The 139,762-nt window shown below is 49.9% G+C and overlaps 5 protein-coding genes across 29 annotated transcripts in view; 3 read left to right on the plus strand and 2 right to left on the minus strand.

Annotated features, from left to right (window-relative positions):
• Positions 1-9,873: 9,873 nt before the first annotated feature.
• On the minus strand, positions 9,874-18,492 carry C7H3orf18 (chromosome 7 C3orf18 homolog). 2 transcript variants are annotated; one of them, XM_041760456.1, is made up of 5 exons: positions 18,231-18,492; positions 16,226-16,614; positions 13,321-13,346; positions 12,633-12,780; positions 9,874-11,411 (listed from the first exon to the last, which is right to left on the minus strand). In XM_041760456.1, the coding sequence occupies exons 2-5, from the start codon at positions 16,457-16,459 to the stop codon at positions 11,331-11,333; spliced, it is 489 nt and encodes a 162-aa protein (XP_041616390.1). In that variant the 5' UTR covers positions 16,460-16,614; positions 18,231-18,492; the 3' UTR covers positions 9,874-11,330. The 2 variants fall into 2 exon arrangements, with proteins under 2 accessions (XP_041616390.1, XP_041616389.1); XM_041760455.1 differs by having other exon boundaries at positions 18,124-18,492.
• Positions 18,493-19,750: 1,258 nt separating this feature from the next.
• HEMK1 (HemK methyltransferase family member 1) lies at positions 19,751-30,303 on the plus strand. 15 transcript variants are annotated; one of them, XM_041763236.1, is made up of 12 exons: positions 19,751-20,006; positions 20,083-21,104; positions 21,229-21,580; positions 21,876-21,967; positions 22,276-22,369; positions 26,466-26,600; positions 26,869-26,933; positions 27,207-27,256; positions 28,209-28,317; positions 29,183-29,278; positions 29,431-29,544; positions 29,892-30,303. In XM_041763236.1, the coding sequence occupies exons 3-12, from the start codon at positions 21,353-21,355 to the stop codon at positions 29,983-29,985; spliced, it is 1,077 nt and encodes a 358-aa protein (XP_041619170.1). In that variant the 5' UTR covers positions 19,751-20,006; positions 20,083-21,104; positions 21,229-21,352; the 3' UTR covers positions 29,986-30,303. The 15 variants fall into 15 exon arrangements, with proteins under 15 accessions (XP_041619170.1, XP_041619169.1, XP_041619172.1 ...); XM_041763235.1 differs by having other exon boundaries at positions 20,142-21,104; XM_041763240.1 differs by lacking the exon at positions 19,751-20,006 and having other exon boundaries at positions 20,013-20,279; positions 20,956-21,104.
• A 21,171-nt stretch (positions 30,304-51,474) lies between these two features.
• Positions 51,475-57,734, minus strand: CISH (cytokine inducible SH2 containing protein). The gene is made up of 3 exons (XM_041764513.1): positions 57,403-57,734; positions 54,034-54,254; positions 51,475-53,781 (listed from the first exon to the last, which is right to left on the minus strand). Exons 1-3 carry the CDS (start codon positions 57,420-57,422, stop codon positions 53,249-53,251), a joined length of 774 nt encoding a protein of 257 aa, XP_041620447.1. The 5' UTR covers positions 57,423-57,734; the 3' UTR covers positions 51,475-53,248.
• A 4,043-nt stretch (positions 57,735-61,777) lies between these two features.
• Positions 61,778-89,513, plus strand: MAPKAPK3 (MAPK activated protein kinase 3). 2 transcript variants are annotated; one of them, XM_041763473.1, is made up of 11 exons: positions 61,778-61,955; positions 62,210-62,477; positions 80,355-80,494; positions 81,687-81,751; positions 82,202-82,281; positions 84,691-84,814; positions 85,967-86,042; positions 86,392-86,516; positions 86,968-87,053; positions 87,326-87,406; positions 88,097-89,513. In XM_041763473.1, exons 2-11 carry the CDS (start codon positions 62,262-62,264, stop codon positions 88,250-88,252), a joined length of 1,149 nt encoding a protein of 382 aa, XP_041619407.1. In that variant the 5' UTR covers positions 61,778-61,955; positions 62,210-62,261; the 3' UTR covers positions 88,253-89,513. The 2 variants fall into 2 exon arrangements, with proteins under 2 accessions (XP_041619407.1, XP_041619408.1); XM_041763474.1 differs by lacking the exon at positions 61,778-61,955 and adding an exon at positions 80,078-80,214 and having other exon boundaries at positions 62,323-62,477.
• A 24,157-nt stretch (positions 89,514-113,670) lies between these two features.
• Positions 113,671-139,762, plus strand: part of DOCK3 (dedicator of cytokinesis 3) — a 525,841-nt gene continuing 499,749 nt past the window's right edge. For all 9 annotated transcript variants that reach the window (XM_041761983.1, XM_041761990.1, XM_041761984.1 and 6 more), the window contains exon 1: positions 113,671-114,069. In XM_041761983.1, coding sequence (XP_041617917.1) covers positions 114,033-114,069 — 37 coding nt within the window. In that variant the 5' untranslated portion in view covers positions 113,671-114,032. The remainder of the gene's footprint in view (positions 114,070-139,762) is intronic.

Genomic DNA, 139,762 nt, shown 5'->3' on the forward strand with positions numbered 1-139,762 from the left:
AAAAGACCAGCAATCCCATTGAAAAATGGGTAAAGGAGATGAACATAGAGTTCACACAAAAGGGAATCCAAAAGACTCAACCACTGAAACCAGGCTCAACCTCATTCCTCTGAGAGAAATGCAAATTAAATAGGCAAAGCTGTGAAAGGTCACTGAGCATTTCGAGCATTTCGCATTCAGCATTGCACATTCCACATTTCGCATTTCATTTCTGGAGAACATGGGGGAGGCATGCTCTCCCCCATGAGAGCAACTCGTAGCTGCTTCCTAGAGTGGAAATTGTAGAACCTCCATGAAAGCAACTTGGCAATATCTATCAAAATTAAAAATGCACAGGTCCTTTGACCTAGCACTGCCCACTTCTAGGAATTTATCCTACAGATACATTCATATGCATGTGAAATTATACCCCAGGACGTTCACTGTGTGGTGTTTCTAAGAGTAATCGGTTGGAAACACCCCGCCCAGGAGCCTGGCTGAATGACTATGGAGCATCCTCCTTGTACAGACTACACAACTATTAGAACAGATGAGGGTGGGGCGGCGCTCCATGTAGGGAGGTAAGAACAAGGTGCAGTGTATGCACAGGATGTTAATCTTAAGGTTTTTATAAAGAAGGGTAAGTGTTCTGGAACACTGAGGTGCCCTCCAGACCTCTCAGCCCCTGTCTTCCTTACCCTGTCCCAGGAAATTGAGCCTTGGGTGTCCTCTATCTGACTCCGCCCTCTCTCTGGTGCTTATTTCTTTGGTCCCTCCCAGTCCAATCTCCTTTTGATTTTTCTAAATGGAAATCGGGTCACATTCCTCCCTGTTCACACTCCGTGGCTTCCCATCCCTCTCTGAGTAGAAGTCAATCCCCACCTCTGATCATGAGGCCCCACCATGGCTTTTGAGGGTCTGTTCCGGCCGTCTCCCTGTCTTCTGTACCTCCAAATCTCTCCCAGGCTCCTGGTCTTACCATAGCTCCCTCTGCCTGCGATGTGCTCCTACCTGAGGGGACAGCCTCCCAGGCCAAACTTGTCCTCTCCTGGCTGCTGTGCTCCTGCCCTCATAGTGTCAGCCCTCACTGTAGTGCCTGCTGCTAGGCTGGGCTCTGCCAGGAGGCTGAAAGCAGGGGTGCTCTTTCCTGAGCCCCACCAGTGCTCCTGGAATGCAGAGTTTGGCCAAATGGACAGTAATTCTGCAAGGTTCTTGGCCTCTGAAAAACCTTCCGAGTCGGAGTTCTGTTGTGGGGCCCAGCTCTGGTTCTCCCAGACTTTGGAAAGAAGGTGCACTACTTGACTCACCTACGGGAGGCTGGATCAAAAGAGTCCAGGGAGGACCCAGGGGACTGGAGACCAAGACTCAGGGGAGAGCCCTAGTAGGACAGGCTGTCTGTCAAGACAGGGTAGGAAGAGGGCTGTGTGCAACCAGAAGTCACGTTTTTAAAAATAACTCTGCTGTCAGCAGTGGTGAAACAATATAATAAATATGAGAAATAAATCTCGTTAACATGTAATGAGTTGCCTTATTAATGTGTTAAACTTGTAAGAAATGCTTAAGTGTTTAATTGGCACCTAATGAGGGTGCCAATTAGGAATCATTATACATTTCTTTAAAAAATCCTAATTGGCAGGAGGCCATTTCAATCAATGCCACAGGGCTGGCTCCATAGGGACCCTGTCCTGGTGGTGCATCTGGTAGCGCTACCTGCAGGGCCACACATCTGGTGACTAGCCCCACTGGAGCCCATGGCAAGGTCAGGGCCACCTTGGTTGGACTTGGCCCAAACCCCACCAAGCACAGAACTCAGTTTCTCCTGGGCCACCAAATACTACTGCTGATTAAAGCCCACCTGAAACAGTGTCTCTGTCAGGAGGCCATCTTATTCTTCCAGCCAGATGGGGGAGTTGGTCTTTCTGGGAGCTCATGACCGGGAGAACCAGGACTATGGCTCTCCACCAGTGCTCAGCTCACAGAATCTCTGTATCACTTGCTCAGCTCCCCTAGAAGCCAAAAGCGGGGGGGGGGGGGGGGGGGGGGGTTGCCACTGGGGTAGTGTGCTCCCGTGACAGGAAAGAATCAGGCTGAGAAGCAGTGCTAAAGAGCATCCTAGGGCACCCCCAGGGCCTCCCCAGAGGCAGAGAATTTCTCTCTCTCAGCTAATTCTCATCATGGCCACCTTTACAAGCAGCCCCTGTGTGCCTGGCAGGCAATGGACACAGAGTGGATGCCAACCCTCCTGTCTTCAGGGCTCGGCCCCCCTTCCCAGGAAAGTAAAGCCCAGCAGATCTATATTCTAGGCCAGGCCAGCAGAAGAGAAGCATCTTGAGCAGCCAGAGCATGATTAATTACCAAATTAATTACCAAATTAATCACTCGGGTAATTGCCAGAGAGCTGGGAGGAGGGCAGGGAGGGTGGATACGGCCCACTAGGGGCAAGAGCCAGCCAGGGGCAGCGCAGGGCATGACCCCAGCCCAGGCATGGGGCTAGAGGGCAGGGGGCTGGCAATGATCTGAGCACATGGCTTGGGCAGAGAAGGCAGCAGGTTGATGGCCTTGGGAACTAGACTAGAGAGCTCCAGAGTTCAGTGGAAGCCTTGCTGGCCCGTGAGTGGATGGAAGGGCCATGGGGGTGATGTGGCAATAGAGATGGCTGGGAGCCCAGTTGGGGTGGCTGGGAGGCCCAGGGAAGATGACCAGGTGCTCTGTGTGGGTATAGTCGTAAGACTTGGTTGGGGGCAACTGGGTGGCTCAGTGGATGAGAGTCTGCCTTTGGCTCAGGTCATGATCCTGGGGTTCCAGGATCAAGTCCTGCATCGGGCTCCCCACAGGGAGCCTGCTTCTCCCTCTGTCTATGTCACTGCCTCTGTCTCTGTGTCTCTCATGAATAAATAAATAAAATCTTAAAAAAAAAAAACTTGGTAGGGGGAGGGAGGTACTTGGTCTTGAGGGCTGCACAATGGGAGAAGGCCCCAGTTTCTGGCCTGGGGACTGGGAAAGCAATTGGCATTCCCCAGTTAGACAGAGGAAGTGATGGGACAAGGGGCCAGCCCCTCCCCTGCAGCTTGTGGACCCCAGGCCTCCTGGCTCTGAGCACATCTGTGGCTCTTGCATTAGGAGTGACTGGGGAGTGGCCAAGCAGCCTCTGCCATCCTCTGGTTTTCAGAAACTGTCAGGAACCGGAGGGAATCCTATCTGTCCCAGAGGAAAAATACTCAAGGAGGTGGCTCCGAGCCAAGTCAGAGGGCTATCTGGCTCTGCCCTGTCCTTCTTGCCTTCCCTAGCTGCTACCACTTGTCCCTCCCAGGCCACATCCCAGAGTCTGAGCTGCGTTCCCAGAAGGCCCCAAGTCAGGTCAGGTTTGGACAAGGAGGGCTGAGTGGGGCCATATGCACCGTGGGCAGAGGCAGCTATAGAACTTGGGGGACTCAGGGTTTAGAGGGCAAGACCTCAGGAGGTGTGACTTGGACCAAGTGGACCTGCAGCCCCTGTGGACGCCAGGGCTGCTGGAAGCCTGAGCCTATATGTGCCTCCTCCCTCTCTTGCGAAGGTCCTCTACTCTCCAGGCCACCATTTAGATCTTCAGTGTGCTGTTTATTTACCTAGTGTTTCCTATGTGTCAGGCACTGTTCAGGGCCCTCCACAAATATGAATTCTTCATTTTATGAAGAAGGGAGGACCAGCCCCACTTTACAGATGAGGAAACTGAGGCAAGAGCTTCAGAGACTTGTCTGGAGCTGCATAGTGGTTGAGCTGGGATCCAGACCAGCTCGTTCATGCAGTAGGGGGCATTCAGGTGAGTCCAGTTGTCCCGGAGTCCCTGGGCAGGGGTCTCTGGGACCCCTGGCACCAGTGCCCATGGTGGAAGGCAGAGCTGACTTGCCATGAGCCATACCTCCTCTTGGCAGCTGGAAGAGGATCCAGGGCCAGTTGTACCACCACTTCGTCCTTGGAGTCATTCTGCCTGCTGCACTTGACCGCCGGTAATCACATTGCAGGAGCCGCTTGTTTCCTGCTATCTCTGCCTTGTTGGAGATGATGTATGGGAAGGAGATGGTGCAGCTCCTGCCCTCCCCAGACACACAGCTTGGCTGCTGCCGGCAGCAAACGCCCCATCTCGCATGTTCACTCATGAGGATACCACAGCTGAATGGAAAGGGCCTCTCGGTGTGTACCCAGGAACCGGCCTCAGCCCAGGACCAGACCAGAAACTGCCTCGAGGAATGTAGGAATAAACCAGATTCGTTCAGAGGATGGCCACAGAGCTGCGTTCAAACCCTGTGCGACCTAAGACAAGTCACTCAACCTTGCTGAAACTCGGGTTCAGGTGGAATAGCTGACCAATCTCATGAGAGTTCAGGGGGGAGAAAAGCCTCCATGGTTGGGGGAAGGGAGAGACAGTTATCATCTTTCTGCCTGATGCCCTGGTGGGCACAGTAAGGAGCTGGGATTTGAGGTGCAGAACTGGCATTTACAGTGGAGGTCAGGAGAGGCACAGGTGGTAGTGAGAAAGTTCCAGGAGGGGGTGATTTGCTGATCTGTATGCTTGGGTCATGGCCACCAAAGGTCAAGTTCCCCAGCTTCACCCCTGCCCGAGCTCCAGCCACCTGACCCTGCCAGTGGGCCAGCGCGCCAGGACAGAGAATCTGGCTCTCTATCCTCCTATGGAACACTTCTGGTGGAAGTGAGGGAGCCCAAACCCCCTGCCACCCTCAGTGCTGGGCACAGATCCCTGCTGTCCCCAAATATCCACAGGACTGCTGCATTGAATGGTGAGGCCTTTGGCGTTCAGTTCTTATCCCCTCCTGGGCAAAGCTGACCAGATCCTGGGGTGGGGCCCATAGTCCAGACCCCTAAGCCCAAGATGGGTAGGGCCTCTAGGGCCTGTGCTCTGGGAAGAACCATCTTTCATAATAAAAGTACAAATAACTACATACATTTATTGAAGACTCTCCATGTGCTTTTTATATATTAACTCATTTAATTTCTCATGAGGCAAGAACCACCTATCAATCCTCCATTCATTAAATAACCCTGAGCACCTACCATGCACAGGGCTCCTTTCTGGAGGCTCAGGCCACAGTCAAGAACAGTTTCCTTGACTGTCCCTAGTCCAGACCTGTTCCTGGCAGGAAGCAAGCAGTTTCAGTGCACCAGCCATTCAGAGTCCTGAAAAAAAGTCTCAAGGCCAAATTTCACTCAGAGCACATCACCCTCTACCTCCCAGCGCCCACCTCCCCCTGCCAACACCCCCCACCCCCAAATCTGGGCCTGTACTGCCACCTGGTGGTCATATTGGGAAAGGGCTCCGAATTGAGTGCCCTTGTCTCCAGCAGGAAAATCAGGCCTGGGAAGGTCACGGCTTGGAGGTGGGGCCAGGCCCCCTGAGGCCTTCTGGAGAGAGTGGAGATGGGTATGGTCTGTGTGGGGGAGCCATTAATCAGCAACACCACTGTCCTGGTTTTTGCAGAGCAGGTTCTGATGGATCCACTCTCCTACTAGCACCAGTGTCCCAGCCGGCACAGCGCGAGCCCTCCATGAGTGTGGGGTCACCTGGGGAGATCCCCATCCCTCACGCCCTGGATGTGAGGAAGCCCATGGTTCCTTACACCTTGCCTAGCCTGAAACATCCCCCACCACCTGTGTCCAAACCCGGTGCAAGATCCAGGTCGGTGAAAGCCTTGCCTTGGCTCCAGCCAGAAGTGATGGCCTCTTTCGAATTCTCCTGTCACCTGACTGCATCTTTGTCACTTCCTGAGTAGGGTTTATTGTTGCTCTCCCTGTCACTGCTCTGGCTTGCATACCAGGTGGGAGTTTCCCATGGCCAGCCCCTCCTGGATGCCTCTCAGCTCCAGAGCCCAGCAGAGGCCCTAGTATGGGAGTTGGGAGGCTTTTGAATGGAATGAATGAGGGGCAAGAGGAGGTGGCTTCTCTGTCTTCAGAGAACCTCCTTTCCTTCTTCGGGAGTGTTGGGTGTAAGTTCTGGGGCTGGCCATCTAGGGTCAAATTCGGGCCCTGCCTCATGCTGAGCAAACTCAGTTTCCCTATCTGTGATATGAGGGCACAAATGATGCCCCTGCTCTGGGGCTGCTAGGGGGTTATATGGGTTCTGATTCTGCCCATGAGTGTCCCAGGAGGTTCACACACATAGACTCTGGGTCTGATCTGCCCACAGGGACTTATAGCAGGAGTCTTGGCCTCCTCCCTCGCCCAAGGCTTCACCTTATTGACCTGTTATTGAATTGCTGCTAAGCCCCTTAAATCTCCCATAATCTGGTGTTCTCAGCCTCCTCCCGGTGAAGAGCATGTCTGTGAGCTCCAGCAGGGCAGGGGCCCTCACTTTCCCTGCCCAGATTCCTGGGGCCTCCAGCCTGCTGGCATGGGAGGGGGGGGTGGGTAGGGATGAGCATCTGCCTGCTGGACCCTGACCAGGCAGTGGCACCAGGACTAGGACGAGCCGAGTGAGGCATCTGGGGCACAAATTTAAGGAGGTGCTCACATTCAGGCTGGTCCATGTGCCTTTTCAGCCCCTGAGTGAGTGGCTCTTACATTTGGAATCCGGGGCCCCCATTCACCTCACCATCATCCTGGCCCTGCCAGGTGAACCCCTGACGTGGGGCTTGCAGCGTGAGGGCTGCTCTCCACACCAAGTGGGGGAGAGGCTGAGTGCAGGGTTGAGATTCAAGGATGGGGCCTGAGGAGAAGTGGGGTAGGGGTGCTGGTGGTGGTGGCTGGGATCCAGACTGCTACAAAGTCTCAGAAGGGATCCAGTCCTAGCCTTTGCCTAAGCAAGCTGGGCTGAATCTATGACCGTCTCCTCTGAGATGCCTGTGTGTAAGAGGTCTGGGACATGCCCAGCCTCCCGCCAGGCTACGGACCAGGAGGGCAGGGGCTCTGGGCACCTTGGGCCACCCTAGTGGCTGTAGGCAGTGTTGTTAGTACTGAAAGGCTCCACGTTGAGACCTGCCTGGGCTACATGAGTTGCTGTGCCCAGGCTGTACCAAGCCCCGATGTGCCCTTCACCGGCTGTACCCAGAGCCCTGGGCTGCTTTCCCCTCGCTGCTCAGTTGCAAAGTCCTCACTCATGAAGCGGGAGTGAGACAGGCCACCTTCCCAAGCCATTGTGGGCATCAGACATGATGCATGTTGGTCCCTAGCGAGATACTTGGGGACTTCCTCCCTCCCCGGCCCACACAGGAATCCCAGGCGGCCTATACATTCACGGATTCATCCAGGCACCCAGAGAGTTACCTTTCAAGCTGAACCCTGAGAAAGAAAGGGACCCTCCAAAGCTGAGGGGAAATCCTGCCCCAGATGGGTGGTCTCCAAGCCAGATGGCATTCCTCCGACCGGGGACTGGAAAAAGGAACCCCCCTTCCCAGATGGATCTCAGTCCCACCAACCCCTCGGCTCCTCACACAGACACCCTCCTGGGCTGAGCAATTCTCTAGACCTCAGGGATTCTTAAGACCTTCATGTTCCTCCCCAGGCATGCTTACTGACCTTCCTCAGCAGGCTCCCGCAGGCATGTGCAGATGATCCTCCCTGGGGAGAACAGACACCTGCCCTGAGCTTCCACTTGCAGAATCCAAGCAACCAGGATGACGAATGGGGGTGAGGATCACTGCCGAGGGGCTTTGAGGTGGGAGTTAGAGAAGTGCTGAGGGCAGACCCAAGTGCAGGTGGGATGGCATCCCAGCCTCATCCCTCTCAGCCTCACCTGAGGGTCTTTACACCCTCCCCTTTCCCTCCTCCTTTCGCTGCACCTTCTGCTCACATCCTTCTTGTTCATTTCTCAGCATGGCTGGCCTTTCAAGAGTGGCCTCTGTACAGCCATAGATACCCCTGTCTGCAGTTGGCCCCTGTCCTCAGCCCACAGACGTCAGGCAGGATGGGGATGCCAGACCAGCAGCTCCTGGGGGTCCCTCGGGTATCCTCAGTCAACACCCTCCATACTGAGGACTGGTGAGGGGTGCTACTGGACAGGATAGGGTGGGATGATCTGCCCTTGACCTCTGGCTGCCCCCCCCAGGTACTCCTGTCTTCTTTTACATATAGATGTAAACATGTAGACAAATAGTTGTGTACATATACACATCACACATGCACACATTCATCCTTTCTTCCTATTTGACATCTGCTTCCTCCCATCTCAAATGGAGATGCAGGCACCAACCAATGGAGCTGGTTCACTGACAGGACCACAGCACTGGGCTCAGCAACATTTCTGGAAGGAATCCATAGTAGTTGGTCAGATGGCTCTACTGGAGTTTTGGGGCTCGCGTCCACAAGAACTTTCCTTTACATTCTGTAGGTGTCCCGGCATCTGCCTGCAGCGAGGCAACAGGATTATTGTATTCACTGTACTGTGTTGACACTTCACTCCGTTAAACAAGATGGCTTCCTCGGAAGGCGCCCACTCGCGTCCGCCCTGATGGCACCCACTGCAAGCTGCTCTAGCTTCTGCCCTGAAGCCCTGATTGCTACTCATGAATAGGGGTTTCGCCGGTCAATGTATGTGTGTCCTGCAGGGGCGTTTCCCAAGGGGTTCCTTTAGCAGACAATTTCGGGAGCAATGAAGGCAGGCAGCTGATTGTCCTACTCTGCCTGGCGAGGGCGGTGAGGGGAGATCTAGTCAGCCTGCCAGGCCCATGGTCACCAAGACATGCCAACTGGATCCTTTCACCCCAATATTTATTGACCCCATGCCCTGTGGAAGACCTGGGAACTTGTGGGGAGTTCGGTTCTCCTCCAGGACTCGGAGAGAGAGCCAGCAAACAGAAGGTGGGGAGAAGAAAGAGGAGGTGTTTGAGGGGACGGGGATGAGGCAGTGGCCCCATCACCCATGAAAAGCTGCCCTGTCCACCACTTAGTTAGGCCCATCTGTGGGAAAGGGGGCTGAGGCAGGCCAGGGGTCCACCTGGAGTCCCCACCTCGGCCCTAGATCCTACGTGCTAGCCTTACTCTGTAGGCCCGTTTTTTTCAGGGTCCCTCAGACATTGGGTCTTTTATAGCTCCCACATTCTTGGATTGAGGGGTTACCCAGCAGGATGGGGGCACAGAGCCCACCCCCACTTCTCTCACCCTATGGCCCTTAGGAATCCTTCTGTTAACTGCTGGGGGAAGGAGACCCCCTCTGCAAGACCACAGTCATCATCGTCAAGGCCAGCTGTCTGACTCCAATGTGGATGGCCCATGGGGTCCTGGGGCCTCCCCGTTACCCAAGACCCTGTCCCTCAACCCTTCCACCCAGCCCTCCACCACAGAACTGGGGTGTTCACCCCATCTTTGTTTCCTATTCTGGCCCAAAGGTTCAGCTCTTTAGGGGAGGATCTGGGTGTCACATAGAGTCTTGGTTTGTGGGATTTCAATGCTGTAAATTGGGCCATCCTGAGAGAACCAGGACAGTTGGTCACCCTAGTGTCATTCTCCCCAAACCCTTCTGAACCCTGTAGGTGGTTTCCATGCAGATAACCTTAATGATTCCCAGCCCTACCCATTCCCTGAACCCTTGTGCTCTGGAAAGACCACATTCTTTTGTTTCCTTTTGTTTCAGACCCAGCTCCTATGGATCCTGAGACATCACACCTACCCCTGCACCTTGGAGCCCAAGCCCCCTCCTTCCTCAGGCCCCACAAGGTTCTGCCCACTTGGCCTTGCCACCCAAGGGGATGGCAGGCATTGTGACTCCTTTCCACAGCTGAGGCACAAGGTCCCAGAGCAGCCTGAACTCAGGGCCAGAGGCATTTCATCAGACAGATCAAGGAAAACCAGCTGGGCTGCCAGCTCATAGCTGGGATCCAAGTGACTATTCCCAGGCCCCCCACGGCCCCTAACTCATCCTGTCCCTCCTGGGGTTTCACACCCCAAGTGTCACAGGCTCACACTCTCTTTGTGTAAACATCTTAATTACATCTTTAATGCTCTCACATGGAGGTGCTGAGTTCCATTATAGCGTCTGTGCATATCCTAAATTACCCACAGCCCTCCAGTTGGTTCAAGTGCTAATGTATTTATAACCTCCAGAGGAGGGAATACATCCCAAATCTTCCACACACTGGTCTCCCTGGCCCTCCCCTCCTGACGCGTGCTATATGCCCGACAGAAGAGCTGTGCTGCCGCCCCCGCGTCCCCTTCCAAGCAGCGGAGGGCAGCAATGGTGGAGAGGCTGGGCACAGAGCATGCTTCTGGGCATCCTCGCCCAGAGTAGAAAGTCACTCAGCTCGTGGGGTCTGGCTTGGTCCCATGCCTTGCCCAGATGCCCCAGACTGGTAGAAGAATTCCTGAGGGATGTGGGGTGGGTGGATGACAGGTGGGTGGGCTGTGCTATCCAAAAATAGGTCTGTTTCTCATAGGGCTACCCCCACCCCGTTTCAGGCTTTCAGAATGTCCCCAGATACCCCACAGCCGGGACCACTGCCCTCTAACCGGTAGTCTCTCCCACAACCCTAGATTCCCAGTATACACCAGGATGGGGAACTGTTTTCAGAAGCAGGTTACCTGGCTTGTAGAGCCCAGTGAAGTGATGTGGTGGGCAGCACGGCCTTCATCTTGGCTTCCCTCTCCTTTCAGTCCCTGACCACTGAGGCAGAGTAAGCGGCCTATCCTGGTGCTCCCCCACACATCATGGGGTAGGGTGGACTTGGAGGGTGGAGCCCATGTAGAGCATGTCCCTCCTACCCTGTGCTGGGACAGGCACATGCCTGCACACAAGCACATGCCTGGGGCCCTCTACACCTATTCCCCTGCCTTCTTTCCCCTTACGAAGCCAATGGCTGGCTGCCAGGGGGGAGGCGGCGAGCACTGGAAGGCCTTGGGGACCCTCCAAGATACAATTGGGCCTTGGGTAGGAGCAGCCCTCTTCCTGGCATCCTTGCCCACCAGGCAGTTCTAGTTCCATCCCTGGGCTTCTGCCGGGGTGCTACCAAACCCTGTCCCCAAGACCCGGTTGATTGCCCCTCCCTGCTCCAGAGGAGGCCCCAGATTCCAAAGACAGGTCTCTCCCTGACAAAGGAGAACCCCTCCCCACTCACCTACCATTTCCCCTCCCATCCCATCTCTCCCTCCACTTCCTCCACATTAGAGGAGCAGACCCCAATGTGAGGGGTCTGGGCAGGACACAAGGAAGCCAGTAGTGGCTCTTCCTAATCAGGAGACCTTAGTAGCCAGATGTGCAGCCTGGCCAGGCCCTCTCTTAGAGCCTAGAGAGTCAGCAGGTGGGTCCTTGGAACAGCTGGGCCTCAGCAGTGTGGGTCCTGAGAGTGGGTCTGAACAATCACGGAGTGGGCAGCTCAAGGGGCACCATGACAGATGTCTTCACCAGAGGTCCAGGTCTGTCCTCGGGCCAATCATGCACGGATGGCGTTGGCTACGTCAGTGAACACCAGCCGGCTGGGCCTCTGCAGTGGGCCCTGAGAGGGGAGACTGGTCTGTGGAGAGATGTCAAGGGCATTAGGGACCTTGGCCAAAGCCATGTACTCTCTGGCCCAGTCACTTCCATCCTTGCTTCCTGGTTTGCCTGTTTGTGCTTGGCACCAGCTATGCCTTCTGCTTGGAATGCCCTCCTTGCAAGTCAGCCTGGAAATACCATCTGGCTCTGAGGACTCCTCCCCCCACAGCCATCACCAGCTTGCCTGCGAGCCCTTCCCGGTGGGCCTAGAGGCTGTATTAATTACGTATGCACTACTCTCTCCCAGCAGAAGGGGGCTCGCCTCCGCATCCCCTAGCTATGGCACAAGGACTGGACAGAGGAAGGCACACAGGAAACAATGGTCAAATTGTCAGTAGTCCCACGGGTGGGGTGGACCAAGGTTTTCAGCCTGATTTCCTGAATATCCCAAGTGGGGAATATGTCCTGATCAGTTGCCACAGTACAGGTGGCAAAACCAGGGGTTCTCCGGACTCCCAATCTGGACTCTTCCTGAGTCCAGTCTCCTAATTCTACCTCTGGCAAGGCCAGATGCCCCCAGAAACCTGTGAGGTCAAGGCAAGGAGAAATGCAAAGGGGTTTCATGGGTCAGGGAAAGACCAGGCCTCCTCATGGTGCTCTGGCCCTTGGGGGCTTGGGGGACTGGTGGGTGGGTGGGCTGGCCACGTGACCACATGGGTATCCAACCCTTTGGACTTAGGAGGCAAGTTTGGCTGGGGTCACCACCTGCCCAAGGTCTGTCAGTTACTAGCACCCACTAGTCTACTCAGAGGGGCCATTGCTCCAGAATCTGACCCCATCCATTCAGGAAACATGGGCCCTCAGGGCGCCAAAGGCTCTTAGCTCTCCACAATCTCTCCCATCAGTTCTCTCCTGCTTTCCTTGCCAAGACATGGGGACACAGGGCAAGAATTAGGATTTTCAGTCACAGATGAGAAAGCAGAGGCTCAGAGAGACCAAGGGAGCTGCCAAGATCACTAGGCTAGCCAGGGAAGAGCCGGGCTGGATCCCAGGGCTCCCTGGCCTTGTGCAGTCAGTTTGTAGGTGGCCTTGGAGAAATTCTACCAGTTGCTAAACAAACCTGACAAACCTTATATAACTAATAGGCACCACCTGACCACATGGCAGGTGCTGGAAAGCTGCAGGAGAAAGGAGGGAGGGTGGCAGTGGAAGGGTCATGAGCAGGCTGCAGGCTGGGTGGGGGAGCCCGGTCGGTGCCCACCTTGCCCTGCATGGCCTGCACAGAGGCAGCAGCCTGCATGGAAGCAGCATCCCGCCCGTGCTCCAGCAGCTCCTGTTCCAGTTCATCTTGTTCCTCCGTAGGGTCGAAGTTGTACATGGGCATGAGCTGGTGGCGGAGCTTCTCCAGCCTGGGGGTGGGGGCAGAGGCTGCTGGGGGCATGGCAGGCCCTTCCTCCTCTTACCAGGCCTGCCCAATGTCCCCCTGAGCCATAGCACACAACTATGTTTTGGCAGAGAGGATGGGAGGGAAGCTCAGATTTCCCTTGGGATTAAAGGAAAGATGTTCTTGTATTTGCAGTACCCCCCCCCCCTCAGATGGATAGCTACCCCCTCTTGAGACCAGATGGGACCAAAGCCCAGAGAGGCATCATCTGTGGGGTCTACAGGGACCGCCTAGGCCAGGGCCTTGTGTGATCTGCAGCCTGCGGGGTCCAGGCAGGGGAAGGGAGTCAGTGACCTGTAGCTCGGGGCAGTGGGGCAAGGGTGGCTCAGCACTCCCTGAGGGAAAGTAGTCATCCCAGCCATCAGCGGGCAGAAGAGGACCTGGCTCCCTAACAAGGGAGCAGGGCCCCGATGCTGGTGGGCTTCTCTTTTCCCACCCCCGTCCCCTGGAGTCCAGCTCCACATTGCCAACAGGATGGAGTTTTGGGTGGCAACTGGGGAGTTACCTCTTCTTCTTTCTGATGTACAAAACCTGCAAAAGAAGGAACAGCGTCAAATGGCTAAGACGTCCCTGATTAACCAGCAGATCCTTGGGAGAAGGGACAGCCTGAGGCTGATGAATAGGAGAGCAGTGGGTCCCCACGTCCTCAGGGATTCCCTCCCATGGACACACATGTCCTGCATTCGTGCCTCTTTTTGATGTTTATCAGATGCTGACAGTGTCTGGGCTTCCAAGGGGGAGCAGGCCTGTGCTAGGGGAGCCCAGCCTGGGAAGAACACACAGTCAGGCCTGGCCGGGAAGCAGGAGGGCCCTCTCTCTGCCAATACACACCCCAGCTCCAGCCACTCAGCACCTGCCTGGGACTTTTCCCAGCTGAAAAGGGAGGGGAAGATTTTAGTACATCCCCTCCTCTCAACTCCCTTAAGGGCCAGAGCCAATATGGGAAAAAAGAACAGGGGACCGGTAGTGGCCAGACTCTGCGGGGCAGTGCTTGAGGCAAGACTCAGGGCTGGGCTTCCGGGGTTTCCATGGGAGGCTGATGTCCAGCAGCCCAGACTAAATGCCAGAACCCAGATGCTGGAGGAAGGTAAGAAGGCCCCTGGACCCTAACCCCCATTGTAGACCTAAGCTAGGCAGCCTGAAAAAACATACAAGACCCAAGAGCTCCAGGCTGGAGCAGGACATCCCTGTATATAACACATTGAGAGAGGGGAGAAAGGGCTGACCACTGGGGCAGGGACTCCAGGGACCTCCCCCACCATCAGGCTGTTCCCTAAACTGGTAGTTTCTGACCACCAGGAGCACAACCACTTCTGCCTGGGGGAAAGCCATGTCCCTAGACTCTGTCTCAAACCCTCTATGGCTCTCATACCCTTTGTGCCTCATTCACAGCTTTAATCTGGTTTGGTTTCTAGCCTGGCCCAGAGTTCCTCCTGTTGCTTGTTTCCTAGGAAACCCCAAAGTCCCGAAAAGAAACTGAAGTGTCCCTTGCTCCCCATTCCCTCCAGGGGATGCTCTCCTGTGGGTAGGACACTGTAGGAGCTCCAGGTCTCAGGCCTAGCTCCTGCCTGCTCTGAACCAGTGGCACTAGCCCAGCACCCAGACTCCCTGTTCTCCCTCCACTCTGGCCCAGCCCCAAATTCTCCTCCCTGCCCCAAGGCCCTGTTCTCCAGAGGGATCTTCACAAGAGGCCAGAGATTTATCCAATCTCCAGCCTTGCCCCTGCTGCTCCCTCTGCCCCAACTGCTGACATACTCCCACATACCTTTCTTTCCAAATTTTCCCCACCCCTCACCATCCAGCTACGGTCCTATCTCCTCTGAGAAGCTCACCCATATTGCTCTGTGTGCGTGAGGCACACAGCCTGGCACTCATTTGCTCCTCCTTGTCTCCAGCATGGCCCTACTTGGGGACTGGCATGAGGCGAGAGGCAGAAGCACTCGGGAGCATCTTTGGACCTGTCCGCTAAAGCCCAGGAGCTGTTTCCTGCCCTCCACTGCTTTGGTCCCATAATCTTCCCACATCTGGTTTGGGCAAGAAGGCCCTCTACTCTGGCGCTCTGAAAATTCCTCCAGAACAAAGCATAAGGGAGTCCTCCCAAGTTCCCGGACACAATCTTTTGCCTACAGTTACAAGGGCAGATTCCAGACCCCACTTCCCCCCCCCCCCCCCCCACGAAGTAAGGTTGTTTCGGTTTGCTTAACGGCCACACGGGGGCTGTGGGGAAACACTGGCGCTCTGCCTCACTCTCGCCCCAGGAGGCCACTCGCTCTGCGTGTGGCATCCTGGCCCTGCTCACTGGCCAGCAGTTGTCCCCTGGCAGCAATCCGGAGCTGACAGGGCCCATATGGCAACCCTGGTTTAACAGCAGCTCCAGCCAGGTTACGGATGGACCATCCGCAGCCCTATTTGCCAGAGCAACATGGTCCTGAGCCTGAGGCCAGCCATCAGAGTCCTGGAGGAGCAGTGGACAGGATGCAACCATTGTCAGCCCACTGGGGGACCTCAGGCGCACATCCTCCCCTTCCTGGTCTCAGCCAGCACAATCCCCAGCAGGCCCTCAGCGACATTCTGAGCATCCATGTGGCAGATTAGGGGGAGCGCCCATATCTGCAGGGACAGGCACCAGATCTGGAAAGATTATATCCATCATCAAGTCCTCACCCCAGCTCCCCTCCATCCTGAGGTCTGCCCAGTTCTGCTCCTTCCTGTGGTCCTGGGGCCAGGCCTCCACTTTGGGGTTGGTTCAGCTCTAACATTGCTTCTTTAGTTTGTCCCTTACGGCCCAGCCTGGAAAGCCCTCCTGCTCAATTCCCCAACCCAGTCCCTCTGGGCTTCCCTTGGCAGCCTTGGTTTTATCTGTCTCCTATTCCCCAGAAGAACCACTGGGCAGGACTTGGTCTCCCTAGTCCCTAGGGAGCTGAAGGCTCAGTCGAGGGCAGGGGCCTAGGAAATCCCTGCCAAGTGAATGAACGCCGCCAGCAGCCTGCCATGCCCAGGCACACTCCAGGGCCCATGATCTATTCCCATCGCCTTCCGGCCTCTACTCCTATCACACCCCTTCCCCCCCTTGCCTCACTGTCCTGCTTGCTGCTCACAGAACCTCCTGCCTGCCTCCAAACTTTTGCCCATCAGGACCCTCACCCGGAACACCCTCCTCCTCAACTCCTACATGGCCCTCATGGCCCAGCTCAAATTGCCATGTATCCTCAGAACCCTCTCTCGTTCTTCCAATTGGAGGTAGCCCCTCTGGTCTCTGGATCCCCAGTGGACAAATCCCTGGAGAAGGGGAAGCCTGTGCTATCATTCACAGACGACTGTCTTTTGATTAGAGTATCTAAAATCAAAACACCAGCCATGCTCCTCCAACTGGCAGCCACCTGGGTCAGCCCCAGCCTCCCAGCTCTTACCATGGCCACAGCCAGTCCAATGACGGTGATGATCCCAAAGGACAGAAGCATTGTGCCCACGCCAGCTGTGCCACCAGCCACATCAGGGATTCTGGTGTCATTAAAGCTGGTAGCTTCTGTGCTGAGGGCGGTGGTCTCGGGGGCTGGCCCCTCTGTGGCAGGCTCCAGGTCAGGCTCAGAGGTGGGTGGGCGGCTGCTGAACCAGCCCCGGGCAGGGGGGATCCTGGAGTTCATGCTGATACTGACAGAGCCCTGGCTGAGCGACTGCCTGTGGTCAGTCAACCTGCCAACTCGCTTCTGACATCAGCGGTGTCCCAGCCCGTGGCCCCTTCCTATACTTGCAGGTTGCCACCTCCTGGGAGAAAAGGAGCTCCCTGGCCCCCTGGGTGCTGGAAAAGAATGAAAAACATGAGGCTTAGGACAGGACTCAGTGGTGACATCAAGTACCCCCAAGTTCTGGAGGTACTGGGGTAATAAAAGTTTGAGGGCAAAGGCAGGTTCAGGGGACATCAGGACATATGCTTTATTTAAGTATAGCTCCCTTGTGGATTTAGGAAGGTGAAAATGAAGCCCTGCCCCTTCTTTGAGGGTATGATAACCATAGTGATCATACTTAGAAGATATGAAAAGTAGTCGGGAGACTTGAAAGAAAGTCTCTCCCTTGCAAAATACCCACTTCTCCACCCCTCTACTCCCCACATTTCCCACCTCCTCACTCCCTGCCCGCCCATATCCCTTACCTCCTTCTTGGAGGAAAAAAAAATACTGCAGCTTTTTCCTTTCCAGGAGGGAAACATTTGCCCAAGAGTCAGATGACCCTAGGCTTGTCACTCCACCTCTTGGGTCTCAGATCTCCTGGGTCTTACGTAGACATTAACAACAAACAAACAAACAATACCCCACCTCCCTCACAGCCTCACAGGTCATAAGGTCATTGAAATGTCAGAATGAACTGGTCCCTAGCAAAGACTTAGCTCAGCATAACCCCTGCCCACAGTAAGTACCCAGTATATAGACATCCCCGCCCCCCCCCCCCAACTGCTTCTTGGAGCTTGGGAAGAGGAGCCACAGGAGCTCCCCACCTAGCCCACTGTGTAATCCAAGCTGTGTTTGTGGAACAGGGGTGAGGGGGGTGGATGGTAAGCATGGAGAGACCAGAAGGCAGGAAGGTGAGACAGCTAAAGTCAGGTCCTCTGGCAGGGCTTTCCTGCAGGCTCTTAGGGTCACTGGACCTCCATGGGGAGCTAGGGGCTGCCAGGGACAAGGGAGACAAGGGGAGCAGGGAGCATATATTCAAATGCAGGGATGGGGCTCCCACTCTGAGGTGCTTCTCCTCCCTCTCCCTTCTCCATTGGGAACAGACGGTGAGCGATGGGCCCAGACCAGGGTGTGGCTTACATCTTCCCAGGCCAGAAGGCCTCCCGGTAAGGCAAGGTGGGACAGGATCCCAGCCAAGGTGCAGAAGGGCGGGGCCTAGGGAGAGGGGGTATACACTGCTCCTGGCTGTACACATGCATCCCTGCACTAGCTCATGGGTGTTTGTGGGGTGCCTCCCTGTGCAGGTGCATGGGTGTGTGTGAGGCACGTACACACTAATGATTGCTCCTCAGGAAGGGGCAAGGTGGGCAGGGAGATGTGGGGGTTCATCCTTCTCTGCCCTCTCTCTCTGGCTAGGCTGAACGCGACAGCAGTCCCAGGTTCTTTCTTGGCTCTGCCTCTGACCCCAAACCGTGACCTTGGGCCTAACCCTTAACTCTTGCTCTGGGCTGTTTATTCCTGGGTCCACAGCAGAGAAAAGGCCCTGCTCTTCACTGTCTGGGACTGCCTGGGGGTCCAAAGGGCAAGAGAAGGAAACGGGTGAAATGGGTTGGCACCGCGACCTTCGAGAACCCGCATACCGTTGTCCGCCAGGTTCCTCAGTCCTCCCTGCTCCAATCCCCATCCCCGCCTCTGCGACTCGGTGATTCCTCCATTCCTGCACAGAAGCTGCGGCTTCAGCACTTACTTAATCCTCTCTGGGGCGCCGAGCTCAGCCGGAAAGGCTAGGGGGTGCCGGCGATCGGCGGGAGGCCGGGGCTCCCGGTGAGCTCCGCGCCGCGGGTTGGGCCCGCTGCAGCGCACGGCCGGCAGCCGCGAGCGCCGGCTCAGCCAGCGGGGCGCGGGCAGGCAGCGCCTGGACCCACCGCGGGGGCGGGGCCGAGGCCGGGAGCCCCGCGGGTCCCCCGCGCTCCGGCGCCTCGCCTCCCCGCCGGCTCCGCGCCCCCGGCTCCCGATTGGCTGCCAGGCCCACAGCCTGCCGGGCACTGGCCCTCTCGCCCGTCGCTGGAGCTGGCTCCGCCCCCAGTAGGAGCCGGACACCAGGTCTCGGGTCTTGGAGACCACCCGTGGGCTAGGCCGAGGTCGGGTGGGGGTCCGTGGGGGTGGCCAAGCCCTTCCTGCCCCAGAACTCGCGCGGAGCTCCACCTCCGCCGATGGCTTCGTGCTCCCAGGACGCGGGCGGATGCTGGAGGCTCGGGGAGAGCACTGTCCTGGGAGTCCTCGGATCTGTATTGACCTCTGGCTCCCCCCTCTGGTGCTTTGTTACCTTGACCGAGAAGCTTCCCCTCCCCTCCCGGGGGCTCGGCTTCCTGCTTAGAAGGGCTCTACTGAGAGGGCTCTTGGTAAACGACACCCACTTCGGGCTAAAAATAGGGCAGCTTAGTCCAGAAAAGTTGGGAGCCTTTGGTATTATTATTATTATTATTATTATTATTATTATTATTATTATTATTGGTCGGCCGGACACAAGCCAGACTACATAAACCCCTAACAACAGCCCCCACCTATGGCGCGATATCTCAGGGGAGGGACCCTCAGATACCTTCTAATCCTCGGGTTTTCAAAGGAGTTTATGGGGATCACCGGAGAAGCTTCTGTTACCAAGGAGATCCCGGAGCCCCCCTCCCCCCGTCCCCTCCGGTCTGGGACCCAGTCCAGGAAACTGCATGTTTAACATCGGTTAACAGTGATCTCCTTAGCAATAGATTCTGGTGGGGTAGGGCGTCGGCAGGCCACACTCGGTGGGACACTGTCGTGAAGTCTGTAAAAGGAACAACTGAGGCCCACAGAGTGAGCTGCCAACGGCCGGGATTCGAACTCAGGTCTCCGGCGTTCGGTTTTGAACCTTCCTGCCCCAAACCCTGGAACCCGGGAGCAAGAGGCTCAAGAGCGGTCCTGGGGTCTAGTGGCCACCCGGCCCCCAGCGCGGCTCCGGCAGCTTCCTCGGCCGAGTCGTGGACACGGGGTCCCGCCCCCAACCCTGGAATCCGTCCACGTGCTGCCGGGCCCGCCGGAGGCTACGCTAGACCACGCCCCTGGACCGACCCGGCGCCCCGGTTCTCGAACCCGAGCTGGCTGGTGACACGCCCCCGCTCGGACGGACGGCACGCCGCCGCGGCCGGGTGCGCAAACGCCAGCTCCGAGCAGTCCCCTCGGGCTGCGACCGCGTCCCTTCCGTGACCTTCAGGAAGAATCGCCGGTCGCGGCCCGCAGGGAGCCAGCTCCCGCACATCCACGCGCTCCCCCGGCCCGCGGGGCTGCGGGCGTGACTCGCGCGGCTGCTGCAGCGTCCCCAGGGCTCCCCCGGCGGAACCCAGGAGCGCTAGGAACCCTGGAGCTGAGCCGCCGGGTCCGCCCGACCCTTTTCTCCGACGCTCGGCGCAGCGCGGGTCCGGCATATCCGGGAGCTGAGCCCCGGCCTCTGCGCAGCCTGGCGGGCCGGCGGGGGGAAGCCTCCAGGCAGGTACGCGCTAGGAATGGGAACCGGGCCGGGTCCCCGGACTGCCACACCCTTGAGTCCCTCCCCCCGCGTTATACAGATGCTGAAACGTGCTTGGGGAGAGGCGACGTCGCCTGGGTCATTAATAATGCCTTGCAGAGCTGAGAGGGAAGCAGCTGCGTCCCTGACCTCGGACCTCGGGCGCCTCCTGGGGCAACGCTTAGTGGGCGGAGCCGCCTCTGAAGTCCGGGGGACCTGGGTTTGTGTCCTGCGTGGGACACGTCTAGCGAGGTGATGGTAGGCCAGTGGCTTTCCCTCTTGTAGCCTCCTTTCTGTTTCAGGTTCTCTTTGGAGATGTGACACCCAGCAGGGGCTCAATACATGCTAGTTTGGACCTTGGTCTGTGCCAAGGGAAAGGGAAACACTAATTTGATTTTTTTTATTTTTTTTTATAAATTTATTTTTTATTGGTGTGCAATTTGCCAACATATAGAATAACACCCAGTGCTCATCCCGTCAAGTGCCCACATCAGTGCCCGGCACCCAGTCACCCCTACCCCCCACCCACCTCCCCTTCCACCACCCCTAGTTCGTTTCCCAGGGGAACCACTAATTTTAACCCTTCTGTTAGACTTTGTGACAAGTTAGCAAAAGTGATCAGTTTTTTTTTTTTTTTTAAGGTGGCAGTTTATGCTGATGTTTAGGATTATGGGTGAGATGGGGTTGCGGGGGGGTTAGCATACAGGTCAGTCACAGTACAAGAAAATGTCAAAAGCAAAGCTCCTAAGCAAAGGCAGTCTTCTCTTTCTTGTAAGTAGTTAAGGGCACGCAACAGAGTGCCTTCTGTGTGTTGAACTGGTTCCTGGCCCTTGACGTTCATTGTATAATATACTGCTTGCTGTGGAGTTGGTGTTATTGTCCCCCCATTTCATAGAGGAGGACACTGGAACTTAGAAGTAATGACTTTCCCAAGGTCACACACATTAGGTAGAACAGATCTGTTCAACCCTCAAGCCTGGGCCACGATGCATTGCCAGGGACTGAGCTCCGGATTCAGCCCACTTCAGCTAAAAACATGAAGAAGACATAACTGGTCACAGAGGAGAAGAATGAAATAGACGGGTGAGGGTCTAAAATGGAATTGAGGTTAGCAAAGCAAGGGCATGCTCTGTCTCAGGCAGCAGGTCAGAGGGGAGTGGGTCACACAAGGCTCAGCTGCTCTCCTGGTTCTCCTTCCTTCTCCCAGAGCAGCAGTCACATCTGGAGCAGAACCACCTTGAGGAACCAGTGTCCATGACCATCTTTGGCGACTGACATCACAAGGAAGACTTACGGACTTGGGAGTGCTCAGGAGAATCATTCCCCAAGATATGGAGCTTGGGGGCCGAATGCTCTGGGCCCTCCTGTCTGGCCCTGGGAGGAGGGGAGGGACCAGGGGCTGGGCCTTCAGCTCATGGCAACCCCATCTGCCTCTGGCTGGGTTGTTGAATGCCAAAGAACTGGTCAGCCACTGGACTGCAGTCTTTGAGAAGAGGGGGATCCCTGAGGCCCAGGCATCCAGTGAGTACATCGTGGCTCATGTCCTTGGAGCCAAAACAGTTAAGTGCAGTATTGTCAAGAGGGCAGAAGAGGAGGGAGGGAGAGACCTAGGGAAGAACATCCAGGCATTTCTGCCCCATTGAGAATGCTGAGTTGAGAGTGATGGGTTTTTCTGGAGGAATGTTTTTAGTAGATACTTATTTATTCATCCAATGAACTATTACAGTGTGTGTCAGGCAGTAGGGGTCTAGGGATGACAAAGGTGGTCAGTGTTGGGCCCACAGGCATTGTTCACATAAACCTGGGTCAGGCCCTCGACTGGGGAGTCAGCCACTCACATTCTCTGTGGGGCAGTTTCAGAGCCTGAGGCCAGAACTTTGGACACAGCCCCTGACCCCTTGGCAGTTGCAGTGCATCCAGGAGCTGAGTAGCCGCCGATTGCAAAGGTGAGCACCGATGGGCCAGACCTGAGGACTCTGTCAGGAACAGGTGTCTGGTTTCCACCAGGCCAACTCATGCACGGTCAGGAGGAAGAAAGTATCCAAGGAATAGGGAGGTGTTGGTATAAGGTATGGATGAGAGGGGGATCAAGCAAGTAGAAGGGAAGGAAGGAATGCCTTGCCTCAGAGTCCTGGGGTACAGGAGGCATGACCCTGACATTTTTGGTATCCCACAAGGGGTATCTCTCAACCCAGTCGTGGTCCTGTTGGTCCAGGCTCTGGCACTGATGATCACCCAGCTGCCCCCTCTGCAGGATGCCTGTGCAGTACATCCTGGGTGAATGGGACTTTCAAGGGCTCAGTCTGAAGATGGCCCCCCCAGTGTTCATTCCTCGCCCGGAAACTGAGGTAGGTGTGCTACCAGGGCAGGGCAGCATGGATAAGAACAGTGGGGTTTTGAGCACCTTTCTTGCCCCATATTTCCTCCAGGGGGCGCTAGGACCCCATGATTTTTGTCCTCAGAGGCCTTCTCTTGCTACTGGTGTCTCCTGGTTGGCTGAGTAGGAGGGGCCAAGAGTACAGAGGTCTCCTGCTGGCTTCCCTGACTGTCCTCATGTCCCAGGCCTGGCCTACCCAATCCATGGTGGGGGGAAAAAATGCCCTCTTCCTTCTCAGGAATCATGGGTGAAGTGGATAGGGTTCCAACAGGACACCCAGAGGCCTGGTACAGCTGTGTGACCTAAAGGCCTCTAGCCTAGGGAGGGAATCTGTGACTTGGTCCTCTTAGATCTACTATCTGGTCAGGTAATCACCTGTGTGCCTCGTGTTACTATTAATAGGTATTGTATGGCCCCAGTGTGCTATTCCTTGGTGATACACCCTTATTCTGGGAGAGATGCTCTCTGTGGCCCTTCTTGGGTTTCCCCCTAACCTTGTAGGGAGCCAGGGAGAGCAGAGCAGATGGATAGGGCTGATGGGCAAGAGGGCACCAGGTTCCGAGCAGGGGTGTCTCTTGAAACGTACCCAGGCATACAACCATTCCTGGGAAAGATCGGGCTTCATTCACCTGCCCAAAAAGGGACCCAGAGCCCCTCCTCACTTTCCTAGCCTCTCCCCCCGAGCCAAGAAACTCTCTCACCCCATTCGCTTCCATATCATGTGGTTGAGAAGCCAGGTCCTCACTTTACGGCCCAGTGTTGGGAGGGACAGTAGGGAATATGAGAACTTCCTGAAGTCACAGGGCTGCCAAGGGGAGGAGCATAGGGGCAGCATTTAGACTTCCTGACTCAGTCGGGGCCCCATCCTTCCCATGGGGCTACTCTATCTGAGATTGGATGAGTTGGGATGGGGTGCAGAGATCCAGAGCAGGATGTGACCTGCCACCTGTAGCCTCTTGGGAGGGTACCCTGTGTCTTTCCCAGGCATGTGAACTTTGGCTGGGAGGTCACTCAGAGTCTTCTGAGGCTACTAAGGGTCAGGGCAGGGGAGGGAAACTACAGTGATGACTTTTGAGTCCTCCTCAGGGCTGATCTGGCACCAGCCATGTGCTCCAGGGTTCTGAATATCGGATGTGGACTTCCAGCTCTCATCGGCCCCCGTGCCCCCATTCCTCTGTGGGTCTGAGCCAAGAGAGCAGCTCTGCTGCAAGGGGGAGGGGAAAGGGAAGACAGAGAGGGAGGCTGTGGTTGGGAGGCCAGGTCCTCACCTCACTGTACAGACGTTTCTGAGAACTTGCCAGGTTTGCCCCATTGTGAAGCCACATTGGGGGTGCTTTACCAAGAACTTGAAAGGACGTGGCCTGTGGCAGGGAGTAGGGAGAATGAGTTGCAGGGGAGAGATCATGGTGCCTATGTTCTTTCCATCCACTGAAAGGCAGTTTTTGATGACGGGGGCAGAAGTCAGAAATGTGAAGGTGTAGGTGGCATGTGGCTCAACGAGTTGGGCTTTCCCTGGGGGTGGTAGGGTGGCTTAGTCTTCGGCCTGCCAGTGTGTGCAGTGGGAAACCCAAGGCTGGGAGTGTGAGCCATCCCTATCCAACCTGGAGAGGTGAGGCTCTGTGGGGTGTAGGAGGCTCAAAGCCTTGTCTGTGATTGGCTTGTGGGAGACAGTGCCACCCTCCTGGGGCTGCCCACCAAGAGGATCCTAATGGAGGGTACTCAGAGCACTCAGTTCCTGCTGAGGCCTTGGCCGACCTCTTGAGGGGTCCTGGGGTCCTGTTGAGATAGTGACTCCAACAGAGCCAAAAAGCTGCCTATTTCCCACATTTCCCCATCCCCCATCCCAGGTCCTGCTGAGGCCTTGGCTGATCTCTTGAGGGGGTCTGGGGTCTTGTTGAGACAGTGGCTCCAGTAGAGCCAAAAAGTTGCCTGTTCCCCCACATTCTCCCATCCCCCATCCCATCATGGTTTTGGATTCTTATTTACCTGGAGGAGGTGCCCTGGGTCTGTGACCATTTGGCTTTCAGCCTCCCCTAAAGAGCCACCAATTTCATGCTGATGGAGGCTGGAGGCTCTTCACTTGGTGAGGAGGAAAGTTTCTGGACTTTTTGCGGGTGGTCTCCACCCCTAGCGCCCAGGTGGTCCCATAGCTAAGATAATGCTCGAGTGGTCTGGAGTATAACAGAGGGATTAGAGGGCACTGGGGGCAGTGGGGGCCCAGTCTTACAGCTTCACATGCTGTCTGGGGTGGCTGTTCATATATGTGTTATGCGTCTCTGAGGTCAGGGGTGTCTCTGAGGAGGCTGGTCAAGAGGTCATTCTCCAACCAGAGTAGGTCTGTCAGTGGCCAGGAAACCAAAAGAAGTTCACACCACTGACAAGTCTCAGCTATTCTATCAGCCGCTCAGTACGTGGCCTCAGCGGTGACACCACAGTCTCCACTGTAGCCCTAGATTGCTTGCGCTATGTCAGTCCCAACACTGTGGGGCCAGATTGCTGCAAGCACCCTTACAGTCTCCAGGAGTGCCTGCTACAGCGCTGGCGGGAGCAAGTGAGGGGAATAGAAAGGGTTGGACCCACTGACCAAGTTCTACTTGTCTTGGACTTGCTACCTAGGGACAGGTGAGCTCTCTGCTCCTGGTATTGGGGGGCCTGTAAGAGTGAAATGCCTTTTGGGACTCAGCACTTGAGGAGCTTATATGGAAAATGGATCTGAGCGACCTGGAGCCACTGAGCCTGACTGTTGACATTGGAGGTTTGGGGGGACCTGGTGAGGGAGTCTGAAACTTTGAGGGTAACTTCCCACAATCACTGAGAAAGAGCTTTCCAAAGCCCTTGTAAAGTAGTCAAGAGGCCTCCCTGAGGGTCAGGCCTTGCCTGTGGGACACGCTGTGATGGGTTAGATCCCTGGTCTTCCCATCATGGAGCCTTCAGTCTGGTGGGAGAGGCAAACCGCATCCTAGACTTGAGACTCATGGTGAGGAAAACCATGAGAGAGACCCTGCCAGGGGGTGAGGAAGCCTTTCTGGAGGAGATGGACTTCTTTATACATGATGGAAGCACCCACTTGCTGACCCTTCTGCCCATTTCCTGAGCCAGCCCTGCCTGGAATCCCAGGAGTCCCAAGTAAGACAATCACTCCTCAGGGCTGCCTTTGAGAAGGAGGGACACTGCCCTTTTCCAGCCCCATGCCAGCTACTTGGGGCCTCACTCCACTACTCATTAGAAACGATTGGCTTCTGGGCAGCAGCAGCCCCCTCTAGCCCTCACCTCTTCCCTCTATTGGCTTACATGCACAGTCCCCCGTAGGTGGCAGATGGTGGACAAGACCATTGTTTCCAAAGTGACAGTGTCTAGAAGTGTCCCCCAGCCTCCAAGACAGGTATGGTGCAGTCAGGCACCTCCCATCACTCCATGCCCACTTATCCCATGCCCTGTGTGGATGGGGCTCAGGCAGGACTCTGTTGTCTCTACTATGCCCCATCCCCATGAAGGGAATTCCCTGTCCTTTTGGCCCGGGAACCTCCCTGGGAGCGTCCTAAGTTCAGCTCTAGGAAGAAGCTGGGGAAACTTTGGCTCCTGATAATTGGCCACTATGAGCTGTAAGCTGGGCTCCAGGAGGGGCCTTGACCCCTGGGCCTTGGCTTCCTCATGAGCTGGTTGTGAGGATCCAACAGATTAAAGGAAGGAAAGCTCTGGAAGCAGGGCCAGTCACAGAAGAAGTGGCCAGGTGTGGTTCTTAGCATTGCCATGAGCACGAGACAGAAAACTGTCTATAAAGGACCTAGCTGGGGTTATTGGACACTTAACACGTACTGGGAATAGGATCTGTGTTTCATGAATGTGGTTCTGTTTAGTCCCTCAGACACTCCGATGAAGTTGGTTATCCTCAATGGCTCAGTTTTACAGATGGGGAATCTGAGGTGTAGAGAGGGAGATGAAGCTGTCTGGCTTTAGTCACCCCCTCTGCATTCACACAAGAGCTAACCATGCTTGGGCCTCTCTGCAAAGACCCCCAAGGAGGCCAGGTTGACGCTAACTCTGATTCAGATCCCTCTGCCTCACAGGAGTTGGTTGAGTGGGTGCTAGAGGAGGTAGCCCAGAGTCCCTGTGCAATGGGAACCCAAGATGGCCCCCTCATCCTGGAGGTGGGCTGTGGATCGGGAGCGATCTCCCTCAGTCTACTGAGTCAGCTTCCCCAGGTGAGCCCCCTCTGCATCCCTGTGCCCCACCCTGAGTAGACTGGGACTGCCACTCACTGGTCCTCTCCCCACCCATCTCTGCTAGAAGCACTTGAAGGGAGGTGGCCACACATGAGAGGACAGGGCTGCCTCCAGCCCATCATGGTTACAGCCTCTAACTCCCATCTTCTTCTGTCTGGCCAGACCCTGGCTACAAAGAGGGGACAGCTGTTGAGTATTTCTCCAGGCACCCTGCCTCCTATGTACCCTTTGATTATTTTTGGTGCAGAGCCGAGTCATTGCTGTGGATAAAGGAGAAGCTGCCATCTGTCTTACCGAGGAGAATGCTCAGAGGTAGGTGGGCAGCGGGGACAGAAGGTCAGAATTGGGGAAATCCAACTTTGGGCCCTGATCTCAGTCCGTATTCAGATGTTAAACTTATTGACGTTTGCTTTCCACTCCTAAGAAAAGGGAGACGGGGAAGGATGGCCTAGCCTGGACCCCACAGGATTATGAGGGATGGTGGGCACCAGAGATCTGCCAGTCCAAGAAGAGTTTATTCTCACAGTCCTGGTAGCCATGAGTAGGAGTCTCCCCCGTGCTTACCCTCACTTCCCATTTCCCCAGGCTTCGGTTGCTGGACAGAATTCGGATTGTCCCCCTCGATGTGACCTTAGGTACTTTCTCTACTGACCTTCCCTGGGGTGGGGATCCTGGGTATGGGTACTGCTTTGTGGGTGGGGATTCTGCAGAGATGAAAGGAGAGCTTCCCCAACGTTCATTCATACGTGTGCTCGCACATGCACACGCAAACATAGGGGTATCTCAGACCGATCCCTGCTGAGGACACACAAGGCCCTGTTGCATCATAGGCTGATCTGACCCATGCAGGGATTGGCCACAGGACCTTTCTTACTTTATGAACCCCTCATAACTAATGAGTATAACTAGGGCTTGCTTGTTGTTAAGAGATGAACAGAAGCTCAAGAGAAAGCCTTTAGGACCAAAATACTTTAATACTTTAGTACCTGCCTGCCCTGTCCATATCTGGCCCAGACGTTGTACGGCTCAGCCACACCTTTGCAGAGTGTCCTTGCGTTCTGGCTCCAGTTCTGGCTTCATTACGCATCTGTAGGATCTTTGAGCCTTGTGTGCGCCGTCTAGAGTGTGATACACTGGGTATAGCACATGGCTCCTGGACAGACCCAGTAAACAGTTGTCAGGAATTGACTAACTGAGACCAGGCATGCCCTCCATACACTCAGCCCACGTTGGTTATGAGGCAGTGTATGGCAGGGCCAGTGGAGCTGCAGAGGACACAGGCTCTTGCTTTGACCAAGCAATCAGAGAGGGCTTCCTGAAGGTAGCACCTGAACTGATTTTTGCTTATTGGGGAAATTTTTGACGGGAAGAAAAGAGGGCAGGATATTCTAGGGAAGAGCTGTCATCTCAGAGTATACCCACTCCTGACCCATCTGTTGACGGGGACCCTGGGCACTAATCTGCAAGTCTGGGTTATCAGGGCCAGAGACAGGCCTAAGGTATGGCTTGGGGAGAGGGACACCCAAGGGACATGGTGGGAAGTAGAGTTGTCACCCTTTCTCTGCTGTATGTTCCCTTTGACCATAGAAGGGAGCTGGGCGCACCTCCTGCCCTGGGGCCCCGTGGACCTGGTTGTCAGCAACCCTCCCTACGTCTTCCACCAGGACATGGAGCAGCTGGCCCCTGAGATCCGCAGGTGCAGGGTGTAGTGGGAGGGAGGCTGGGCCTGAGAGGGTCTAGTGGGCTGTGTCTACCCTGGGGGACTGTACCACTGGGAGGCACAGGGAGGGAGAAGGGGCTGAAAGGCGCAGCGATGTTCCAAGGGAGGCTCACTCTGGAGCCCACAGATCTGCTTGGTTTGGCTTCTGCTTTCCCGTTTAAGACCACTGGATAATCACTGAACCTCTCTGAGCCTCATTTCTGGCTTTTGAAAGGCGAGTGTTAGAGCTTCGTAGGGCCATGGGGAAGACCTAGCAATGACTGACATAACAGATGTGGTATAGGATACATAGAAGGTGCTCAGATGGGTATGTCATTTTATGGAAGATTGAGGCCCAGAGAAGAAAGATGCCTGGTCTAGGGCCATGTGGGGGCGGAACAGGAAAGCTGGGACTAAGACCCTACTCCAAGCTTTGCTCTGAGCCATCCTGTTCTCAAACAGGGACTGAGAACCAAGGGTAGCTCAGGAGTCCTTGGACAGGGCAGCGGTAATGTAGATCAGGGTGCTGGCTCCCCTTTTCTGGGTTCTCAGGAGTGGTCTGGGCCAGCTCCAGACCTCTCCAGACCAAGCATGGGAACAACCTTGTTGTGGGTAGATCTTCATGCCCTGCTCTCAGTGGGATTCACTGAGAACACCCAGCATTGCCTGGTGGGGTGCTGCCTGTGGGAGGTAGGAGAATCAGAGCTGCCATTTGGGGGCCCCCTCTTCTGGCTCCTCAGATTTTCTGAGGCAGAGAGTGTAAGTTCCATAGGGCCCCTTTGTGGAGGGCCCTGCTTAGCTCTTCCACACTTTTTACATACCCCGTGTTCTAGGCTCTCACCTCCCTCTGTTTCCCCTTCAGCTATGAAGACCCACTAGCCTTGGACGGTGGGGAGGAGGGCATGGACATCATTATCCACATCTTGGCCCTGGCACGTTGGCTCCTGAAGGACTCTGGGTATGGATAGGGCAGGTCTCCTGGATCTGTCCCAGTGTGTACTGGGCCTGTCCTAACAGTCATTCTTATCCCAGTCCTCCCTGCCCAAGCAATGCAGAAGTGCAGGTCCTAGCTCTAGCCTGGTTGAGCTGACCCATTTCTCCCCCATGTAGGAGCATCTTCTTAGAAGTGGACCCAAGACACCCAGAGCTTGTTGGCAACTGGCTTCAGAGCCAGCCTGACTTGTCCCTTGATCTCGTGGCTATGCGCAGAGACTTCTGTGGGAGGTGAGCTCTACCCACCCCACCTCCACCCCCACACTTGTCTTTCTTTTATTTATTTATGTATTTTTTAAAAAAGATTTATTTATTTATTCATTCAGAGAGAATGAAGAGAGAGGCAGAGACACAGGCAGAGGGAGAAGCAGGCTCCCTGCAGGAAGCCCGATATGGGACTCGATCCTGGGTCTCCAGGATCACACCCCGGGCTGCAGGCGGCGCTAAACCGCTGCGCCACCAGGGCTGCCCCACACTTGTCTTTCTACAGCTCTGGCTATAGGGAGAGTGTGCTGTTTCCACTCTGCTCATCCCCTGGGACCTAGGCAGTAATTGGTCTCTTATTCCTATCTCCTTAGGCCCCGGTTCCTGCATATCCAGAAGTCTGGGCCACAGCGTGGCTGCCCTGCAGATGCCTGGCCAGGGCCCCAGCCTGCCAGAGTGCCTGGCTGATAGTTCTTCCTGGAATGCTACTCGGAGGGAGGTGATGGTACCTTCCAGAACCCAGGTGCATTTGACATTTCACATGGTTCTGTGATTCTACATTTCTGTATGTTCTATATATCCTAGGAGACTTGAGGGTAGAAGCAAGGGTGGAGTGGCAAAGAACAAGGGCTTCTATAGTTTGGCTCAGAGCTGAGCAGGCCCAGGATCCCAGTCTGGCTCCATCACATCAGTGTGGCCAAGGGCAGGTTGCTCAATGTCTCTGTGGGTGGAATTGCCTTGGGGAAGTTGGGAGGTTGGCCAATAAAGTGTTGAGAGACCAACAAATAGTGATCTAATGTTTTGTTACTGTGATTTGTGGGTCCCCTGACCCCCTTGTCCCCAGTGCTTGGGGTAAAAGCTTCCTCCTCAATCCATCAGTCTCCCAGCTAGTGGGGGTTTGGGAGCACAGTGTGGAGAATGGCACATGGGTGCTCTTCCTGGCCTTGGATCTCAGGGTGCACGGCTCTGAGCAGCTCACTCCTGGGGTTGACTTAGCCCTCCACTGCCCCAGATGTGCTCCCACACACTTCCCTGACTGCGTCTAGGTTCTGAGCACAGGAATATCATCTGAGCTTCAGTTCAGAGACAGCTGCCTGCTTTGCTGGAGGGGAGTGGGCTGAGGGACTTTTTTGCACTATTCTCTTATCACATATCTGCATTTATTTAATGGGAGGCTTGTGTCAGTGAGGAGTGAGCAGGGTTTATGTTTACTTTTTATTCTCTCTCTCTCTCTCTCTCTCTCTCTTTTTTAAAGATTTTATTTATTTATTCATGAGAGACACACAGAGAGAGGCAGAGACACAGGCAGAGGGAGAAGCAGGCTCCATGCAGATAGCCCGATGTGGGACTCGATCCCGGGACCCCAGGATCACGCCCTGGGCTGAAGGCAGGCACTAAACTGCTGAGCCACCCAGGCGTCCCTTTACTTTTTATTCTCATACTTTTGGTTAAAACATTCCTTCCAGGTTGACTTTGGAGTTTCAGATAACCCATCTGTCCCTGGTTGGGGTTGGGGAGAGTGAGAGGTCCAGAAAAGCAGGCACCCGGTTGTGACCCCAGCTATGGTCTGTGCAGATGTGTGAGGCCTAAAAGCCCAGCCCTTCTGTCCATAGCAGCAGGAGGCCTAAAAGCCCAGCCCTTCTGTCCATAGCGGCAGAAACCTCCAAGTTGGCAGGTGCTGGTATGAACCTGCATCAGGTTGGGTCCTGAGGAATGTGGTAGACCAGACTGGCTCACCCCACTGGCATTTTCAAGGTCCTGACGTCATGGTGCGGTGGCCAGAGGCAGTGTGGTCTAGTGAGCAGCATCCTCTGCTGGAGCCAGGATGCTGGGTTCCAGGGCTGTGTCTTGCACCAGGACCTCAGGCAGTTCCTTTTCCTTCAAGAAGCTGGCTCTTACTGGTTCCAAGCCCAGTGCAAGGTAGCAGCCTCATTTTACTTTCTGTAAGCCAAGTGTATGTAGCTGGCATCTGAATTCTCACTCTCCTGACAGGGACTCCCCAAGAGATATGGCCTGCTTGACATCCCATTGGGAGGTAGCCAAGTGGAGATGGGAAGTGAGATCCCTGCCTTTGGGATCTATATTTCTGGGATCCTACCTGGCCTGAATGACCCCCCCTCCCACCACACACACACTGTGGCTTAGCAGGGACCACACTGCAGCTCCCAGGGCTCCAATATCATGCCCTTTGCCCAGCCCCAGCTTCAGGGACTCCTCAGAGGAGGAGCAGGGACTCCCTGTCACAGCTGTCTGGAAGGAACCTGGGAGGGTGCCGTGTAGAGCACAGCCAGAGTAGGCTTTTGGCTTTCAGATCCCCTTCTGCTCTCGGACCTTTGCCTGTGTAGGTCCTTACTGGTGTTGCCCTTCCCCTCCTGCTGTGCCCTTCGACTCGTGCTGTCTTCAGCAGCATCTCAGGGCCACTGTCCTGACCTAGCCATCAGTTAACCCCTGGTCTCACAGCCTGGGCCACACTTCTGCCAGTGCTGGCTTCCCTGATGGTCTCACCTTCCTGGCCTCAGACCCATCACTGAGGAAAGGTCTTGGCAAGCATGTGGATATGGCAACTTAAAAGGACATAATGAAGAGAGTGACAGTGTAGGGACAGTTGGGGTCACTGAAGCAGGAGCCACTTTTGGGGACAACCCTTCCCAGAAAACCTTGAGGCTTGATTCCTTTGGTAAAGAGGTTCAGGCCAAGTGGACTGACAGGCAGGGCCTCAAGCCTATAGCCACTGGCTTGATTGGGCCTTAATGCTGAGCTCTGATGTCGGAGCCACAACAACCTGTGCAGATCCTGGCATTTGACCTTTGCCGAGATGTGACCCTGGGCAGGTGACTTCACTTCCCTAAGTTTGGCTTCCATACCTAATAAACGGGACCACATGCTTTATCTCATAGGATGGTTCTGAGGAGTCACTGGGATGCACCTTCCATGGGGCACTGTGAGTGTTTTCATTGCTGCTTCAGAGAGCAGATGTGGGGAGATGGAGGGCCTGTGTACCCTCATGGGTCTGTCAGGTGCTTGTCACCAATGCAAAGCAGGCAGAGTCATGGCAGTCTGGAAAAGAGGGAAGGCTGGGATTTTACTCTTGGGCTCTTGACTTCTACCTGCCCTCTAGAGATGGAGCCCCTGAGAGGTTGGTAGCCTGGTTGCCCAGATTTCCCTCAGCCCCTCCTGTCCCTCCTCACAGGGCTTGAATGTCCTGAGGTCCAGGCCACAACGGCCGGTGGCTCTGCCTGGAGAAAGCCAGGCTCACCTGCCCTGTCCTCCTGCTTTCCTGGGGCCAGAGCAAGAGATGAGTTGTCCCCTCTGGCATGTGTCATGAAACTGATAGTACAGTCCATCTTCAGGTCCCTGAGGTCTTGAGGGATGTGCCTGTTGCCTGTCCAGCCTCCTTCAGCCAAGCCCTAAGCATGGGCACCGAGTGAAGGAGTCCTTGACTGATGTACTCGGAAAGCAACTCCATCCCCTCTGCTGACAGTTGAGGAAACCGAGACTTTGCCTCACAGTTGGATGCTTGTCCTAGCTATCCATGGGTTTCTCCATGAGGGCTCATCTAGCTGCTCTACTGAAGTGTGCCCCCCAAACCCTTTTCTGCCCCTCGCCTCTATCTGAACCCTGAGCCATTAACTGCTGCCAATCCCTGCCTCAAACCCATGGCTGTCTCATCATAACTCGAGTGTGTTTGCTGTTGCTTACAGAGTCCAGGTCCGAAGAGGTACGGCAGGATGGCTCCAGGAAAGGCCCTGTGGAACCCTTTTAGGGCCCCATCAGTGCTCTGAGTAAGCACTCCTGTCCATCAAAACAATGGGTTCTACTGCTCAACAGTTTTGAGAACTGCTTTAACCTTTTCAGACCAGCATGTCCTTCCCTGTCCACAGCCCTGGACTGCAGCCTCCTTGCAGAACTTTCCATTCCCTAAACGCAACTCCTTCCCTTCTTCTAGGTGTGCCTCCCATCAGGAGTGACTTGCCCACCACTGCCAGTCCTAACGATCCCTTCCTTCAAGCTCCAACACAAATGCTGCCTCCTCCAGAACACCTGCCTTTCCTGACTTCTCTTTCTCCCCGCCAGTCCCTAGTTGAAACTTCTGCCAATACCAGTGACATTCTGCCCCATTTGGTAGAATTTGGTAACCTTCTGGTCTCCCTCATCTCTCCAGGGCCCTGTGTGGGTCTGGTACACCCCAAGGTCAGTCATATCCACTAATAAACCAACAATATATGTGTTTTTTAGAATGAAGCTGGAACTTCCTGTGTGGCTCACATCTGCTCTGATAGCAGCTTTTGCATATTCTAACCAGTAGGGAGAAGAAGCCATGAGGGCCCAACCTCCCATCCGAGCTAGGCAGCTATTCAAGTTGAGCCATGGCTACTAATGGGCTCAAGTGCACCTGATCTGTGCACAGTGGCTGCGCCAGGAGTACAGGCTGTCCTTGGCGGCAGCAGGGGCAGGTGCCAGGTTTCCTGGAGCTCTGGGCTCCAGCCAGCCCCCAGCCAGAGTCTTGGCCAGAATAGCAGCCTGATCCCCCCATCATGACTCCTCAGTCCTAGATCAGCCCCCTGGATGGGGTGTGGGAGTGGCAAAGCTACCGTGCCCCTCCTGTGGCAGATAGGAAAATGGCTCCAAAGATGCTCGTGTCCTAAATCCCCCAAACCTGTGAATTTGGCAAAAGGAACTTTGTTGGTGTGATCAAGTTAAGGGTCTTGAAATGGAAAGATTATTCTGGATTATTCAGATGGGCTCAGTGTAATCGACACGTGTCCTTAGAAAAGGAGGGCTGGGCTATCAGAAGAGATATGAGGGAAGCAGAGGTCACAGTGAGGCAGCCGAAGCAAAGGGCCGTGAGCCAAGGAATGCAGACAGCCGCTAGACACTGGCAAGGGCAAGGAAATGGATTCTCCCCTAGAGCCTCAAGAAAGAGTAGAATCCTGCCAACACCTAAATTTTCACCTAGTAAAACTAATTTTAGATTTTCGACCTCCAGAACTGTAAGATGATTAAATTTGTGTCGCTTTAAGCTGCTGGATTTGTGGTAATATGTTATAGCACCAATAGGAAACTAAAACAGATTGTGGTACTTGAAGTGCTGCTGTAACAAATACCTAAAAATGGAAGTGGCTTTGGCAATGGGCAGGGGCCGGAGGAATTTTGAGGTGATGATAGGTTGCCTCTGCTCTGAGAGGTGGGGTGGCTGGGGTGGGGAACCCTTCTCCATCTGGAGACCTGAGCTGCCCCGGCCCCCCATCTACAGGTCTCACATGTGGTAGAGCTGGCCCTTACAGCAAAAAGACTAGAAGAGTGCTCAGGGTGGGCCCTGGAGAAGCTAACCTGGCACCTGGGGCAGCTGGGGAATGGGACTATGATCCTGGGAGAGGAAGCAAGGCTGGTTTCCATGGCCCATCTCTGGTGGCATGGGGCCACCCAGGCCTTCAGAGAGGATCTCAGAGACTGGATCTGAGTGTGGTTCTGGCCCCCATGGAGTCATGTGGCTGGCCCAGCACCTCTTGAGTATTGAGGATGAGTAGGGGCCCTGTACTCTCTGGGATGCAGGTATCTGTGAGATACCTGTGAAATCTGTGAAATCGGCACCATAGTCCCTGACTTCAAGCTGATAACCCCGACCCCTCTCTGTAAGCTTTGGATGATTCAGCTTTAGCCACCAGCCAGTGCCCAGCTCCTGCTACAGGCCTGGACTGGCCTATGTGGCTCAGATAGAATTAAATCATTCCTAGGATTTTCAGCCCTGTAGTTCCTAAAGCTAAAGTGGCCAATTAGAGTCCTTGACCCTGTGTCTGTCCAGGCTGGGACCAAGACTCCACTCCAGATGAAGGGAACTCAGAGATATGGAGGCACCATCCCACCTGGCCAAGGCCTGAGGCTTCTGAAGCCACAGTCCCAACTCAGGAGCCACAGGGAGAGCTACTAGGAGGCCAGACATGGGCTGGTGTGCTCATGGCATGTCTGGGACTGTGGATTCTCCTGATACGTTTTGTATGAAGCCGAGAGGGCCTGATTGTATTAGATGGGGTAGATTGTAGCAAGATTCATGTCCACTCCCTGATCTTCCCTTTTTCTAAACAGAAGGAAGGGGGTTACTCAGGGTCGCATAACACTTGCCTCCTGACTCAGCCTCCATTGCTGCCAAGGGCCTGAGGTCATTTACTTGGATGGTGTGGCTCTTTCATATAGCTCTTCATGTGGCTCCTAAGCAAAACTGACTTAACCATTGCTGAGGAGTTGGATGGAGGAGTGGGTGGCCAGGACCACAGTGGGGCCCTTGACTCTGACTGGAACCTGGGGTTCCCGGGGCCACCATAAATTCGGGAGTGGGGTAGTAGGGATAGTCAGCTTGAGAGTGTAGGATGCCATCAGGACATCTCAGAGGCAGTGTCAGACAATGGGCCGGTGTCGGGAGATCCAGAGGCCACCAGTGAGGGCAGAGGTCAAATTGGGAAGGTGAGGTGAAATTGGGAAGACTCTTCCCAGGCCTGAACATGGCCAGCAACTAACAGGGCATCTCCAGGAGCCAGCTGGTGCCAGGTGCTGCCCACACTGGCAGAAATCCCATCCATACATCAGGGATGGCTTTCTTGGCTGCTAGATGGGTGAAGAGACTAGAGCTTAAGTTGCCCAACGTCACACAACCAGGAAGTGGCCATGGTCCTCTGATGTCCCAGCTGGGGGCCAGGGTGGGGGGAGTGAGGAGGGGGAAGAGGGGAAGCAGGCCTGGGAGGCTGACTGTAGCCCAGGGCCTCAGTTCCCAGGAGGGTCCCCACCTACCTGTGGGTAGGGGGCGGGCAGCAGGGCTGACCAGGTCTTCTAGGTAGAGGGGAACGTGCTGAATCATCCAGAAGCATCAAGTGTAGAGCAAGCATCCTTCCCTTCCAGGTATGCAGTTTTCACGCTCAGCATGGGAGGAACCAGGCAAAGGGCCCTGCATGCAGGGCAGAGCATGGCCACTACTGAAAGGAGACATGTCCTCTGGCCATGGGGTGGGACTGAGACCTCAGACTCTGCTTCTCCATTGATAGGCAGGTACAGAAAGTCCCATCTCAGCATGAGGGGGATCAAGCCAGCTGTGGCAGTCAAGGAGTTTTAGGTCCCCAAGCCTGGGGGGTTCTGGAAGGAGGCGCCCAGTGGATGTGCCTGCAACCCTTCTCGAAGGCATTCCACAGGTCTCCCTCTTTGCCTGCTCACAAGTCCACCATCGATTCCTCATTCTGCCCAGCCCCTTAGAGCCATGGGGTTTGTTCTTTCAAACTAAGTTTCAGGTGGAATTCAAATATGTATTTTTACAAAGATAAAAACAATATCTTAAGCATAAATTTATTTTTAAGGTTCACATACTCAACATCTTAGCGTTAAGTCCATCAAAAACAGCAGTGAACACGTTTGTACTGAGGGCTGAGATAGAAGCCACAGTCTTGTGTCAGCCTCGGAGATCAGTTTCTTTCCATGTTTGATTTCAGTGACACAGGACCAGGTGACGCCCGACTCTCACAGATATGTGGTTACAAGTGGTGGTGGTGGTTCTGAAGGCCATCTCACAGTCTCACTCATTCACAGGGACAGCAGGAGAAGCCTTGTTTCAACTGGGCACAAACCCGGTTCCCTGGACACGTGTCATAATTTGATAGTGTGCCTGTTTGAGTCTGTGTGTGGGTTTTTAAATTGGGCTCTTTTTTCCCACGGATTTTATTTATTAGAGAGCACAAGAAAGGGGGGTTAGGCAGAGGGAGGGAGAGAAGCAGGCTCCCCTTTGAGCAGGGAGCCCGATGTGGAGCTCAATCCCAGGACCCTGGGTCATGACCTGAGTCAAAGGCAGACACTTAACTGAACCACCCAGGTACCCCAAATTGGGCTCTTAACAATAACTAAAAATATGAAAAGAACAGAGAGGGAAAGCAAGAGGAAGGAAAGGAGGAAGGGAAGAGAAGGGAATGAGGAAGGAGAAGCCAAGGGTGAGGAAGCTTATGTGGGGCTCCTTTGGGTTCTTGGTGTTGGCAGCCTCCATTTCTGCCTCTCCCAGGAAGCCTGCCCTGACTGCTCTACCCCTTCATATCCTGGGGATTCCCAGAGCCTCTTTTCACCTAGCATCTGTCTCAGTAAATGAATCTGGGTCACAGATTCACTGAAAAGTCTCAGGAATCCACAATCTCCTCTTGGCTCCAGTGTGGACCTTCCAGGTACTCAATCCCTTGTTCTGTGGCAGGGAAGAAGGTGCCAAGCAGGGGCCAGAGACTAGGGGCTTCCCTGGGCCCTCTGGTGGTATCTCCAGGGGTGAGAGGACTGGGGAACCCAGTGCCCCTGAAAGCCTGGGGTTTCTATAGTTCTGGGTACCTTCATTTCTGGGAACTTGCTATGCTTTGGAAAGAAAGAAATGAGAAGCAAAACCCTAGTGCCCAGCAGCTCCCCGCCCCCACCCCCCCTTCCTGCCTTCCTTCCGCTGAGTCACAGCCCAGAGCCTAGTAGCTCAGCCTCCTCTTGGGGCCACTTGGGTGGGGTGGGATTCAGGGTCATGTGAGGATGCAGCATCTGGGACAGTCCTTTTTTCCTGCCAACATCCTCTGTGAGGTTACTGAGGGCTGAGGCTAACCTCCCAAGCTTGGGGGAACTGAGGTATTTAGCTATTGTGTCTCCCCTCCCATTGCCAGGCCCATTGTTCACCCACAAGCACTGAGCACCAACTATAAACCAATCCATGGGGTGGGGTGTTTCAGGTGGGTCCTGGTCATTGATGAACTCATGGACTTGGTACAGGGACTCCCTCTGACAGGCCCCCAATGTATGGCTGGGTCCTTAGGTTTGCTTTGGTCAGCAATGGGGAGCCATGGGAAGCTTTAGGCTCTGGAGGAACAAGGCCACGTCACACACGCCCATTATAGGGACCTGTACACTCCTACACAGGGACCTGTGTGTATATGCATGTGCATAGGTGCATATGTGTGGGACTTGAGCACTTGGGTCTATGTCCATGATCACAGGTATCCATGCAGGGCCTCCCATGGTTGGTGGAGTTCTAGACTCTGGGAGCCAGGTCAAGGCCTTGTGTGTGTGTGTGTGGGGGGGGGGGTTAGGGGGGTCTCACCCTGTCTCGGAGGCCTAACCACTGTCTCTTGAGTCATGGGAACCCATGGGAGCTTGAGTGCTGTGACCCTATTTCTTGGAAAAGAAAGCTGAAGTTCAGAGAGGGCTCATGCCTCAGCCAGGATCACACAGTAAGTTAGGGTAGATCTGACCGGTGAGTGAACCAGACCTGGGTGCCTTGCCTACATTCCTGACCTCTTTGACCTGGAACTTGGGGTTTGAAACTCCCTGATGACCACACTGCATTAAACTCTGGGAGATGAGATTGGTGATTCTCCCAGCAAACTCACCTGAGGACCAACCACGGGGTCTTCCCAAGCTTTATGGACCATTGCCAGGGATTTTCCACACACCACATCTTTGGTTGGTTTGTCCTAGATTCTTGGAATGCTCTCTTTCTTTCTCTCCTCTCTTTCCCCCCTCCCTCCCTATTACTTGAATGAAATCCAGACTTCTATATTCTATTTAAATGCTTCCTCTACCTTCTGTGACCCCATGTAAGTTTTCCCTCTTTCTGGAGTCTGCTAAGCATCTCTCCCTCTTACTTTCACCTACTGTTCACCCACTAATAAATATAAAATTGGTCTCTACAGGCCTCGGCTGGCAGTGGAGGGTCCTTGAGGCAGTGATGGTGGACCCAGGCATCCCAGCCCTTCAGACTTCGCCAGTCACTGGAATGGGCCCGGAGCTAGGACAGGAAACTGCCTCTCCTAGGCATCACCACCTGCCCCCAACTGTGCTGCTTCTCTGAAGGCACAGCAAAGCCCTGTCCTCTGAGGGTGGAGGAGACTGTGCTCTAGGCAAGATGGGCTCCCCATGATTTGCCATTCCAGGTTGTGTTTATCCCTCCTCGCCCTGAACACCCCTCAGCTGTGTGCTAGGCATGTGCCCGTGTCTGGCCAGGTGAAGGATGGGGGCTGGACAAAGTGTACAGAACCCCGGGTTTCATGGGTGCTCCTCTTTCATTAAATGGCCCCGGACTGAGTTCTCTGCTCCTTTGCAGAGCTCTTTAGTTCCACTTGGTCTCAGGAAGGGGGCAGAGGGACTGCCTTTGCCCCATGAGGCTCTAAGCCCCATTGCTACCTGGCCATGCCTTCACTCCTCCCCACCCCAAAGAGCTAAGAACTCTGTCCAGGCCTACAGCTGCTAGCTTTGCTGTGTCTCAGGGAATGGACCCAGCCCACCCAGCCCCTGGAACGGCCAGCTTGTGTCCAGCCTCTAGTGCAGAGGGGCCATGCAGGGGAGCATATCAGGATCTCGCCTGTGCACTTGGCTTGGGGCCCCAGAGAAGGTTCAGTGGGTTATGGGGGGTAGGGGGGTAAAAGTTACAGTCAAGAGGAAAGCGGTTTTCAGTTTCTCACGCCTCATTTCCTCCCCTGGCTCTTTCAGGTCCATGCCCCTCATGAAAATTTAGCTTTGCTACTTATCTGTTATACAGTCATACAGTATTTGTTGTTATTTATTATACAGGGGGATGGCCTAACTGGTTCTTGCTGATGCATGGGAAAGCTATTAATTTATGTGGTTTATCTTATAATTGACCACTTCTTGGTTTCTCTTAGCTCCATTGTTCGTTGCTTCTCTTAGATTTTTTTTAATTTTAATTTTTTTTTGTTTAAAAAAATTTTTTTAATTTAAATTTTAGTTAAACATACAGTGCGATATTGGTTTCTGGAGTAGAATCCAGTGATTCACCATTTACATAAAACCCCCAGTGCTCATCCCAACAAATGCCCTCCTGAATGCCCATCCTCCATCTAGCCCATTCAGCCCCCCACCCCAGCAGCCCTCAGTCTATTCTCTGTCATAAAAAGTCTCTTATGGTTGTTTCCCTCTCTCCCTTTTTTCTTTTCCTTCCTTCCCATATATTCATCTGTTTTCTTTCTTAAATTCTATGTGAGTGAGATCATAGGGTACTTTCTCTACATTGATATTTTACCGCTGAAAATAATGACACATTTGTCTTTTCCTTTCTAATATTTATAGCTCTTATTTATTTTCATTGTCTTTTGGCTTGGCTAAGACCTTCAATATAATATTGTAAAATAGTGATGGCTAGAGCACTTGTACCTTGTTTCCCATATGTGTAGGGAAACTTGTGCCTCCCTATTAAGTGCACTTGCTTTGATTTTGGAGACAGCCTTTCTCTAGTTAAGGATGGCTCCATTCTAGTCCTAGCTGACTCCATTTTGTTTATTTATTTTAGAAGCTTCTTTATTTGCATCATTTGTGTGACAAACCTTCAGTGAGTGCTGATGTCAGGCCTACCCTTGGTACCAGAGTATGAAGGAAAACTTGACACAGATGCTGCCCCTAAGGAGCGCACTGCCCAGTGGAGGCTAGAGGCAAGTGAACAGGTCCTTGTCTTTCAGCCACATGGCATGCAATTGGCAGCTGTCTGCTCAGCACCATGCAGGGCACTGGGGTGGCCATGTTCACATAAAGCCCTGCTGCCTTAAAGCCCCGGGGTGGGGGGGCCTCATATCCTCTCCCACTGAAGTTCCCACACAGCAGTTGCAGTGCTCAGCCTGAGGCCTTCTCTGATACACAGGCCAGCTTGGTAAGTGGGCTCCAAGCCTATGCCCTGGAGCAGGCCCAAGCCAGGGAAGGTGGGAGTTGGCTACACACCCCCACTTCCTCACTCCTTGGGTGGGACAACCATGAGGTATGTTCTGATCTATCTCTCAGCTGAGGAATGAGCCCCAGTTGCCCACAGAGGGAACCCATTCACTACCATACCTAGCTAAGTTTCCTTCCCTGCCTTGCTTCCTCTCTCCTCTATGTCAGTAACTGGGAAGGCTATATGATTTTGCCTGACTCACAGGCTAACAAGTTAGCCCATTATACTCTCAAAGCTGCTGCCAGAAGGCACAAGACTTATGGTTCAGAAGTAAGGATTGGTTTGTTACAGTAACAGCAGGGGACAGAGGATCAACATTTTCTTGCACCACTTCCCTGAACCCCAGTTCCCAAAGGTGACCCAGGAAGCACCAGATGGGGCCTGCACATACAGTGGGTTTGTATTACAGGAGAGGAGCCCTGGGGCTGGGGGCCTGAATGTTTTGTAATAGGCTGCCAGCAAACTTGCCAACCTTGGCCTCAGAGGGAGCTACTGTCTTTGCTGTGCTGGAGAAGAAATAAATCTGCCTTTTTCCCTGGAGAGAGATATTGTCTCTGTTTTCTAAGGCTGCTCAGTTTAATAATCACTCTTGAAAGGATTGTTTGGAACAAGGGAGTCATTGCCTCTATAGGTAAGGATACGGAAATGGGAGAGAACCATGGAGAATTGTCTCCCAAGACCCTAATGGTGAGTCTTTTTTTTTTTTTTTTTCCGATGTAGGTTCCACACCCAGCATGGAGTCCAACGCAGGGTTTGAAATCATGACCCTGAGATCTAGACCTAAGCTAAGATGGAGTCAGATGCTGAACTGACTGAACCACCCAGGCGCACCCCTACTGGTGATTATTGGCATCACCTCCCAAATAAGCTACTTGCATTTGGATCATTGTCTTAGGGCCTACTTCTGGGGAAGTCCTCCCCAACCTCCCAGACAGGGAGATGACACTAAAAGGGCATTAATGGATTTCTGATGTGACTCTCCTTTCCGCAGACTGTCATGCCCTGCAAATAATTCAGGGGAGCACATGAAAGAAGAAGCTTCCTCACCCAGAATCAATACTGTTGTGACCCTGAGGGAGGTGCTCTAAAGGGCTCTTAGGGTTTCCTTTATCATGTTTAAATATTTAACATTTATGGTGGTTGCCTGTGTCATGTAGACATTGGACTTTGTTTTTGTTTTTTTTTTTTCCAAAGCATTCCAATACCATTTATTAGAAATTGTGTCTGGTCTCTCTTTTTTTTTTTTTAATTTTTATTTATGATAGTCACACAGAGAGAGAGAGAGAGAGAGAGAGAGAGGCAGAGACACAGGCAGAGGGAGAAGCAGGCTCCATGCACCGGGAGCCCGATGTGGAATTCGATCCCGGGTCTCCAGGATCGCGCTCTGGGCCAAAGGCAGGCGCTAAACCGCTGCGCCACCCAGGGATCCCTGTGTCTGGTCTCTTACTGCTCTTTTCTCATCTGACTGATGCCTGTCATTTAGAACATATCACAAACAACAAATGATCAATTCACAATAAATGGGCTAAAGAATATGTGGGCATCACGATCATTGGGGATTTGACCTTCAGTGCTGGCACAGGGTGGGACAGACCCAAATACCTACTCGTGATGATACCATTCAGGCCCTGGGGAAATGCAGAGAGATTATGACCTTGCCTCAGAGTTCACAGAGGATTTGAATGTGAATTGGGAAGGTTTATTTCTATAAAAATAATTAACAGTGAATAAAAATTTCAAAAAGTTATAGTTTTACATCTTTTTAATTTAAATGTTATCAATTCATTGTAACATATTTTGCCTTTTAATTGTACTAATTTTGATTATTGTTATAATAGCTTTTTGAGTATATTTTAAATAGTTTTTCATTTTTGTTTATTAAAATTTTCAGGGGGGAGCAGAGGGAGAGAGAGAATCTTAAGTACGCTCCACGCCCAGTGTGGAGCCTGATGCAGGCTGGATCTCACGACCCTGAGATCACGACATGAGTCAAAATCAAGAGTCAGACACTTTACCAACTGAGCCACTCATGCTCCTCAATACTTTTCAGTTTTTAAATATATTTAATTTATATTTTGTTTTTGTGCTCTTTGAACGTAATATTTCACTTTACTCTTTTAAATCATTACTGCCAATAGGATAGTAATTATATGAAAAATCTTGATTATAATTAAGATAACCAATAGGTTTAACTGGAATAAAACAAGAACAGTGAAAGTTACAGAATTAATATATAATACTTTATGAGTTAGGCATGTCTTTATTTTCTAGATGTTACTCATCTAACACCACTGAACACCTGGACGTGAGCAATAATCATGAAACTTAATCATCTTTGATATCTGACTTCCTGATATCTTTATGTGACTTCCAGACATAGAAAAACCACAGATACACAGATTTTGTTTTGTTATGAAATTTTCTTTCTTGAATAGGAGGATAGAACATATTTTACTAGCACTTTATAGCTTGATTTATGATGTTTAAATATGTAGATTCTGTAATATGGCCCTGCATGTGTCCTTTTGCCCAGAGCACTAAAGAGTCAGGGCCGGTGCTCTGGTGGGAAGAGCAGACATGTCCATGGGTACTTCTTGCCCCAACAATGGCCAGAGAAAGTGCTGCTGGGGTTCACATCTACGTGGGTTCACATGTTAACGGGGAGTGGGGGGTGTGGTAAGACTAAGGAGGAAACCCCAAGGAGAAAGGAAATCACTTAATCTACACATTTGCTCCTTACTGTGATAAAGGTAAGTGATAACATCATCCCCATGTTTTTTGTTTTTTTTTTTTCCATCATCCCCATGTTACAGAGGGTGGCTCAGAGAGGATTCGTGAATGGCTCAAGTCACGCAGGTTGCCTAGCTCTGAAACCACCTACAGCAGGGCAGCAGTATCCCCCTGCAAACCTAGTAGATGCCACCCAGCAGCTCTGTTACTCAGGTTCTTTCCAGCCAGCTTGACCTGGGTGCAGGTGCAGGGCCTCTAGGTGGTGGAGAATGCAGCATTTCCCCCACTGCCAGCTGCCTCAGGTAGCCTCAGAGCACCAGCATGCCCAGACACAAGCACATTGATGACCTGTGTCCCTAGGCTGTCCCACCATTCTCCTGTAGGGGTCAAAGGACCTCGCTGTCACAGGTCTGACTCACAGCCCCACCCGGGGAACTGAACCTCAGGACTTCTCAATGCCAGGACTGGCCCTGGAGGATGTGTTGGGGGTGGGTGGTAGCAGGCTTGGGGCTGTGCTCAGTGAGAGGCAAAGAGTGACCTCAGGGCATGAGGGGAGGGATAAGTCCCTGCCTCTTGTCCAGCCTAGGCTAGAGAGGGTTCTCCAATCTTCTGAAGGCAAACCTTTCCTGAGAGGTTAGAAGGCTGCCCTGAGGCCACCCAGCCAGAGAGGGAGGCCCTTACTTGCTCTCTGTGCTGATCCTGACCTGTCCTCAATCCCCTCAGCCAGCCTTTCAGGCTCCTACTCTGATGGTGACCACCCTGGGACCTGGTAAGGGGAATACTGAGCCATACTCACAAAACGTAGCTGAACCCCAGCCCTGTCCCAGACCTGGGTCATAGCCCCCAGGGCTTTCCTAGGGGCCCTGTAGCATATCATCTTCATTAGCCAGGCAGGGAAACTGAGGCTCCAATTGGCTGGTTGTGTGCTGAAGGCTGCCCAGCTGGGCATTGGGTTGGGACTGCTCTACATGGCCTGACGCTAAGGTTGAGGCCTGTACCCCAACTGTGGGACGGGGATCTGAGGGAAAGGCCACAAAGGAAAAGACTGCCTGTAGGAATGACAGGAGTTCTGACCAGGGGTTGTCTGTCCATCAGGAAGGGGAATTCTGTGAGCCAGGCCTGGCACCACTGGCCCTGCTCTCCCTCCTGCTCTCCTTAGCCCTTCGCATACTACTGCTCACTGGTCTGAACAATACAGTTGTGCCCAACATCCCACCTATACCTGTGTGCTCACACCCGCATGCTGACCCAATCCCCAGACACACATGCACACACCCCCCTTCCCTACTGTTTCTGGTTGTCCACTCTGTGCCCATTTCTGGGCTGGAAGCTGAGTACTGCAGAGGCTGTGCCAGAACTAGGCCTCTTCTGGGGCCCAGCAGACTTAATGCTGAGATGGTGGAGTCTCAGGAGGCAGCTGTAGTCAGGTAGGGCTTCCTGGAGGTGAGGACCGAAAATGAGGCCTCAGCACCCCTACCCCCCTCACTGAGGTCACTGTCTGTCCTCTGAGCCTCTCTCCCTGGAGTGGCCAGCAGGTTCCAGGAAGTGTCCCTTCACCCTGCAGTGCTGATTCCAAGAACTGTAGCTCCTGGCAGGGCTTGCTCAGGATCCTTTCCTAGAACACAGGCCTTGCCCCGCCCAGGCTGCTGGAGCCTATTGGGCAGCTGGTGGAGGTAGTGGAGGAGGGGGTACCCTGGGAGGAGCCTCTGGAGGAACCAGACACTGGGAGGGGGGCCCAGGCTGTCTGCCTGGAGGGGATGGAGGCCAGAAAGTCAGTGAGTGTGAGGGTGCTTTGACCCCTTGTTGCTGCGGGGGGGGGGGGCCGTCCAGTGAGTTCAGCTCAGAGCCTCGCTGCACACACAGGAGGCTTGTTCCTTGGGCCCAGGAATTTAGTAGGCTGCTGCAATTCCACCCAACATCTCACTCTGCCCCTGCTAGCCTGGCACCCTGGGGTCCCATCCCGTGGACGAAAGGCACAGACCTTACTCTGGCCCCATGAAGTGAGGCCTTCATCAGACAACCTCCAGAGGGAGAGGCCAGGGGACAGGAGTGGTAGGTTCAGAGCTGCGAGAGGGGAATGGGACTGTCAGTCTTGGAGCTCTTGGAAGGATGTAACATCTGCATTAATACTCTTAAAATTTCACCTAGCCTGGTTAGGACAGAGGAAGTCACCCCACCGCATAGCTCAGCAAGTCAGGTCAGGTAGAGGGGGGTCCGGGGGACAGGATCAGGTTCATGGACAAGGACAGGCCCCAACCTCCCTCAAGGTCACGGGCCAGTCCTCCACCCCCACCACCGCTGAGCTGGCAGCCCTGCCCAGCCCGCCTGGGACCTGCCAGATCACGTTGAGCAACCAGTTCCTGAGAAGCGTTGAAGGCTGTTTGGTTTAAAATTAACTCCCCCACTCCTCCCTCCCCTGCCTGTGGGCCTCCTCTGAGTTCTTGGAAGAGGCGCTCTGCTCTTTCTTCCTGGGAAGAGGCCTCCAGCCGCAGCTGCTCCGATTCTAGTGAAAACACCTCACCCCAGCGGGGGGAGGGGGGGGTGCGACACCACGCCTTCTCCGCCCTCTGAAAGGCCCAGGGATCCTCCTGGAGCCTAGCCTGCCCTGGTTTGCCCAGTGAGACCCAGAGGAGAAAGGGAGTGATTGTTAAGGTACTGACAGGGGTGCTACTGCCCCAGTCGGGGGCCCGCTGGCTCTGAGCCAAGAGGTAGAGGGCTACAGAGACCCAGCCTGGGCCCTGGGGTAGAGAGATCACGTGCAGACGGCAAACTCAGGACTTCGGCTTCTTTGAGACCCATGTGGCTCAGAGAGATAAAGCTAGCTGTGCGGGGTCACCCAGCTTTGCTGGCCAGGCTGACAACACTGACCTGGCAGTGATGCCCCAGGGCAGCCCCCGAAGTCACTTACCTTGGAGCCGGAGCCCGGAGCCAGAGTGCTGTCTGTGAGGAGGTCCTTGTCTCTTACCCACACTCCTCTAATTGCCCTGGGAACTCACTTTCTTTTCAATAGGCCTTAATCATCTAGTGTCTCCCTGGACTCCATGTCTCTGGGGCTTTGGAGAAAAGGTTTCCTGAGAACCTGCTCTCCTTATGGCTCCTCCTACTATGGCCATCTATCCAAAAGAGCTGAGAAAAACAAAGGAATGTTGGCCAAGTGGAAAGGTCAACACACACACACACACACACACACACACACACACACACACTCAGTGATGTTCAGGGGTGGGACTAATGGGGGTAGAGAGCAGTGAAATGCTCTTTGTGAAGAGGCTGAGGGCCTAGAGGGCCCTTTCCAGATCAAAGTTTTGGCCCAACCCAGACTAAGTAAAATTCTCCCCTCTGATGGAGGAGGACCCCGGCTCTGCTGAGGAAGAGCCCAGTCTGGCTCACTGATGCTGTGTGAGAATCCTCGGAATAGGGCTCTACCTGGGGAGTATTGCTGGGCACCATCTCAGTGTGAGTCTCACTAGGAAGGACTGTCTGGAGGAGTCATGGCAGTCCCAAGTTCCCTCGGCCCTCGCAGACCACTTCTGGCACTCTGAGCCCTGCCTGCCTCAGCCAGGCCAAGGTCATAGGAGCAACTATCTTTCCATTCAGCATAAAGCTTTGGGTGCACCAAAAAGGCTCCTCTTGCTCTGGGCCTACCTCATCTCCTGGGGTTCACAGGTGAGCATCACTCCACTCACTCCGAAAGCCAGACCCAGCCATTTTCCAATCACCCTGGGGCATGGGCCTGACCACTAACTATTTCTGTTAGACGGATAAGGACACTAAGGCTCCAGGAAGAAGAATCCAGCTTTAGACACGGGGAGTCTGAGGGGCCATGAGCCAGGCTCGTCAAGTTGCAGCCAGCAGGCAGCTGACTCCGGTGCAAGAGTTCGAGGGGGAGAGGGACAAGCCTTGGGGTGGGACTCAGAGCCCTGGCTCTAACCCCACATGTGCACTTCCTCCTGGAGACTATGGACAAGCTACTTTGCCTCTGTAGGTTTCAAGCTTGCATCTTTGAAATGGAGGCAGACCCAGAGGCCCCTGCCCAGCTCACCTCTGTCACCTGTAGTTCACCTCTGAGGGCGCAGAATACCGATGGCCAGACAAGGAACAAACCTTGAGGGAGGCCATCCTCTGGGTCTGGGGCAGGGTAGCAAATGGCCTAATCTTTACTATTACTATGAGAGAAGTTGCTAGAAGGTTGGGCTGGCGTCACTTCCACCCCAGCCCACGCAGAAACCAGACCAAAGGGTCTATTCACCAGGACCGGAACCCAAGGTCCCTGGCAACTGACTCCTGAGGGTGGAGGGCTGGGCGTAGAGGGCAGAGCTAGTCAGGAGACGGCCAGCTTATGGCTCCAGGCGGTTCTAGCCCAGCTCCCCTACAGCCCCGATGGGGACCTCAGCAGACATCAACACCTGCCCAGCCCTCCTCTCAAAAAAGACGAGAATGTTGGACTGGGGAGAGTTGTAATGACAGCCGCAGCAGCTCTCCTCAGCATCACCTCATAAATCCTCCTGTGCTCCCCATGTCCGCCCTGAGGGAGGCGCTGTCATTCTCCTCACTTCACAGCCAGGAATCTCTCCTGGGTCAGTGAGGTTGAGAGAGACCCCCCAGAGCCGAGAGAGGGCACGGCACACAATCCAGACTGGAGGGGAATGGGGGTAAAACCAGGGTGGGGTTGTGTTAGCCAGGGTTAAATCTCCAGGGCCTCCTCTTCTGGAATCTCAGATCTGCGAGGCTCAGCCTGCTGCCCAAGGGGCTAGCTGCATGGCTGGCCTAAACTGGGGAGGAAGGCCCATGCCATGCAGTCCGGGGGGCGAGGACTCACTCACCATCAGAGGTTGTTGAGTTTCTGGCAAAGCTTGAACCTGCTTTATATTAAAACTGGTCTAACAGGTTGGTGTGAAGGGACTGCCTAGGCCTGCAGAGGCTCCACTTCTGGAAGAAGAGGACTTTTGTGAGGTCCCCAGAATCCTCCTGCTTTCTTGGTCAGGACTTATTTCAAGTGCCCGCCTGCACCTCACCATGAGCAGCTGTGCAGGGTGAGAGGGCTCCCAGCTGAGAGTGCGAGCTGCCCAGCTCTGCCCCCAGCCCTCTTCAGAATTGTGTTTGGCCTTGGCCCAGCGACGTTTGCTCAGTTGGCAGATTAAAAGCTGAGTCCGGGTACAGGGGCACCGATGATCCAGGGGGTGTTAGGACACTTGGTGATCATGGAAGAAACATCCCAGCAAGACCCTACTGATGAGAGAAATCTGGATGGCCCAGTCGTATCTCTGTCCCAGTCGTTCCAGAAGGCTCCTGCGAGTCTAGGAAGGGGACACCATGAAGGATCATTCTCCAAACCCATCAGCCCCTCCCAGAAGCGGGTGGATTCTGGAGACCTCACAAACGTCCTCCTCTGCCAGGAGAAGTGGAGCCTCTGCAGGCCTGGGCTCCCCACTGTCTCCTCCAGAAAGTGCTCCGGAACCCCCAACCCCTTTCTGTGTGCCTTCAGCACCCTGTGGCACCCATAGCATTTCCTTGTGGAACTTGACCTCCTCAGCCCTCCTGGGCAGTCATTCTGGACCTCTTACTCCTGATCACAGCAGGTTGTTCCTGCCTCAGGGCCCTGGCATTGACAGTTCCTCCTCCCTGGATGTCCTTCATCTATGTTTTCTGCACAGCCAGTTCTTGCTCTTTGCTCGAGTGTCCAGGCTCAGTGCCCCCAGAGCTCTCCCTGATCGTCCAATTGGTGGTAGTGCCCCCCATCCAAAGCCACCCTCTGTCCTGCCCCCAGCTTTGCCTTCTTTACACTCTTAAAACTTGCTCTGAGTGCCCATTTGTTCACTTCTCTTCTCTTGCTCAGCAGCCCAGGAGCCCCACGAAGATGGGGACCACATCCCTCTTGTCCCCTGCTGTGTCCCCAGGGCCCAGATGGAGTTGGGCCCAGCTGATGTCTGAGGAGTGTGTGTGCTAATAAAGGACTTAACTGAAGGCTCCCCCATTTGTCCCCAGCCAGTGCTGGCAGGGCACCCCCCTTTTACTAGCCCAGAACCACCAGGCAGTGACTGCACCGCCGAGAGGATTTTCAGCATCTGTTAGGCTGGGTCTCTGACTTGGGTTTGGGCCTGACAACATGCCCTCTATTGTCTCTCTTCTGGGCAGGCATCATTCACTCCCCTCAGAGGGAAACGCGAAAAGATTGAAGCAGAGAAATATCAGGTGTCTGAGGTAGTCGGCAGCCCCTCCTCAGCCAAGAGCTGGACGCTGGCTTGTACTGAGGCGAAGGTGAGTGGGGGCAGGATCCTGTTGACCAGACCAATGTCCGGCCCAGAGACCTTAGCAGGAAGGGACATAGGGGGACAAAACCAGCATCTAACTTCATCTTGCCTGAAAGCTGCCAGCCCCCGCGGCCAGCTCTTGCCAGCTCATGTAGTAGCCTGGGGGCAGATAGGTCGTTGGGACACCCCCAAGGCAAGCTCGCTCTGTGCCTCACGCCCTCAGCCGGTGTCTTGCCCCCCTCTGGGCCTCAGTTTCCTCATCTGTGGGGTATGGGTAATACTTAGATCTACTTCCACAGGTTTTTTTTTTTTTTAATTTTTATTTATTTATGATAGTCACACACAGAGAGAGAGGCAGAGACACAGGCAGAGGGAGAAGCAGGCCCCATGCACCAGGAGCTGGATGTGGGATTCGATCCCGGGTCTCCAGGATTGCGCCCTGGGCCAAAGGCAGGCGCTAAACCGCTGCGCCACCCAGGGATCCCTACTTCCACAGTTCTGGTGAACACTGCATGGGGAGCAAAGCCCTCGTCTATTGCCAGCAGCTGGCAGGCACCCTGAGATGCCTCCCCCTCTGCAGACAATGAAGAGTTCGTGGGCTTCCTCTTGCAGCTTTTGGGCCCAGCCATGTCGCGAAGTGGAGAACACCCTGCCTCTGCCCCATTGTGTCCACTACTCACCCATCAGGTGACTCAGATCTGGGGTTAAAACAGATAGAATGGTCACCTCAAGCACTCTGGGAGTCACAAAGGGGCTGAGATCCAGGCTGAGTCAATGAGGAACAGCGAGCATCCCTGGCAGGGCCATGATGACCTGGAGGAGGCGTGCCGTCGGGCCCTGCAGCCAGCAACAGAGAAGGTGCCAGGCTGGGCACCCATCCCAGTGAAGTCAGTCTTCACTCACCTCTTGTTTACTCTCATCCAGTATTAGTTCTTTTCTTTTCTCTAACTATCTCCATGCCCACACATTTCTGGGCCTTCACAATTCTGGCTTTTTATCCTTTCCTGCTTCCTCCTTGCCATCAATATACCACTCCTTATACCTTTCTGCTCTCAATCTGCCAGAATTTGTCTCTTCTAATCACCTAAGGCCCAAGAAAACAGGAAGGTTAGGACTATTTCTAAAATAAGGGTTAGAGGGCTATAAATGAGTTTCAGAGGAGCTTTCCTGTGAGTTATTCAAGTAAAAGTGCAGAAAATTTCAGGATACAGCAGACTTTCAGGTACTGAAGTGTTACGTTACAAAGTCAGACCATCAGATGACAGAGAGTGTTTTCGTTTTTATTGCTCTCCCATCTGCTTCTGGCGTATAGGGCCCTGAGAGGAGAGGGGTCCCCCAACTCCAGCTAGCCTGTGCCAGAACCCTTCTGGGTCCCCCGGGGCCCTGCCAGCTTATTGACCTCTCTTCTCTCCCCAACTCCACTGTTCTGCCCCACCACAGAATGAGCCTTCCCTACACCTCCTTATGGTTGGGAATGAGCTTCCCAGTCGTGCCCTGGTGCCTTTGCAGTCCCTGTACCTTTTCCCTGGAAAGACCGGCCCTGACTTCTCTGTTGACCTCCTCATCTCAAAAGACACTGTCCCCAGGAGTGGACGCCCCCACAGCACCCATCCCCCAGCATTCTCCACTTTCAATCTTTCATTGACATCTGTTTACACATCTCTTGGGTCTGGTGCTCTTCCGCCACCACCCCCTACTTGGCAGTGGCCTGATCAGTGACCCTGCGGGCAGTCCAGCTGGCCTTCACCTCCTGCCTCCCAACCTCCAAGGGGAATAAGAGGTAGTGAGAGAGAAAGGCTGCCCCCTGGTCACATCCACTCTTTAGTGAGTCCCCTAGCAGGCCCTGCTCAGCCACATATGGTCACTGGGCCCCAGCTGACCCAGACATAGAGTAGGGGATAATAATAATAATATCAAAAGGGACGAATAGTGTAAGAACTCAAAAGAGGACCCACTGGGGGCTCCTTAAATGAAAAGTACAATTTTATTGTCAATACAGAAAAATCAGTAGAAGAAAAAGACTACCAAACTGGGTTTTGCTTGTTATAATAATTCTTTTATAAAGTCTTATCAGATATGTATTTCTTTCCCTTTCATGTGCAGGCACCTTCCTGGGCAGAAAGCAGGCCCAGCAGACCTGGAGCGGTGGCCCTCGAGCCAGACACCGCTTCCTGACACAGCACACAGTCTTCTGCAGGCCTGCAGCCCAGCCAGATCAGCTCTGTGCAGATAGGGTTCTGCCCTGCGAGGGGCGAGCGGCCGGCTCTGCTGGGCACTGACGCTTTGGCTCCAATCTCTTGTCTATTTACCCACCCTCCCAAAGCAGGGCTGGGGGCAGAAGACCAGGGACACATTCACAGGTTGGGTGGGTCAGTGCCAGGAGAGCCAGAACTGCCTTGGGTCTAGCAACATGTCTCAGGATGGGGCTCTCCACAAGGAGGAACCAGAGAAGCTGGGGCAGAGCTGGGGTCTCCAGAGCTCAGGGCTCAGGGCAGAGAAGTGGGGTTGGCTCACCTCGAGGCCACCCCAAGGAGAATAAATAAATAAATACAGGTTAACTTTGCAGTCCCCCAGCCTGGCCTGTTACCCCATAAGGGGACTGTCACTGTCAACCTCAGTTCCTCTGGCTGCCATCCTCCCTGAGACAGGGTGGCAGGAAGGAGGGGGCCCGCCCCACCCTGTGGACTGAAAAACCGGGGCCAGCAAAGTCTACACATTTCAGGAGGCCAGAGCAGATGAGTGGGGGCCTGGGCCGAGCCCACAGGGTGAGACAAGGTCCTGCTTGTCTCCCTCTTTTCTGACACATGGCTCACCACAACGGAGCCACAAGGATGCTGGGGGTGTTGACCTCCAAGCTGTGTGATGCTTTTCTCTACCCCTCACCCCCTGCCTTGTTCCTGCAGACTCTTCCTGGTCCAGCTGTCAGGTGCATGCAATCACCAGGATGACTGGAGGAGGGGTGCCGGGGGCCCGAGTCCAGCTGGGGCCGCTGTCCCCTCCAGGGTACGGTTGGGGGAGGCTAGGCAGATGCTCAGCCGGATCAGAGCTGGAAGGGGTACTGCCGGAGGTAGTCGGCCATGCGCCGGGGCAGTGGCAGGCAGTCTACGTCGGGCACCAGACGGTTGATGACAAGGCGGCACAGGTGCTGCAGGCTGCGGGCGCTGCTTCTGCGCACAAAGGGCTGTACCAGCCTTAGGTGTACAGCGGTGACTGCGGGGGCAGGCGGCGCTGTGTCCCCGGGCACGTCTTCCTTAGGCGTAGGCAGGGCCGGGGTGGGTGCGGGGTCAGGGCTGTCACCTCGGGTGTCAGCGGCACAGGAGGCCACGTAGTGCTGCACAAGGCTGACCACGTCGGGGAAGGCCAGGATGCGCGGCCTGGACAGGCAGTTGGAGTCCAGGCGGAAGCTGGAGTCGGCATACTCGATGCGCACATTGGTGGGGCCTCGGGTGGTTTTGACCGACAGTGTGAATAGGTAGCTGGGGTGGGTGCTGTCACGTACTAGGAATGTGCCCTCTGGCATCTTCTGCAGGTGTTGCCGGGCCTCACTGGCCGTAATGGAACCCCAATACCAGCCTAGGCAAGTGGAGAGGGGGCCAAGAGACTGGTCACAGGGGAATTTAGCTGGGGGCACCAATGCGGGGCAGGACAGGGCAGGGCAGGGGAGGACGCTGCCTCCCCATTTATGCTTCCTGGGGAGGGCTGCACCTCCCCCATCAGACTCTCCTGGGCGGGGCCATGTCTCTCAAATCAGACTCAGCAGACAGAGCTAAGCTTTCCCCAGTGGACTTCCCAGAACATCCAGTCTGCTTCCCTCTTCAAACTCACCAGATTCCCGAAGGTAAGAGAAGGTCTTGGCTATGCATAGCAGATCCTCCTCAGGGTCCAGCACCTTGGGCTCACTTTCTGGCTCGGCTGGGGTCTCCTCTGTCACCTCCTCCAGAAAGGCCCCGGCAGGCAAGGGCTGCATAGCTGGTTCGGGCAGCTCCAGGGACTGGGCCCACAGGGCCCGCTGCCCGATCCGCTCCACAGCCAGCAAAGAACAAGGTCTAGAAGGGGTTGGATGGTCAGTGAGTAGCAGCTCTGTGCGCTCCCTATTTCCAGAGATCCACTGCACCCCGGACAGCTACATGACCTCTGGCTAGTCCATTTCCCACCTCAGTTTCCCCTCTGCCCACTCATGGGCTCAATGAGGTCAGCACACCACACCTCCCAGTTATCACAAAAGCCTCCTTGATGCCTTCCCCCACATGTTGATTCTCTTTTGAAACAGACTTCTCCACCTTCCTGTATTTATTGAACAGTAATTAGTCTCTCTATTTTGCACCAACTGGAAACACAGATCATTCCCTATAGGCATTTCCAGCTCAGAATGGGCAACTGGTATCTCTGCCACTGGTAAGATCCAGTGCAAAGAAGCCTCACGTTTGTGCCCTGTAAGCTGAGGTGGGCTGATCAGAAAGCACTGGTCCTGCTTGTGCCATGGCTGAGGCCTTCATGGAGTGCTTCAGAGAGGCCCCCAAATTATGGGAGGATGCCTGAGGTTACATGCTACCTCCAATGGACAGGAGTATTTGTCGGAGGGACCAAGGTCCACACTGGCTAGGGCTGAGAGTCTGGAACAATCTCCCCAAACAGGTCAGACTCCTATCCTGTCTCTTCCTCCTCCTAGCTAAGGGTCTAGGGTGGACAGTGGCCTCTGAAGGCACTGAAACATCCCACCTCCCATAAACATGAGCTCCCAGCAAAGGGCAGGGTACCCATTCCACATTCCAGATCTCACCCTGGCAAGCCAGCCCTACTAGGCTTTATGATCTTATGTAAACCTTGCTATTCACTAGGGCTATTCAGCTTCTCCATCCCCTAACAAGGGATGTGACCAGTCCAGATCCTGAGAGGTTTGGCTATACCATATTCCCAGGTGGCTAGAGTTGGGTTGCTGAGCCAGCCTCACTCTGAGCAGTAGACTTTCTCTAGGGAAAGGTCACCCAGTTTGGTAATCCTGGGGCTTTCTGGGAGTGAGGGGTGTAGGCCCTGGCTCCCAAGGAAGAGACCACTGGTCCTAACTCAGTCCTCAGGAAATAATATCCTCAGGCTCCAGTTCTCGGTCCAGTCCCCTCCTGGGCCTCAGGACACCAAGATAACAAAACCATGGGCCTTGCATTCCAGGAGAATTTATAATCCAAAGTCATAAAAGCAAAGGGTGTCGTGGGGGAGTCAAGGTCTGCCTGTTGCTGAGCTGAGTCTGTCAGGCCAAAGGAAGGAGCATGGCGGAAGGCACTCCAGGCAGAGATGACAGTATGGCTGAACAGTGCCAGGTTTCTTACGTGGCAGAGAGAGGTGGACAGAAGCCTTAGCAGGATGCAGGCAGAAGAGCCAGATCTCACAGCGTAGGTTATAGGTGAGCGTTAGAAGATTTTGACAAATAAGGAGAAGGGGCTGTAGGACCCTGGCTCACCACAGCCTGCCTAATACTTTCCCACAGCCACTCTGGGTGCATTATAGGAGCTCTGGCCATCTCCAGACAGCTTAGCAGGGCACTTGTAGGTGTGAGCACCTCTAGAGTCAATGTGGTGTCTGGGTGTGTGAACGGTTGTATTGGGGACGCCTGGGTGGTTTAGTGGTTGAGCATCTGCCTTTGGCTCAGGTCGCAATCCCAGGGTTCTGGAATCAAGTCCCACATCAGGCTCACTATAAGGAGCCTGCTTCTCCCTCTGCCTGTGTCTCTGCCCCTCTCTCTGTGTGTCTCATGAACAAATCAATAAATAAATATCTTAAAAAAAAAAAAAAGTAAAAACCCCAGCTATATTGGTCTCCACAACCTCCTGAGGACTGTGTATCTGAGGAAGGGTGTGTCCACAACTGTCATCGTGATGGTGGTGGTGATGGCTGGTGTGTTCCAGGTGTGGGTGGCCTGTACGTGTGTGTGCCTGTTGCAGAGCGCAACCTGTGAGTCCTGACTGGGGACACATGCCAGTGGAGCCTACTCCGCCCTAAGGGTGGACCCCTCACACAAAGCCGGCAGCCCAAACCTACATTTGGGAGTCTGTCCCCTACCCCAGGAGGGCACCAGCTGGTTTGTGGCTGTGCATGTGGAGGTCTTAAAAATCTTGCTCCCTGACTGTGAACACTGGCCCTGAGGTTCCAAAGTGCTTCATCTGGAACAAAGTAAAAAGAGAATGTAGGACCCCAGAATTGGGGGAAGGGTCCTGAGGACAAGGGTGTGGGGGTGTTTAGGAGTCCCAAAATTCAGAGGAGGAGATACTGGAGACAATTAGGGGGAAAAGTATAGTAGTGTAGTCTTCCTAGCACCTCCAGCCCTCCTCCCTGGCAACTGCTCAGAGCAAGGGACACTTCAGCCTGGCCCCACCTTCCACCCTTCTTCACTTGGTACTATGCCAGTTCTGATAACAACAGCCACTGGGCCTCCCAGCTCTCCCTGGGTGGGGAACACACTCATCTCTCCTTTCTATCTCCCTGGAGCTTTCTGAGTTCCTGTCAGATCAGTCCGGAGAGCATCAGACCTATTGGTTGAAAGGGATGCTGAGGCGGAAGGAATGTACCAAGAATGCTCAACTGAGGCCAAGACTCTATCTCTTATCAGTCCCCACCCTACCCCAGTCTTTGGGGGGAAAGTTGGAGAAGGGAGGCAGGTGCCAAGTCCTCACATTGGGATCCCAGACTGGGCTGAAAGGAGGGGTGAGGCAATGATGGGGCCCCACAGGCAAAATTAGGCCCAGATCAGACTCTCCAAGAGCTGCTGGTCAGCAGGGGCCAACCTGGGGGGAGGCCAGGATCTCAGGCCGGCTTCCCAAGAAGAGCCTAATTGCTGGCCCACGGCAGAACGGCGGGTGGGGCGGAGGCGGCAGGGGCTAGCCCAAGGTCACCAGGAGGCCCCGCGGCCTGCGGGCGAGCGTAGAGAGCTCGGGGCAGGGGAGCCAGCGCCTGGAGGACGAGCTTCGCCGGCTGGCCGTCAACTGCTCCAGCCAGCACCCAGGGTTGGCCCCCCCCGCCGCCAGCCGACCTCCGGTCTCGGCCCCCCCGCTCCCGCTGGTCACCCCGAGGTCCCCCTGCACCCGCTCATCTCCGACCCGTCAGGCCCTCCCGACGGCCGGCAGCGAGCACGAGGCGCTCGGCACTCTCCGCACAGGCCGCGGGGCGCCGGGGCCGGGGGAGCGGGGCGGCGAGCGCGCTTACCCCTGGACGCAGAGGACCATGTCCCGGCAGCGGCGGCGGCAGCTCCGGAGCTGGGGCTCGGCCGGGACGGCGGCGGCTGGAGGGACCCGTGGGCGCAGCTCTCGCTCGCGGGCAGGCTCCCCGGGCGCACCGGCGGCGGCTGGGACTGAGAGGCGGCGGCGCGGGCGGCGGGCCGGGAGGGCGCGGGGGGCGGGCCGGGAGGCGGGGCGGGGCGGCCGCCTAATCTTTTGTCCTCCGTGTCCCGGCCCTTCCCGGAAACGACGTCTTCCTAGAACCGCAGGCCGTGCAGCCCGGCCGGGGAGCCGCGGGGCGGGGGCGCAGCGGCTGCCTAGTGCGGCGCTGGGGGCCGCTAAAGGAAACACCTTTGACAGATTTCCAAGAACTTTCCAGGAAAATGGGGCGGGGTCCCGCTCGCCGACCAATCGCAGCTCGGGGGGCGGAGCCGAGTGGCCGGCGCGGGCCAATTGCAGCCTTGGGATAGGAGGCTGAGGAAAGAGCCGGGTTGAACGTGACCTCGACGCCAGTAGGGAGACCCGGTTGGAGAAGGCCGGGGAGGCGTAGGGGTTGTACCTGCCCGAGCCCAGACTTCTTTTGGGCATTCCGCTTCCGCTTCGTTGGGGACCGGCGCCTTTATCTCTCTGTTGACCTGTGGCAGGGCAAGAGCAGGGTCACGGGCCTGTCCTCCCAGCCAGCGCCGCCCCCATAGCGGTCTGTCTGCTGGGCCAGCGCCCCCTGTGGGCCGCATTTGGATCCCCGGACTCTGCGTGGGGTGGTGGGGAAGTGAGTGGCATGGGGTGGGGGTTTTGAGAACATAGGAGGAGGGGAGGAGTGCAGAGGGGGGCCTCAGATCCGAACAGGTCCTCGGGGGTCAAGGATCCACCACAGCGAGAACGTTTTCTCTGAAAGAGTTGGGGGAGAAGGCGCACCCCAACTTTGGGATGGGGGCAGGTGTGGCAACCTCATTACCCACTTGATGGCTGGGGCACTGGGAGACCCCACCATGGGGCACCTATGCAGGGTGCAGTCTCTTCAGTAGAAACTGTCTACCGCCCCCATTACTATGAAGACAAAGGGGTTTCACAGCTGCCAAGCAACAGAACTAAGATTTGAACCTGGGTCTCTATGGGACCAAATCCCAAGCTCTCTGTCCCGGGACTACTTGTTCCCTCTAACTGGACACTTAGTATGTGCCATGTACTATCAATGATTTCCAGCCTCATCTAACCACTACATATTGGGTCCTCTTCACAGGTGAGGAGATGGAGGCACAGAGAAAATGTACCCTGAATCTCACAGCTGGCAAGTGGTGAGTTGGTGCTTGGAGCCCAGTCCACCCCCCCCTCCATCCTATCTAGGTACCCTGACCTAACAACTCTTAGGTATCCTTCAAGGTCCAGCTTTAAGGTCCTCGGTGAAGCTTCCCTGCCAGTCAATGTCAGAGCACCACAGCTGTCCCCTTGAAAGCTCCCTTACAGATGTCAGTGATTATGCAGTTCTGTGGGTTAAAGGGCCCCAAGGATTTTGCCCTCCAAACACCTTTTGTGAGTTTGACAGAGTTAAGCACCTCACGTCTCTGCTTGGTATGTGGTATGCCCCTGTTTTGCCCCAGGTGTTGTGGGTTCCTGGCCATCTTATCACCACTCCTGCTCTGGTTACTCCCTACCCAACCCTGCTCTGACTGCTGGGCCCACAATGCCACCCAGTGGTAATTCCTCTCAGTTTCACTTGTCAAAATTTCTTGTTCTCTCCAGGATAACCCCTCCTGGCACTCCTTGCACCTTGCTGCAGGGAGTCCCTGCTCCTCCCTCACCAGGAGTAGTCACAAGATGGGTCATCACAATAATAATACACAGCAGTGCTTTCCTCAAAGTCTGGCTCATTTGATCTCTCTAGTCTCATCATTTCAGCCTTTCCTCTCCCTGAAGAATAGTCCACACAGGTGTGTATGTGTGTATATGTGTCGGGGGGTATGTATATTCAGTCCTCTACTCCCCATCCCTACTCCTTGATACACGCACACACACACACACACTGGACCCCTTTAACAAAGTCTGCCACCATGAACCCACCCCTATCCTGGCCCAGCCATCCCAAATAGTGAATTCTCACACCAGTGTGCAAGTGGTTGGTAGAAAATGAGCATCTAGGGGAAACCATGTATTCTGAGTCTCTTGGGTTGAATCAATAGTTCAGAACATCTATGATGGACCTATGTGGGACATGTGTGTGTGCTTGTGTAAGCATTGGCATTGGTGGTGGAAACTGCAAAGGGACAGGGATCACCACCACTGCTTACTTTTCACATTTCCCTATGGTCTGAATTTATTGTAACAAGGAAGTTTTACTTATGCAAGTAAAATTTGAATTAAAAAGAGATCAGTTAAAAAATACAATTATAAAATGCTTAGAACAATTACAATCAGATTCGATTTTTAGAAACTAAGATAGCAATCACAGCATACACTGAGATAATTTGGCTGGGAAAGGAGCCAGCCCCCACCCTCAGTGCTCTGCTTGTGAGTGGGACCCTGCTTGTCCAGAAAGATCTTGCTCAGCTTTGGGTTCATCTGGCCCAAACCATCACCTTTAGAGGGAGGATCCATCTCCACTCTCCAAGCTGTAGAAGCTTCCAGAACACGGAGCTTCCTCCAAATCTCTGAGATCTTAGATCAGATTCTGAGATGGGGCTCAGGGCCCGAGGTCTGGGTCCAGCTGGGCATAAATGTGAGTGAGTGAGTGTGTGTGTGTGTGTGTGTGTGTGTGGTGCATATGTATGCCCATGTGTCTGTACACATGTGCAAATCTGTGCTTGTGCATCTGTGAACATGTGTAAGAGCATATTTGTACAAGTGGATGTGGGAGGGGGCAGGAAGGCACAGGACAGGAGGGCATCATTTGAGGGTGAGAGCTGGGCCCTGGAATTGTTCTCTGGGGGTTTGGATGGAGACCCTGCCATGACTGGTTGCTTGATCTCTCAGGGCTTGTCTGTCTTGCGTGTCTGTCCTGTAGGCTGCATGATGTGGGTATAACCCTGTCGCCTCTGGTCCCAGTGAGATCATGGAGTTCCCAGGTAGAACACCCTCTCAGTGTCTGATCCAAGAAAAGGGTTCAGTAAGTTGAGGCCATCGTCAGGGTCTCTGTTTCACCAAACTCTTCTAGCCTGAAGGTTGTCTCAAGGTGACAGGGCAGAGTGCCGGGCCCTTTCTTCTGGCTCAACCCTGTACACAGCAGATGCCGGTTCTCCAGGAACTGCTGATCTGAAGAGCCTCGGATCTTCAGCCCAGGAGTCCACGTGCATCCACCTGCGTGTGTGCTGGGGTATGGGGAAGTCGGTGGGAGAGCTGTCTGGGCCCAATCCTACCAACAGCAGGAAGGTCTCCGAGACACGGGAGGGGCCGAGGCCTCAGTGCCTGAAGTCCTGACAGTGGCCTGTAGATGGCAGCAGAGGCTCGCGCAGGGACCCTGACCCAGGCCTCACCCACCCAGTCCTAAGTGAGCCACCAAGTTCCAGTCCCTCAGCCTGAGGGTTGGGGAATGGGCGCGGTGTGCTGGAAGAGTGCAGATTTGTCTCAGCAGAGAGCAACACCCCCTGCGGCTCTATACAAGTTGTTTCCTCTGGGTGTGTGTGTGGGGGGGGGACGGGAGAGGGTTGCTCAATTTCCTCATCCGTGAAATAGGAGTTGTTTAACAGCCTGTGATGGAAAAACTGGCTCAAAATACCTAAGATAGTCTAAGATGGGCTCAGAATAGAAACCTAAAAGTGAACGGCAGCACCATAGCTAATATGGAGTATATAGAGTAGGAGGAGGAGACTTTTCAAACACGACACCAAAAGCTCAAAGTATAAAGTGAAAAGTTAATGGATCTGGCAAAATGAGAATTTAGGATATCTGGTCTAAGTACCCTGTGTATCCCAAGGGGAAAAATAAACCACAGATATGAGCAGGAGATGCACACAAGGTGAAAGACATCCAGAACCCCCAGGGATTGGAAAGACGAGTATCACAGCGAAATGCCATTTCTCTCTGCCTGGTGGCAAAAATTAGGACTTTAGGTACGCTGGCGGTGGGCCACCACTAAGGAAGTCGCAAGCCGTACGAGCCTTGCTGGAGGGCCGTCGGCAGGGTGCAGAGAACACGCCCGACTCCAGGGCTTCCTGAAGCTCCAAGAGAAACAAGAGTTTCTGCGCTGTCACTTCCTAGGTCGCTGGCAAACTCCGGGGCTGGCGCAGTCCTCGAGGGCCGCTGCGGGCCGGGGGCCAGGAGGTTTCCGCCCCCTTGGAGAAGCCACGCCTCCTGCTCTGCCCAGGCTCCGGGGCGGGGCCCGCCGTGGGCTCCAGCCCGCCCGGTCCTGCCAGGGCCCGCCTGGCCCTTTAAGGCTGACCGAGCCGGGCCCCAAGTCCGGGACGCTCGTGGGGGGTGGGGGGGCGGTCACGTGGGCTGCGGCCGGCGCGACTCGGCTCTAGGCGCTCGCGCCCCGGGCTCCCGGGACCGCGGTCCCTGCCCCTCGCCGGCGCCAGCCAGGTACTCTGCTGTCAGGGACGCCCTCGCCAGGTACGCCCTCCTAGGGCCCCCTCTACCTCCCCCCGCTCCGGCGCGCAGCCCCTTCCCCTCCTGCCAGGTGTCCCGCAGGACTCGCTAGCGCCCGGTCGCGCCACCACCGCCCCCTGCCTCGCGTCCGTACTTCGGACAGTTCCCTCCCGGCTCCCGGCGCAGTCTGCTGCCCGCAGCCCCGCCAGGCTCAGGGGCTCCAGGCTGGGGTGTACTGGAGGAGTCTAGGCCGAACTCATTCTTCTCTTACCCCCTAGGTGACCCCGGACGCGCCAGGCTGGGGTCGCCTCTGAGCGCCCCGCGGGGGCCATGGATGGTGAGACAGCAGAGGAGCCTGTGCCCCCTCAAGGAGCACCCTGCGGACCTGGCTCAGCTGGCGCTCCTGCCCTCGGGGGGCGGCGGGAGCCCAAGAAGTATGCAGTGACCGATGACTACCAGTTGTCCAAGCAAGTGCTGGGCCTGGGTGTGAACGGCAAGGTGCTGGAGTGCTTCCACAGGCGCACTGGGCAGAAATGTGCCCTGAAGGTTAGTGGCCCCTCACTGCTCCGCGGGTACCTGGAGGGCCCAACAGCAGAGGCCTGGGGGTGCACCAAGCTATGCCCAGGACCCCTACTAAGCTTCTTATGATCAGTATCTCCTTTCCTTCTCACACTCCCCTGTAAGGTCAGGCTCCTGGTTCTCCTTGCTTTACAGATGGGGGAAACAAAGCTTAGTCTAGTTAAACTCAGGGTGTCCCAGAGAGCAAGGGGTGGAGTCAGTATGGGTAGAGTCTGTTGGTCCCGGAAACAGGGAAGGAGTGGTTCCTGACTCCGGGTTTGTGGCTGGGCCTCTGTGTTCTGACCAAAGGTGGGGGGAGGGGCTCACTTGGCTTGGTTGTTCCTTCCATATGAAGCTCTTTTTTTTTTTTTTTTTTTTTTTTCCATGAGAAACTCTTTTGACTGGAATGGATCTGAGTTTCCCTCTATCTGAGGCTGAGTCCCCACCAAGCCTTGGGGTGAGGCTGCTTTCTCTTGTGGCCCCTGATGGCATGGGCTAGAGTAGGGGGTGGGAGCCTCCCAGGACTGGCTGGTGGGCAAGGAGGGTGCCCATCACACTTGTGAGCAGGAGGCTGCTGATGGGCTCCAGCTGAGTCACTGGCCCTACGTTGAAAAGGGCAGGTCTTCCTCCAAGCCTGACTCACCCTGGTTCCTGGGTGGAGGGCAGGCCAGCCATCTATCCATGTCACACCACAGGCTCCCTGGAGGCCTGGTAAAGAACTCACTGATACAGGTGGAATCCAGGGAGTTCTGGGGGTGGCTGATCTAGCCACATATTTCTGGCTTAAGTCATTTAGTTCCAGGCCCAGGACCCTGCCCCATACCCAGAATGCCTTGAATCTGTTGACACTGGGAGCTTCACTCAAGAGCAGTTTGTGCCATTGGCCACCTGGACAGGTAGATCATAGCAAGGAAAGTGGCTCCTGGAGGTTAGAATACTGCAAATGATCTTCTCATTTTACAGACATTATAATTATGAGCCTGAGTGCAGAGTTCTGCAGACGTGGCTCTAATCTCTGGCCTGCATTTGCCAGCTCTGTGACCTTGGACTAGGTCCTGGACTCTGGAAACCAGGTTTCTGCCTCTGCTTAGGGGGAAAGATAAAGAGTTGATGTGAGCTTGGAATGAGATGATGCCTGTAGAGTAATTGGTACTAGGCCTGATGCAGGCCTGGAGAGGTTATAGGACTTATTTAAGGCACAGTGTTTGCAAGTATCTGAGCAGGGACCTGGGTCCAACTCCCTGTGTTTTTCCTGGAGGCACTAGGGCTGATAGGATGGGTCTGGAGGAGGCTCAGGGCTGGGCTGGTGAGGCTGAGCCTTGGGCACAGCTTCCTCATCTACTAACCCAGCAGTGGAATGAGGTGGGGGGTGGGGCCCTATCTCTGATTCCTTTAGGGGAAAAGTGGCTCTTCTCAGAGGAGAGTCTCTATCCCTTCCCTCAGTACCGTCTTAGCTCTCTCGTCTGTGCTGGGGTCAGGGGTGGTCTGGGTAGACAAGGGGCCAATGGAAGCCAGAGAACTCTTCTTAATACCAAGGCTTTGGCCCTGTGAGCCAGGGCTGGGCTCTGACCCGCCCCTGCGGTGTTTCAGATGCTGTCAGCAAGGCAGAGATGGAGTAGGAAGACAGAGATCTTGGGCCAGGTAGTACCAGGTTTAAGCAGGGCTGGGTCCAATCTCTTCTCCATAGGTGTTGTGTCTGACAAGTGACTTTGGGGGAACTTCTGACTGCAACACTTTCCAAGATACCTCCTCTTGAATCTAGGGCCTCAATGCTTTCTCTGATCTAGATTGGGAAGTAGGACAGGCCTAGAACAAATTCCCCTCTGAGACCCCTTTAGGTTTTATGGGTGAATATGGCTAGAGCTACTGCCTTGGGCCTTCAGGACCTGGCCCTAGGAGAACATGGATTAAATGTGCCTCCCACTCCAACACCTTCCTTTGCTTGCCCCCAGCCCTCCTCTAGTGACCAAGTCTGGAATTTTCTACCATCTGGGAGGTCTTTACCATCTTCCAAGATGGTGCTAGCACAATTCTGAAATATTGTACTTGTACTGTGAGTGATGACTCTAGCCTTGAGGAGGAGAGTGGCATTTTTCTGCTTAGCCTCTGCCCCCTGCCATCTCTGTCCTTCTTGGTGGTACAGGCTGAGTGCCCTGGCCTCACTCCATGCCTGTCCTCTTCGCCCTGTTGCTCAAGATGGCAGATAATGCTTAGCTTGAAGCCTGGAATGTAACAGGCATTCATAAAACAGGAAGAGTTGTGGTCAGTGTCCTTGTAGCTGGGGGCCCTGGAGAGACAGACTCCTCCCCGGGACGCTGGGCCTCTTCCCCTTTCCCTCAGTCCCTGACCACTGGAGTCAGTGGTCAGAAATCATGTAGCTTGATTGGGATGAGAGATTGTATCAGAGGCCAGCATCTCCTTCCCTACTAACTTCCTGCCCAGCCCACTTACGGTCCTCTGCCTCATGGCAGGCAGAAGTGACCATGGCACTTTGATAAATAAAAGCAATATGAGGTTTTAAGAAGACTGAAGGGCTCTGCACGTGGGAGGAGAAGTAGAGTCTTCTTTCCTGCCCCTACTTTCTGGGCTCTGGGGCTAGGAGCCCTCCTCTCTGACCATGGGAGTATGTTGGAGACCCCTTGGGCCCCCAGTGCTCTTCTCTCCTCTTCTTTATCAAACCGAGTAGAGTGCTGGGGTGCTGGATCCACATGCTGGGGAGTTCTCGCATTGCTCCATGGGTGGGGCTGACCTGTTGAAGCTGGTGCTGTAGAGCTGGATTTGAGGCTGGGTGGGGCTGCCAGGCAGGCCAGGTACTTTCTCATTTGGCACCTACCACCCCCTCACCTGCCATCCCCCGACCGGTCAGATCAGCCTTGGCAGGGCCATTTGTTACTGAGTCAACAAATCAGGAAGCATGTGGAGGGGCTGGCAGCCCTGTCCAATGGAGTCCCCAGTAGGGGTTTCACTGTACCCAGCCTCTTCCCCAGGCTGCCCCTCTCCTGGAAGGAAAGAAGTTGAGGAGCTCGTGTGCTACCATGCTGGTAGAACCTGCTGAGCTGTCATTTAATTTAATTTTCTGTTTAAAAAGGATTCTAGGGATCCCTGGGTGGCGCAGCGGTTTGGCGCCTGCCTTTGGCCCAGGGCGCGATCCTGGAGACCCAGGATCGAATCCCACATCGGGGTCCCGGTGCATGGAGCCTGCTTCTCCCTCTGCCTGTGTCTCTGCCTCTCTCTCTCTCTCTCTGTGACTATCATAAAAAAAAAAAATAAAAAAAAAAAAAGTTAAAAAGGATTCTAGGAGGGTCATCAAACCCTAAAAAATGCAAATAGTGGAGTTTTTGGCAGAGATTGTTTTGAGCTGCTTCACATCTGCCCAGGTGGCCTTGCTCACAGGTTTAGAAACTGTGCTCAAAGCCTAAATCTCTGCTGGGGATGCCCTCTGCTGGGACTGCCAGGATCTTCCCATCCTATCCAGGAGCTAATGCCATCTCTCTAGGCCTCAGGCCTTGGTACTATGGATTCTAATATTCTCATAGATGGCTAACAGTTTTCCAGACTGTTCTGTCTGGCAGGCCCTGTCCCCAGTGCATGATATATATTCTCTTACCTAATTCCTGTCATTCCCATTCTGAGGATAATGTCACTGATATTCAGCAAGGTAGATGACTTGCCTAAATGCACAGCTGAAGAGTGGCAGGCTGTGATGTGAGCCTAGCAGTTTGAAACTAGAGTCTCAGCATTTAAATCACTCATGCCTCATGCTAGTTTATGGGGACGTAGGAGGCCGCTGGCACCATCCTCTGTGGTTCCACCAGGAGACCAAGTGCTGCTGCTCATATTTGTCTATATCTGCCCAGCTCTTCTCACTGTGCAGGACTGCTTGTGAGTGGACAGATGGTCCCACAGGCCAGCACACAAGGACATGATGGCTGTGGAACTGTCTCAGAAAGGTTGTGTGGTTCATCTCAAGGCTTTTGAGTCTCAGACAAGCCCAGCCCAGCAGACTCCAGACTGCCACAGGCAGGAAGTGAGGTCAGTCAGTGGGCGAGAGGAAACTGTGTCTGGGCTGGGCCAGCTAGAGGAGACTTCCTAGAAGAGACTGCCAGCTTTATTCTAAGCCTCTGGTCTGAGAAGGATGTGAATGACAGAGGGGGGCACAGGCTATATGTGACAACATGCCTGTTTTGACTGCTCAGCACCTGCTGTAGAGTACCACTTCCCCACTCACAGTCGTGTGTGTCCTGGCAGGATGTGGCTGATCTCAGTGGGGCAAGTGTCCAGGCCCCGACAGATGCTGGGAGCTGTGGAAGGACTCTGAGGGCTGAGTCTTCTTCTGTGGAAGAAGAGTTCATTACATAGGGCCTTGAAAAAAGGTCAGCGACTCTCCCTTTCATTCTCCCACAACTCAGATTCATACCTTAACCACCAGGGGCCTCTTTCTGTCTCTGGTATCTTCCCTCACTAAGTGGGCAAAAATTCTCCTTCCTTCCCCCAGAATTTTCTTTCATGACATCAACAAAACCCTCACGGAACACTGTTGCTCAGGGTGCTCTAGGGGCTTCTAGGTCACCTTGGCTGTCACTTAGTTCAGGCCGTTTGGGAAGGAAGGGCCTGGTCTCTGTGGCAACAGAGGTCTGTTTAGGTCTCTGCTGGGGTTTGTACTTGGGGAAGCTATTTCCCTACATGGATCCCTCATCTCTTCCTCTGAGGGCCTCCTTGGGATATCATCACGGGATACCTCTGTGAGTGGGCAGCAGATGGAGCATCTACTTGTGTAGTCCCCTCACCTCTTTTGGTCCAGCCTGGTGACAGGCTGCCAGGTGTCCAAAGATGCTGGTCACCAGGCAAGAGTTGAAGACAGTGGTGATCCTTAGGTGCGGTAAGAATATGCACCCAGCCCTCCTTTGTGTGTGGGTCTGCTGCTCTTAGGGCAATAAGAACATGGCTCCTGTATTTTTCTAGGAGAATTTCGATTCTGCTAGCCTTGCTTCTGTCTATTCAAGAACTTATGTGTTCCCATATGAGAGGCTCCCTGGGGTTGAGAGAGGGAAGGGCTTTGGGCTTGAAACCCTTCCTGACACTTTCTCCCTGAATGACCTTGGACAAAACGCAGTTTGAGAATCTTTTGCAAAACCATCATCTCTGTGGTGCAGTTGAACCCTGGGTTTGAACATGTGGCCAGAAGGGGGATTGAGTCTTGGTGGCCATAACTGTCCCTGCATTCCTGGTATGAGACAGCACAGGCTAGCAGACACTCTCCGAGGGCTGCCGAGTACATCTTTCGGTAGCCTGTTACTGGCCTTCGTGAGGATTCCCTTGGGCCCATTGTGCACCTGGGGAAGTCAGCCCCGTGTGGGGTGAGAAGGAATAGTGTGAAAGGAACTTTGGGTCCTGGATTCCTCCCTGCCCTCCCACCCTTTTGGAACTAGGTGGACTAGGCCCTGTGGAATTGTGGATAAAATCCTGCTCCTGGAAACTGTGGGGGTTTGCTTAGAGCAGGAGTAAGAGAGGAGGCTGCTATTTGAAGAGACAAGGAGCCTCAGGAGGCCTTTTTAGCACTGGACAGGTGAGAGACACAGAGAATATTGATTTGGGTTTTTTTTTGCAGATTTGGTATTTGGGTTGCCTTTTTCTTTAGACTAGGGCTTTGTCCTTGCTGCTTTCTCTTTATGGCACTTTCTGTTCTTCTTTTCCTCCTTGTCCCTTTCATTTCTTCTTTCCCCACTCTGTTTCCCCTGCTGTCACTTAGTCCCTTCCGTCTCTGGCCTTGCTACTCTCTGTCTCAAGAGTTTCAGACTTAATGGGCCTCTTCTCTGCAGCCCGCAGGCCAAGGACAGGTAGAGGACAGATGGGGGCTGGTCAGGTGCTGAAGAGTCATCCTAGTTACCCTGAAAGTCTCCCCCCAACAGCGACAGCGACAGCGTAGGGTAGGGGTAGGACAGGAAGGAGGAGCATCTGGCTGTAACCATGCCACTGACAATGTCATCTCCTGCTGCTGGCCTTGGCAGTCAGAGCAGTGAAGTCAGGAACATTTGGGCCAAGCTTGTAACCTGAGGAGTCCCCTGTGGAGTGTGGGAAGTCAGCTTCGGCCGTGGCCTGTGACCTCTACTGGGTCTCCTTTTATGGCTCAGTGGTGTGAGACTTTTGCTCAGGACAACAGTGTGAGACCAGTAACACTGTGACTCCCAAGGATTCTCTGGCTGACACTGAGTAGAGAAGGGGCTCGGGTCAGGGCCAGAGCCTCAGAGCCAGTGGGAGGAACTTGTGGACAGACTGGGAGGGCTTGAACATGAAGTGCAACCTACATCTGCTCTAGGGGCCCAAGCTGCATGTGAGCTGCCTTGCACCAGAGTACCCCAGAGCATCTGACTCTCTGGCCTGCACCCTGCACCTGACCCCCTTGGCTCAGTGACACTTGAGGCTATTTTCAGGGGTGTGATGGGCCAGGGCCTGAACTTGCTACACCCACCACTCCATTCCTAAGGGTTCAGCCTCCAACAAGGGACTCACAACTTGTTCTGTAGTTGTTCCCCCAACCTAAACAAGCCCCCTTCTCAGGTTGTGGTGGAGGAACAGGCAGGTACTCTCTATGCTCTCTGGCAGGCAGTGCACATGGGGTAGAAGTTGGGGGTGGGGGGATGGGGATAAGAGTACCCACTTATCCCTTGAGTGCTTCCTACATGCTAAACACGAACACAGAAGAATCTAAGAATGGGTTATGTCACCTCCATGTCATGGATACAGAGACTGAGATTCAGGAAGGCAAAGCAACTCATTCAGAGTCAGAGCAGGGACATGCCCTGGCTGGGCTGGAAGCTATCCCTGGGGGTCAGGAGCCAGACCTCTCTCCCAGGCCACAGTCCATCCATCTCTAAATTGAGGGGCTGGATTCTCTGCTTGACAAGAGCCCCCCTTCTAGCTCTGAAGATCTTTTCGGTGGGCAGTGATTGTGGGCATTGCCACGGAAGTAGGCAGGTAAGTAGTGGTGCAAGTAGATGGGCAGTGTAGAGACTGGCTAGAGGTGCCTCCAAGATGCTTGTCCCGAGCTAGCTAGTAAATGATGTTACTGGAGAACAGTCAGCTGTGTGGCTCCACTAGCAGGGTCTGTGTCCTGCTACAGACAGGAACTCAGAGTTCTGACTTAGGTTTTAAGATATTTTCCATTCTATTCCATTGCCCAGCTAAAACCTTTAGTCAGGCTGAGCCTGTACCGGGTTCATCATTGCCGTAGGAAGGCCTGAGATGGGAAAGAGTCACTGTTGCCTGTTCCCAGGGTGGGAGTGTCCTTCAGTGCTGCCAGGCCACTATCCAGGTCTCTCAGAGGACTTCCCCCTTCTCGTGGCTATGGCTCCAGGGCATGCTCAAACCCCAGGACATCTTCCCAGGAGTTGGAACTATCAGAGCCTTCTAGCAGGAACACAAACAAGGGAGAGAGAAGGCCAGGGCCAAAGGAAGTTGGAAGCCACTGTCCCTGCCTCTGCTGGGAGGAACCTGAGTAAAGCAATAGCTGCCTGTGTTCACCCAAGCCTGTGTGGGGAGCTATAGGGACATGGATGAAGCCAAGGGAAATAGAGCTGCCAGCAGATGTGATGTTGGCTGTTGGCTTCAGAAAGAGCAGATGTAGGGGGATAGAGTCAGAAGGTCCCCTAGGATCTCTACACTATGCCTCTAGGAGTAGTCTAGTCTGTACCCTCCCCCCCACCATTTATTCCTCTCTTATCTTTGTGACATCTCCTCCAGGGGGACAGAGACCAGCTGTCACTCATCTCAGAGCTAGAGGGCATTGGGTCTCCTGTCTCTAGGGCTGGCCAGGGGCATGGCCTGCTGGGTGCCTCAGCAGGAGTCCCCTGGGCATGGCTTCACTTGCCCTGGTCACCTCCTGCTTAGGGAACATGGCCATTGCCCTCTGTAGCCCCATTGGCTGTGTAGGCATCACTGTGGCACAACTGGCTGTTTGGGGGCTCAGACAGTGACTGAGATGGGGGGGGGTCTCTTCACGAGGAGGGACCATTAAAGGGACATTGCTTCTGAGATTAGAATAAAACACTTGCACTTGATGAAATTTTCCAGTCTTAGGATGAAAATGTCCTATTTTTACCCTGTCATAGGAGAAATAAAAACCAAGATAATGTTTCACCAATAATGTAGCTGATGTTTTCCAAAAAGGTGGCTTTTTTTCCTCTAAGAAGTTAAAAGGAGGATAATAGAACCCGGACCTCTGAGGCCTCAAAAGGCACCCTAGTAGCCTTTCCTCAAACCCTCTGTCAGAATTCTGTGGGTGGAATGCTGGGCTCCAATGCCTGCCTGGGGCAAAGGGACTTCTGGTTCTGCCACTTACTCTCATGTAATCTCCAAGAGAGGGAAAGGGAGAGGGAGAGGGAGAGAGAGAGAAAAAGAAGGTTGTAGCTCTCTCTGGGCCTCTTTCCCCTCCTATGAAGTAGATGCTGGTAGTCCCAGACCTGCCTATCCTCCTGTCCCCATTGCCATGTGTGAGGAGACTGCACACCCATTTCCACAGCTGGAGGTGAGAGACATTAAGTGATCAGCCCAGAGTTACCACATACTTTGTAGAAGGGGACGTTTCTCAAAAGGCTGCATGGAGGAGTTGAGGGGTATCAAAGTGGCTGCCATCTGAGAGTGAAGATGTGCCCCTTCCCTAGTTGGCCAAAGCTGAGAGCTGGCTTAGGGTTATCAGGGCTCTACCTTGCTCTTCCCACCCCCATCCCAGGGTCACTCCCCTGGGATCAGCCATCTTATCTTCTCACCACCCCGGAGGGTCTGTCCCTTTCTCTCTGGGCCTTTCACAGCAAAGCAGGCTCCAGAGACTCTAGATTTTTGGTCCATTTTTGCAAAGCCAGGTCCAATCCTGTCCCTCTCAGGGTTTGAGACCATTTCTTGTGACATGCTGGATTGCAGGGAGTCTGTCTCCCCTTGGTCCCAGAGGCTGCATCTGGATTTCCCCAAGTTCTGAAGGTAAAGAGTGTGGGGTACCTCAGGGCAGACCAAGGGGAATCCTGAAGCCCATTGGGCAAATCTCAAAGCCCATTTCCACTCAGTATCCCTTGGCACTGTGCTAATCTGAGCTCTCTATGTGTTCTTGTTCCATCCTCCTGGCCACCTGGGAACATGTATACTGTCACTGCTCCTATTTTCCAGATTGGACTACTGAGGTTCAGAGAGGTTGAATGGCCTGTCCAAAGCTATAGGCATGTGGAAGATGGAAGTGACCCCTGCATCTGGCATCCAGATGTGTCTGACCTGGAGGCCTGTGCCCGCAGCGGGTCCTTCATAGTACATAGTCCCCCGGCTGAGGTCACTGGGACCCCTGAGCCTGCCCCCATCTAGCACTTATGTTCTTGCTGTCCCTCTCCCTCCCTGCCTTGGAGTCCAGCTCAGCTCCCTCTTTCTGGAAGCATTCTTCCCCTCTCCCACCCATCTCTAGCTCTCCCCAGACCTGGTACTTTTGCCTTTGTTTCCAGGTCATCTGTGGCTGGTGGGAAACAGATAAACAGGCTATCAAAATTTAGCAAATTGAAGGAGCCTTTGTTCCTGAGACTCGACAATTTCCAAATGTGTGTTGGATCTCCTGTTGACAGAGCTTCCTGGGAAGACAGCCGGTTTGGAGCCTCAACCATCCTCTCCTCTCTCAGGACCTGGTAGGAGGCAGTCAGGGAGGCTCCCAGCCTAGCAGCTTCCCTACCCTCACTCCTGTGCTCTACTCCCTGCCATCAGGTGCTCTGAACTTGGCCTGGAAGGGGGTTGTTTGGGGACTCTTCTTCTTCCTGGGCTCCCTTGGGTGGGCTACCCTGTCTTGCCTGCTCTGCTAGGGTCTGGCTCTAGAAAGAAAAGAAAAGGGAGAGAAGGAGCCAGGACCAGTTCCCTAGGGTTACATCCTCATCAAGCACTCTAATTGGCAGTAACTCATCCATAGACCCCCAAATCCTTGAGGACAGAGTACCTGTGGCCATATTCTCAGCTCCAGCTCCAGCTCTAGGCCTAGCCCTCAGGCAGGGCCAGTAAATGTTGGCAGAAGTAGGGGTGGGATCTATAAAATGGGCAGGCCTCCCTGGGCATCAGGATGAATCTTGGTTCCCAGAAGACTCCCAGATGCAGAGGTGGCCACATGTAAGCCACAAAACTTCCCTGAGCCCAGTCTCCTGGGCACTGCACTGTGCAACCACCAAGTGCAGAGCCTAGTCTAGACCCCAAGATATGGGGCCAAGCCCTGCATATGAAAGGAGCAAAGTGGCTATCTGCGTTGGCCCCACTGCCTAGAAGCCAACAGATGGGTTCAAGTCCTGACTCTCACTGCCCAGCTGTGTGACTTTGGACAAGTCACTTAACCCACAGTTTCCCCACAGTTCAAGGATAATACTAGTTCTTCTCAGGGTATGGTGAACACTGAATGAGGTGATGTCTGTGATCAAATGCTGTGGGCAACACACCACTGGCAGAGCACCAGGCAGAGACAGCTGTCATGAGGGGGTTGCTAAAACTGATCTGACTGTATCAGCCCCTGAGCATCCAGCCTGGGCCTGGGCATTTGGGGTCAGTGGTGTCATGCGAGCTGACCTCCCTGGAACTTAGCCTGTGAGGAGGAGTGGTAAATGGACCAGGCAAGCCAGAAGACAGGATACGGTCAGAACTTAATGAAGTGAGGTCTGATCTGGCATGAGGCCAACTAATCCATAGCTGCAAAATTGGTTCCATTAGCTCCTTTAATGAGCTACAAAAGCTGGGGAAATGAGTGTGTGTGAGAGTAGCGGCACATGTCTGAGGCTCTAATTTGAAACTGTGGCTAGAAAGTTAGATTTGACACTGCCGGCAACTCTCCAAATAGCACTAGTGCCCTTGGATGGGATGGGGGTTGGGGGAGGGGGGACCATGGGTCTGGCTTTATAAGAGGATACTGAGGACTTAAGAAAGAAATTCCTGCTTCTGAATTCTGAATTTGAGGTCAGTCTATCCCATCCTATCCCTGAGGCTGTGCCCTCTGCTCTGAGTGGACAGAGCAGCCTAGGACGATCATGGGCCGGCCAGGGACCACAGTGAGGTGTGTTGTGGTGCTAGCAGCACAAGGCAGGAGTGGTCTCAACAACTGACCATAAAATGAATTTAGCTACTCCAGTGGTGTGTCTCTCATAACATTAGAGATCTGTCTAATGGGGAAAATAATCCCAAATAATCAGAACCAGGCGCCAGAAGGGACCTTAGATGTGGCTGAGTTGAACACTCTTATCAAGGAGGGAGTATGTTAGGTTCAAAGTGCTTTTTCTTATCCATGACCTCTATTCTCTGTAGAGAATAGAGGTTTCTCACAATGAACAAAACAGGAGTTGAAAACCCGTATTTTCCTGTAACATTCCATTAAATTCTGGAGCCTGGGTATTTGGTGTTGAACGTGTGCAGCACAATGTAATCAATAGCTCAGACATGCAGCTCTTCAATGTTCTAGAAAGTCTGCCCTTCCTTGCCTGAGGCTGGGATAAGATCCCCAAGTCGGAGACGAGGTATTGTGGGGGGACATACTAGTCCTTCTTATGTGTCTCCCTCTTCTCCATACTCTAGCACAGAACAAAGCTGGAATTCCCAGAAAGTAGAGGGTCTGGTGATGTAATCTCAGGCCCCTGGTGGGTATGCCAGGCTCCAATGCCACATGCTGGCCCTGGTCTTTAGGAGGGGATTTATATCAGATAGTTTCATATGAATCTTTCTGTACCAAAATTATTATTGAAGGCATCCTCAGAGTGTTATACTTTTCCCTCATGTAAGATCTGATGCTGAATCTCTTTAAGAATTTGGTCTTGGAAAAAGTTCAGTGAATGTCTATGCTTCTATTTATGAGGTGATGAAAGCCAGCAGAGCCTATCTGGTTTCCTTCTTTGCCAAGACTCTCAGGAAGCTCAGAATTAAAATGTGTCTGTCCTCAATTATAGTTATGAGCTTACATGGGTTTTTGGTACATTTTATTTTTCTCTGCATTCTAAAGAGAATCTGACTTTTTTTTGTTTTGTTTTATTTGATTTCTGTTATGCTTTAGGATTATAGAATGCCTGAAATCCTGTTGTCCATGAATAGAGCAGTGGAAATAATGGGACTTAAAGTGGCCCACTGGGCAGTGAGAACAACTGGATACCTGGCCTCCAGGAGATTCCCTTTGCTGTAAGGATGATGTTTCTCAGTCTGTGGGTTGTCATGAAATCCAGAGTTAGTATTTCTTAATTTGTTAGAGCCTCACTGATGGGAGAGATTGCAACCCAGATCTCTTCCCCCGGAAGGAGTAGGTGTTCTCACAGAGGCCACAGAGAAGCTTGGCCCAGGCTGTAGGTTAATTGGTCGGGAGTGTGGAGGTTGGGTTGGTTGGGGAGGATGCCTGTCCAGGCCAGTGGCCTTGTGTGTGAGATAGATGGAGATACTATGAACACTTTTTACTTGAGAAACCCCTGGCCGTGGGGTTAGCCAGATATGTACTACTGGATATGTGAGTGAGCACATGGGCCTGAGTAGGTGGCCTTTTGGGAGCTAAGAGATGGCTAGAGTAGGGTATTGGGGGCTTGTCCCAAAGCTGTGTCTTTACAGACATCCCAGTTCTGTTTGATGCTCTAGGAAAGCAGACAGAATGCTTTTACAGCTCTGGGCAATGTGAGGTGATGCAGAAGATGGGAGAGGAGGTCTGAGTGGAGGGATCTGGGCTTGGTCACCTGCTTGGGCAAGGCTGTCACAGGATGAGTAGTGGCAGCAAGATCTCTAGTCTTTCTTGGGCACCTCTCTGTGCCCAGTACCCCGGTAGGCAATTCTGAGAGATAGAAAATATTGGATGAATAAATCGACAGATGGGTGGAACTCTCTGGGAGTTCAGAGTCACTATTGCAGGGGCTGGAGACATGCACGCCCATGGCCCCACACTCGCACACATCCACCACCCCCATGCTCCCTAGACCTATACAGCCCCAGGGGCATACCCCTATATGTGCCTGCATCCATGTTCCTGTGCAACACTCCCAGCCCCCCCACACCCCTGCGGAACCCACACCTGTGCACACATTCATTTCAGAGTCGTTGCCTGTAAGTGTTAGTTTTGGTCAATGCCTCTACAACTTGGTGCCACCCCCTTCTCTCATTTCCCCTCAGGGATGGGTTGTCTGGACACTCAAAAGTCCCTTCTCTTCTCTGTTCAGCCTTGCTACACTCCAGCGTGGTGGCCCCAGGGCAGTGACTTCATTCTCCTGGACCTCTCTTTCCTCAATCTGTAAATTGGAGTTGCTGGCCCTGCCCAGCTGGCCTCACAGGGCGGCACCAGCGTTCCCATGAGATAAGGGGAGAGAGTGTTTTGTAAACTGCAAATTGTTTTCCAGTCAAATGTTGCTCTGGCTTTCCCAGCTCCTGAACTAGGGAGTCCTCCCTGTGAAGGCTGTCCTGGGGTGGGGGAGGAGGCAGTGTGGAGGGAGGGAGGAGCCCTGCTAGGCCAAGTCTCCCATTCCACCTGGTGCTGCTGGGGCTGGGGCGGGCGGCGGGGCGGGGTGGGTGGGTGGCACAGGCTCTTCTGCCTCAAAGTCTGCTGAGGGTTGTCTGGTGGGGTTGGCAGGGGTCTTGGCCATGTGGCGGTAGGCTCTGGGAGCTCAGAGAGTTTGGCAAAGGAGAGTGAGGGAGAAGGGAGAGGTGGAAACTGCTTCATCACAGCCTGAGGCTAAAGTAGAGTCGTTTGTTCAAGGAAATGTCCTCTCAGATTTGAGACTCATTAACTCCAGTGAGGGCCACATTTCCAGTACAGCCAGGAGCCCCTCCTCGCGGAGCAAGCCAGGGTTCTGTCTCCTGGGTGTGTGGGTGCCTGCTGGGCACTGGCTGGAGCTCTCAGGAGCCATCACAGGCCCTCAGCTTTGGTGGACCCCTTGGGGGCCCAGGGACAGGGGGTGGGAGGGAGGCAAGGGCAGAGGCTGCTGAACTGGATTGTCAGAGGGCTATGCTATCTTCTTTCCTTCCTAGCTGTGATCCAGGACCAGGTAGCCCTCATTGGGTTCAGGCATTTGGATGTTGGTCTGTGGAGCCCCAGGGGCTGTGCCATGGGGAGGTGATGTGGGAGTGGGGCCATAGTAGTTACTTTGGGAGGAGACCCTGACCAGAGGTTTCCCTTCCCCCAATCTAGCCCAAACACTGTAGCTCAACATTAGGGAAAGAGAGGCCCAGAGAGGCAAAGGAACCACCAAAGGTCAGTCTGAAAGTAAGAGAAGGACCTGAGCCTCCTCTCCTAGACCGGTGCTCATTTCCATGCCTGGGAATATCGGGGCTCTCGCTTGGGGACATCTTATATGAAGGGTTATGTGGACTCATGTACCTGCGTGAATGAAGCCAATGGATTGCCATTTATAGCAATGGCCTTGTGGGCTGAAGTGGTCAGGATGGGCTCCTTGGAAGAGAAGGTAAAGTCTGGTTCACCAGGGAGGGTGGGTGAGGCACAGTGGGGAGCAAGTTTGGCCAGGTTGTCATGTCTCTCATTTGTTGACCCTTCCTGGGTCCTTCTCAATTTAATTTTATTCTGTCCTCATGATGAGTTGTGAGGGTGTCTTCCTCTTACCCCACCTTACAGATCTGTTCAATAAGCCTACAAATATAAACTGAGGCAGTGCTCTGTGCCAGGCTCTGAGTCCCAGTACTAGGATCCAGAGGTGACCCAGCAGGCTGACCATGCCCTTGAGGGCCCATGATCTGATAAGGGAGGCAGCCTGGTGCCCACCAGGCTGGGGGATCAGCTGTGGGGTCTGGGACCAGTTACTTCCCCTCTCTGTGCCTCTATTTCTCAGCTAAGGAATGGGGAAAATGAAGCCCCTTGCTCCTAATATTTAGAAAGGGCTCAGAACAGAGCCAGGCACATCGAAAGTGCAGTATCTATACATGTGTGTTTGTTTAAAGAGTTATCACAGGAACAAGCTAATTGTAGGTTGTGAGCCAGTGTAGCACAGGAGGGTGGTAGGAAGGGCAATGACATGGGAGCTTGCTGGGAAGCTGGAAGCGTTTCTGTCTTGGGGGTGTGGGTCACATAGGGGTGCATAGCTGTCAAAACTCATCAAGATGGACTCTTGAGACCTGTGCACTTTACTATATGTGAAGTATACCTCAGTGAACAAAACACATATATAAATAAAGAAAAGCTGAAGGGAGAGTGAGGGATCCTTGATGTCCTTCTTTGTCAGGGTGGTCAGGGAGGGCTTCTGAGAAGAGGTGATATTGGAGGGAAAGGAAAGAGGAAGGGAAAGGTTCTGGCTATGGGGAAGACAGAGGTGATATTGGAGGGAAAGGAAAGAGGAAAGGGAAGAGGAGAAGGTTCTGGCTATGGGGAAGACAGAGGAGGAAACTGAGGAGGTTTGGGGCCACACTCAAGGCCAACCCGAAAGATCGAGAGTGATAGCCCAGGAGGTTTCTTGGCAGCTGGGCCTAGGTGGGTCAGGTGCAGGGCTCTGGCCTCTGTCATCACCCCTACAGAGAGGCTAGTGGGGACATTTATTGTGTTTTCTGGGTATGGTCCTCTCCCCACCCCTATGCCTGTTCTCAGAGCCTTGGCACTCAGAAAAGGACTATTTTCATCCGTGTGGGAAATGAGTTTCTAAATATGGACTGAGTAGGGTAGGAGGCATTCAGAGGTTCCAACTCAGGGCAGCTCCACCTGCTTGCCCACCTCAGCGAGGCGCAGGGTATAGGCTCAGGCCATGAAGCCCTCGGGCCCCTCCTTGGCCATCTGCTCCCCTCCTCCTCTCCCTTCCACAGGCCTTCCTTCTAACACCATGTCCACCCTCCCACCCTTTGTTTGTTCAGGAGCCCAGTGTTTTCTGTGGCCCTGGCCAGGAACCTGCAGGCCAACTCTACTGGAATTGCCCTAAAGCTATTCTCAGCCTGGTGGGAGCTAGAGAGGCAAAAACCATAGGAGGAGATGCCAGGAGGTCTTTCCAGAGGAGGAGACATCTGAACTGAGCCCAGAAGTTTCCTGAAAAAGAGGGATTTGACCCAATGGAGAAGGAGAAGAGCAAGAGTGCACATGGCATAGGCAGAGTGAGGACTGCTCCAGTCAACAAGTACATCATTATGACCAGAACAGAAAGGGTTGGGGGTCAGGGGTAGCAGGCAATGAGAGGGAGGCAAGCCTGAGTGCCAGGGAAGGAGGTGGGGATAAAGAGTGGGGGCAAGGATAGGTGGGGCTGAGGACCCCACTGGGAGGTTTCTGGCTGTGTACTTGGGATTTTACGAGAGAAGAGAGAGGATTTGGGTGTAGGGTAAGATGCCAGAAGCAGGACAGAGTGAGGAGGGGATCCAGGAGCCAGCCTGGAGATGTCTACAGGACACTGTCAAGTCAGGCCAGACTGGGGAGGAGATGGCAGGGGGCAGAGAGAAGTGTAGGGAGGCCACGCAGAAAAGGATGCAGAGGAGACAGAGTAGGGAGGGAGGATGGTGCATCTTGGGTCCTATGGCTAAAGACTGGGATACCCTTGGCTAGAACCACCTCAACACAGTGGGGGTGAGCTGGTGTGGTGAATGGGGATGACTGAGCCCCTGTTCCCAGAAATGTGAGCAAAAAGCTGGTGCTTAGTAGCCATGTGGGCATGGAGCTGAGAGATGTTCTGGGAGGCAAAGGCAGCAGGAGCAAGGACTGGTTTCCAAGCTGGGAGTCTGTCCACAGCAGCTTCTATGTGCCCCCATCCTGGACTGCTTAATGGAGCAGGGACCCCACCCAAAACTGATGGAGGGCCTTTTACCCCCAGGCTAGGGCCAAGGTGAGCAGCTCCAGGGATGGAGGAACAGCCGTGGGGCAATAGATGAGAGAACCTACAGGCTTCCTCTATACCTCAGTCGACCTTTGCCTAGAGAGCTTGGTCCTGGAGTCTGCCCCATGCAGTGCCTTGGCAGAGGGGAAACAGTCCTGTAGAGGAGGACACCAAGGCCAGGGATGGCCCAGGGTCCTTGTGGGTGCTGAGAAAGATGAAGCTGATCTGAGGCCTAGGCTTGAGGTCTGACTGTGGTCCCCAACCCTGATCAACTATGAAACAAATTAGGCAGGGTCTCGGGTGAGCAGCGCTGTGGGAGGATGGTTTGCTCTGCTCTCCGCATTCTGGACCACCTCACCCTGCATGCTGTTTTCTCCCCTACACCTCCACCCAGCAGGACTGCTCAGGGCCTTGCTCATTTCCGGTGATTGGCCTTCTGATTGGCAGCCATAGCCTAGGGGCAGCCTGGAGCTGAGTTAACCTGAGCAGGGATCCTGATGCCCGCCCACCCGCTGCATACCATGCTGTGATGCATCCTATGGGGATGATTCTGTTATTACTCCATTTCACAGAGTTGTGGGCTGTGGCTTGGAGCTGTGAATGTTTGCCTGAGGTCACACTGAGTCACAGGAGGAATTCAGCCCCAAACCCAGGCCTCAGCCCATTGGGCTGTCCCCTCCTTCAGCTAGGGTCCCTTTTGCACCCAGCCTCTACCTCTGGCTCTACAACTCTTGAGCCACCCCATTGTAAAAATGGAGTTCAAGGGATATGTCTGGGGTCTTCCATCTGATGTGCCATTTGTCCAAAAAGCCCACTCAACTGCCACTTCACTTGCAGCCCCCAAGAAGGAAAGCAGGCTTCCTCTGGCCTCTGAGCCTTTCCAAGCCATCAAGTACCTCCCAGGGCCTTCTTGTGGTCATTGGACCACAAATCACAGAAATCTGGATTTGAATCCTCATTCTTCCCTTCACAAGGTGGGTGACCTTGGGCAGGTCACAGGCCTCTCTTGAGCTCACATATTCTTGTCTGCAAAGTGAGGGTGGTGGCACCCTCTGGGTGGCTGCTGGGGAAGTGGGCTGTGTGCCTGACACTTTCTGTGCCTACCTGCTCTCAGCTCCTGTATGACAGCCCCAAGGCCCGGCAGGAGGTGGACCACCATTGGCAGGCCTCGGGTGGCCCTCACATTGTGCGCATCCTGGACGTGTATGAGAACATGCATCACAGCAAGCGCTGTCTCCTCATCGTCATGGAATGGTATGCTGGCCCATCCAGCTTTGGTGCCTCTTTGGTACTCCTGTGGTCCCCAGGCTCCCACCATTCTTCTAGGGGACCTTCTTGCTCTTAATATAGCAGCTCTGGGAGGCACCCCAACCCCGGAGCAGTAATGGAGGGGCAGTTGCAGGCCTTGCCCATGGCAAGGCTGTTCCCACCAGGGTGGGCAGGGAACTACAGGGGTTCCTATATGGCTCCCTGGGTGTGATTTCACTCTGTGAGGAAGAACTGAAAGAGTTGTCAGAAAAGGTAGGCAGGCCCTGAGTGTGGGTGGGGTCGGGGGTTGGGGAGAGATTTGGGAGGAGCAGGACACACATAATCACCTCCACCTTTTCCTTCTTACCTGGGTTTCTGTTCCCGTGTCCCACCAGATACTAGGAGCCAGTGGCCTCTTCTACCTTGTACTTCTCCCAGTAGCACTGTGGCTCAGCCCTAGCCTTCCTCAAACCCTGAGTCTTGTGTCTGGACCTTGAGCTCCTCCCCATCTACCTTTAAGCATCCCATCCTCCTACAGGTTAGCAGCTCTTGAGTCAGATTTGAGGTTCAGATCCTGGCTTTACCACCCACTAATTGTATGATTTTGGGTAGCTCTTAACCTCTCTGATTTTCTGTAACTGCTGTGTAAAATGTGGAAGAAGATCTTTTTTTTTTTTTTTTTGGAAGAAGATCTTAAGGTAGTATTTGCCTATACCTGACTCCACATTCTAAGTGCTCTGTGTATACTGCTTATTCAGTTTGCACAACTTTGTGATATTGGTGCTATAAATCTCATTTTACAAAAGAGAAAGCTGAGGCACAGAGAGGTAAAGGGACCAGGCCAGGGTCACATAGCACTGTAAGTGTTCAGGAAATAGTGGTTATGATGATGACAACTGACATCTCCTCCCTTATTTGAGGAAAACTCAGACTTGGATGAGGATTGGCCTGCCCTAGGAATGCAAGGGCCCCCTGATGACCTGAGGATCTGAGCCTACCCTAGTTCTAGGAGACCAGGTCAACCCACCCAAGCTGATGGCCTGCTATACACCAGATTCCGCAGGGCACAGGGAGGCTGCCCGTAACTGTTCCCCAGGGGCAGGGTGGGCAAAGCCTAATCTCTGGGCCCACGATTCAGGGCAGGGGCAGGCTGACACCTGATTCAGGGGGCCCTACTTCTAGTCACTTTCTCTTCTAGCATGGAAGGTGGTGAGCTATTCAGCCGGATTCAGGAGCGTGGTGACCAGGCTTTCACCGAAAGAGGTACGTGTACCTCTTGTACCAGGGCCAGAGGGGCCACACAGAGTTGCTGTGTGATGCTGGGCACGGCCCTGCTCCTCTCTATGCCTGTCTCCCCAGTTTAACAAGAGAGGGTGGGGCAGGATGTCCATACCCCAAGAGTTCTATAAGTTTGTAACATCTTGTTGGAGATGGATTGTCCATGGCCTTGGGATGGAGGCTTCAAAGCCTCTTGGTGACAACCAGCACCTTAGCTGGGAAGAGGTAGCCCAGGCCTAAGGAAAGAAGTCCAGATGGGCTGCGGCTTCCCCAGAGGAAATTAGGATGACTGTGTTGGGGTATAGGATGGGTGTCCTGGGTAGCAGGACTCCTATCACCATCTTGTGCTGCTGCAGGGGGAATGATAGGGTGGAAGCCCCAGGCTCCTGGACCTTTGACTGGCATCACTGGCCCTTCCTCTCTCTGTGTCTGCAGAAGCTGCAGAGATCATGCGGGATATCGGCACCGCCATCCAGTTCCTGCACAGCCAGAACATTGCCCACCGAGATGTCAAGGTGAAACACTAGGTTGGGGAACCAGAGAAGGGAATACACAACCCCTAATGGCTCCCAGCACCCACTAGATGGAGGCAGGTTTCCTTGATCTGCATTCTCTGTCCCTCAGCCCAGACCGCTCTTCACAGCCACTTCTGTGGTTCCAGCATACTCATTCTGCTCTAGCCAGATCAGTCTCCTTGTTTCTTTCAAACACTGTGTAATCCCAATAGGCTTTTTAAAAAAATATTTTATTTATCTATTCATGACAGATACACAGAGAGAGGCAGACACACAGGCAGAGGGAGAAGCAGGCTCCCCACGGGGAGCCTGATGCAGGACTCAGTCCCAGGACCCCAGGATCACATCCTGAGCCAAAGGCAGACACTCAACCACTGAGGTACCCAGGCACCACCCCCAATAGGCTTTAGAAGAACTGGATACCTACCTCAAGCCAGTAGACCCTGACAAGCATCTTGTTTAATCCTTACCTAACCCTATGAGGTAGGTGCCATTACCCATTTTACAGAAGAGGAAAACAAGTCTCAGAGATTGTGTCTTGCCTAAGCCTGAACAGATGCTGCACTGGTATTTATTAACTATTATCTCATTCTTTCAGCAAGGATTTTGTTTTTGTTTTGTTTTTTTTTTAAGATTTATTTATTTATTTGAGGAGGGGAGGGGTGGGGCAGAGGAAGATAATCCTTCAAGCAGACTCCCCATTGAATGTAGAGCCATCCCAGGAGCCTGAGATCATGACCTGAGCCAAAACCAAGAGTTGGGTGCAGAACTGATGGAGCCACCCAGGTGCCCTCATCAAGGATTTTTTGTGAACATTCAGTGTGCCAGATCTGAGGAGGCAGAGGCTGCCTGCCACTGTTGGGGCTTCTGTGAAGTAACAGCCTTAGTTTCGATAGATTAGGCCCTATAATGCCAGCATTTAAAAAAAATGTTTTTTAATGCCAGAATTTTTAGAAAAGACTTATTTCATTTATTTTAGAGAGAGAGAGAGAGAGAGCAAGAGAGAGCGATCATGTGTGCGAGTGGAGGGAGGTGTGGAGGGAGGAGCAGAGGGAGAAGGTGGTAATAACCAGACTCCCCGCTGAGCGGGGCTCCTTTCCAGGAGACTGAAATCATGACCTGAGTTGAAATCAAAAGTCCCAGGCTCAACTGACTGAGCCACCTGGGTGCCTCTAATGCCAGCATTTTAAGGGAAAGAAGCTGTTTACTAGGAGGCAAGGAGGAATGAGCAGAGGGGGTCCCATTCCTGGGTCTGCTTGCTCTTTCAGTGGACGGGCTTCAGACATGTTCTGGAGGCTCAGCTCTCTACATGTCCTATCCAGGGAGGACTGGGTCCTAGAGGTCAGCAGGAACAAATGGGTGAAATGCAAACCATGTGAGGCAGCCCCATGTACATACACATATATGTGCCCACCACGAGAGCAGAATCTACAAGTCCTGAGTCGTCTGCCCCAAGTCTAGAGTATCATCTTGAGGTCTGTTTCCTCCTGAGACTGGGCTGAGAGGAGCTAAGGGCCCAGCTGCGGCATCAGGTTCTTCCTCTGGCTGAGTATTGCCAGCCCATTTATCCTTTGATTCTGGATACACATGGACCCACGACAGGCTCACCTTCTGAACCCTTGCTTTATTTTGGCTCTGGCTTCTTTTTTTTCCCCCCGAAAGAGAGGGAAACCTTCTGTAGAGGTGACTCCTTTGTGTAGACTAAACATACTTTCCTGTTTTTATCCCAGTCCAAGATCAGATCATCTCAAATAGAACCAGAGAAAAGGCTTTCACTGGCCCCAGACTGGAACTCCATCCAGCACCCTGTCTTTCTAGCCTAGCTCTGCTCGACAGTCGCCCCTTTCCTACATGGCCCTAGGTCCTACCCATTCATTAAAATCTAGCTGCAGGGCTGCCTCCTCCATGCATACCTCCCCACTGCCGTCTTCCTCCAGGCCTCTGCCTCTGTGCAGCTCCTGGGGTCTAAGTAGTGGGGGCCTTCTCCCTGAGCAACCTCAGGCGGGTTGCCCTGTTGCCTTGTTCTGGGTTGGGTACAAGACATGTGCTTGGTGACATGAGCAGCCTATCCTGCCCCAGAATGGTCATTTTGGTATTTCATGGCAGCATCACCAACTCAGGCTCAAATTTCCTACCCCTGGCCTCTCTGTGGCACTTGGCTCTTCACAGCTTTGGCTGAACACTTGCCTCTGTTTCCCTTCTGCAAAAGGAGGATCATCTCCTAGCCACCTTGGTCTTCTCCATATTTGACCCACATTGTTGGCGACCAAGGCCCAGGTCTTTTTAGTGAGATGGAGCTGGCTCCTTCTGAATTGATTGGGGTGATGGAAGTCTGCCTGAAGGTCATCTTGACACTCTACCCCCACCTGGTGCCTGACTCCAGACCAATGCTTTCTCTTTCTGGCCCAGCCTGAAAACTTGCTCTACACGTCCAAGGAGAAGGATGCAGTACTCAAGCTCACCGACTTTGGCTTTGCCAAGGAGACCACCCAAAATGCCCTGCAGACACCCTGCTACACTCCCTATTATGTGGGTGAGTCCTGGGCCCTGCTTGCTGTGGGTCCTGTGAGTGGCAGAAGCCACAGGGTTAAAGCCCAGTAAGGAGGAAGGATTCTGTCTTCGTGGAGGCGGTGACGTGGGGGGCCGGAGGCTGCAAAAATATTCTCCCAAACTTCAGCTTCTGCTTTTGAAAATAGATCCAGGAAAATTCTGGCTGTGGCCTGTGAGCTGAATGACATCACAGCAGCTCTAAATATATACGTGATAAAAGGCTGCCATCAGCTTGGGACGGAGCCCAACTGTGGTTGTTTTTCTCCAGTTTTTATCTTTCTGGGATTCATATTCAGAAAGTAGGCAGGCCTTTCCTCTCATATTAGAAGGATACAGCCAGCCACTTGTCTTGAGGGAGAGGGTCCCTTAGGCCAGGGCAGGAATCGGACTTGGAGGTGGCACATGCTCATGCTGCCTTGGAGAAACTTCCTGCTCCCTTGCAAGTGGGGAGCCCAGATCTGGAAAAGCCCCTGCTGAAAAGGCTCCTGACCTGAGAGGTGTGATGCCTCGCTTTACCAAGGGCTCTTTCCCCTCAGGGGAGGCCTTCTCAGCGAGCTACTTAAGGAGTAGGGAGCCCCTGAGATGGCTGAGATGGCATCCTGTTTACCAGGATGTGTTTTGCAGTATCTTGGCTTAGAAATCTTCTGGCCTACCCATCTTATCACACAGGTGGGAAGAACCAGGCCCCATGGGATGGTGGCCAAGCTGAAGGTGGAAACCAGAGCTCTCCTCCAGCCCCCGCCTTGTCCGCGGCCTAGGCCATGCATCCACGGAGACCAGGGACCCAGGGCAGCTGGGGGGCTGAGGCTCTCTCACCTGTGGTGGGGCCGTACCAAATCCTAGACTGGCCTTCTCTCCCTTTCTTCCTCACCAAGGCTGATATCGCCCCCAAAGAAGCTAGGAGGCTATCATTCTTTACAGCCCAGCCGAAAAGTGGGTTTATTTTTTCTGGGAGCTATTTTACCTCCCCCAACTTCACACACATGCTGCCTTCCCAGAAGGTGCCAGACACCAGTCTGCTTTGCCCCACCCCCAACCCAGGCACCTGCTCCCCACCTTGCTCAGGCTTCAGGCTCCTATCTGGGCTCCAAGACCCTTGGGGCTGAGAGCCCTCCTGTACCCTCTGCCCTGGTAGCTCCTGAGGTCTTGGGTCCAGAGAAGTATGACAAATCGTGTGACATGTGGTCCCTGGGCGTCATCATGTACATCCTGTGAGTACCACCCCCCTCAACCTCCTATACTGCCTACTTCCTTGTGTACTCAGTACCACTTCTGCCCCCATCCCCACCCCAACCCTTGGTGAGGGCTTTGACTGGGCCATTCATCATGCAGGCTGCTCTTCCCTTCTGGTCAGGGGACATCCCTCCTTCAGGTTGCTGGAAGGTCTCTCCATGCCAAGGGCAGATGACATTCCTGGGATGAGCCCAGAGTCCAGAGGGCTAGTATTCTTGCCAAGGTGGCTGCCTTGGTGGCTGTCTTCCCAGTCAGGGATTTGGGGGGAATGAGTCCACCCTGATGCTGCCCTCACACCTGTGCCTTCGGCCTCCCACTCTCTCCCAGCCTGTGTGGCTTCCCGCCCTTCTACTCCAACACGGGCCAGGCTATCTCCCCAGGGATGAAGAGGAGGATCCGCCTAGGCCAGTATGGCTTCCCCAATCCTGAGTGGTCGGAGGTTTCTGAAGATGGTGAGTGAACCTTCTGCCCCAGTTCGCTCCACCAGACCCCATTAGCCTTCATCCTGCGAGATACCACTTCAGTGTCAAAGCAACCTATTTTCAAATCCTGGGTATGTGACATCCCACTTCCCATTTCCCAGCTGTGTGACCCTAGGCAAGTCACCCAAACTTTCTGAACTTCAGTTTCTATATCTGCTAAATGGGCTCAAAACTTGCCTCCTCAAAACTTCCTTGAACTCCTATCCCTTATTAATATTTTCCCTTTGGGGACCACAGACAAATTTGCCCTGTATCCATTCTCTATGGCTGCTTAATAAGTTGCCCCCAACACTTGGTGACTTAAAACAAGAAACAGTTATTAGCTCAGTTTTGGTAGGTTAGGAGTTTGGCAGCACATGTAGAAATAGGGCAACTGGCTCTGAGGAACTCTGCGACCTCCCCACCCCCCTCTATTCCCTAGCCAAGCAGCTGATCCGTCTCCTGCTGAAGACTGACCCCACAGAGAGGCTGACCATCACACAGTTCATGAACCATCCCTGGATCAACGTGAGCACCTCCTTGTCCTGTGGTGGGGGTGGGTGGTGAGCTGGAATGGGGCAGTGGGCAGGAGGGTAATAGCTCTGGAGGGCCCTGGTGCAAGCCACAGATGGGTGGTGGGACCCCACCAAGAGCCTGATTTTGCCACTGCTCTGTTTAGGCTCCTTTACCTCCCTGAGCCTTGCTTCCCATATCTGAGGCCAGAAGAAAGGGGGTAGGGGCTGGGAGCCAGTGCTGTCCCATGCACCTGTTCTAATCCATGGGCTTGGGGCTCCTTCCAGCAATCAATGGTGGTGCCCCAGACGCCTCTTCACACGGCCCGAGTGCTGCAGGAGGATAGAGACCATTGGGATGAGGTCAAGGTGAGTGAACACTGTCTTAGTCTCCCACGGTCTTGGGAAAAGGAACTCCAGGGGGGTGGCTCCTGAGAGCCTGAGTCATCAGCCTCTCCCCTGTTCCAGTACACAGGGTGTCACTAACTGCACCAGTGGTCCAGCGGGGCATTCAGAGCACTGGGTGGCATGACCCCATTCAGGATGGCACTCATGGCACACTGGGACTTGAGGCCAGGGGCTCAGTGAAGGAAGGGGCTTTGGCCATAACCCCCCTTACAATCTACATTTGGGAGGGAGGTCAGCTTGGCTTTAGACTCAGCAGGTTTGAGCCTGGTGTGAGCATATGGGACAGCAGCTCAGAGCCCCAGGACACCCCAGGCACAGTCTTTAGGCTTCAGTCCCTTGGGTCCCCCACAGGATGTGTCCCCTGCAGGCCTGTGATTCTTAGCAAGTGGCATAGGTCCAGGTCCCTGTCCCACTCACCCTTGGTGTGGTCGCAGGGGGTCACTATACTTTCTCTGCCTTAGTAGATAAGTCACAAAGGAAATGGAGTGTGGATTATGTGACACAGGGGATGACCCACTGTTGGGTGTGCAGTGGGTGCTCGGGCAATATTGGCTATCACTGCCCTCATTGACATTAGTAAGGGGCTGGAGACAAGAGGGTGATGGCTCTTGAGGCCAGTACATCCTGACTTCTGTGGACAATTGTCATCAGGAGGAGATGACCAGTGCCCTGGCAACCATGCGTGTGGACTACGACCAGGTGCAGATCAAGGATCTGAAAACCTCTAACAACCGGCTGCTCAACAAGCGGAGAAAGAAGCAAGCAGGCGGTGGCTCCTCAGCCTCACAGGGCTGCAACAACCAGTAGCGCATGGGGCCATGGACGAGCCAGGCCTCTCCACGTGGGGGACAGACGGGACTGTGCTGAGGCCCTGCCCCAGAGGGCCTGGGGTCATTTTTTTTTCTTTTTAACAAAATGATCATTTTGTTGTGTTTTAATTTGTCACCTAGAACATCAGGATGGGGTACCGTGACTCCAAACCTCCTTAGAGGGGGCCCAGAGCCTGGGAGTAGGGAGCCACCTGCTGTAGCTGCAGTGCCTTTGGCCAGAGCAATCTGAGTGAGATGGAGCTCTGTTCTGTGCCGGGGCATGGCTTTAGACTTCTGGGGTACCAGCAGTTGTGGCAGGCTTCCCTCGTCCCTCGGAGACACCCCCCTATAGGGTGGTCAGATGGGCCTGGCCTTGGGAAAGGCGGCTGGCCATTGGTTGCCATGGTGACCAGGGACTGGCTTGCTGTCTGTGAATGCTGAGTGAGAGAGCCAGGGAGGGAGAAGGGGCAGTTGAGGGTCTGCCTCTGCCTGCTTGGGGAGGCTGGGCCCCTCACGCTGCTCGACCCTCTCAGGCTTCCTCCCTTCGGTCTCCAGAGGCCTCAGGGAGGCCGCAGGGTCGGAGGCCCAGGGTTGGTCTGCCTGCCTTGCCGGGCAGTCCCGCCTATCTTGCTGCAACTCCATCGCACATGGTCCTTGGAGCTCCCTCCTTGAGTCCCTGGGCCTACCGATCCTGTTACTACCTTTTACCCAGAGTGGCCTTTCATCTCAGGGGAGGGTGGGAGGTATTTTTAACCCTTTTCTACTTTGGAAAATGTCACTGTGACAAAAGCCAGTACAGTTCTCCTGCCCCCACCCACTCATTGGATCCCAGGCAGGAAAGCTTCTCTCTGTAACGGTTCATCTTTCACCTTGTTCTGGTTTATGGCAGGGGCTGTTTCCTGGTGTACTTTTGTGAGGGTGGGGGCTTCCCATTAATCAGGGGTCTCTTTCTACACTCTTGGTCAGACCCAAGGCAGTGGAGAGAAGTGCTGAGTGATGCTTAGAAGGTCTGGACCCTCCAGAGAGGATCCTTTCCTTGCTGGCCCAGGCTTACCCAGTGTCACACTGGATAAGTGTTAGTCACACTGCCCAGGGTAGCCTCATGGCTCTCAGAGCCTGATATGGGCCTGACAAGTGCCTGCAACCCAGCCTGGTTCCTGACCTTTCACTCACTGGCTGGGAAAGCCTAGCCCACATCAGATAGAAAAACACTGCTGGGTTTTACATCTAGATAGTAATAAATACCATTTTGGCATTTCCTCCTGGTTCCTGGATTTCTCTGTCTACATGAGTGGACAAAAGTGGCCCAAGGGCAGCTGCTCACACCTACTAGTAATTTCCCTCCCTTTAGGCCTAGTAAACATGCCAGGCTGGCTCCAGGGCCATTGTGGCCTCGCCAGGTGTTGGAAAGGTCAGAGGAGCAGAGGAGTGGCAGCTGCCTTATGCCACCAGTTCTGGGGCACCCAGTGCACTGTGTGTGTGACACCCACCCCCAGGCCCCGCGTGCGCCAGTGTCTGCCCACAGTGGCCACCCCCAGCTGCATGCCAGCCTGCTGAAGGGCGGGCAGAGAGCCTGCTGCAGCACTGAGCTATTTTCAGAAGCTGCCAGATTTCATTTGGCAGTGAGAATGTCGGGGATGGGAGGGGGCGGGATGTTGGAGACTGTCTTTTGACTATTTCGGCAGTAGAGCACCCTCAGCCCTCGGGAGCCCTTGCGGGCAGCCTCGAGGGGGGGCCCTGACTGTGGCATATTCCCTCAGCTCCTCTCTTGAAACCTCCCAGTTTTCTAAGAGCCCAACCAGCCCCACAGCTCTCCCTCCTCCACCTCCTGTCCCCTGGGAGATGTTGGGGAGGGGGGACAGGTGGTAGAAGGCAGGGAGAAGCCAGCACTCCTGAATGTGGGCTGCTTCCTAGCTTGGCAACCTTGGACAAATCCCCCAGCTTTCCTGCCTCAATTTCTTCAACTGCAACCAGGAGGTGGTGCCCACCCTGGGCAGTCATCTGGGGGATCCAGGCAGATGATTGTGTGACATGCCTAGTGGGTTGCCTGGGGCATGGCTTGTGGCCATCACCCATTTGCCACCCTTAGCCATCAGGAAGGAGAGATGTACCTGAAATTGCAAGAGGGAAAAGCCACCCATCCCCAAATCTACCACAGGGACTTTCCACCCCCAAGATCAGGCATTCGCCACCCAAGCGGTTTTACTCCCAAGGGCCTGCTCTCCAGAGCAGCATCATATAGGTTTTCTGAGCTTCAGGCAAAGCCCTGGGCTTTGAGGAGGGTGGCCCACCCTACTGAAGGGCCCCTACACTCCCCAGATGAATTCTGGGGGACTCACAGAGCCTGTGGTTCAGACCAACCATCATCATCATCATCGTTGTCGTCGTCGTCATGTACTCTGCTAGTGAAATACTGGCCAGATGCAAAGGCAAATTGTCTAGTCACAGAGCTTCAGACAGGCTCTTCACTCAGCTGCTGAGCACCCACTGTACTTGAGCCCCCCTGCTGGGTGCAAGGAAAGCGGCAGTGAAAGCTGCATGCAGGGCTCTCACCTCAGGGAGTTTACACTCCTCAGAAAGAAGGACAAAATATCACACAAATGTGTACTGAATCACGGGCCCATGTGGTCTATGAAGGAAGGGCGTGGCTTGAGAAGGCTGTGTCATAGGGCCTTTTAAACCAAAGAGAGAATCAATGCACTGCAGTGGCTGGGGAGCATGCCTGGCTTATAGGATTATAAGACTGAAGGTAGAACTGCAGGGACCACGGCCTTGGGGACAGAGGGACTCTGCAGCCCTCAGCTCTGCCTTTGCTTCTTCCTGGGGCTGACCTTGAAGACCTTGGCTTTCAGCAGTCCCAGCAGGAGGCATCTGCCAGGGGCCTACACTCCGGACCCAGGGAAGGATTCTTATCAGCCATACTTGGCCCATCGCTAATTTGGGGAAGGAGGTGGGTGACTAGGTTGGTGGAGGTGCCCAAGAGGTAGTTAGCAAAGGAGAGGGTGGAAGGATTGCCCCTGGATCTCCCATGTCTGCTAGGGCACTTCTGGGAGCCAAAGAGAAGTGTGGTCCCCTGATCTCTGGCATCAGGTACAGCTCTCACAAGCCAGGGCTAGGAAGCCGGATGCCCAGCTAAGTCACACTCTGGGCCTCAGTGTGGCTCTCTATGAAATAATAACAAACCCCTGACAATCAGCTGGAATTAGGTGAAAAAGCCATGTAGCCACATATTCTCATCAGCCTGTTCAGACACAGGCATTTGCTTGGCCTCCATGGTGGCTTCCCTGGGAGCTTTCAATAAAAATCCCTGAGAGATGTATTCACATGTGTGCATGAGTGAGTGCACATCTGTGTGTGTGTGTGTGTGTGTGTGTGTGTGAGAGAGAGAGAGAGAGAGAGAGAGAGACATGTTGCTTCCCAGTGATGCTTCCCCTGACCCAGCTGACAGCAGAGTTCTCTGTCTTGCAAACCTGGTGCTGGCTGGCTTCCAGCAGCCCAGCTCATTGCTATTCCACACCAGCCCCTCTCCGCCCTCGAGTCAGCCCCTCCACAGCAGCGTCAGAATTGAGCCTCAAATGCAGCCTGCTGCAGCCTCTGTAGGGGGCTCAGTGCTCCCAGGCCTGCTGGAAACTCTCTCTGGCAGGCCCAGGGATGGGGCAGAGCCCCTGGGGTAGCCATCTCCAGACCTGATCGCCTTGGACAGAGCCTTTGCCTCTCTGGTGGGTCCCTGCAGCTGCCCTCAAAGCCAGCAGGGTAAAATTCTTCCCTTTGTCTCACTGGGCATCCGACATGTTCACCCCTTGGAATCAAGGCCAGCAGGTGGGGGGAGGGGCTGGGAGATCTACCTTCCTCCCAGTGGTTAGGGGTGGGGTGGGGTGGGGTTATTTAGTTTAGTTTATTTAGTTTAGTTTAACTAAACTATGCCTTTAGTTTAGAGCCAGGATACTCGAGCATTGGTTTCCTGGAGGACTTGGGCAAGGCTGCTCCAGTTTTTGAGGTTCCCCATCCTCACCAGTAACATGAAACATGGATTAAGCAGGGTCAGATCCTTCCTCCACCCTTGGCATACGTGCTGCCACCAACCGAAGGCAGATTATGCACTTTGCTGGGCCTCGGTTTTCTTTTTTCTTTTTTTTTAAGATTTAATTTATTTATTAATGAGAGACACAGAGAGAGGTAGAGACACAGGCAGAGGGGAAAGCAGGCTCCATGCAGGGAGCCAGATGCAGGACTCGATCCTGGGACTACAGGATCATGCCCTGGGCTGAAGGCAAATGCTCACCAACTGAGCCACCCAGCCGTCCTAGGGCCTCCGTTTTCTTCTTAGACGGTAGTAATCCTTACAAGGGTGGGCAAGGCTGTGGAAAAGGGTAGAGGGACAGCCAAGCCCAGAGGCCTTGGTCACCGGTGTTGCCCAGGTGACTGCTAGGTGACACACCAAGGTGCCAGGACTTGGCCAGTTCTGCTGCTTCTCTGTCACCCATCCCCAGGACGCAGCAGGAGACTCAGGGAGCCCCTATGCCTGAAGCAGTTGGTCAGGGCAGGTTAATTGGGGTGTGGGGCCACCTGCTGGTCACCCAAGTGAGCATTCAGTAGATACCTACTGTGTGCCAGAGCCTGAGAGAGCTGTGGTCCTGCCTGGGTGGTGGGGGCGGCCACAGCATCACAATGAACAGCTGCTGTTTATTGAGTGCCTACTGTGTGCCAGGATGGAGCAGGGACTTCACGTGGACCATTGCAGTTCTCACATTCCCATCTTCCAGATGGGGAGACTGAGCCCCAAGCTCTTAGCCATTGCCCTCTCTGCTGGAGAAGGTCATAGGAAGGAATACTACTTTTGGATGGGGACAATTGTGGAAGGATTACCAGATGTGGTGACGTGTGAATTTGAAGGGCAAGTCAAATTTGGAAAGAAAAACATTTAGGAAAAGTCATTCCAGCTGGCAGGTAGAGGGGGAGGCAAAGCGAGGAGGCAGGAATGGGCTCTACTTGTGTGAAGAATGGCGAACAAGTAGGTTTAATGAATGAGAGGCAGCCATGGCAAGGAGATTTCTTTCTTTCTTTCTTTCTTTCTTTCTTTCTTTCTTTCTTTCTTTCTTTCTTTCTTTCTTTCTTTCTTTTTCTTTCTTTTCTTTCTTTCTTTCTTTCTTTCTTCTTTTTCTTTCTTTCTTTCTTTCTTTCTTTCTCTCTTTCTTTCTCTTTTTTTTTGTAAATTTATTTTTTATTGGTGTTCAAACAAGGAGACTTCTGTTTTTTTAAAAAATAAATTTATTTTTTATTGGTGTTCAATTTACCAACATACAGAATAACACCCAGTGCTCATCCCATCAAGTGCCCCCCTCAGTGCCCATCACCCATTCACCCCCACCCCGAGACTTCTGTGTTTTGTTTTTAAATCCCATCTCCTAGAGGGAGGGAAAGTGGGGACCTCAGGGGTGAGAAGATGGGCACCTGGTAGCAGCTTTCCCTCTAAGCACTCCGAGTGCACTCTGTCTTCCCCCCTCCCCACATTCATATGTGCCTCCTTACAAATGTACCCTTTTCTTTTTTTTTTTTTTTAAGATTTTTTTTATTTACTCATGAGAAATACAGAGAGAGAGACAGAGACACAGGACGAGGGAGAAGCAGGCTCCTCACGGAGAGCCCGATGTGGGACTCGATCCCTGAATTCCAGGATCACGCCCTGAGCAGAAGGCAGATGCTCAACCTGGTTTTTGATGCATGTTTGTCAAACAACCCCATCCACCCCCTCTTGCTGCTGTGACATTTCCAGGTGGCTCCCTTGTTGCTTGTCAGGGGCCAGATCTTTCCACACCTGACTTCTCAGGTCTTCAGGATGTGATAGAGGAGTCCTAGGGCCCTCCACCCCTGCTTCCAACAGAGCTATTTTGTGTATTAGAGTTTCTCCTGAGATGTAATTTGAACAAGAGTTTATGTGCTGGGGATCCCTGGGTGGCTCAGCGGTTTCGCGCCTGCCTTTGGCCCAGGGCGCCATCCTGAAGTCCCAGGATCGAGTCCCGCGTTGGACTCCTGGCATGGAGCCTTCTTCTCCCTCTGCCTGTGTCTCTGCCTCTCTCTCTCTATGTCTATCATAAATAAATAAAAATAAATCTTTAAAAAAAAGAGTTTATGTGCTTAAAAATTTCTATGGGCCATTGAGCTAAACACTTAAGAAAATTTATCTCAAATCCTGCAGGTAGGCATTATGATCCCATTTTCCAGATTGGAAACCAAGGTTCAGAGTGGCTAAATGGCTTTCCAGGGTCCATGACTGGGCTCTGACAAGGCAGACTGACTTCAGGCTTGTCCTTTCTCCACTGTCCCTGCCCTCAGAGAGTCCAGAATCCACTGGGACAGGCAGGGAGCAGCTACTTGCACTCTCTGGTGGGCAGCAGCCAAGCACTAAGAGGAAGCAGAGGTGACTGGTGATCATGGCTCTTTTAGGCAGGCTTACTTTCCTCTTTCTTGTGGGGAGTTCAGAGAAAGTTAGGACAAATAAGTGATAGGAATGAGGGGGCATTGGCAAGCTGGTCTTATCCTAAGATGCTTTCTCTGGCTGCAGGGGCAGTGTGGGTGAAGTCCCCACCTCAGGCCTTCATCTGTGTTCACAGCAAGCCAGTCAGCTCTAAGACCTGGCCAGGATTCTCTGTGTAGGAACTCGATGAGTCCTTGAGCCACCCCGTGGAACAGCCCCTATGTGGAAACCTTCCCTGGTACGCCGTCACTTCCAGCTGATGGGACTTTGATTCATGAGCCATGTCTCCCCATCTGGGCTGCTGGGGCTGCATGGAAGGTCTCAGGGCCCAAGGGAAGGTCGGGTGGGTGAGAGGGCTGGGTTTCCCAGCTCTGGGCTTAGCCTCCCAGTCACGTTTTGAGCACCTAGAGTGTGCCAGGAATGTCACATACAAGATCTCCTTTACATTTCTTTCCTTCCAACAGCCCTCCTAGGCAGAGGTTATGCCTTGCAGACAAAGTCACTGAGGCTTGAGCAGCACCAAGATAGAATGCCCAGGTTTCTAAATGTGGTGTGTGGCAGGGCTAGGTCTGAACCTGGGAGTATGGGGCTCTAGAATACCCTCCCTAACAGGAAGGCTGTCCCTGTCCAAAGAGTCCCAACCTCAGCTGACCTCTCCCCTGACCTGGCCTGGCTGGAGGAATCACAGACCTGCCCCCTTTCTCCCCTGGGCTTCTCTGCCCCTGGCTGCCAGAGGAAGGGCTCTTGAGGGTGACTGCTCATGCCTTCTAAACCCTGAATCTGGAAAGGGAGCGCCAGCCACCTCCTAAGATGGTTTATGGTCAGGGAACTTCCCTGAGGATGAGATAGAAGTTGGGTGGGGTTGCACAGCCTGGGGTCTCCTCCCAGCTCTGTTCTGTGACCTTGGACAACTCCCTTAATTTCACTGAGCCCATCTCCTCATTAGAACATGTGGACAAGTGATACCTCTCCCCTGGACGATGAGACTGTGAAAGGGAAGGCACAGAGCCCTGCAGAGCTCTCAGCATGTTTTAGGTCCTGAGAAATGTCACCTCACTGAGAGACTATGGGGTCTGATGGTGTCCAGGAAAGTATTGAGTTTCAAGCTAAAAGCTTTTAGAAAGGAGGCTGTCTTCCTGGGAAAAGCTGCAGTCAGAGCTCCCATCTGATTGAGCAGCCCACCTGCCCTTGGGGCCTCTCTCTCTGAAGGTTCCTGTCAGACCAGGGCCTAGTGGGTTGTGCAGAGGGACTGGCCTGGGCTGTGGTGGGTAGACAGGTGAGGCAGAGGAGGCTTGGAGCAATGGCAACCAGGCAGGTCCAGAGAACTCCTCCTCACAGGGTCATGAAGGGGTCCTATGGGACACATGCTGGTCATGACATTAGCCAGATGAGAGGATGAGCTGACTCAAGAGTGTCCAATGTGAGCAGATCTCTCTGGGCTATTGAGAGGGGCAGGCTAAGCAGTTGGAACTCCTTCTTTAATGACAGAGCTCATACCAAAGTGGGGTGACAGGCAGGGACAGGAAGTCAGGGAATGTCTCTGAGAAGGGGACACTTAACTGAGGATAAATGACAAGGAGTTGGTTGTAAGAAGAGCAAGAGGAAAGGCATCCCAAAAAGAGAGAATAGCAAGTGTAAAGACCCTGGGGCTCAAAAAACCTTCAAGTATCTAAGAGGCAAAATTGAGCGCAATATACCTAGAGAATGTCAGTCCAGTTCAGCCGCTGCTGGACAGAAGTGGATGTGTGGGCAGCCTTATGGAGCACCAGGAAATAGGAATTTTGGAAGTGTCTTTCTCTAGGCTCTGCCACTGACCATCTAGAATAGGGTCTGGCCCAGGGCTCAGGACACTTAAACAAATGTGAATCGGCCCCCATCAGGCCCTTGTCTCTACAAATAGAACGTCAGCTCCTGAAACAGCTTTAATATCTAATTGTTGGCAATAAATTGAACCCATTAAACTGTGGATCTAAAGTTCGCTGGAGCTGTTAACATCAGCAAAGCCAGTGGCTGTGTCTGTTTCTACACAAGATGCAGTAAGGTAGAGTTTCTCTCTAGAGGCAGGTTCTACAGAGGTAGGCTGCGGCCCTCTGGGCCCAGGAGAGAGGGGCTTGATTCCTGTTAATGAGCAACTGTAACTGGGATTCACTCTTATTGGAGTTATGTGACCGTTCAGGTGGGAGATCCTGGGGCAAGGGATGTGCAGAGATTCTTAGCACTAGTCACCCACCATAATCTCAGCCAGGGGAAGAGAAGGCCCTCCACTTTCCAGCCCATGACTCGATGCAGGCCACCCATCCCTTGGCTGGGAACACTGCCAAGGGATGAGGGGACCCCAAAGTATTCTTCCCAGAATAAGAACCCCACCTCCCATGCCTGCCCTTGGGCCTGACCCTGGAAGATTTCCTTTTCTCTGTTGCTCTTGAGGTCAGGTGGGTTTTCTCAGTTAATTCTGTGGAATGAATTCTGCCCACCTGAAGCTGGGAGGGCTGCCTGGAGGAGACAAAGGTGGAATGGGTAGGAGGAAGTTAAGGAGAAAGGCAGGTGGCCATGTTCTGTCTTCTGGGGAAGAAGGAGGTCGGAGGCCAGCTGGCTCATCCAATGCCACACAGAAGCTAGTAGTGAAGCTGTGGACAGAGGAAGGCTTCCTGAAATGGCCATAAAGTTGGGGGCAGGGAGGAGGGCATCAGGATGGGAGGGGCTCAGAAGAGCTTGTGGCTTCCAGCTTCAAGGCTTCTCAGAGTCAGATTACCTGGAGGGCAAGTGGTGCCTCTCAGGTCCCTGTACTTTCTCATCTCTCTATGTGTCCTCCTGGGTGGGCCAAACCCAGCCCTCCAGAGATGGGAGTGGACCCAGGACCAGTGAAAGTCATTACAGGTAAGTTCAGACACAGCTTTGAGAGCAGATCTAGATAGGATCTGAGAAGGTCAGAACTGGAAGGTGCCTTATTGTATTTATTTCCCAGTTTATAAATGAGAAAGTTGAGGCTCACAAGCCAGCCTCTGAGCTTAGACAGCTACCCCACACATGCACTGCCTGCCTCCTGGTTTGCCCGGGGCCCCTTCCCTGGCCTCAGAGTTCTCTCTTGGCCCTCTTGGCTCTCACCTCCTTCTGCAGAACTGTTTTCCCTTCTCATTCGCTCCTGAATAGGACTTGTCAGTGACTTGCTTGGGGCCTCCACGGCTCTCACTTGGGCTTCCTTTCCAGAGGCCTTCAGGTGACAGGAGGGTTTGTGTTTGGCAGGGGTATGGGGCTCTGCCAGGGACATGCAGAGAGGGATAGGTGTGCGGGTAGGCTGGTCCTAGAGGCATTGGGTTGCTCCAGCCAAGAAGTGTGGAGGCCTGAAGGGTGGGCCTTCCTTGTGCAGATTCTGCTGTAGCCCAGGGGGCTTCTTTGAGTCTGAGACCTCTGGCTCCCGGGCTGACTGTTGATGTCTCCCTCTTGGCCACTCCCAGGATTGGGACTACTTGAATGCACAAGGCATTTCCTGGCTGTGCCTTGAGGACCGAGAGGACTGCAGCTGTGGAAATGTTGGAACCTGCGGCCTGTTTGATCTGGAGTCCTTGCTTTCTGGCTGAAGGTGTGACTGCTCCCTGCAGACTCCTTCAAGGTGGAGTCTCCAGAGAAGAGAACCTGCCTTAGCCTGGATGGCACCTACATTTATTACTAGCTCCTTGAATGACATTGCTACTAAGCTTGGTTTGGTGATCTTGACCCCAGCTGGCCACCCTTAGTGGTCTCTCACTGGCCAGTGGTTGCCAGCACTGCATCTAGACAAAAACCCCAAAACGTGGGCCATATCCTTGAGGTGGATGGGGGTGGGGGTGAGGGAAAAGCCTTCCCTACTCCTCTCCCCCAAAGTATCTTCCACAGCTTCCAGACTTCTCCCTGCAGATGTCATAGTGCTAGGTCTGGCACTGCCTATTCCAAGTTTTGCAGAAGGTTGAAGACCAGCCCCTCGAAGACTGGCCACTGCTTTTCCCTGCTATGGAGAAGGGGTTTCCATGCCAGGAAACACCTGGAGCTCTGGGGTCTGCTGCTTTGTGTGATCTTGGGCAAGCCTCTTTCCCTCTTTGGAATCTTAGTTTTCTTGCCCATAAAATGGCCACAAGAATGCTCATAGGGTTCTTGAGAGTATTCAACATGAGAACGCAGGAGAAAACACCATAATTACAGAGCCTGCTGCTCCAAGAGTTGAGATAGTCCCACTTACCTGGTAGCTCAGGACTCTTTCTAGTATGGGGAGAAGAGAAGGATCTTGAGGGGAAGTGAAAACTGGTCTGACAAGAAGACTGAGGCATCTAGGAATCCAGAGGCTCCTATGCCTTGCCAAGACCTCTGCAGTACAGACACCGAGGGTGGTGTGCCATTTACCCAGAAGGGTTCCTAATAGCCAAAGCTTGGGGTCCCGGGAGGCAGAAGTGAGCAGTGTTGGGAGCCTGCCTGGAGGAAGGAGACAGTGGAGGGAGGGAGTAGAAGATGGATTGTCTTTTCCAAAGACTACGTGTGAACCTGAGTCCTCCTTCAGGCCTTGGGTGTGGGAGAGTTAGTCTCCCACCTCCTGCCCACAGAACCGGTTGACCGGATGGGAAAGCTTCAGATTGGTGAGGCCAACGTCCACTTCCCAAGCATAAGACAAACCCTGAGGGTACCATCTGGTTCTTGGTCCAAAGATGGAAAGCCTTCAGCCCCTGGCTCCAGCCCATTCCCTGACAGTCTTGTCTATCTCTCAGAGCACAGACCGGTACCCACTCCAAGGCCAGAGTTCTGAGCCCAGAAGTCAATACCTGGCCTTGACCTGATGAATGAAGCAGGTCAAATATAGGCTATATGTTTTCAGCCTTGATTTGTCTAATCCTCCAAAGCACATCTGAGGTGGAGCTAGGGAAACATCCACACCTCAGTTCCTATAAGGAGTAGCATTGGGTCTGTGACGGGCTCTAAGAACAGTCCATGGATTTGTTAGTTGGCCCCTGTTGTGGATAAACAAGTCGTTTCCCAAGTTTTTTCTGCATTATAATTTATATAAAGTAAAATTTTAAAAAAGATTTTATTTATTTATTCACGAGAAACACACACACACACACACACACAGAGAGAGAGAGAGAGAGAGAGGCAAAGACATAGGCAGAGGGAGAAGCAGGCTCCACGCGGAGCCTGATGTGGGACTCGATCCCTGATCCCCGGACTCCAGGATCACACCCTGAGCCAAAGGCAGGCACTCAACCGCTAAGCCACCCAGGCTTCCCTATAAAGTAAAATCTTAAGTGTAAAGGTAAATTATTTTATTTTAAAAATATATATTAAAATATTTATTGTATTATTTTAAATAATATTTTTAAGGACATATACTTTTTTTTATTTTTTTCAAGAGGTTTACTTAAAAAAATAATTCTTAAAAATTTGAGTGGAGTTGGGGAGCCTGGTTGGCTCAGTCAGTTAAGTGTCCAACTCTTAATCTCGGCTCAGGTCATGATCTCAGGGTTGTGAGATCAAGCCCCATTTCAGGCTCCATGTGGGGCATGGAGCCTGCTTAAGATTCTTTCGCTCCCTCTCCCTCTGCCCCTCACCAACTCCCCCACTCCCTTTCTAAAAAAATTGCATATAGTTGACATACAATATCACATTAGTTTCAGGTGTACAACATAGTAGTTCAACTTCTGTATACATTATGTTGTGCTCGCCAAAAGCATAGTTACCATCTGTCACCACACACCGCTGTTACAGTACCATTGACTATATTCCCTATGCTATGCCTTTTATTCTCGTGACTTATTCATTCCATAAGTGGAAACCTCTATCTCCCACTTCCCTTTACCAATTTTGCCCATCCTCCCATTCCCCTTGTCTCTGGCAACCATCAGTTTGTTCTCTGTATTTATAGGTCTGATTTTGCTAAATGAGATCATTTTAATCTAATGCATATACTCGTGTAACCAGGATCCCAGTCAGGATATAGGACATTTCCATCACCCCAGAAAGTGCCTAATATCCCCCTATCACAGATACTGATCTGATTTCTATCACCATATATAAGTGTTGCCTATTCTGGAAATTCATATAATCAGTGGGATTATACAAGTAGGTAAGTATGTAGCTTTTTGTGTCTGGTGCCTTTTGCTACTTTTCAAGGTTTATCCATGTTGTTGGATTAGTAGTTCTTTCCTTTAATTGTTGAGTGGTATTACATTTTATGAACATACCACAATTTGATGGTTATTGGGCTGTTCTAGTTTTGGGCTATTATGAAAAAAGCTGCTAGGAACATTCACGCACAAGTCTTTATGTGGACATATATTTTCATTTCTTTCGGGTAACTATTTAGGACTGAAATGGCTAGTCAATACCCAGAAGGGAAATTTCTGGATGTACATTAAGGATATATCTAACTTTTTAAGAAATGCAAGATTTCCAAAGTGGTTGTATCCTTTTATGTTCCCACCAATAATTTATGAGACTTCTGATTGCTCCACATCCTCATCAACATCTGGTGTTATCAGTCCTTTTTATCTTAGCTATTCTGATGGATGCATAGTATTTCATTGTTATTTTTCAGTGTATTTCACTATAATTTTAGTTTGCATTTCTCTAATGGTTAACAATGCTAGGGACTTTTCCGTGTGACTACTGGCCATTTGTAAATCTGTTCAAGTCTTTAGCCTGTTTTCAAAACATCAGGTTGTTTGCCTTATTATTGAGTTATGGGAGTTCTTTATATACTCTGGATACACACCCATTTTTATAGATATGTGTTGGAAGTGTTTGGGTTTATCTACTTCTCTACTAATCTACTTGTTTTCTTAATGGGTGCTTTTGATGAACAGTAGTTTTTAGTTTTTTTGAAGATTAATATTTATGATTAGTGCTTTTTATGTTCTAAGAAATCTTTACTTACGCCAAGGTCATGAACATTTGTTTATGTTCTCCCTCATAATCTATATAATTTTGGCTTTCACATTTGGGGCCATGATCCACCTGTTATTGATTTTTTTGAGTGTGGTAGGAACTTAGGATTGAGGTTTATATATATCTTGAAGAAAAAGAAACATTTCTTTCCCTGTTGAATTGTTACGGCACTCTTATAAAAGACCACTTGACTATATATGTGTGGGTCTAGTTCTGGACTCTATTCTCTTCTGTTGATGACCTCGTTGTCTACATATTTGCCAATACTATATGGTCTTGATTACATTCAATCCATGAACATGGCATATCTTTCTATTTAAGTCTTTTAACATTTTTTTCTCAGCAAAATTTTATAGTGTTGTACATCTTGCATTACATTAACTGCTTGTATTTTTAGGTTTTGGGTGTTATTCTAAAGTAGAATCTAAAAATTTTAAAATTTTCCAATAGCTTATTACTAGTTTATGAAACTACAATAGATTTTTTAGGGATCCCTGGGTGGCGCAGCGGTTTGGCGCCTGCCTGTGGCCCAGGGCGCGATCCTGGAGACCCGGGATTGAATCCCACATCGGGCTCCCGGTGCATGGAGCCTGCTTCTCCCTCTGCCTGTGTTTCTGCCTCTCTCTCTCTCTCTCTCTCTATGTGACTATTATAAATAAATAAAAATAAAAAAAAAAGAAACTACAATAGATTTTTTAATGTATTAATCATGTATTCTGTGACATTGCTAAATCTATGTATTAGCTCTAGTAGTTTTCTACATTCACAATAATATCTGTGAATAAAGACAGCTTTACTTGTTCCTTTCAAATCTTTATGCCTTTATATTTCTTGCCTGTACACTGACTGGGACTTCTAATACAATGTAGGATAGCTGCAGTGAGAGCAGAGTAGAGGCTTTGTTTCTTGGGAGGCCATTCTTTTGACTAGAGGAATGACCTGCTGTGATTTACACTTAAAAAAAAATTCTTCTGGCTGCCTGGGAAGAATTGTAGGGGCAAAGTGGATGCAGGGAGACCAACAAAAGGCTGCAGAATTCCTAGTGAGAAAGGGAGTAGCTTGGCCTGGGATGATGGGAGATCTGGGATATATTTGGAGTCAGAGTCATAGAACTCACTATAGTCATAGAACTCACCTGGAGGGTGGGGAGGGGAGAAGAAGGACACCAAGGATGATTGCTAGTATTGCCATGATCTGTGGGGGCGGTGATAGAGATGCTGTCTCTTGAGGTGAGGAGACTTTGGGGTATGCAGCTTTGGCCACTTTCATTTCAAGATACTATTAAGACATCCAAGGGGTCAGGAGGGCAACATGAGTGATGAAGCTTGGGGCACAGCTTTTGGGAGACATCATGACTTAGATGGGATCTAAAGCCATAAGACCAGACAAGAAAGGAGAGAATGTGGAGAAGGATGAAAAGGAGACATAATCCTGGGGCAGAGGCCCAGGAGCTTGAAAGAGCCAGGAAGGTAGACTGAGAGTGAGGTAGGAGGAAAACCAAGAGTATAGTTTTTTGGAAGTCTCTTGGAGCAAATGTTCCAAAAAAGGGGTGGTTACTGTGTTGACTGCTGCTGAGCAGGAAAAGTGGGACAAGGACAGAGAGACGACCATCAGATTTTCCATCACAAATGTCCTTGGTGGCCTTAACACAGGCATTTAATTTTTTAAAAAGATTTTATTTATTCATGAGAGACATATAGAGAGAGGCAGAGACATAGGCAGAGGAAGAAGCAGGCACCCTGCAAGGAGAGCAATGGGGGACTTGATCCCAGGCCCTGGGATCACGCCCTGAGCAGAAGGCAGATGCTCAACCGCTGAACCACCAGGTGTCCCAACACAGGCATTTCAGTGGAGTGATATAGCTTGAAGCCCAGCTGGGGAGGTGGGAACTGTAGGTAGCACAGTGAAGGAGAGTGGCAGCCTTTCTTCAAGCACCCAGTAAGGAGTCTTGCAGAGTTCTAGGTGTCTGCAAAGAGACCAAAGTCCTCACTGGCTGTGGGGAAAAAGAAAAATGGGTTCTGTGCTTTGGAAGTCAGGGGTTGGGTCAACCAGGGTGGATGAGAAGACAAGACACCTTGGGAAGGGATGAGAGGATGAAGCAAACATAGGAATCCATGCCCAGTGCTGGCCCTGGATCTCTATAACAAACATCCAGCTTCTAGAACTTATCATGCTCATCACCAGGAGGGATGAGCTCAAGGAGGGTGGGCAGTGGTCCCCTGGGTGGAGGGCAGCAGAGTGCAGTGTGGCTTAATTGCACGTCCTGCCTGTGTGTGTTGTTTCCTAAGAAAGCTGCACTACTTTGTACAGGTAAGTTTGTCCTAAAAGCAACACATACTCTTTGGGGAATTGCAGAAGAGGGAAAGGTTTACTTCTCGGTATATTTTACTCAGTTTTGTTTTTACATGTAATTGTTCTTGCGTAATTATAACTTTGCTATGAACAGAGTTTTAGGTGTGATTATTTTCCACCGAATGTTATATAACAGACCTTCTCCATGTGGATATATGGCTTTCATTGTCATTATTAGTTGCACAAAATTGCAGGGGTTTTAGTGCCACTTCCCCAGGTTAGGCCCACATCCCAGCATCAGGGACCTGTGGGACAGTCACAGTAACCCTTCAGCCTGTCCTGTACTTTCTCCTCTAAGCTGTCCTCAACTCTGCCCGCAGTCACTTCCCCTGGACCTGACAAAGTCTTTGGGTAACATGCTTTGACCGACTGACCAATCTAGTTTCTACTGGCTGCTAGGAATTCTCAGTCCTCTTCACCCACCCAACTGCCATCTCTCCCACGGATGTCTCGGGCTCTGGTCACAGTGGCCTATTGCTGTTTTCCCCATGTCATGGCTACTTCTTCTCTCAGTGCCTTGGTCATGAGACCTTCAGCAAGAGTGCCCCTTTACTCCTGACCCATGTTCAACCAGGCTCATCCTCAGAGAACTTGCCTCCTCAGTCAAGCCTTCCTGGTTTCCAGTCCACTTGGCCTCCCTGCCTCTGAACATCCATAGCATTTATACTCTATGAGGTCCCTGAGGGGGCCCTCAATAAATCGTCCCCTCTGCCCCATCCCACTTCTGAACAAATTGAGAAATAATACCTAGATGGAGGCTAAAGCATCATCTTCTTCATTGAAAAGCAGTTCAGTGAGGCCAGCTGGACCTGTGAACTGGGCCCAAGATTAAGCTCACTTCCTTCCTCTCCACTCCTCTTCCCCATTGTCACTGCTCTGGGGGAGTGAGGCCCAGGCATCACAGCCATTGGAGACCAGCATGTGGAAAGTGAGAAGTCCACACTTTTCCCTGCAGTCCATGACCAGGGAGAAGTGCTAAATCCTGTCTTATTACACAGTGACTTTCCATGGGTTTTGCTGCTTCTACTCCACTGTGAGCTCCTTCATTCTAAGGTATGTATGGCTTCTGATCCTCACAGTGCCTTCGGAGAGGGCGAAGAGAATTGGCTCTTGGAAAGCCCCTCCTTCTTCATGTGCACCCACACCGGTGAGGTCTGTAATTCTGTTCAGTGGGCTTCATTTCTCCATTGATGCTGGCCTGAGTAGCTGGAGACCCCATGGGCATAGGTAGCTGTGTAACCACTGCCAGTGGTTCACTCAGGCTCAGTCAGGAAGGTAACAAGCCCTTTCCTCAGAGCAGGCTTCCATGGGGGTGCAGGGTGTGGGGACACAATTACTGCGGGTACCCTCATACTAGGAATGAGAAGAGAACCAAACTAGCAGTGGAGTGCTACAGACTTGCTTTGCTTAACTCACAATTGGGCTAAGAGCCTACTTTGAGCCTTTACTGGAATGACTGATGAATGACTGGATCATCCAAGGCCTCGGGATTAATTATTTTTTTTTCGGCTGGGGATTCCATGGACAGAGCCAGGTTACAAACTCCACTGCTCCACTGGCTGCTGCTTTCTAGAGGAATCTGAGCCCTCACACAATTTGGAGCCCACCTGGTAATGCCTGGATCCCAGAGCTGTGGGTGCACACACATCATTGCACCACGTAGAGTTAGAAAAAGATTTCTCTAAAAATAACCACCAAGGAATATTTAATTTGATAGCAAGACTGTGACTAATGCATGAAACAGAGAGAGTCTGTGTGACAAGTCACAGTACAATAATGGGGAAAAATTCATATTTGACCTTTAAACCAGTGTAAAATGAAACTGATCTAAGCCTCGGCCCCTGAGGAACCTGTGGCTCTAGGGAAAGTGGCTGTGAGTAGGGAATGTGATGGTCATGGAGGAAAAGTGAGGGTACTATGTGGCTTTCAAGGGTGTTGCATCCTGGAAATAGGTCGAGGAAATCAATACCTTTTGGTGTTAGATAGAGAGAAGGGCCGGTGCTGAGCTAAGAGCTGGCTGGTGAGAGGCGGATGCAGGAGGCCAGCCCAGCTGGATGGGGGTGACTGAATCACAAGCTGGTTCTAAGGAGAAGCTGATTCCACAAAGGCAAGGAGACCCAGCATTTCCGGGGAGTGATTGGAGTTGCTGGGGTGGGGAGTGGGGTTCCAATGTTGAGTAAACACTTACCCTGTGGAAGGCTCTGTGTTGAGAGTTTCACAGGCATCACCCTCCTAAGCATCTTTGACGCAGAAGCTATTATTGCCACTTGACAGAGGAGGAAACTGGGCTCAGAGAGGTTAAGCTACTTGCCTGGGATCACCCAGTTGGGAAGTGTCTGGAGCTGGATGTGAACCCAGGGACTTCAAATGCTATTTGTTGCTACTAGGTCACTTAAACTCGAAAAAAGTCCACGAGTGACAAGTTGGGTTTGGAGCAGTCTGAGTGTAGGTTGTGGTTTCTGCTGGGCTACATGGTAACCAGTTCTCATGGAAAATTGCCATGGATCCTGGCATGACAGGTTTCTGGTTTGTGATCATTACTCCAATCTTTCCATAATTCATGATCGCATATTATGGACTCTGATCCATCAACCTCAGTGCTACCTGGAGAAGAAAATAGTCTCTATTTCTTAGAGTTTCTCTTCTTCAGTGTCAACAGGACGAGTCCTGCTCCTGCCATGCCTGTGTCAGTGTCCTACATGTTCTGAGTACACAGCCAAGGTGTGTTCTCAGAAGAGAGTTCTTCAAAGAGTTTCTTTCTTTCTTTCTTTTTTAAGATTTTATTTATTTATTCATGACAGACACACACACACACACACACACACAGAGAAAGAGAGAGAGAGAGAGAGAGAGAGAGAGAGGAGAGCAGAGACACAGGCAGAGGTAGAAGCAGGCTCCATGCAGGGAGTCTGATGTGGGACTTGATCCCAGGTCTCCAGGGTCAGGCCCTGGGCTGAAGGCAGGCGCTAAACCGCTGAGCCACCGGGGCTGCCGTCTTTCTTTTCTTTTCTTTTCTTTTCTTTTCTTTTCTTTTCTTTTCTTTTCTTTTCTTTTCTTTTCTTTTCTTTTCTTTTCTTTCTTTCTTTTCTTTCCTTTTCTTTTCTTTCTTTTTCCTTTTTCTTTTCTTTCTTTTCTTTCTTTCTTTCTTTCTTCTTTCTCTTTCTTTCCTCTTTCTCTTTTCTCTTTTCTCTTTTCTCTTTCTCTTCTCTTCTTCTCTTCTCTTCTCTTCTCTTCTCTTCTCTTCTCTTCTCTTCTCTTCTCCTCTCTTCTCCTCTCCTCTCCTCTCCTCTCCTCTCCTCTCCTCTCCTCTCGTCTCCTCTCCTCTTCTCTTCTCTTCTCTTCTCTTTTTTTTGTATCCTCTACTGTATAAATGTTCCTGAGGGAAGAGATTAGCAGTGGTCTCTGATTGGATTCAGAGCCAGTTGTTGATTAGCATGCTTGGTGATGTTCTTTCTCTAAAAACCTTAGCATGGACAGGGTTGGACATGACAAGCAAGGTGTTGAGAACACAGTTGAAGAGGGGGCAGAGACCCTTCTAGACTTTGGGGAGTTGGCTCCAACAAGAGATAAGCTTCTCTCCCCTCTGAGCCTGAGAGATGAGGGCTGAGTCTCTGCTCAAGTGTGCCATCATGAGAATCAAGGAAGGATTGGCTTGAATAGGAGAGGGAAGTCTGGAGTGGTCCTGGGTGAGAAGTGGCTCTGTGTAGCATTTGTTGGGTGCTCTAAGAATTGGGGAGTGTGCACTGATGCTTTTGAGCCCAGCATATAAAGGGACAGGACTTTGCTTCCGTTGTCCTCCTAACAAGCCCACAATCTCCTTGAGGAGCCTGGTCTTACTCATGTCTCTCATTTCTGCTTCTGACCCAAGGTCTGGCAATGGTTGGTACCCCCAAGATCTATGGGACCCAGCAAGGCTCCAGTACCTGCTTCCCATACCAGCCACATCTTTCTCCATTCTCTGCTAGCTCACTTACCACACCTTGGTCACACTGGCCTTTCCATTCCTCAGGTATATCAAGCTCCTTCCTTACCAGACCTCCCTCCGAAAATGCTGCTCCCTCTGTCTAGAGCACTTTCCTTCTTTACTTGGCTGATTTGTCTGCATTGTCAGGTTCCAGTTTAAACACCATTTCCTCCAGGAAGTCTTCCCTGATTTACCAAACTAGGTCAGGGCCCTTGGTATATGCTCCCTTTGTACACTGTACTCTTTTGTTCTAGTACTTATGTTACCAACTAGATATTCGCTTGTGTGATAATTGGTTCAATTATTCTTCCCCCAACTAGATAGTAAACTCTGTGATGGGAAAAATTGTGAACATTTTCTACTCTGGACCTGGTCCATAGCAGGTGCTCGATAAATATTTGGTGAATGAATGATTAAAATTTCCCATACTTCAAGGTGAAAAGTGTGAGGAGCTGGTAGGAATGAAGGTTCCTTTTCTAGCCCCAGCCCCATAGCAATTCAGAGATAAGGTAGGTGGTGCTACACCAAACAAACAGGCATTGTTTTGCACTTAAGTGAATTAGTGAAGGCACTGCAATTGGTTGCTTTTTATGTGTAGAGAAATTACCTCTGTCCTGATTTGCAATATCCGTGCTATTTTGGGCTGTTTTTCTCTTTTGGGCCTATTTGTATTAGAGCAATAATTTCACCATTTGGCTACGCAGAGGCCCAATTAATATTACAAATATGGTCCCATAAAATTCACTTCTTGACATTAGAACGTTTTGTTGCTAATTACTCTCCAAGGTTTTTAATTTCAATTCCTCCTTGGTGACTTAATGCAGAAATTCAAGGGCACAGTTATTTCCCCCAAAGGGAAAGGAGAACTGAGTAATGCCAAGTTTGGTATCTACTTGCCCTTCCTTCTGGGTGTGTGTGTGTGTGGGGGTGGTATTTGTTTTTCTTACTTTCTCCTCCCTTTTCCCTGGCCAGAAAGAAATAACAAAAAAACAAAACTCGTTTTGGAACAATGATATATATTTGTGGAAAAATAAGCAAAAGCACTCATCTACTAATGTATTCATTCAAACAATATTTACTGAGCACCTACTATGTTTCAAATCCTGTGTGCAAGGCACTGAGAATACCAGAAAGACTACAGCATGGTACTGTTTCCATGTAGCTCACAATCTTGAGTGAGCAGGGCATCTGAGGAGCCTGACATATCCTTGGGTGCCTCTCATGGTGGGGCTTGATAGCCACAGTCCATGCAGAAGAGCCACATCAGTCTTCAGTGATGGAGACCAGGGAGCTTTTGAAGCAGGGAACTTTTGGTCATTTCTCATTTGAAAGACCTTGGCTAACCACAAGGAATCTGCATTTTAATAATATTTTGAATGGATTGATAAAACAGGAACAGATGGTTAAAGTTTGTCATTTTAGGGAAAATAATGAAATATTGCACTGCTTAATCTGTCTCTTTTTCACACTCTTCTCTATCCCCTCCCCACCTCGAAGATATTCAGATGCAGCAAAATTTAAAGCAAATTACTAATAATATCTTCTTAGTCACTTAGGTCTCTTACCTGAAAGGACCCTAACTTTGTCAGCCAGCTCTGTGTAACCTACTCTGTTAGCTCTTTACTCTAGCGTTGCCTCCTGAGAGGAGGCTTCCAAAAAGGTGTTGCTTTGGGGGAACATAATGGGTGGAGGTGAAGTGAGACTAGCTTGTGCGTCTCTCTGCCATAAAGAAAACTAGTTTTGTAGATGCTTTATTAACCAGAGTAGACTCACTCCTAGAGGATCCCAGTGAGGCAGAGATGTTGGGTAACAGGTGTTTCTGAGCGTCCTATCCACCTGCCCTTGGGCTGCTTATGGCCATAAGCCCCAACTGCAGGCACCGCCTGAAGAGAAGGCAGGATGGTCACCACTATCACCTCTACTCTTAGACTCACCTCTTTAGTCATTGTATTTCTCTGAAATTTCCCCACCATTCTGCTTGTATAAAGTATCAGATGAGATCAACCACTGGTAAGAGGAAGTGAGTGCTGCTCTGGCACCATGGCCAGAAACTCTTGGGAGACTGAGCATCATGTACCACTTGCCTACCGCTCACTGACTTCAGTAGCAAAAGCCTCCAGAATGCTCCTGGATAAACATCATCTTTGTGGCCACACATTGTTTTATGAGCTGAGTCATCAGACTGGCTGACTCCTTAAATGCTGCTATCTGATTCTCCAGGCAGCAGAAAAAATGGGAGAAGATATGAAGTGTAGCTCATTGAGCTCTGCAGAGAGGGCCGATATCATTGGCCAAAAGTGATGAGTGGATTTATCATTATGGAGTTTGCTTATGGTAAAAACTTGATTAACATAAGTTTCATTTAAGTGAAAAAGATGATGCTGTCTGCATGCCTTGTATGTTATATACAAAATCTGTTTGGTTATGGGCTATTTTTAATAGCCACCCATCTTCAAGGACATTCCTGCTGAAGACTTGATCCCTTCTTCAGCCAGCAAGTTGCAATTTATCATCTTAGGTAATAAGTTCAGTCCAAAAGTAATAGTGACAAGTTAAGTCAAACTGTTTGCAGAATTGTTTTTTTAGATAAGAAAGCATGTTCATCTTTTACATAGCTACTTAGTAAGATGTATCAATGCATTTTTAAAAAGATTTTATTTATTTATTCATGAGAGACACACACACACACACACACACACAGAGGCAGAGACATAGGCAGAGGGAGAATCAGGCTGATGCAGGACTCGATTCCAGGACTCCACGATCACACCCTGAGCCAAAGGCAGACGCTCAACTGTTGAGCCACCCAGGTGTCCCTCAATGCATTTTAAAGTCAATGTGCCTATATCAAGGAAATTTACTCTTATTAACTCAGATTTCTGAATTTGGAGACTTGTGACTTGCTGAAGTAAATTTCTCAGTTCTCTTTCCAACCCATTGCATCATAGTCTCAGGAAACATACAAGTAGATCATTCCCCAAGAGTTTATGTTGACTTCCTGTTAGGTGATAGGCATTGTTAGTCTCTGTGTGCGGTAAAAATAAACAAAGAGCAATCTTTGCCACTGAAGAAGGAAACAGATGTTTGTGCAAGGCAGACACATTTGGTCTCTTGGAAGAAGGTGGGATGAGTAGGTGCTACAGGAAAGGCCCTAATGGGAAAGCAAAATCCCCTTTAGCCAAAGACAGTTGCGGAAGCAATCCTGGGGAGATTGGTTCTTGGAAAGTGAGGAGGGTCCATGAGTTTCAAGAGAGGAGAATACACAGGTTGAGGGATACTGTATGCAAAGGCCTACCCAGAGCCAGGAAAGGGCATCTGCTTGTATCTGGAGTTGGGATGGCCCTAGAGATTTCTGGGAGAGCAATTTCTAGGAGGTAACAGGGTCAGAAACCAGACCTTTTGAGAGTCAGATGAATTACATTGAAATAATCCAGAGTGGATGATTCTTCTTCAAAGTCTAGATAGAGGAGGAAGAGGGGGAATGGTGGATGAGAGTACCAACAGAGCAGATGTTCCTGGAAGGAACCTGTGGAGCAGAACCAGGTGAAAAAGGAGTGCAGGTAGCAACAATGGTGCAGTGAGTTCCTGAGGATCCTGATAAGGAGCAGACAGTAAAGCTGGGTGGTGGTGAAAACATAAGGAAGTGGATGGAGAGGAGGGGAGGGCAGGGCACCGAGGGTCCTGACTTTCAGAAGCAAGCTGGAGGTTGGCTCACATGCTGAGAGGGGTGTGTATATGTGGGGTGAGAGTGGACAGAGAGCACTAAGAAGGGCTCAGAGCAGATGCTGTGGGTACAGGAGAGCAGGTGTATATCCCTCCTGAAGGCCAATTCTCTATGACGTGCTCTACACTCTTTTGCTTCAGCTCAAGAAAACAATCTAAATTTAGTATAAAGAGAAAGATTGTCGAGTCTGGGACTTACCAGATGCCCTTCTTCTCACCTTGGCTCCTTTTCTTTTCTCTTTAAAGTTGGGATTAATGCATTCCTATCCCCGAGTTGTGGGGTGTAGTTGCTGATTGGGACTGTCTTCGTCTGGGGGAAGCTGTCACCTAGGGTGAATTCAGACTGAGAATAAGAGAGTAAGCTTTAGGAAAACCAGTCCTTATGCTGAGACTGTGATCATGTACATCAGCCAATGGGGTGGAACTAGGAGGTGAAATAAGAGCTGTAAGGTTGTTCAGAAAGTCTGTATTACTTGGATCACTTACTAGATAGCTCCCTGGAGAAAGCTTTGTGGGAATGTGGCTTCATTCTGTTGTGACAGTCCATGGTGGTACTGGGCAGAGGTCTTTCTGGAACAGTTAGCTGCATAAATAACGGTCTCTCTTTTATTATGTTCTTGAACTACCCCGAACCTCAATGTATCTAACCATTGAGAAACTCAATTATTTACAGAATATTTTCCCAGGACAAGAGTGGGCAGCCTTTGTTTGTGGGAAGAGTCTATAGGGAAGGAGTTAGAAGTCCATGGCAAATTGAGCTTAGTCAGGCCTGGGAGGAGGAACCAATCATAAAGGGCATTATGAAGAGTCAACAAGATCTGTTGATTACCAGGATATTCTTGTATTAATCTTGCTTCCTATTCAACAGGTATGTGTCAGATGTTAGGTGAGGTGCTGAGGAACCAAAAAAGATGACTTTAGTCTGGAGCTTGCCTTTTGGGAACTGTCAGTCTTATGAGAGAAATAAGACACAAACACACAGAATTGGAATCCTAGCCCAAAGGGGGAAGGATCCAGTCTGCTAGCTGCAGGATCAGGCGAACTTTCCTGGAAGTACACCGATCTGGGCTTTGAAGAGTGGGCTTGTTCAAGAATGATATTGAGGAATGGATAACACTGGGTTTTGGCTTGGAAGTGCTGGTAACAGAGATGGATGAGTCTGCTGGGATTAGGGCTGGGAACACAATCTGGTACAGATGTAGGCGGAAAGGAGAAGTCCTGTAGTTAGTTGCCAGGATTATACTGGTCTTTGGCGAATGGCTGACCTAGAGTCACAAGGTGATATTTGCAGAAGGAAGAGGGAACAGATTTTTGAGGGAGGAGAGAAAGGAGGAAAGTTTTGGGACAGAGCCAGAAAATCCGTGCAGCCTGTAAGGCAAGGGACTTAGGAACAGCAGTGACCTAGATCCAGCCTAGGGCAGGATCTAGGATCCCGGTGAGGAAGTGCCTCCTTACTAGGAAGCCTACTGTGATTGTTTAGACTCCAAACATCTACCGCATAGGCCAACTCTGCGAAACAAGAAATGGAAGGGGCGGCAGGACTTTGGGCTGGAAGGCATCCCAGAGACGAAGGGCAGAGCCAGCGGCCTCAGTACGCTCCACCCGGTTCTCCCGCGGCTGCGACTTCACCACCTTTTCGGGTCTGGCGATACGCAGGGTGGTTCCAGGGACCTTTCCGGGGATGGGCCGTGACCACGCTGTGGGTGACACTGGGATGGGTCCGAAAACAGCATCCTTCCCTTGTCGGACAGGGGTCTCGCGGCGATCTCGGTGCGCCTGCCCCGCCCGCCCGTTCCAGCGCTTGCTACCGCGGAGGGCGGGGGTCCGCCGCGCAGCTAAGCCTGACCCCCGCCCCGCGGGGCCGTCCAATCACCTCTCGCGGATTTCCCTCCGCTGGCGCGCGGCGGCGGCGGCGCGTGGGCTCGCGGGCTCGCGCGCGGGCTCGGGCGGCGCGAGCCCGGGCAGCGCGAGCCCCCGCGCGCCGGGGAGTGGCGCATGCGCGGCCGCCCTGCGAGCCCGCTGAGGCGAGCCGAACCGCGGCGGCGCCGGGAGCCGAGCAGCGGAGCTGTGAGGGGCCGAGCGGCGGCGCGGGAGCAGCGGCGGCGGACAGGTGGAGAGCCCTCGGCCGCGCCGCCCGGGACTGCTGGGCCGCCCGCAGAGCCTCGCGGTCCGGACGTGGCGGCGGCGGCGGCGGCGGCGGCGGCGTCCCGGACGGCCTGTGAGGGATGCGCCGCCCACTGCCCCGCGCCGCCTGACCGCCCCCGCTTCGGCTTGCGGTGCGCCACAGCCGGGCCCGCGGCCGACCCCGCCGCGCTGTCGCCCGGCCGCCGCGCCCGCGGGGCCGCGCCCGGCCCGGCCATGTGGACCCCCACGGAGGAGGAGAAATACGGCGTAGGTAGGTGAGGCTCCGGCCTGGCCGCAGCGGGGGTCCCGGGGACGCGCCCGTGCTCTCGGCCCCGTCGCGGCCCCGCCTCGATTCGCGCCCGCGCGCCCCCGCCCCTGCCCGCAGGCTGCGCGGCCTCGGCGCGGGGCGAGCACGGGGCGGGGGCGGGGGCGGGGGTGGCGCGGGCGGGGCGCGGGGCGCGGGGCGCGGGGGGCGGGGAGGGCGGCAGGGGGCGCTGGCGGCGCGGCCTCGGCAGGTGCGGCCCGCGGGCGGGGCCCCTGTGACCGCGCGAGCTCTCTGGCGTGGGGCACAAGGCGGTTTTACCTAAGAAGCCAAATCCGGGGCTTGTTTTTTCCGCTCTCAATTTTAATGAGTTTCTGCACCTGAGTTGATGAGCCCGATGACTGTTTATTTTTGGACTGGAACCTTTCAGATAAAAGGACAAAAACAAAACAAAACAAAAAAACAAACCACGTTGACATCATTTTTCTCCAGTCCAAATTTTTGCAGACATTTGACCGCAAATGTTTGATCTGTTTTAATTTGTTTTGCCTTCAGGATTAGAAATAATTACCTTACAATGAGAAGTGTTTTTGGACATGTCTCAGCGTTAAGTTCAGTATGTATTATTATGGTCACAGTTTTGTTAAAACAACAACAAAACAGCAGCCAAGACCTGTTTTCAGATGAGACTGTTAGTCCTCTTTAGAATCTTCTTTTTTTATCTGTTAACTCTAGAAACTAAATAATTCTTGTAACATTACACTTGTGTAAAAGGGACGTTCAATAATTTAAGGGATTGGACGTCAGTTTTCCTTTTACAATGTTCGTGTTTTGTGGCAATAACATGATAGAAAGGTTCAGCCACATTGCATTATTGTAAGTCATCGGTCATCTTGTTGAGTCAAAAACAGATTTAAAATGTTGAACGTACAGATTCCTCTCCCTCTCAAGCTTGTAATGGAAAGCTATAGATGAGGAATCTCTCCAAACATAGACTTTTATTTCCCTTTTTAAAACTGCAGTTCAATCAAGATTTAGCTCACAATGCACTACGAAATAACTTTTCAAACTGACAGTAGTTACAGACATTTAGGAATAACATCAGGCAAGTTATCATGTGAAAATTGAATTTATTTAAATTTAAGGACCTGCAGAGAGATCTATGCTGGTAGACAACCATGTTTTGAAAGGTAACTTTCTGAAGTTTTTAATGAGCTGTGCAATAATGGCAGGATAACATGCTAGGACGGAAGTGATAAAAGGAGTCCTAGAGCTTGAGTCACTGTTGAGAAGGAATTGGGAAATGGTGCTCAGAGCCCGGATTCACCTTTGGGGATATTTTACCCTTTCTCTTAGAGCATTCTCTAAATACTATATAGATTCCATGAAGTGAAGGGTTGATGGCTTATCTTCTCCATAACTTGCTTTCAGAACTGCTGAACTGTAATAGCAAATAATTGATATGAAAGTGGTCAACTGTTCAGTGGCATCTGAGTGATAATTCCTTCTGGGGAAGAACCCTTGAGAAGGGAGTTAGCCAAATTCTGAGTCTTGGCCTCTTTTTACTGGCGTTGTGGGCAAGTTATTTAACATCGTTTTCTTAATGTGTAAATAGGGGCTAGTATTTACCTATAGGGTCGTAAAAATCAAGTGAGAGCATACCAAGAGCTTAATAAATGTTAATTTCTTCTTTTCCCTTTAGTACTTAGAGTAATAATAACACTAGGTATTTCTATTTCCTCTGGTGTGTTAGTTCTTAGAAGGAGGCAGTGCAAGGTAATCAAGATAGGTATATGTAAATCTCAAAGCACTAAGATTTGGTGTGTGATATAATGGGAAGATGGAATAAAATTTTTGTATTCTGAGGACTGTGGGTTTAGTTTTAGAAAAATGGTTATTTCCCAGGAAGGGGCACAACATTGGGTACAGGGCAGGACCTAAATGCTTGGTAAATGAGAGAGACTGTTATTCGGAAGACATTGACAGCAGTGACTTAGTGTAATTTAGATGCCTTTTCTGCCAAACAAGGCATCTTTTTTCCTATTTCTCTCATAGCTTTCTTCTACTGTCTCTTCCTCAGTTATGATCTGAAACATTGTTCAAAATTTAGGGTACATCTCTTTCCATAAGCATGTTAGGGCTACACTCCTAGGTCTTTTATTTAATAAAATGCAGTTTAGCTATAAAGTAGTTTAAATATTGCACTTACAATAAGAAAACCAGTTAATCAAAAATAGTATTCTAGCTGCATTATTTAATTGCTAGCTTGAAAAATCTGTTACCACTATTCCTATGAGAAAATATTTTGAGTTTCAACTTTGATTTTTATGACCAGTGTGGAGCACAAGTCTCTATCTCTGCTTGCTAATTCATAATCCTTATAGCAGGGAGGGAAAACTTGTACCTACTTCCTACTAATTTGGAGAAATTGCCTGGATGTTAGGGAAGGAGTCCCCTGTTGCAGCAGTGCAAAGGAGTTTTTTTTTTTTTCCACTGCAGCTGTTCATCTGTATTTGACATTGGTAAGGTGTTTGAGATCCTGTAGAAACATCTTACTAGTTTTTATTTTTTTAAAAATACAGAAATTCTGCACAGCATTTTCAAATTATTTGATTTATCCACTTTGAAGTAGGTATCTGAGCTTCCATTTTTATTGTAATATTCTGTGGTTGACTTTAGAGGAAGGAGAGGAAACTGTCCTTTTTTGAGGTTTAATTGTGGGGCGGTCAGCATGCTGCTAGGAATTCTCACTTACGTTACAACATGTAGATTTGTAGAGCAGATCTAACTGGATCTCAGGGGTTGTTAGTCTTTTTTTGTCCTTCATAAATGGAATACGCGCCTTTATTTTCTTTTTGGCAATGGGCAATATTTTGTGATATACTTGACTTTCTTGCTATCCTTCTCTAATATTAAAGGGGCTGTTTTTTAACTGAATCCTTTAGCCCATGTTCTGGGGCTCTCTTTCCCTCTCAGGTTCTCTGCTCTGCTTTTGTTGCCATTTATGCTTGGAAAGCCCTGCATCTTTCATTCTTTACCTTTCCAAGAAGCTTCCTGTTCTAAAGTGCATTAGGTGAGAACAGTCCAACAATTTTTGTGAAACACTTGTCTTTTCCCGTACTGATGGCACCCAAACTACCAAATATAGAAACCGAAGACCAAGAAAGTGTTTTTCTCATCCTCTAATCACCGAAGCAGTAGTAGCAGCAGCAACCACCAATAACAAAACAAGGATGTTTATAATTAACTTCTAAAATAGAATAGAAGCAAAATTTTAGTACATGTGTACTTGTTTGGCATTTTAGGAGTGGAAGCTTGCCTTAGGTTGTCATTTGTTATATGTCATAAGGCAATTTGTTATTATGTCATATTGTCATAAGGCAATTTTTAAAAAATAACTCAGGGCATTTGTTGCTGATTTCCTAATCTACACTTAGTAAACCATGACAATTTTTCCTCATTATTAACCAGAATAACTTATATTTTAGTTTTGTAATGTTTTGTTTATGTAATTAAAAATGATTTGTTATATTTATTTTTATCTAATTTAAAAAGTAATTTAGATTTTCTGCCTTACTTTTACCAGATTTCCTTTTGCTTGATTTTCCCCAGGTAAGGAAAAAAAGCACTTTAAAAAAGAAGCCCTGAGTCCTTAAAAGAAATTTAGCTTGTGAAGATCCCGTAGTGCAGAGACAGCTGAAACTGGGGAGGGAATAGATTGATGAAACCAAATTGGAAAGAACCAGTGATCACAGAATTTTAGTAAATCTGTTGGTAAATAGGAAACAACTTACTAAAATAGTGTGAAGGCAGTAGGCTTTTTAGTTACTTGTTTCACAAGGGAATCCCAGTCTTTGAAGCTTCCGAAAGGGCCCCAGTCCCTTTCAGAGTTTAGTAAAGGCATCCACTAGAGTAGAGAAGATGTCATATACCCAAGACTTTATTTTGTTCTGAAAAGTGAGGCTGTGCTTGATCTTTAATGATTGGGGTTTAGTGTTTACAGGAACTTCCAAGTCATTATTCTACTATAATATCACCTCTCCTCTCTTATTAAAACTGATGAGAAACTTTAACTGAGACAAGTTAGGTGACTGATCTAAGTAATTTAAGCCAGTAACTGCTGAGTTGAGATTTGAACGTAGGATTTTGGGATTCTAAGCCACAGCTGCTTTCATTATATCATGTTGTTTCTGAAAGGAATTTGTTGGTGGTGTATGTGTCTGGCTCAAAAGATAAGGCATTCTCTACAGACTTTTCCATTTAAATTTGATAGTTACACTTAAGGAATTTTATTTCTATATTAAACATTTTTATAAGCCTACATGGTATTTATTGTTCTTCTAATTATAATAATTTGCATCGGTAATGAGTACATATTCAGAGCATGACGAGTCAGAAGGCAGGTTTTTAAACAGCCCTGAACAGTATGTTGGGTTGTATTGCCTTTTCTTAAGACACTGTTGTTTGAGGGGAAAGAAGGTGAATTTAGCAAATACTTATTGAGTGCCTCCTCAAACCAAGAGGTCTTTGTTTTGACCTGTCATTCTGTAAAGCAAACAGGAAATAACCAACAGGAAATTATCAACATTTTAAATAGAAAAGTCATTATGCAGCAATATTCTGTAGTCTACTCAAATGTTACAGTTCATTTTATCATGCATTGTTACAAGAGAATGTGCTGTGGAAACATTAAGTTAAATTATAAACATGACACCTTTTTCTATTTAGCGTTTTTGGACACATTTGAAAGCATAGCGGTCTCAAAATAATGATCATTGAGATTGAAAGTACTTTATACCATATTTTTACATTGGTGCTGAATTTTAATTTTTAATAGTTTATATTTTGAACTTTTTTTTTTTTTGAATTCTGTGTCTTTATTCTTGATGATTTATTCTGTGTCTTGGGAAAATTTTCCCAATGTGTAAGCATTATAGAGTATGCTATATTAGGGTTTTAATTCCAATGTTATGCTTTTACTCTAATGAATAAACTTGTTTATGATTATGCTCTCAACTCTTGCATAACCCTTCTTGACAGATTTTGTATGGAGAAGTAATATTTTTTTTTTCACATAACGCCTCTAGGAACTTAAAACATTTTTCATAAATACGTTGTCAAATTATTTTAGCTGTGGTCCAGGTATTTGCAGTTGATTTGCTATATAACACATTAGGATACTCTAGTAGAGATAATTACAGTGTTGGGAAATGTTATTCAGAAGCTTCCTGTTTTCCTACTTTTCTTTAATGGAATAAAATCCCAACCTCCTGTTTCCATCTGTTTCTCTTTCTCTCTTCAAAACTCATTCATGAGCTCTTACTCATTGGTGAATGAGAAACAAGATTGTTGGGGGAATTAACGTATGATGAATGAAGAACTTTTTTTTTTTTAATTTTTATTTATTTATGATAGTCACACAGAGAGAGAGAGAGAGAGAGAGAGAGAGAGAGAGAGGCAGAGACACAGGTAGAGGGAGAAGCAGGCTCCATGCACTGGGAGCCCGACGTGGGATTCGATCCCGGGTCTCCAGGATCGTGCCCTGGGCCAAAGGCAGGCGCCAAACCGCTGCGCCACCCAGGGTTCCCAGAACTTTAAATTATAGACTTAGTATCATACCTCAGATGTGCATTTGGCCTTTATTCAGATACATCTAGTGATAGTGCCGTTACCACTTTTTGGGACAGCTCCATTTTATTTAGACAGCTATGATTTGAACATCTTCCTTAGTGAATATACTCTGTAATTTCTTATAAGTCCACGTCCTGTGCTTACATTTGAATAATTTGCGTCATAGCCCTTCAGTAATTCATAGCATGTTAGAATTGTAAGGGATCTTAAAGATACTTGGTTTAAGGTTCTAGAACTAAATAAGTCTAGTGGAATAGCTAACATTCATTAAGTGTTTACTCTGTGCCCAGCACTTTCATGTTACGGCTCAAATTAGCTTTTTTAGTTTCATCTGCAGACCTGCTTGTACTTTACACTTTAGCCAAACTGAACTTTCCCCAAGTCTTCCAGGTCTCTAATTATACCAGTGCTGCCATGTGCCAGTACTGCTTGTCACCTATTAAACTCTTCTTATTTTTACTGCATCATGTCTTGTTCATGTTATTCCTTTTACGTGGGGTCTTTTTCCTTTTCCACATCTCAAGTTTTTCCTGCCTGGCAAGGTTCCTTTCATATATTGTTATCTTTGTAAGTCTTTTTCTAGACCCTTGACCCTCTCTTTCTCCAGCCAGATAGATTTTATTCTTTTAAAATTCACGGAACCTTGTACTTTGCAGTGGTATATTTCTCTTCTTCCACTAGACTAGTATCTTTCCAACTTTTGACTGTGCTCTACAATAAGAAATAGATTTAAAGTTGCTATCTCTTTTGTGTGTATGTGTATCTATATATGCATATATACAAGGATATGAAAAAGTTAAATAAAAGTTTAATGATATAGGACTCTGTACAGTGTACTCTGATATTTTCTATTAATTTCTATTTCACTAAGAAATATTGGTGGTACCTCACTGAATGGACTTTGTGACCCATTGTTGAAAAAATGCTGCTTTAGGCTATAAACTGTTAAAAGTAGGGATTGTTACATTTTTATTTGTATTTTTGGCGGACGTAACTCAGTGCCAGGCATGTAGAAGGTTTTATACACATACTTGTAAAATAGAATTGGACATTTTAAGTTAATGTGGCATAAAGCCTGATTTTTGGAGACTTTTGGCTACCGTTTCACACTGATTACTCATGTTGAAGTTATAGTAATTAAATTCTAGGTTTTCTGTTACATGAACTGGAGTCAAGCTAGATCTCTTACACCCTGAATTTCTATGATTACTAATAAACATAAATTTAAAATTTTAGTTTCGTTTTAAAAATATTTTATATTTCCATTACGTTTCATCAAGGGGGAGCATATTTGATTTGCCACTGTAGATTCTGAGTGGTGGGGGACTAGACGTATTTGGCTCAGCAGTATAGTCTGTAGCTTTTTTTGAAGCTTGAGTTTTTGATCTCACATACTATCTTTTCTTTGAACTTTTATCTACACAATTGATAAACTTGTCTTCTTTTTCCAAGTGGCTGATAAAAGTGTTGAACAGAATCAGAAAAATTTTACTGTCTTGGGGGAAGTGTCTAGTTTATAGACAAATAGATTTTGCTATGTTGTGTTTTGAAAACAAATTATCTGGATGATTTATTGAACATTTTATGAAATTGCCAGCTGTTGCCACCTTTGTGAACCTGATGGTGGTTGGGATTAGGATGGACTCTATAGCCACAGAGGAAAGATGTTGCTAAGAGATCTGTGTAGCTGTACATTTAAGTGTGGGGGACAAGGAAATTTAGCATTAGAAAGATGTTAAGTCCATTTTTATCGTCTGTATCATATTTCATGTGCATTTCATGTTTAGGAGGAAGGGTGGCACCAGACTTCTAGAGTTTTGTTTCTGACATGGTCTTCACATTTGCTTCACTAGATTTGGGTGGACAACTCAACTCACCCTTTTCCAGACAGGCTTTATAACTTTCCTACCATTGTTACTTTGCTTAGGTTCTTATAATATGATGAATGAAATACCTTTCTCTGCCTAGGGAATGCCAGCTTAAAAAAGCTCAAATGTCCTCTCTTTGATGCCTTCCCCAGCCCTGCTGGATATAAATAGGCATTGCTGTTTGCTCCTACAGCAGTTGGTACCAACCTCTTGGTACTTATCCCTTTGGATGCATAATTGCCTCTCTCTGCCTCAGGGGATTGAGCTTCTCCAGGAGAAGGAACTTTATCTTCATGTTTGTAACCCCAGGACCTAGCGCAGAGTGAGTGATCAATAAATGCTTAATTAGGAGTCCAGTCTAGTCAGGAGTTTTAATTTATTTTCCTTTGTTAATCCTGGTAGTATTTTAAAAGTCAGGCTGTAAATCTAATAATATTTAGTTAGAAATTTGTGCCATCATGAATACACTCCCCCCACCCCCTTAGCCTTTCTATTTCTTAAGCCTGTTAGAAAGGTTTACTGCTGAGTTCAACTAACTGACTTTGGGTGGCAGTTTTAGAATTCCAGTATGAATCCATTTCATCTAGAGTTTCACAGTTATCACAACAGTGATTCAGAAATCTTGTAGCAGGTAATTGGGATGTAGTTTGAAATTACCCCAACAATTCTTTCATTTGACATCTTTGGAGAAGCTATGTTTTGGGTGAATGACTTTTCCAGAGAACTCAAGGTTAAACCTTTAAAAGCACCAAGAAAAGATTTTGTCTGTTGTTGTTGTTGTTGAATTTTTTCTAAAATATATTCTTCCCTGTATTGTGATTTCAATATGTGAAATACATTCAAGCCTTCTCTTTCTGTGTTAACATTTTCCTTTTGATTACATAAGCTATATATTCATTAGAAATATGTCAGTAAATATAGAAAAATACACAAAAAAAGAATATGGGTGATATCTTACTTTTGTAACCCATACATAACTCCTGTCAACCTATTAGTATATCTTTCTAGTCTTTTTTCTATGTACGCATTTAAATAGGCATTTAGGGGCATCTCAGGGGTTCAGTCCGCTAAGTGTCTGACTCTTGATAACATCCCAGGTTTTGAGCTCAGGGTTGTGAGTTTGCACCCTGCATTGGGGTCCACACTGGGCATGGAAACTACTTAAAAAAGTAGTAAGTTGGCTTTTAAAATAAACTAAATTTAAGGCCATCCTGTGTATATTGTCTTACAATCTTTTATTTCTATTATGCTCTGAACCTTTTCTTACGTCTGGAATGTTCATTGCTTTAATGTCTACTGTTCCATAATATCGATGTACTACTCCTACTTCTGAACAGTTGGTTGTTTGAAATGATTGCCAGGACAATGAGGGTTGTTATTTCTCTGCACCCTTGTCCTTTTAGGACAATACTTTCTCTACAGATTTGCATTTTTCAAAAATTCAAAATTGATACATACTTGAGGGGAATAAATCCTTAAGCTTTACAAAAATAGAGTGTTTCCTACTACGGTTTGATTTCTTGAGCATCAGTTGTTTAACTGAACTTTCTTTTTTGTATTATTTATAGAAACAAATGATTATAATGTTAATACAGTGATATTTGTTGCTTCCTCACTGAAATCCCTAATTCCATTTGGTGATTGTCGTTTGCTCCTTTTCTCACCTGGCTGTGATGCGCTTAGGGAGTTTGGGGGTGGGATATGTGGTACTCTGATTCATTATTGATGACTTGAAATTGTTTTTGTTTTTTTGTATTCTTTCTCTGTACATTTCTTTTCTTGGTAGCTACTTTGAGTATCATCCTTTTCTTTTTTGCATTTGCTAGCCACACATTGCTGTTTTGCTTCTCTCCCTAGCAATACACTTGCAAGCTAGACCTGCATTGAACTTGTTCAAGGAAAATTGGGTAATCAGCCGTGTGAAAAACTAAAGTGGCTCCTTTCTTCTTTGGAGTGAGAGTCAGTGCATTTATGATAGATTCAGTCCTGTTAAAAGAAACTTCTGACTCATGGTCAAGGCTGGGTTCTGTATGAAGGCCTGTCTTTGAAACAGAGAGTATTCTGAGAGTGATAAAACCTAATGCAAATTTAGTCTGTTCAGAGGACACTTTTCCTTGTGGACGGGTACATGTAGATAGGACATGATCTGGTACTGCTGCAACATTTTTGTTGTTATGAGGAGAGCCAGGAAGAAGGAAGTTTTCGTTTTACTTTTCAGTATGGGAAAGGGATTTAAGTACTATGGTTGGAGGGAAGGAGCCTTTGAAAAGAAAATATTTTGATTCATTTATTATTTTTTAAAAATTTTAAAGGTTTTAGAGAGAGTGTGGAGGGGTGGGGCAGAGGGAGAAGGGGAGAGAGTCTTAAGCAGGCTCTGCACTGGGCTTGATCTCATGATACTGAGATCATGACCCTGAGCTGAAACCAAGAGTTGGATGCTTAACTGATGAGCCACTCAAGTGCCCTTGATACATTTAAACGTATTGGAATACTTAAGCTTTTAGGAGACTGTGGTTTATGATTGTAAGTAATGATACTGTGTTTGTCCCATAAAACACTCATTGTTTTTATTGATTTACTTTCTCAGATGCTGTAGCAGGTTTCTGCATTAGTAATGATCTATTTTAATTGATTAGTTCTTTAATATTTATTTATTTATTTAAAGATTTAATTTCTTGCATCTTTGTTTGAAAATCATTTGACTGCAAATGTGAGTGTTTATTTTTGGGCTCTTTTCTGTTGGCATATATGTGTCTTTATGCCAGTACCACACTGTACTAATTACTGTAGATTTGTAGTAGGTTTTGAAATCAGGAAGTGAGTTTTTCAACTTTGTTTTTTTCTCATGATTGTTTTTGGCTCTTTTGGATCCCTCGAGATTCCATGTGAACTTCTAGGATGAATTTTTCTATTTCGGCAAAAAATGTCATTGAGATATTGATTAGAATTGCATTTAATTTGTAGATTGCTTTGGATAGTATTGTTATCTTAACAAAATTAAGTCTTCCAGTCAATAACCATGGATGTCTTTATGTTTGTTTTGGTTGTCTTTAATTTCAACGGTGTCTTGTAATTTTCAGTGCACAAGTCTTTCACCTTTTTGGTTAAATTTTTTTTTTCTAAGGATTTTATTTATTTATTCATGAAAGACAGAGAGGGAGAGAGAGGCAGAGACACAGGCAGAGGGAGAAAGCAGGCTCCATGCAGGGAGTCCAGTGTGGGACACGATCCTGAGACTTGATCCCGGGACTCTGGGATCATGCCTTGAGCCAAAGGCAGATGCTCAACCGCTGAGCCACCCAGGCATCTCTTTTTTGGTTAAATTTATACTTGAGTTTTTTTTTTTCAATGATGCTTTATAAATGGAATTTTTTTCTTAATTTCATGTTTGTACTGTTCATTCTTAGCATATAATACAACTGATTTTTGCATGTTAATTTATATCCTGCAACTTCTGAGTTCATCTATTAACTGATTTTTTGTGGGGGAGCATATAGATTCTGTAAGGTTTTCTTTCTTTTTTTTTTTTTTTGTAAGGTTTTCTATATATAAAATCCTATCATCTGCAAAGAGAGATAATTTTATTTCTTTTCCAATTTGGATGCTCTTTCTTTCTTCTTTTTTTCTTTTTTGTTTTGTTTGCCTAATTGCTCTAGTGGGAACTTATAGCACTATGTGTAACAGGTGAAAGCAGGCATCTTTGTTTGAGGGGGAAAGCTTTCAGTATTTCATCATTAGTATGATGCTAGCTGTGGGTTTTTCTTATTTTTTTGTTTAGCTGCAAATTAATTTCCATTTCACTTAGTTCATGCTACTACTTGTTAGTGGCCCTGCTTTGCATGTTGTTTTTATCTGTAAAAATGTATCACCTGAATATGGGCATTTAATCTCATTCTTCCTCTCAGAATTCATGCCTCATTTTGTTGGTAGTTTTGTGTCTTTCCTCAGTCCTGATTCTTTCCTGCCATAAAGTTAATACTCACGGTGAAGAGAAGATACTGAAAACTTATTTATATAATTCTAAAGAATATTTTTTAATTATTTAATTATTTTATTTTTTAAACAGTAGTTTAAAATTACACAAGTTAACCTGTGGTTATTGTTGGAAAAGTAGAAGGTAGAAATGGGCAAAACACATTTATTTAGCTCAGATCTTACTACCCAGAGTTATTTGTTTGTTTGTTTGTTTATTTATTTATTTATTTATTTATCTGTCTATTTATTTAAGATTTTATTTATTTATTCATGAGAGAGACACACACACAGAAGGAGAGAGAGGCAGAGACACAGGCAGAGGGCAAAGCAAGCTCCATACAGGGAGCCTGACACGGGACTCAACCCTGGGTCTCCAGAATCATGCCCTGGGCTGAAGGCAGTGCTAAACCGTTGAACCACTTGGGCTGCCCGAGATATTTATTTTTTATGGTTCCCCTCAGACTCCTCTAATCAAATTAAAATGATTTGAAAGTTGAATTTGAAGATAAGTTATTTAAAGTCAATCTGATCTTCGTGAATCAACACATAAGAGTGGCTCCCAGGGTGGCTGGGCGCGGTGCACTTGGTTAGGTGTTGGACTCTTGGTTTCAGCTCAGTTCATGATTTTGGAATCGAGCCCTGCCTGGGGTCCGTGCTCAGCATGGAGTCTCCTTGAGATTTTCTCCTTCTTCCTCTGCCCTTTTCCTCTCTCTCTCTCAAATAAATAAAATCTTAAAAAAAAAAAAAAGTGGTTCTCACATGTACTTTCACTTGGGGATGTTCTAGCTAATTCTTCACTCCATAGAAACCATGTAGTTTAAAATAAACTACAATGTTGAGAGAAAGGAACTCATGCAGTTGTAGTCAGTGGAAGGTTGGTGGAAGCATTTCAGACAGATTTAATATGAAGGTATAAGTAGATAGAAATTGTTAAAGAACAAATCAGCCCTGAACATGTAGACTTGGAGATGAGTTTAATTATGATTTAGAGATGGAGGATAAAGATGGTATGGAGATTAACAGGTTACAAAGATTGGGTAGTTGGATCAACTACAGTTGTTGGAAGAAAGGAACATTAAACTTTGTTTCTTGGCAAAAGTGGAAGAGGAAGATATTTTTTTGAGATAATGAAAAACATAGGTAGTAGTAACATGAAGTTAAAAGTATAAGTCTAACTGGCAAGTTAAGATATCTCATTGAATTTTTTTTTTTATTGATTTGGTAGACATTTGTTGAAGATCTGGTATCTAGGCTCTGGGGAATAATGAAGGAAGATGGCACAGCTCTATCCAAAGACCTATAATCTAGAGGATTGTGAAAATTAGATTTGGGAAGTTGTGTTTTATGAAGATAATAGTTGAAACAGTGCCAGTGGATAAGAATTTTTAGCTATGGATTATATATATACATATATATATAAATATAATTTTTAGCTGTGGATTTTATATATATATAAACACTTTAGGATTATATATTCATGGAATTTAGGTCTGGAACAGACCACAATGATGTAGTTCAATCTTTGTTTTCCTTGTTTTTTTTTTTTTTTTTTAAGATTTTATTTATTTATTCATGAGAGAGAGAGAGAGAGAGAGAGAGAGAGAGAGAGAGGCAGAGAGAGAAGCAGGCTCCATGCAGGGACCCTGATGTGGGACTCGATCCCAGGATTCAGGATTACGCTCTGGGCCGAAGGCAGGCGCCAAACCGCTGAGCCACCCAGGGATCCCAACGTTTGTTTTTCAAGGTTAGAGATGTATAGTGACTTGCTTATGGTTACCCAGTTTGGATGTTTAGGTCTTGAATTCAGATCCTAATTTCCCGCACAGGGCTTTTTCTTCTATATATTGAATCTTGGAAAAAAAAAGTCAGAAGAAGATAGGAATCAGTCTAGAAATATTCATCAGATGCCTTCTATATAGTAGAATTAATAAAGGAAACAAACATTCCTGTTTTTGAGGAGTTTATGCAAAGGATTCTTTCATTTGTAATAGAAATCCATCTCAAATTGAAGTAGAAGGGAGAATTTATTAGTTCATGTAACCAGAAAAGACATGAGTGAATCTGGCTTCAGGATAGACTGGGATCAGGGCCTCAAGACATCAAGACCACTCTGTCTCCCTCTTGCATTTTGGCATATATCTATGTATTAAACTCTTTTTTTTTGCAGTTATTCTTTATTTATTTTTTTAAATTTTTATTTATTTATGATGGTCACAGAGAGAGAGAGAGAGAGAGAGGGGCAGAGACACAGGCAGAGGAAGAAGCAGGCTCCATGCACCGGGAGCCCGACGTGGGATTCGATCCCGGGTCTCTAGGATCGCGCCCTGGGCCAAAGGCAGGCGCTAAACCGCTGTGCCACCCAGGGATCCCTGCAGTTACTCTTTAAATATGCTTCTTTCATGATTGGGAAACATAGCTCCTGGCAGCTCTGGGGTTATATCTTTATAGTGAATGATGGAATAGGAAAGAGCTATTTCCTGTTGGAAAGACTTCAGGGAATGAATGATATAGCCCAGTCTACTTCACTTGCCATCATGTGGTTGAAGGTGTTCTACCTGACAGCCCTACTGAATCACATAAAGTGGGAGACTTTCTGTAAAGGGTGAGGATTAGGAATGCTGGGCATACAAAACAGTAAGGAGGGAAGACTGCCTGACATGCGTACACACCATGCACACAAAACCATAGTAGGTGTCAAATACAGAAGTAGAATGTGCCATAGGAGTTCAGACCCTGGGACGTCAGGAAATATTCCTCAAAGTAAAATAACTGAGTCTTGGTGAGTGAATAGGATTTTTGTAAGTGAAGAGGAAGCATGAGTGGAGATCCAGGCAGTAGGAAACAGTGAGGTATGAACTAGAGACTTATGCAAAATGTTTTTGGAGAATTGTGAATAGGCCAAATCCTGTGACTTAGAGAAGACTGGGAAGATGTGTTTGGCTTAGAGTGTGAAGGGCCCTGAATGTTAGGATAAGGAATTTGACCCTTACTCTGTGGGCAGTGAGGAACCATTGAAATATTTTGATCAAGGGAAAAAAGGTATTTTAGAAAGGTAAATGGAGGAGCCTAAGAGTGATTTTGTTTTGTTTTATTTTATTTCATTTTATTTATTTTATTTTTTATTTTTCTTAAAAAATATTTATTTATTCATGAGAGACACAGAGAGAGGCAGAGACACAGGCAGAGGGAGAAGCAGGCTCCATGCAGGAAGCCCAGTGCGGGACTTAGTCCTGGGACCCTGGGATCGCGACCTGAGCCAAAGGCAGATGTTCAGTCACTGAGCCACCCAGGGGCCCCTAAGAGTGATTTTAGATCAGAAAACTTAGATAAAAAAATAATGGAATTTATTTCCAGAGGAACCAGGCAATACTGTTCCTAATATGAAAAACGTATAATAATTGTGAACAGATCACTTACCTGTTTTCTATTTGCCTTTTCAGTAAAATAAATATGCTTATCTTTCCTCATATGAGATCAGAGTTCATATATAATTTTAGAAAGAAAATATTATGGGGGCACCTGGGTGGTGTGCTTGAGCTTTAGAGACACTATGGAATGCTTATGCAGATGGAATGTGTGTATATATGACATAAGGAAATACAGTGTACTTAATTCTTTTTTTTTAAAAGATTTATTTATTTATGATAGACATAGAGAGACAGACAGAGAGAGAGACAGAGAGAGAGAGGGGCAGAGACACAGGAGGAGGGAGAAGCAAGCTCCATTCCGGGAGCCTGATGTGGAACTCGATCCCGGGACTCCAGGATCGCGCCCTGGGCCAAAGGCAGGCGCTAAACCGCTGACCCACCCAGGGATCCCAGTGTACTTAATTCTTAAAAATCGTTATGGGTTTTAAAAAAAATTTGAAAATAAAACTTGTGAGAGTCTCCTTTTAACTCATTCTCCCACCCTGTCCTCCCAATATATCCTTGTTTCTCCCTTCACCCAGTTCAGGTAACTACTATTAGTGGTTGGTATTTCATACTCTACGTGTAGCTAAAATATATGTATGTACATACTTTTTCAGAGTGAATAGTGGAGTGATAATTTCAAAAACTTATGTAGTATTTACTTTGTACTAGGTACTATTACATATGTTAGCTCTTTAATCCTCACTATAATTCTGTGAAGTATATATTATTCCTATTTTAAAGTTGAGGAAACTGGGACACAGGAAGGCTAAGCACCTTGCCTAAGGTTATATAACCAGTAAGTGCTAGAGCTAAGATTCAGACCCAGGCATTCTGCTTTTGGAGCTTGTGTCTTCAGCCACTAGCTTTAGTGGGAAGATGCCTCCCTCCCTGTGGGGACTAAGTTAGAACAAACCTACCTTTGTCCCAGATCATCGACTTGAGAAAACAAATCTTGGTTTTGCTTTTAAAACCTTTTAGGTAAACACTTACTATGTATCATTGGTCTTTTAAAGCTGTCACCTTTCTCTCATGTAGTGCTTTTTTGAGGGGGATTGGGGGTCAATGTCAAATTCCATTTTGAGAATCTGTTAAATGTTACAGACCATCTCTTTTCAGGAACATCCACGTATGCAAAAATAACATTTTACTGGGCATATCAGAGTATTTATGGACTTTAAGTTCATCTTTGGACTGAGCTGAAGAAAATCCTTACTTGCAACATTTCAATTTATCTTTTCTCTCCATTGTGTGCACATTTTTTTAGCCTGATCTTATGTTATTAATTTGCCCTTTTTTTAAAAAAATTTTATTTATTTATGATAGTCACACAGAGAGCGAGAGAGAGAGAGAGGCAGAGACACAGGCAGAGGGAAAAGCAGGCTCCATGCACCGGGAGCCCAACATGGGATTTGATCCCGGGTCTCCAGGATCGTGCCCTGAGCCAAAGGCAGGCGCTAAACCACTGCACCACCCAGGGGTCCCTAATTTACCTTTTTATATATTGTTTCTACTTCTTTTGCTTGTTTATACTTCTTATTTTGCCATTTTTTCTTTTTTTAATATCATTACATACTCATATTTTTATTTAATTCTGTATGATAGAATCAGTCATTCTGATTGTAATTCTCAAATTATTGTGATGCATTTAAAGTTCTCCTGTGAGGATTTTTTCTGACTGGACAGATAGCTGCTTTCATCCTTGTTTTGATTAATGGCTATATTTGGTCTTAGGTTCTAAAGTCTGTGCCTTTTTAATTTTTTTTGAGATAAATATCAGTTATATAAAATTTCCTTTTTACTCTGGTAAAAAAAAATTTCTTCTCTTTCCTGGGATTAGTTTTCTTTCATGATACTTGTCACCTTTTGCATGCTATTTTCCTTTCTGTTTTTGTCTTTTCAAAAGGTAGTATTATTGAGATACAATTCACAAACCATATAGTTCACCCTTTAAAGTATGCAATTCACTTGTTTATGGTCTGTTTACAGAGTTGTGCATTCATCACCACTGTCTAATTCCAGAACAGAAACAGAGTTTACCCCCTATGTTTTCATCTAGGAGTTTTATGGTTTCAGGTCTTACATTCAAATCTTTCACCCGTTTTGAGTTGATTTTTGTATATAACGTAAAGTAGAAGTTGGGTTTATCCTTTTGCATGTAGCTGTCTGGTCTTCCCAGCACCATATTTGCTGAGGAATCTACCCTATCTTCATTGTATATTCTTGGCTTTCTTATCGTTAATTAAGTGATAATTTCTGCATGGGTCTGTTTCTGTTCCTTTGATCCTTTTTTCCTTCCTTTTCTTTTTTAAAAATATTTTATTTATTTATTCATGAGAGACACAGAGAGAGAGTCCAAGACGTAGGCAGAGGAAGAAGCAGACTGCCTGTGGGGAGCCTGATGCGGTATTCAATCCTGGGATCCTGGGATCATGCCCTGAGCCAAAGGCAGATGCTCAACCATTGAGCCACCTGGGCACCCCTCTTTTTTAAAATATGTTTTTATTCCAGTTAACATATAGGGTAACATTAGTTTCAGGTGTATAGTTTAATGATTCAGCACTTACATACAACACCTAGTGCTCATCACAGGTGCTCTCCTTAATCCCCATTATCTATTTAATTCACCCCCCACTTCTTCTGGTAACCCTTAGTTTGTTCTCCATAGTTAAGAGTTTGTTTTGGTTTTCTTCTTTTCCCCCCCACCGCTGCCATGTTCATTTGTTTTGTTTCTTGAATTTCACATATGAGTGAAATCGTATGGCATCTGTCTTTCTCTTATTCACCTAGCATTATACTTTCTAGATCCATCCATGTTGTTCCAAATGGTAAGATTTCATTCTTTTTGGTGAGTGAGTAATATTCCATTGTGTAGATATACCACATCTTTATCCATTCATCAATTGATGGACATGTGGGCTGCTTCCATATTTTGGCTATTGTAAATAATGTTGCAACAAGCATAGGGGTGCATATGTCTTTTTAAATTGGAATTACTGGATCGTATTATGGTAGTTCTATTTTTAATTTTTTGAGGAATCCTTCATATTGTTTTCCACAATGGCTACACCAGTTTGTATTCCTACCAACAGTGCAAGAGGTTTTCTTTTTCTCCATATCTTTTCCAGCACTCGTTGTTTCTTGTGTTTTTGATTGTAGCCATTCTGATGTGTGAGGGGGTATCTCTGTGGTTTTGATTTGCCTTTCCCTGGTGATAAATGATGTTGAACATCTTTTCATGTGTCTGTTGGCCACTTGTATGTTGTCTTTGGAAAAATACCTATTCATGTCTTCTGCCCATTTCTTAACTGGATTATTTGTTTTGGGTGTTGAGTTTAATAAGTCTTTTATATATTTTGGGTACTAACCCTTTCTCAAGTATGTCATTTGCAAATATCTTCTCCCATTCTGTAAGTTGCCTTTTAGTTTTGTTGAATGAATTTCCTTTGCTGGGCAGAAACTATTTATTTATTTGAGAGGGCAGGTGAGGGAGAGAGTGTGTGCCCACTATTGAGCAGGGGAAGAAGGATAGAGAATTTCAAGCAGATTCTCCACTGAGCACAGAACCTAAGGTAAGGCTTTATCTCATGACTGTGATGTCATGACCTGAGCTGAAACCAACAGTCAGATGCTCAACAGACTAAGCCACCCAGGTGTCCTACAGAAGCGGTTTATTTATTTTTTTTATTTATTTATTTATTTTTTTTAGAAGCGGTTTATTTTGATGAAGTTTCAGTAGTTAATTTTTGCTTTTGTTTCCCTTGTTGCAGGCGACATATCTAGAAAGAAGTTGCTATGGCTGATGTCAAAGAGGTTACTGACAGTGGTCTCCTCTAGGGTTTTAATGATTTCCTGTCTCACATTTAGGTCTTTAATCTATTTTGAGTTTAGTTTGTGTATGTCGTAAGCAAGTAGGACAGTTTTATTTTTCTGCATGTGGCTGTCCCGTTTTCCCAACACCGTTTGTTGAAGAGACTGTCTTTTTTTTCCATTGGATATTGTTTTCTACTTTGTTAAGGGTTAGTTGACCATATAGTTGTGGTTTCTTTTCTGGGTTTTCTATTCTGTTCCATTGACCTGTGTGTCCTTTTGTGCCAGTACCATATTGTCTTGATGACTACAGCTTTGTAAGATACCTTGAAGTCTAGAATTGTGATGCTTCCAGCTTTGCTTTTCTTTTTCAAGGTTGCTTTGGCTATTCAGGTTTTCTTTTTCTTTTTTTTTTTTCTTCTTTTTTCTTTTTTGTGGTTCCATATAAATTTTAGGATTGGTTGTTCTAGCTCTATGAAAAATGTTAATATTTTGATAGGGATTGCATAAAATGTGTAGATTGCTTTGGGTAATAGAAACATTTTAATGATATTTATTCTAATCCATGAGCATGGAATGTTTCCCTTTTCTTTCTGTTATCTTCAGTTTCTTTCATCAATGTTTTATAGTTTTCAGAATACAAGTTTTTAGCAATTTAGTTAGGTTTATTCATGAGTATCTTATTATTTTTGGTGCAGTTGTAAGTGGGACTGATTCCTTAATTTCTCTTTCTGCTGCCTCATTTTTGCTGTATAGAAATGCAGTGGATTTCCATATATTGATTTTGTATCTTGTGATGTTACTGAATTCATTTATCAGTTCTAGCAGTTTTTAGGTGGAGTCTTTAGGGTTCTCTCTATATAGTAAGTCTTCTGTAAATAGTGAAAGTTTTACTTCTTCTTGCGGAATTGGATGCTTTTTATTCCTTTTTCTTTTCTGACTGCTGTGCCTAGGACTTTCAGTGCTATGTTGAATAAATGTGGTGAGAGTGGATACCCTTGTGTTGTTTCTGAACTTAGGGGAAAAGATCTCAGTTTTCCCCCATTGAGTATGATGTTAGCTATGAGTTCTGTTTTACTTCTTGTTTGATTTCTCTTTTTCTCGGTCTCTTTTTTTCTTTTTGGTTTCTGTTCTTATTTGTTTTGTTTATATTTTTCAAGTTTTGTTTTGCATTTTCTGTCTCATCTATTTTTTGGACATAATGACGAGACAGAAACTCACCCCAAAAGAACAGGAGGCAGTACTCACTGCCAGGGATTTAGTCAATATGGGTAGCAGTAAGATGTCAGAACTAGAACTTAAAACAATGATTATAAAGATACTAGCTGGGCTTGAAACAACATAGAAGACATTAGAGAATCTGTTAATTGAGAAACAAAAGAATTAAAATCTAATTAGGCCAAAATTAAAAAGGCTGTCAAAATGAAGTAAAAAATGAAGGCTCTAACTGCTAGGATAAATGAGGCAGAAGAGAGAGTCAGTAATATAGAAGACAAAATGATGGAGAATAAGGAATCTGAGAAAAAGGGAGGAAAACAACAAATGGATCATGAGGGGAGGATTCGAGACATCAGTGACTATATATAGTGAAATAATATTAAAATAATAGGTGTCCCAGAAGAGAAGGAGGGGGGAGGGCAGAAGGTTTATTTGAACAAATTATAGCTGAGAACTTTTCCAATCTGGGGAAAGAAACAGACATTCAAGCCCAGGGGGCACAGAGAACCCCCTTCAAAATGAATAAAAATAGGTCAACACCTCCACATATACTAGTGAATTTTGCACATTTCAGAGATAAGGAGAAAATCCTGAAAGCAGTGTGGGAACAGTGGTCCTTAACCTACAAGGGTAGAAACAAGGCTGGCAGCAGACTCGTCCACAGAGACCTGGCAGGCCCAGAAGGACTGGCATGATATATTCTAGGTGCTAAATGAGAAAACTGTGCAGTCAGGAATAGTTTATCTAGCCAGGCTGTTATGCAGAATAGAAGGAAGATAAAGAGTTTCCAGGACAAACAGAAACTAAAAGAGTTTGTGATCACAAAACTAGCCCTACAAGAAATATTAAAGGGGATCCTTTGAACAAAGAGAGAGTCCAAAAGTAACAAAGAACAGAAAGGGATTGTGACTTTACAGGTAATATGATGCACTAAATTCATATCTTTCAGTAGTTACTCTGCATGTAAATAGCCTAAATGCTCCAAATGACACAGTATCAGATTCGCTAAAAAAAAAAAAAACCCAAGACCCACAGATACGCTGTCTACAAGAGACTCATTTTAGACTCAGAGGCACCTCCAGATTGAAAGTGAGGGGGTGAAGAACCATTTGTCATGCTAATGGACATCAGAAGAAAGCTAGGGTAGCAATCCTTATATCAGACAGACTAGATTTTAAACCAAAGACTATCATAGAGTGAAGAGGGACACTATATAATAATTAAAGGGTTTATCCAACAAGAAGATCTAACAATTGTAAATATTTATGCCCCTAACTTGGGAACAGCCAATTATATAAACCAATTAGAAAAATTAAAGAAGCACACTGATAGATGTACAGAAATAGTAGAGGACTTTAACACTCCACTCAGCAATGGACAGATCATTGAAGCAGAAGATCAATAAGGAAACAATGACACACTGGACCCAGATGGACTCACAGATATATTTATAGCATTTCATTTTAAAACAAAAGAATATATATTCTTCACGAGTGCACATGGAACATTCTCCAGAATAGATCACGTACTGGGTCACAAATCAGATCTCAGCCAGTACTAAAAGATTGGGATTATTCCCTGCATATTTGCAGACCATGATGCTTTAAAACTTGAACTCAATCACAAGAGAAAATTTGAAGGACTACAAGTACATGGAGGTTAAAAAGCATCCTACTAAAGAATGAGTGGGTCAACCAGGAGATTAAAGAAGAATTAAAAAGATTCATGGAAACAAATGAAAATACAACAAACAGTTCAGAACCTGTGGGATGCAGTAAAAGTGGTCCTAAGAGGGAAGTATATAGCATGATGAGCCTTCCTCAGGAACAAGAGAAGTCCCAAATATACAAGCTAACCTTTCACCTAAAGAAGCTAGAGAAAGAACATCAAATAAAGCTTAAGCCAAGCAGGAGAAGAGAAATAATACAGAATAGAGAAGAAATCAATGAAATAGAAACCAGAAGAACAGTAGAACAGATCAACAAAACAACTAGGAGCTGATTCTTTGAAAGCATTAATAAGATCAATAAACCCTTAGCCAGACTTATCAAGAAGAAAAGAGAAGGGACCCAAGTAAATTAAATCATGAATGAAAGCAGAGAGATCACAACCAACACCAAAGAAATACAAACAATTATAAGAACAGATTATGAGCAACTAAATGCCAACAGATTAGGCAATCTAAAAGAAATGGATGCATTCCTAGAAAACATATAAACTACCAAAACTGAAACAGGAAGAAATAGAAAACCTGAACAGACCAATAACCAGCAAAGAAACTGAAACAGTAATAAAAAATCTCCCAAGAAACAAGAGTTCAGGGCCAGATGGCTGCCCAGTGGAATTCTACCAAACATTTAAAGAATTGATACCTATTCTTCTGAAGCTGTTCCAAAAAATAGAAAAGGAAGGAAACCCACCAGACTCATTCTATGAGGCCAGCATTACCTTGATCCCCAAACCAGACAAAGATCCCACCAAAAAGAATTACTAATACCCCTGATGAACTTAGATGCAAAAATTCTCACCAAGATACAAGCCAATAGGATCCAACAGTACATTAACAGGATTATTCACCACAAACAAGTGGGATTTATTCCTGGGCTGTAAAGATGGTTCAACATCTACACATCAATCAGTATGATACACTACTACACTACATTAGTAAAAGAAAGGGCAAGAACCATGTGATCCTCTTGATAGATGCAGAAAAAGCACTGACAAAATACAGCATCCTTTCTTGATAAAAACTCTCCACAGTGTAGTATGGTTAGAGGGAACATTCCTCAATATCATAAAAGCCATACAGGAAAAGCCCACAGTGAATATCATCCTCAATGGGGAAAAACTGAGAGCTTTCCCCTTAAGGTCAGAAACACGACAGGGATGTCTACTCTCAACATTGTTGTTTGAGATGGTACTGCAAGTTGTAGCCTCAGCAATCAGATAACAGGAAGAAATGAAAGGAATCCGAATTGGGAAAGAAGTAGTCAAACTCTCACTCTTCACAGATGATGTGATCCTCTGTGTTAAAAAACCAAAAGATTCCTTCCAAAAATTTCTAGAACTCATACAGAAATTCAACAAAGTGGCAAGATAAAAAATCAGTGCACAGAAGTCAATTGCATTTTTGTACACTAACAATGAGGCATAAAGAAGAGAAATCAAGGAATCTATCCCATTTACAATTGCACCAAAAACCATAAGATACCTAGGATCTAACCAGGTTAATCTTTGGTTAAGCCTAACCAAAGAGGTAAAGAATCCATACTCTAAAAACTAAAGAAAGAAATTGAGGAAGACCCAAAGAAATGCAAAAACATTTCATGCTCACAGATTGGGAGAACAAATCCTGTTAAAATGTCTATGCTACCCAAGCAATCTACACAGTCAGTGCAATCCCTATCAAGATACCACTGACATTGTTCACAGAATTGGAACAAATAATCCTAAAATTTGTATGGAACTAAAAAAGACCCTAAGTAGCCAGAGGAATGTTGAAAAAGAAAACCAAAGCTGGGGGTATCAGAATTCCGGACTTCAACCTCTATTACAAAACTGTGATCATCAGGACAGCATGGTACTGGCACAAAAACAGACGCACAGATCAGTGGAACACAATAGAGAAAACCAAGATATGGACCCTCAACTCTATGGTCAACTGATCTTTGACAAAGCAAGAAAGAACATCCAATGGAAAAAAGACAGTTTCTTCAACAAATGGTGTTGGGAAAATTAGACTGCTGCATGCAAGAATGGAACTGGACCATTTTCTTATAATATACATAAAAATTCAAAATGGAGGAAAGACCTGAATGTGAGACAGGAATCCATCAAAATCCTAGAGGAGAACCACTTTGACCTTGGCCATAGTCACTTCTTGTTAGACAGTCTCTAAAGGCAAAGGAAACAAAAGCAAAAATGAACTATTGGGACTTCATCAGGATAAAAAGCTTTTTTGCACAGCCAAGGAAACAGTTGACAAAACTAAAAGGCGGCCTATAGAATGGGATAAGATATTTGCAAATGTCTTATCAGACAAAGGGCTAGTATCCAAAATCTATAAAGAACTTAAAAAAAAAAAAAAGAACTTATCGGGGATCCCTGGGTGGCTCAGTGGTTTAGCGCCTGCCTTTGGCCTAGGGTGTGATCTTGGGGTCCCAGGATCGAGTCCCACATCATGCTCCCTGCAAGGAGCTTGCTTCTCTCTCTGCCTGTGTTTCTGCCTCTCATTCTCTCTCTCTTTCTCTTTGTCTCTCATGAATAAATAAAATCTTAAAAAAAAAAAGAACTTACCAAACTCAATTCCCAAAAAACAAATAACCCAGTCAAGAAATGGGCAGAAGACATGAATAGTCATTTCTTCAGAGAATACATATAAGTGCCCAACAGACACATGAAAAAATGCTCAACATCACTTGACATCATGGAAATACAAATCAAAACCACAATGATATACCACCTCATACCAGTCAAAATGGCTAAAATTAACAAGTCAGGAAGCATCAGATGTTGACAAGGATGTGGAGAATGGGGAACCTTCTGACGTTGTTGATGGGAATGCAAAGTGGTACAGCCACCCTGGAAAATAGTATGGAGGTTCCTCAGAAAGTTAAAAATAGAACTGCCCTATGACCCAGCAATTGCACTGCTGGGGATTTACCCAAGTGAGCACAAGCAAGGGGAGCTGCGGTCAGAGAGGAAGAAGCAGGCTCCCCACTGAGCAGGGAGCCACACATGGGGCTCAGTCTGAGGACCCTGGGATCATGACCTGAGCCAAAGGCAGACACTTAACTGACTGAGCCATCCAGGCACCCCATCCTCTGCTTTTTACTATGCATTCTGTAGTGCTTATTTTTTCTTATGCCTCCTAATTTTGTCTTCATATCTTTTTTTTTTTCCTTGAGTTGTGTCATTTTTTTGTCTCATTTTCTTCTGTTGTCCTAACATTTCTTATTGAGTTCTTGTACTTAATGTGTTGTGGTCCTTTTTCATAGGCTTTATTGTGTTTTTTAATGGTGAAATGTTTGATCACAACTTTTGTCTTCTCCAGTATGATAGTGAAGGATATTCCTTGTCTGCTTGTACATTTTGCTGCTCTTGTCCACCATTTTTCATTTTGTATTTTTATATCCGTACTGCTCTGTTTTTTTTTTTAAAGATTTATTTATTTATTTATGAGAGAGAGAGAGAGAGGGGCAGAGACACAGGAGGAGGGAGAAGCAGGCTCCATGCTGGGAGCCCGACGTGGGACTCGATCCCAGGACTCCAGGATCGCACCCTGGGCCAAAGGCAGGCGCTAAACCACTGAGCCACCCAGGGATCCCCGCTCTGGTTGTTTTTAAAAAGCATCTTTATTGAGGTATAATTCACACACAATAAACTTTGTATATTTAGAGTGTACCATTTGATACATTTCAACATGTATATATTTGTAAGGCCATCACTACAATCATGATAATGAACATATCAGTTATTCTCAAGTTTTCAGTTCCCTTTGCAGTCCCTCTTTCTTGCCTCTCCCCCACCCATTCTTAGGCAACTCTGCTCTGCTTTGTGTCATTATAGATTAATTTGCATTTCTAGAATTCTATGTAAATGGAATCAAGCATGCATTTAATTTTTGGCCTGACTTCTTTTACTCAGCATAATTATTTTGAAATTCATTCATGTTGCATATATCAGTAGTTTTTTCTTTTTTATTGCTGAGTAGTATTGCTACTAGATTAGAGAGGAATATATATTTTCTGTGACCAAATAGATCATAGCTGGCTGCTTTTATCCCAGGGG

Source organism: Vulpes lagopus, chromosome 7 (assembly GCF_018345385.1).
Source record: "Vulpes lagopus strain Blue_001 chromosome 7, ASM1834538v1, whole genome shotgun sequence".
NCBI lineage: Eukaryota > Metazoa > Chordata > Mammalia > Carnivora > Canidae > Vulpes > Vulpes lagopus.

What these genes read in the sequence shown, in the direction of transcription:
- CISH (XM_041764513.1), bottom strand. Translation starts at nt 57,422, where the DNA reads ATGGTCCTCTGCGTCCAGGG. An exon ending in ATGGTCCTCTGCGTCCAGGG is followed by an intron (nt 54,255 to 57,402) that starts GTAAGCGCGCTC and finishes AACCCCTTCTAG; the next exon opens with ACCTTGTTCTTTGCTGGCTG. An exon ending in CTCTTACCTTCGGGAATCTG is followed by an intron (nt 53,782 to 54,033) that starts GTGAGTTTGAAG and finishes CCACTTGCCTAG; the next exon opens with GCTGGTATTGGGGTTCCATT.
- MAPKAPK3 (XM_041763473.1), top strand. Translation starts at nt 62,262, where the DNA reads ATGGATGGTGAGACAGCAGAGGAGCCTGTGCCCCCTCAAGGAGCACCC. An exon ending in CTCCTCATCGTCATGGAATG is followed by an intron (nt 80,495 to 81,686) that starts GTATGCTGGCCC and finishes TTTCTCTTCTAG; the next exon opens with CATGGAAGGTGGTGAGCTAT. An exon ending in GGCGTCATCATGTACATCCT is followed by an intron (nt 86,043 to 86,391) that starts GTGAGTACCACC and finishes ACTCTCTCCCAG; the next exon opens with CCTGTGTGGCTTCCCGCCCT.
- C7H3orf18 (XM_041760456.1), bottom strand. Translation starts at nt 16,459, where the DNA reads ATGAACTCCAGGATCCCCCCTGCCCGGGGCTGGTTCAGCAGCCGCCCA. An exon ending in TTGGACTGGCTGTGGCCATG is followed by an intron (nt 13,347 to 16,225) that starts GTAAGAGCTGGG and finishes CTTCTTTTGCAG; the next exon opens with GTTTTGTACATCAGAAAGAA. An exon ending in TACATCAGAAAGAAGAAGAG is followed by an intron (nt 12,781 to 13,320) that starts GTAACTCCCCAG and finishes CCCCACCCCCAG; the next exon opens with GCTGGAGAAGCTCCGCCACC.
- HEMK1 (XM_041763236.1), top strand. Translation starts at nt 21,353, where the DNA reads ATGGAGCTTGGGGGCCGAATGCTCTGGGCCCTCCTGTCTGGCCCTGGG. An exon ending in AGTAGCCGCCGATTGCAAAG is followed by an intron (nt 21,968 to 22,275) that starts GTGAGCACCGAT and finishes CCCCCTCTGCAG; the next exon opens with GATGCCTGTGCAGTACATCC. An exon ending in CTGGCCCCTGAGATCCGCAG is followed by an intron (nt 28,318 to 29,182) that starts GTGCAGGGTGTA and finishes TTTCCCCTTCAG; the next exon opens with CTATGAAGACCCACTAGCCT.